Genomic DNA, 144,179 nt, shown 5'->3' with positions numbered 1-144,179 from the left:
CTTATTAGATTTTTTCAGCCTGTAATAGTTTCTGTTTTATTACATATCTGTAATTCCTCAATAGAAGAAAGTGAATATCCGTCTCTATGGAAGTCAGCAATATGTTTTCTGTTTAAGATAAAACCTATGTCAGAAACAGCTAGAGATTATAAATCTATAAATATTTTATCAGTTACAGGAAAAACCTTTGATAAATTAGTGATTTCGTAATTTACTATTACCACTGTAAAAATAATATGACTATTTTTTCAGTCAGTATATAAAGAACTTCATAATCCTCCAGATAGCCTTAATCCTTGATGATGTGAGAAGTGCCTTGGACAGACGAGAGATTACTATTTTAGTTTTGATTGATTTCAAATGTGCATTTGATTTTGTTTACTATGAACTTCTTGTGCAGGTACTACGGTGCTTTAATTTCTCAGAAGAGTTATGCAAGTGGTTTCAGTCATTTTTATCTGACAGATATCAATGTGTCGGGACTGCTTCGGAAAGAACAAATTCCTGATCAAAGGTTTTGGAGGAATGCCTTAGGGTCGACTTTCTCAGCATTGCTGTTCTCATTATTTATAAATTTTGTTACAAGAATATTTTTTGGAGCAAGGTTAATGTTATTTGCTGATGACTTGCAAGTATATTTAAGTTGTACGATTGAGCAACTGGAAATTACTATAAATATAATCAATTAAGAACTAATAAACTTTTTAGATGCTGCTCTGATCATTTTTTTTAGATCTGAGTATTAGTAAATGTAGGTTACGGTAAATTATTGAACAAGATTGACTATAATTCACTTTCTTCTATATTAATTAATAATAAACCTTTGGAAAGCGTAAGAATAATTAGAAATTGAGATTGCACATACATCAAGACCTATCCTGGGAGACAAAAATTTTCAGTAAAAATGTTTATCAGTTACGAAGTTCGTAATGTCTCGATGTCCAGTAAAAGAAGAAATCACTAAATTCTCTTTTATTTTCTCTCGTTTGCTATGGTATCGCTGCTTACACCGATATAGGAAGTGTAAAATCTTCTATTTAGCCCAAGAGTGCAGAATGCTTGTTTACGTTTTACCATGTTTTGCTTTTTGACTGTGATGTGACGTCATATTATAAATTTATGAATTGGTTAAAGATAAATGAACGTCGTGATTATTATGTTGCTGTTTTGACTTTAATATTTACTTAATCAGCAGCCATTGTATTTATTTGTATATATACAAATATTAGAAATTTGCATCCAGTGGAGATACGAACACCTGATTACTTACTGCAAGTTTCCCGTCATTGAACAAGTATTTTATTAGTCTTTTCATGTTTATTATACGAGATTAATAAATGAAATTGAGAAGCAGATTGATAGTTTGATGATGTTAAAAGATTAAAAGTTTTCGATAAGAATTATTAATAAAAAGATATTATGTACCTTTCATGTAAAAACATGACATTATGGTTGACAATTTTAGTAATTGCAGTTGTATTGTAATTTTGTAAAGCATTTAATAAACAAATTATTTTGGGATATTTTTTAATATTGAGATCATACAGATGAATATTTTAAGTAATTCTATAGATTGATTAAAAGATTCATTTTTATTTTTTTTTATATATCGGCTGTTTTTCAGCAAACTTTATTTTTGTATATTACAATATTTGAGTTTGGTTTTGACTTTTTAAATTATTAATTTTAGATATAAAATAAGTTTTTAAGGTAACTACATAATCATTTTTGTTTTTACGGATTTAGGATTACATTTAAGGTTGAAAATTTAATTTAAAATTGTAATAAAAATTCAGAATTTTTCCAAAAAGGAATTTTTGCATTCGTATGTAATATTTGAATTTGGTTTAGAATTTAATAAGCTTTATATATTAGCTTAATGTATAAGGATATGTAAGTTTAACATATAAAGCTTTATTCATCAGTAGTATATTTGTAAGGAAAACTAATAGATACATTTTTGAGCGATTTTTATTTTTGTACATAAGACATTTTATATTTTTTACATATGTAAGTTAACAAACAGCAGATATATATTATGTTTTGTTAATGTATTTAAACCAGTTAGATAAGGAGAAGACCTTATGGTCTTAATCTTTCCAAATAATAAATAAATCAATCAATCAAAAAACCCTTGTTGTTTACATTTAACTCAACACTCATTCTCAATTCTAATTTAATATCCAATTAAAATTCTTGATACTTGTGATTCTACTACTTCCATCTGGTAATTCAATTGGTAATTAGGTATATTGTTTTACATAATTCTTTTTCTAATTGATTCTAAAAATATCTGACATAATATCTCTTTATTATTTTTTAATAATTCTAATTTTTACGCACTATAGAAACATATTGGTGAATCCAGGTAGAAAAAATCGGATAACATGACTGTCTGGTTATCTTAATGTTAAAACATTTCTTAATAAAAATCGTGATTTACCTATTTGGATTTCATCACTGTAATCATTCATTGTAATGAATTTTAAATTTAATAAATGTGGCAATAATTTTTTTTTAAATTTCTCTAATACCATTTCGTTCCCGTTTTAGCAATAATTATTTTTAATTACTGCACACATTTTCTTATTCAGTTTTTAAAATTGTTTTATTTAAAAAATATTTATTACCGACTGGAATAGCTTTTTTTTATGATCTGAAAAAATACCGAGAAGTAGATAACCGATAGTTTATAAAACCAAAACTGGACGTGGAAAATGAAAAGATATAAGGGCACATTTAATAAATATTTTTGAAAATTTATATATTTGCAAAATTTGTTATTAAAAGATAGTCTAGAAAGGGTAATTTACTTTAGATTTTGCATCGTAAAATTATTTTTTATGCGTTCTTTGAACGTAATTTTCAGTAATGAAATAAAATTTCATAAGTTGACAGGATAGATGATAGGTAATAAAATAAGACTGGACTTGAGGTTTCCTCTTATTGTATTTCAAACTTTTCACCTAACGTCACTGATAAAATTCAGTTTTCATAACTTTTCTTAGATTTAGAATTTGAAATTACAGGTACTTTCCAACTATGTTTTCGATAACCTAACCTATGAATTAAAAAGTTTTATTTATAAATTAACTCTTATTAACTTTAGCTATTATCTATTATTGAAAGAGTGTTTGACAAATTTATAATTTACGAAATCGATTATCTACTAATAAAATCAAACGATTTGAGATATAATGATTAACTGTGGTCTGTGTACAGTGTATCCAAAAAAAATCAGGGTTTTAAAGCTATTTAATTTTTCTTAATTTTAACTTAAAGTAGTGAATCACAGGTAAAATGAATGAAACAGTAACTCTTACAGTTTATCCCTATGAGTGTTCAATGTGAGTTACCTTTCGTCACACAACATACTTCCAATTGTCCCATACTTTAAACATGTCGTTTAAGTCCCATTATCCCATACAGCATGTCTGGAATAATGGAAGCGACAGATGCTTCAATTCTGTGCCTGAAATCGAGTAGATCAGTAGGGTGGCCTGAAATCGGGGAGGTACACAAATCCTTTATAAAACTACAAACAATCACAAGAGGTGGGAGGGGGGTGGAGCAGATCGGGTGACTATAAAGACCACCGCAAATACTAGCTGTCATGGGGCCTAAGCCGACCAACTTAGCGATGTTGAGGAATCGCTGGATTCAAACAATCTAGTACAGAGTTATGCAGGTGAAGAGGTGAACCGTCTTGTCAAATAAAATTCTCTTGTTCGTAGCATAATCAAATAAGCAATTCCTGTTTCCCTTGTTTCAACGAAAAAGAACGGACCGTAAACATTCTATCGGGATATTGCACGGAAAACACCTCAATTTTGGGGAGTCCCTTTCGCATTGTAAGAATTAATGGGAATCTTTAGATTCCTAGATACGGATAGTATGTATATTAGAATGAAATGTTGACTCATCACTATGATAAACACAATACTCTTACGATCACGAAAGTCATCATCTTCTAGCTGCAAAATTTTGATTGCGAAGTCCGCACGTGCAGCGTAGTCGGCTTCAAAACCTTTTGTAACAGCTGAAAGCGATATGGATTCGTATGTAATCGTTTCCTTAAAATATTCCACACTGTCATCACCGGCATTGCTGTTTCCCAGCTTGCCTTCCTAACCGATTATGTAGGATTGCGCAGAAAAGACTCCCTAACAGGTTTAAAGCTTTCTCCTGATCGTCCGTCCCGTACACTTCCCTTTAAAAGACATTCGGTACTTTCAAACTGATTCTTCCAATAATGAATGTTATTATCGCTAGGAAATCACGATTAAACTTTCTACGAAATGCACGTTGTACTTTAACTACAGATTCGTATTTGGCTAATTTAAAAATATAGAAGGGTTTTTTGTTCAGGAGTCGTCATCTTTACTAGTGGCTCTGTCAAGTGGAAACGCATGAAATCAATGTATGGTCATGCGCGTAAATAAAACTGTTCTCTCGTTGCTCTTTGATGCTAACCTTAATTCAGCACTATGCACCTCTTCCAAAAGGAATTATAACAAAATCTCGATTTTTTTGTAAACCTAATATTTTGAACAGCAAAACATTGTAAAATTATTTATAAAAAGTTACGGCAAGATATATATAATTTTTAAATGATTTTAATATGCATATATTTTATTATATGAAGATTCTGTTTAATCATTCTGTTATTATATTTATAATAATTTTTTTTTTATAATTACATAAATCTTGCGTTAATAAAAGTTTCTATATTAATATGTTATGTATTAATATAAATATTTTGTGGGAGCTATTGTAAAAATGTAGAAAAAATTGTTACGTAAATTCTGGAAAGATAAACCTAGACAAAGATTTTTAAAGTATAATCATGACTTAATTCTCCAAACAAAATATGTTTATTTGTTACAGCTATGATAGAGTTTCACTACTAACCACTTAATAACTGATAGTAAAATAAATCAACAATGTCAAAACAAAAAAAAATGTCTCATATTATATTTATTCTGAAATTAAAAAGAAATTTTTTTTATAAAGATTGATTCTAAGAAAAAAAATTGGAAAAATTAAAAGTTTATAAAATTAACAATAGTACATTAATTATAAAGTGTATTATAAAGAAACACTGGCATAAAATTTCTTGGGGATGCTATGATAATTTCAAGATTGACTTACATCTCATGTTAAATCGCCAAAAAATCTTTATGTAATAAAATTCTAATACGCAAACAAACAAGGAAACCATAAAGTCTCGTGGAAAAGTAAAAATATTGCAATAAGAAACTAGACAAAAAAAAGAAGTATTTTCAGCTAATAGTAATCATCATATTAGAGTTATAAAAGAAAAAAGCTTATTTTTTCTTAATATTATGAAAAATGTTCAATAATAAATCATACTAACAGGCAACATTCTGTTTCAAAACCAGTTTATAAGAATATACCCAAGAAAATAAATTTATAATTTAAAATACAAAGTCTTTATACGTTCCAGAATTATGATATACTACGTAAGAAATTATAAACAACTATTAAAAATGGAAAATTAATTGCCAGGATTTTAGACGAAACTATTTTAACAGTGCATTAAAATTTTTGCATGTAAATAATTTAAAAAAAAAATCACATAGAAGGACAAGAATCAATGAACGTTATCTCAATATATTTACAAAGGTATAAATAAGTTCCACTGCCTTTTATAATAGTGAAACCATTATTAAAATTTCATAAAAAAAATTATTACCCTTTGAGTAAGTCAACCATGTATAGTTTTCCACATCGCATGCCTGACTGATACAATATAAAACAATACCAAAAATGTATTACTGGTTATTTTATAAGCGTAAGTAGAATTATATACAAATAAAACACATTCATTCGTTCGTGTTATATAAGTAGAAAATGGGTTTACCTTTATTAAAAAGCAGTTTAATTTACTTTATATTTAGAATTGAAACGAACAAAAAAAAGAACAGTTGTACAGAGCCGCAGTCTATAGAAGGGTCGGTAGTTAACTGCTGCTAATAATGATTGTAAAGTTGAGATGACTGTGAGAACGCGAGAAGGGGTGAAGGGATGGACATAAGTAATGCAAGAGGGGATTGAGTATTGTGAAACACAATGGTCGGTTTAGAGGCAAGTTCATATCGCTTAGAGCAGATTTGAAATCATAACAAATTTGACCCGGTATTGTTTTATGTTACAACCTGCCTCCTGTAGCCGCGTACCAACCACCATCGTACGCCGGTGAGCTGCATTGTAGCTTACCTACAACGTACAATGAATACAGTAGGTATATACCGTTTATAACGGTTGGGGGTACGGCGTTGTATCGAATTAATGTTTTAATTAGTGATCAACGGGGCACTCATTCGAGAGCTAATATAACAAGCCCCCCCCCCCCTTCTCATACCTACCTTTCTTCTATATGTATATATATATATATATCTTCCCCTCTCTCTTTTTCAAACATCCTCTCTTCGTCTCATCATCACCAATATTATTCGGATTACCTTTCCCATATGAACTATAGCTATATTTTATTATGAGCAAATGGTCGGAAAATGAGTTTTCTCTTATTTTCATTCTATACACTTTAACCTCCCCTTTTTTACCACTTCTATGCTGTAACTATATAATATTACTCCGGTGTTATAATTATAACTACTCTCTTGGTACCTTTATACACATATTTATGTAAATATTTCAATTTAAAGGAAATTTATTAATAAATTCTCTGAAATAAAATAATAAAAATCCTATTATTATTATTATTATTATTATTATTATTATTATTATTATTATTATTATTATTATTATTATTATTATTATTATTATTATTATTATTACTATAATAATATTTGATTTTAGGAGAAACACTTTGTACCATGAAATGTAAAATTTATATCTTTTCCAATCATGTAACAGTATTTTTAAATCAATTCTATATTGATTTTTCTCGAATAAATAACTGGTTTCCCCAATTTACAATTTCCTGCTTATCTTATACAAAACAAGATTTTTTTAAAACGTTGGATAGGCAAATTGTAATGTATTTAATACTTTCAATCACTAGGATAGCGTGTTAATAGATGTAAATACACTAATTATTTAATTATATTTCCCCACTGTCTAAGAGGTTAACAGCTAGATAATTTATGTGGTCGTTAAGTCTTATTTTGTATTTAGTTGCAGATAGATCGACTTCCTCTCGAACGCACGGCAATCCTAAGTATTCGTGAACCTCGTTGTTCTGTGTAATACGCGCCACGGCGCCTGTGTAATGCATGTTCGAAATTTATTTGGAAAACGCTAAATAATCTTTGTATTGCTGGTACTTGCCTTACCCCAGAGTTGGAATCGGTTGGAGTATGTCAAAACCGATTTTAGAGATCAAACATAAAATTTATAAGATTTATTCCCCATGGAGGACATAAACACAGATGTATTAAAAAATAGAAGGTGCGTCAAAATTCAGGAGGTGTAGTAAACGTCGGGTACAAATACCTACAGATGCAGTATATCGTGGATGGTCCTCATACCTTCTAAAATAAGGATTTCCAAAAACCTAAAAGATCCTAAAGATTTCCAAAAGATCCTAAAACCTTGTTCTGTCTATCCCAAAGTGACGTCTCGCCGCAGTCAACAAGGATGCTTATGCTTACGACAGGGCTTGATCTAAAAATTGCATAGCGCTGCATTACAAGGTAAGCACAGAATTTCTGGTCTTGTCTGTTTAAACCACACATAAATCGGCTGTAATTAGTTACAACATTTGGTTTTAACTTTACTTTGGGGTTTGGTTTTCGTTTTTCCCTTTGTGGAACCGCTTTCACAAAATTTGGACAATCATGGAGGGAAGAAAGCATTACTACATCTTATCTGTCTTTGCATAAGACACAACAAATTATTGCAAGTTGAAAATGTAATTTCACCTTTTTTCAATTTGATCTTCCAACATTTCCTTGCATAAATTTTTCCAATTTTTCTTTGCAGTACCAACAGAAAGTGTATCACGTCTTAAAAATTTAACAAAAAGGTTCGGGGAAGAATAACAATTTTCCATGACCTTTTTTCTTTAATGTGCATCTTCCGTGATATACGATGATTTAGGTACGACCTAAATACCATACACTTTTAGCTCGTGGGATGTAACTTTAATGTAAATTAATTTCTTGGCAATCAGCTCTTCTCATTGCGAATGTCATATGAATCGATTATTTTGCTTGATTGATCGTTATTTTCCATTTCCACAACGACTAGGCTAAAAGGTACAACCCAGATTGCAACTTAGTCGAGGCTTGAGATGGATCGTTTTCGACAAGTACGCTTTTTAAATTTAACGATTAAAAAGTTATTGACAGGTTTTCTATACTTTATTAATATGGTGTATTTACTTCATTATTAATATAAAATAAATTAAACAAAAAAATAAGATTTAAATTATTTTTAATTTAACACTGCCTTCGAATTCCACAACAAAATATTTGAATGTACAGCTTGTTATAAAAAGATCACTTCATGATCAGACCTTGTTAATAAATTCAAAGAAAATTCATCGCATTTAAAACTTAACGTAAAATAGGAGTATTAGTTTAACAAAAAAAATGCCTAATCACAATAAGGTTATTTTTTAAAAATAGTAATCGTTAAATAAAAAGTCAGACCACGGGATTTGAAAGTGTTATTAAATTAAAGGTGATCATCACCTCTCTTTAGCTTGTTAGTAATTAATTTGGGTGTATTATTTTTAATGAATAACATTTTAAATTATTAATGAGTTAACTCGAGGCTCGGTTGATAGCATTTTTTTACGAATTTTACATAAAAATTGGTATGGTTTACACAAAATAGTTTTACATAGTTTGATCAATCGATAAGTTAGTATTACTAGTGTTTTAGTGATAAATAAATTAACAAAAACACAAATATTTGTGTAACTCAAACAAAAATCGATATAAGTATTAGATTTAAAACAAAATAATATCGATTTCACGATTTGGGAGTTATATATTTATAATTCGTTTTTAACTCTTAAAGAATTTAGTTATTTTTCGGAAAATCTAAAAAAAAATGGATGTTAAAAGCTCAAAAGCTCACATCTCTAATAAGGAGAGAAATTTAATATACAAAAGAAATTTGCTAGTATATTGAGGAATTAAAACATTTTTTACAATATTTTTTTTATAAATACTGAATACAATTTTTTTGAAAAGTGTTAATCAAGATTAAAAAAAATGGAAATTGTCTTTGAATTGCTTTTTTATTAGTATTTAGAATTTTATTACTGAAAATTTTACGTTTCTTCTCACAATTGGGAAAAATACTAAATTAATTTCGTAAGAATTTAATTTTTTGCATATATTTTATTTTGCATTTAAACGAGTAACGCATACAAAAACAAATTAAAACTATTAAAAAATATTATAATCATCGTTAACAGCATCTATGAAGGTTAATAACGCTTCGTAATTTAAAAGAAAAAACTTAAGACTGAATTAAATTTATCTTACTATTTCTTTTAAATTGTTTTTTATTAAAAATAAAAAATAATTTAAAATTAAAGTAATCCTAACAATTACACTAATAAATAGAATATATGATTTAATGAGACAATTACATATTGATATACTGTTATCATAAATTCTGTTCGCTAATTAACTTTCCTCAAAATATTCCATTCATTTGTTATAAAATAATAGTAATTATAACAGAACTTCATTAAACAAATTACTAATCAATTAATTAAATTTATCATGTAAAACGCTAAACCTTATTCATAAAAATTCTGAAACATAGGTCTTAAACTCGCAGGCCGCCAGGTTTGCAGGTTACGGTTAGCCTGAAAAGGTTTTGTGGCAAAAAAACCATTTATAAAATTATAAACTATTTTATTTACAGCCTTCGAAAAAGAAGTTTATGTATTCGATCTATATATATTTTTTTATGTTTGCGCATTTTTTTTCTATTAATCCGATTGAAATAAATCTGGTTGAAATCAACGCAGCTGCTTTTCGCGGTGGTACCATGATATGTTGTAAAACTTTTCAGACACAAAAATTCGGTCTGAAAATTGCCAAAAAAAATTTCGCCGTCCGTCGGTTAGGTACGGACAGTGGGAAGGAATCCTGATATTCTATAAGTATACGTCATGTTAGATGAGGTTATATGGTCCTTTGTAGGGCAGGTTATGTGATTTTCTGTGTAAGATATGTCGCACTGTTAATAAAATCATTAAAAATCGAGATATCTCGTTTTAAACTTTTCAGACCCAATGTACATTACACATAATATACAGCATCGGCAGGGACAGTGGGAATTTTATATACGTGCATCACATTTCATGGTCTTGATGTGGGTTCCATTTTTTTTTTTAAATAATTATTAAACAATCGTGTATTTGTAAAAAAAAATCGAAATATTAAAATAAAAAGTACTGGCTGACAATTTTATTTTATTTAATTTATACATTTTTTGAGCTCGTAATATACAGAGTGATTCAAAGAAACGGGAAATTTTGAAAGTTGTGTTGGTAGCCGTGGGCAATTGGTACCACTTGATAAGTGGCACCAGCCTCTCTAACCTAACCTGCCATTTAGTTGTCATGGATCCTTGGAGTGGGCAACGTGAATTTGCTATCAAAGCGTTCTACAAAAACAATGACAGTGTGGAGGGAGCGCGTAGAGAATTTCGCCGTCATTTAAATCTGGGATGGCACGACCGTTCCATCAGCACATGAAATTAAAACATGGATATCTAATTTTGAGGAAACTGGTTCGGCAATGAAAAAGAAACCTCCAGGCCGTGAGCGAACCGTCCGTACACCACAGAATGTTCAAGCTTTACAAGATGCTGTCACACGAAGTCCACATCGGTCAATTTGTCGTCTCTCAGCATCTTTACAATTGCATAGTTCAAGTGTTCGAAGAATGTTAGCGATTCCATCCATACAAGTTGCAGATCGTCCAGGAACTGAAACCGAACAATGCAGTTGTGGGAGCACAATTCTGTAATGTAATGCTTCAGAAGATAAATGATAACGAAGAGTTTGTTCACGAAGTGTGGATGTCAGACGAAGCGCATTTCCACCTCAGTGGATTTGTTAACAAGCAACATTTCAGATACTGGGCACAAGAAAATCCTACGCAGCTACACCAGCGTCCGTTGCATAGCCAGAAAGTGATCGTGTGGTGTGCTATGTCATTTTACGGTGTTATAGGCCCTTATTTTTTTGAGGATGACAACGGTCTTGCGATTACAGTGACGTCGGCTCGTTGCGTAGCCGTGCTTGAAACCTTTGTTGTGGAACAACAAAAGAGATTTCCACCTATTCTTAACAGCCTGGTTTCAACAAGACGGAGCAACGTCACATACTGTTCGAATATCGATGGCAACTGTACGCCGATCGTTTGGACAACGTGTCATTTCACGAAATGGTGGCATTAGATGGCCTCCCTGATCGCCTCATCTCTCAGCTTGCGATTACTTTTTGTGGGGTCACCTTGAAAGCAAAGTGTTCCACAGTAGACCTGTTACAACGGAAGAACTGAAGGCAAAGATCCGAGAAGCAATTGCGGAAATTCCAGTTGAGATGTTACGTCAAACCATGAACAATTTAACTAAGGGACTTTGTGAGTGTTTACGTAGAAGAGGAGGTCACCTACAAGATGTCATCTTTACAAAATAAACTAAAATGTATGTATCGTAAAATGGCAACATTTGTATAATTACATGAAATAAAATTAATTTTCTAAAAAAAATTTTTCATTAACGTTATTTAATTTTTAAAATTTCCCGTTTCTTTGAATCACCTGTATTAAATTATGGAAACGGCTTCATATTTCAGAACAAAGGGATGTTGGAGCTAGAAACAAGTGCGGATGTACAATTAATTACAAAATTAATATTTCGTGGGGTGTTTGAAATTTTTATCCGTCTTCTTGGATTCACCACATGAATCAATTTTTTTTAAATTTGTTATTTTGTCATTAGTCATTTGACTGGTTTCATGTAGCTCTCGAAGATTCTCTATCTAGTGCTAGTCATTTCATTTCGGTATACTCCCTATATCCTACATCCCTAACAATTTGTTTTATATAATCCAAACGTTGCCTGCCTGCACAATGTTTTCTTTAAATATTAATTTTTTTAAAAATAGGAATGTGAAAATGTAAAATTAAACATGATTTCAATAATGTTTTACGAGAAAAACAGTAGTGAAAATTATTTTTCGATAAATGCCTTCTAGTAAAAGCAATAGACGATGCAAAAACAGAAAAATCGCAGTAATAAGAAAACGAGATAAAATGCCTCGTAATAACATTTTTTAACTTTACTAAACAAAGAACTACATAACTGACTACAAAAGAAATCACCTGTAAATATAACTGCCCACAAGTTTAAAAGTTAATCATTAAAGTATAATTAAACATTAGTATTTTTTTATTTTTTCCAACCCATGTCTTGAAACGAATTTTTTTCATGATGCTAATTAGGAAATCAGGTATTATCGGATCCGGAAATTCCTTTATCTTTTATTACCGAAGTAATGTTTTTCAAAACTCATTTTTTAAACAAATTTTTAAAAATACTTTATTTTAAGTGTTTTAACAATTTTATGATACCGTCAAATTTATTCTAATTTTTATAACATTTTTTAGATTAAAAATAATCAGTATAAAATATTTATATATTTTCTTTTCATACGGAAACAAATAAGAAAGTAAGACAGATAAAGATTAAAATAATTTTCTCCTTTATCACTAGGAAAATTTTATTGAAATAACGTGAAAATTTCTTTAACGTCATTACCAGGTATATTATTTTATTATAACAACAATATTTAGCCTTAACTAAGTTAAAACACGTTAATAATCTGTTTAATTATTTATCTATATTAACTAATATATTTTATAGCTTGAAATCCTTGCCTATCATCCAGTAAATTTGTAACCTGACTTACAAGAGGAAGGAATGGTACAACAAGGGAAGGTTAATTTCCATTATGGAAACAGGGTGACAATCGGATATCATGTAATACGCCTCATCAGGTAATGGCGTTCATCCCTGTTAATGGCCTTCCCGAATATGCTAATGCACTTCCCCCTTTACCCTTCTTCTATGTTCACATATCTCATTCTACATCTATCAATCTACATCAATCTACCTTAGGGCTTCATTATCCAGTTCTAGTAAAGAGTTACCTCCCGCTGTTCCAACACACGTAAAACAAACATGTATTATGTACTATGTGTAATACATATATATATATGTGTGTGTGTGTGTGTGTGTGTGTGTGTGTGTGTACACAAATAATGAAATTGACTTTACTTTTTCAATTATTAGTAGATGTAATTACATCATTACATCGAAACCTTAAATAAAATACTGATTTTATTATTTTTTTTTTTTTATTAAAAATTAACTGAAATATTAACACCACAGTTTTAAAAATATAAAAAGTAAAATTTATTATTATTTTTTTTTCTTTGCTTCCTATGGACAACTTAAAATTTTCGGTAGAATTGGCCTGGAAAATATTTATCAGTAATTAGAAACAATTATTTATAATGTACGTAAACATAATTTATTTTCTACATTTTTCCTTAGCTTTTTATTTATATTGATAAACAGTAAGTATTTTAAAATAGTCTGATCTACTCTGCAAAGTTAATAATAATAAAATATGAAAACACTAAACTTAAATGTATCTGCTACAAAGGTTAAAACAATTTGAAATAAAATGGTTAAAAGGGAATAATTTTCTTATTAATTTTTTACTAAATAGAGATTAAAAATAAATTTTAATTACATTTTTTTCTTATCTATAACGTAATCATTGAAAAGTAAATAGATAGATTAGAAAAACCACTGCTTTGAAAAAAAATTAAAAGAACCGATTTTAAAATACATAAAAAAAAACAAGCAATAATTATTACTTAAATAATAGATTTATTTAATTCGTTAAATTAAATATTTTAGGTCACCGATTTATTAAAAACAAACTTTAAGCTAAATTTCTTTAACCTAATTTAGTGAAAACTTAAAAAAAATAATTTATTTATTTATTTTTTTTTATAAAATTCCTACAAAACACGCTCGTGTGAAAAAAGCGGCGTTCCCGAGAAAAGAAAAATGCGACTAATCTTAATAAAGATAACAAATGGAATTCAGAGAAACGGCTTATAATAATTTTAGATCTGCTTATATTGCCCACAAGCATGTAGTACGTATAATATTGGTTAAAAGTGGACGACCTGAATCATTCCCATTATTCAGAGGCATTAAGATCTTGCCATTGCGTCATATGTATTTCTATAGAATAGCAATGACGTATTATGAAAGCTGTAAACAGGATAGGATCCTTGGTACTTTGGTTACGAGGCCTTTGTGGCAAGCGAATACAGTAGTAGTTCCTCCTAGGCCAAGGATTGAGTTATTTAAACTTTTTTATTCGTACTTAGGTCTAAAAATATTTATTCGCTTACCAAGAGAATTTAAATTCATAAAAGACCCTAAAAGGTTTTCACTATAAGTTTATGACTGGCTGTTGTCAACTGAAAATGTAGAGATTTTTTTAATTAATTGGCCTGTGATTCTGGGTGGAATCGATTTTTATTATCTTTATTTTTCTTTCAATTTTATATTCTTGTATTGTATTTATGGTTCTGTGCTATTTAATCTTGTGGATGTATATATAATTTTGTCACTAGCTGAAATTTGGCAAGACTTGTAAGGTGTAATTAATTTTGAAATCCAACTTGGAAGCCCACAATTGATCATTATTCAATAAATGATTAGTTTATTATTTTACTCCCTGAAAAATAATGGATGGTAACCTCCAGTACAATTATTACTATAGGGGCTACCTAGTTCCACTAGATTATGTAATAATTGTTTACTTTTATTATTTTACTTCTATTTTATATTGTTTGGTTGTTTGTATACTAAGCTTATGCATTGAATTTATAACTGTAAATAATTTTATTTTCATTTGTAATCTATTTATTTTGTGGAATCAAGATTATTATTATTATTATTTTTATTTTTATTATTATTATAAAGAGATCATTACTGAACCATTACGGAATGATCATTACGGAATGGGTAAGTTAGTATGAAGAATGTTTTGTACGTGTATGGAATATGTATTATATACTTTTTTAATTTAATTATCCACTGTTTATTTTATTTAAAATATATATAATTGGAATAATAAAATATATTTAATTAAGTTATAATAATGTAATGCTAAACCATGAAGACAAACAATTTTTAAATATATATATATAAATATATATATATATATATATGTAAAAAAGGTTTTCTACGTAGATCATTTAATTTTTCTTGTTAAAAAACGTCCATTTCAGTTGATTTTAAGAAATTTACTACTATTGAATCTGTGGAAGAACAACTTATGAAAAGTGTAAATGGATTTTTGAAATAGTATAATTGGTCATCATATAAGTACAATTAAAATACATAAAATTGAATTGAGAATATTCATTTTTGAAGACGGTTAAAATATATTTTTGAATACAAACATAACACATATGACTAATATTGTACATATTTTATGTGTTCATAAGATGAAGTATAAGTAATTAAGAGTAAAAACACGCATTAGTACAATATTTGAAAAGGAAATCTTTTTTTTAAACCTATTTTTATTTATTTAGTTAGTTCATTTAGATCTGTCCATCTGTTCAGGAAGATGAAACTACTTACATAAGTGGACTACGTTGGTCATAATAACTGGACAACGGTTAAATGGTTAGGTTACCAATATTTAAAATGTTTACACTGAGGTATATACTGAGCAGATGTTCACGTAAACTGTATTTACTTTATCCACAGAAATAGTTTTTTCTATTGTATTATAAAAACGGATACCTCTCAGCTTTTAGTCGGCTACTTAAGCATATAGGTAGATACGTTACGTTAAAAAATATAAAAAAGAAACTAAAGTGAAATAAGAGTTTTATAACAAAATTTGAAAATATCCACTTTTAATCTATTTCAAAGACAGACTAGTTCAATTTTTTTTTTTTTTTTTTTTGATGCTACTCGTTTGTTCGTGTACTTAGGGCCGGAATTAAACTGCTCTGATAGAAGTAGAAATTTTATGGTTATAATAGGTCTTTTGAATTACTTATAAACCACATGTTTATGCTAGGCTTCATTTTGACAATAATACAATACGCGTAGACCATTTTAATAATAATAATATTCAGCTGTAATTTTAAAAAAAAAAAAAACGTTACTACGTATAAAATAGGATATTTACGTAATTCATCATTAGTGATCATTTCAAGAACTGCATTTAGGAGAGCTTTACTAATCAATATTTTTATAGAATTTTGTAGAAAATTACACAATATTATTTTCTGGTAAATAAACCAAACATAATTTTAGATGAAATCTAATTATCTTTGATTTATTGATGAGATAATTCCAAGGTAAAAATATTCTTAAACTTGTTATTTAATAATTATTAATTATTTTATTACTATTTTTTTTTTTTTTTTGCTTGATTGTATTGCCAAAATTATTATTAGTGAATAGTTATTATATGGGAATTATTATGTAATTCAGAATTTATACTGCTTCAGAAACATCTCTAAACATCTAAAAAGTCTTCCAAATATCTTATGTAAAGTGCAATTTTATCCGCTCCCGTTTAACTTGCAATTAAATATACATTAGAGTTATTTTAAAATTAAAACCTAAAAAAGATAATTTTCATTTACACCATCCGGAACCACCGTTAGGGAAGTTGAGATGAATGACAATCGTTGTAGCGTATGAAAATACCATGCCTGACCGAGATTCGAATGTGGGACCTCCATATTAAAGGCCAAGACGGTACCACTCGCGCCACGGAGGCCGGCTTATTTATACTTTGCAGTGATTTTATATAACTTACAATATTCCCACGCTGTTCTCGGTCACCAAAATCTTAAAATGTTTCTTTAAAAAGGTACGACTTTCAAAAAGATTTTTGTTTCAAATTTTTATTTATAATCGGTTACAATTTTGCAGGAACCTTAGTAAATAATACAACATAAATAAACATTAAAAATTAATGCCCATTGAAATTTTTCAAAAATGATATACTAGTGCTATATAGAACTTCTGAGTGTAGAACTAAGAACGTTCACTAGGTAGTTTTAAAAAACTGTACTATCAGTAGTATAGCAGAAAACAATAACAAGAATCACAAAACTAGCAGATTAAAGATACACTTAGAAAAGAAGAAATAAACCAAAAGAGAAAATAAATTAAAAATGAAAGTGATAATAGAAACAGAAAGGAAGAAAATGAAGGATTGATAAATGAACAACGCTCAGCGGGTGTAATTATGCTTTAGAGTTACTGAATTCCAGAACGTATAGCCACTTAAGTCTTAAACATCCTCAACGTTGTCTAGAAGGTTTAGCGCCAAATGGTTAACTGAAACGTTATATTTCTTCCTTAACGTACAGTAGACCCAAATATTCGTGGATTTCACTGTTTTTAGCAAATCACAGCGCCTCAGCTATTCACCTCGCTATTTCGATCTGAAATCGCTGTACGATTTCAAAATTTGTCTTCCTTGCTGTGTCCCATAGTTGGATGCCACACGTTCATATTATTTCCAAAATTGCTGAGTACAAAAATAGCTTATTAGACAAAAATAATTCAGACCTCCTGGCCAATAATAAAATTAAATTAAAAAAATTTTTACTATATAAAAAGCACTTTAGTACTAAAAAATAATATAGTAAACTATTTGCATTTTACGCTGTAATGTACTAAAATGAACGAAATTTGACGAAACAAAACCCTATCTCCAGTCTTAGGTCATTAATCTAGAACATAACTTCAACGTCATTAGCCTGCACAGCCTTAAGTCATTAGTCTGCAATTCTGGAGGAAAAAAGATGTGATTACAAAAAAACATAAACAAGTCTCATCTGCTTAGCTTGACAGGCGACATTCTTCGATTTATATCTTTGTGATAAGCAAATATGAATAACCGAACAGTCAAGGTTTCAACGAAACTGAAAAATCAGACATTCAAGAACTTTTGCAATATAATAACAAACTCACAGAAATATAACAAAAGAGCTGATAACGATCCCTCAACCACCCACTTGGAATAACGAAGTTCCAGTTACGCCTATTAAACTCAAATCGCTAATAAAACTTTAACTTAGATAAACAGTTCGCAGCTACAATTTCCGAAACTGATCATTTTCTAGAATGTTTTATGAATTTGAAACTTAATGTTTAATTTTCAACATACTTGAAGAGTGTAAAAAACTCGAAGAAATAAGTAGAACACAAGCAAGGAACTTTTGTACGAATAAATGAGACAGTTCGGTTTTTTATTACAAAAAGTTTTGTTAAAAATTAGTGCTACAGAACATAATTTCAATATTTAACGACAGATTTGGATGCAAAAATTATTGTGATTAGGGTAAAATATTTATTTATTTAATCTACACGTATTTCTCTAATAAGCATTTTTCGTATATTACGGTTAATTTTTTCTGTATGTACCAATCCAGTTGTTTGTGATTTAAGAATGTATTTTAATTTTTCCAATAAAGAAAAGATTTCCGTGTTCGCGGTTTCGATATCCACCGCAAGTCTGCGTAAAGAAACCCCCCGCGAATAGCGAGGAATTACTGTATACATAATATAATATATGTATGAACAGCACTATAACTTAAGAAGTTCATGAACTAATAGTAATCGAACCATTTTTTCTTTTTTACCAATTTCAAGTTTTATGATGCTTCTCAGATGTATGCGTTTACTTAACCCATATAGTTAAATATTGGAAAGTCTTTTTTAATACTCAACAGTAATTCACCAATCCATTTTACGAATAAAATTAACAGTTTCTTTTTAAAAATACACACTGAATAACAAGTATACTTATTTAATCGCCTACCCGGACAGATAATCGGTTATACTCGTACAAAAAGATTCCAAATGTACTAACTTCTTGAATAAATTAAACACATGTGTAAAACATTTTTCTGTCTGTGTTCGTAAACCCTAGACATTATTAAACCGATTTCCATCTTTAATAGGACGAATTTATTTCGTAAAGTTTCAAGCTATGTAACTTTGCATAATTTAGAAGGAATTTGAGCAATGTAAGAATATCAACGAGACCAGTTCGAGTGATTATTTTTTTCACATCATACCGACTCAAATGTTTCAAAGCAACAGTAAAATACTCGTATAAAAGAAACAAAAATATTAATAAACATGACCTTTTTTCTTTTACCTGTTTAGCCTCCAGTAATTACCGTTAAGATATTACTTCAGAGGATGAATGAGGATGAAATGAATGAGTATAAATGAAGTGTAGTCTTGTACATTCTCAGTTCGACCATTCCTGAGATGTGTGGTTAATTGAAACCCAACCACCAAAGAACACCGGTATCCACGATCTAGTATTCAAATCCGTGTAAAAATAACTGGTTTTATAATAAATGTGACCTGTTGATGCTCAACCAAACGCCAGGTTTCGCACTAACTTTCATACTCATCAATCTCCCATCAGTTTTTTATCCTTGATGGTTGTCCATCAACTGTACTCCTTCTTCATCACTCCTTTTATAAATCAAAAGTTTATTGAAATTACAACTTACTTACTTTTTTACAACTTACATATTTAATTTTTGTACATATATAAACCATAATATGTAGATAATTGACAAACAAAATGAATTTTATTTAAAATCATAATTTTTATTCTCTACAATTTTCATTCTATATTTTTTTACTGATTTTTATTTTAAATTTTATACGATATACTGCAAAAACAGAAATTCTGATAAATTAATACGAAATTTATGTTAAAATCATACAAGAAAACTAAACCATGGAAAGATATGGGTTAAATTACTTATTTTATACATCTTAATTTCATTACTTCCCAGAAATTCTTTGATGGATACAATAAGAAAGTTTAAGATTTTTATTTTATACGATATCGACCCGATTTCTTCGTAATTATGAAATCGAATTGTGCAACAAACCATTATCTAACTTTACAACACATTACTTACGCTTAAATAGATGATGTCGTATACCGACCTAATAAATTAAATATTGCAGAGGATATCTCATTCATAACTGTATGAATCATATTTGTGAACCTTTTTATTATCAACTATTATTAGAAAATTTTAAATTTGCAAACACAAAAACATTTAAGTTAAACATTAATTTAATCCTTCTACTCGTGAAAGAAAGAAAAATTATAAATAGTAGTAAAACAAAACAACCAAACAGATTAAATTAACGGTAACGTTATATATCTTCAATGCGAATATAAACAAAAATAACAATTTTTGTATATATATATATCATGGTTTCTTATTAAAAAAGTATTACCGGATTATTTTACACTATATTTGAAAAAAAAGTAATAAAATAACAAACTAATTTGCTAATAATAGGCTAGATGACAGTAAGGGAAACCCTAATAGAATTTGCTTTCTACAATTAGTCTTAATCTAGAAATATTGAAAGTGAGCCAAAATTGTTAATTTATTTAAAATTATTTAATATTTTCGAGAAATAAATAAGTAAAACTGAAGCCTGTTGGTCACGTGACATAAAACACCAATCATAGTGCATGACGTCATATCTTGTAAAACGTCAGATTTCTGATTGTTGTTTACGGCGGTCTATGTAGTTTGTTGATTTTGTGCTCTAAAACACATTTTTTCGCGCGTGGCGCCATCTAAGAACTACTAACTTATTATTGGTTGACGGGCTATTAAGCGGACGGCTATTAAATAGGCAAATAACGAATTTTGACCACATTGTTTTTGAGGTTAGTTGTCAGAAGAAAAACGTATCTGTTAATTATAATAATGACTAAATTTGATTTTAGCTCCTCAAGAGCATCGTATGGAGATAATGCTGTAAGCTACGTGCAGCTAAAGCGTGATGGAAAAATATGTGCAGTCAAATGTAAAATATGTCCAGAAGATAAAGTTCATGTGAAATTGTATACAGATTGTCAATTAAACATGTATACAGTTAATAAACAATTTGTTGGAGTTTTAATGGTAGTACTTTCACACTGAGGCACTTAACAGTCTTGTAAAACTTGGAATTCATTTTAGACTAAGTAATTTTCGAAACACTTCTCTAAATATGATTGTTTTATAAAGCGTGACGTCATACGAGAGGCTATGACAGTTTGGAGCGTTTTGGCGGAAAATCTTTAATTGGTTTATAAACTTAATAATTGGTTTATGCTAAACTTAAATTTAATTTATGTAAGATATACTGTACTATATACTCGTATATTATGAGACTGCGCCCGACTAATCGTTTCCAACTATACTTCGGTGTATTTCTCGTTCATTTTTTTACTATAACTCTAAATTAAACTTCCTATCTATCTCTGTCTGTTGTATCAAACACTATATTTTACCTTAAATTCCTAATAATAGTCATATATTTTTGTGACATTCTATATTTCTGTCCACTACAAATTACGTTAATCTTTTGGGTAACATGTCGGGATGGAATAACGTCTTCAACAGGTATTTAAAATGTATTTCTAATCTCTGCATATTAGTAAGTTTTGATTTGATTTCAAAGTATAAAATATAGTAATGAGGAGTGTTACTCGGTAGCCCAAATATCTTCTTAAAAAAAAAAAAAAATACATTCGAACATTATCCCATTCTTTTTTATTCTATATTTGCAAATTTGGGCCACGTACAAAACTATCGTCCTATAGGCAGCTTCAAACTCTCTCCTTTCCGCTTATATCGGGACATCATTTCACAAGGAACAGATATTTTCTCAGATTATTTACGGCGAATTTTGCTGCGGTCAATTTTTCTTTAAATTGGCCTTAATGACAGGCAGGCCGAGAGTCGGATATCCAAATAATTGTAGTTATTCAGTACTTTAATTAAATTATTTCCACATCGCATACCATTTTTTGTTCGTTCTCAATGCTCAGTCATTTAAAATTCTGTTTTATTTATTTTAACAAAAATTAATTGTATAGTTAATTGTTAATTTATATATTAATGAAAATAATAAATTATTACGAAATTAGAGATTTATTAATATTGTATAATTCAAATGAAGTTTTATTTGAATCAATTTTAAGAAATAGCATTATGATAAAAAATATCAGCTTCACTGAAAAGATTTTGGATTGAAGGGCATGTCTCCCAGCATCCCCCTTCGTTAGATCTATCAACTATAATATAAAATTCTTATTTAATAATTTGTATAATTCCCAATCGAAAATAATTTTTTTAGAGTACGGTATAGAAGTATAAAGGATTTATTTTTTTTTTTTAGATAGGGTGAGGAAGTCCGGAGTTTCGGTCAAATAATTACAATATGACGCATGCAGACTGGTCTGAATCCATATTAGGTTTTATTGAAAAGAGGTTTTAAGGCTTTTCCGACAATGAAATAAGGAAGCCATAGGTTATTTGCATAGTAAACAGGTGGAATAAGAAAGAGAAAGAGAAGTTGAAAGAGAGAAGAAAAAAGGAAAGAGGGGATGAGAATGTGCAGATAGGAGAACGATTGAAAGCGGGGTTGCTGCTATTTAGACGAAGCAAAAGAGCAATCATCGGTACTGACAACAGATTGTGTGTCGAGTTCAATTTGTATTATAAATAAATCATCATATCAAAGCCCATGGAAAATATGAGCCTCAGGTAAAAAAAGGTATACTATATTCTTCATTTCAATATTTCAATTCAAAAAATACGAAGGAAAAAAGAAATTTGTAGAAGGGGACAGAACGGAAAAGCGTATAGAAAGAGATAGATACAAAAAGATATACGAAAAGATTTCGAGGAAAATGAAATGAAACTTTTCAGAAACATAAATATATGCATTCCAAATAAATGTTAAATAAAACAATACTTTTGGAGGAAAATGTGGAATAATATAATATAAAAAGACATAATTCCCGTCACACATAACAGATCCAAATAAACATACGATTTTTTCTCATAACAAATTGAATCCTTCAATCTTACACTTGTGTAATGAAAAGGTTTTATTTAAAAATTTGATTTAAGTTATGATGTAAATGAACAGATGATGGAGCTATTCATTTTTGCAGTAACAAAATAATGATATATTTTATAGTGTTTTACAATCATGTTCTGTATCCTTCGACAAACAAATAATATAAGACGACAGTCTACAGGTAAGAAAATTGTTTATTAAATTTATGCCTTGCAGTCAATATTCTCAAAATTCTGATTTCATAACAAATCATGTCACAGAAATAAAATTTTCAGTCATTAGCTACCAATAAAAAAACTGGCAAATTATTGCATGATTTTTCCGGCTTCGCCAGTCAAGTTTATGTTGATAAAAATATAATTTTTATGGAAGTAATGAAATACATTACTTCTCATCGGTCCAGAATATAAGTGCCAAAACTATTTTAATTTTAATAACCCTTTAAGAGATGAAGATATTTTTTAATAATAAAAATTAAAAAGTCAGAGCAAAAAAAAATGAATTGTATTTTTTAGAGGAGGAATAATTTTTTCTAAAAATGTTCAAATATAGGTGATGCATAAAAAATTTGCATAAGTAAATTTTTCTCTAAATCGAACCTTTAATACAGGCTAAAATAAGTAAAAGATAGTTTTTCAAAAACTACCTTTCTGCAAAAAAAAAAGGTAGGCATTTCTTGGTAACTCTGAATGTGAAATATAACTTTCATAAAATTCTTGAAAATATTTAAATTGAAGGTAGGTAGAACAAAAAAAACATATATTTCAATTTTAAGAGTTGGGGTTGATTTTTTTGAATTTTTATTATTTTTTTTATTTATGCATTTTAGATAATAAATTTGCTTGAATAAAGTTTTTTTTTATATAATACCTTTGAAGAAAATCGAAATTGGTTTTTTTTACAATATCCCCCACCCCGTAAGGAATTAAAATAAAAAATAATATGATAAATGATATATAGAAGTATTTGAGCAAAATTTGAAGAAAATCGGTTTGGTCAAGTCTGAGATATAAGGCCAAATATAGTACGACACAAATACATACATATATATGTTTTTATGTTTAGATGAACTAGCTGGACCCAAAAAACATAAAGATTTAAGGGAAAAGCCAGATGCGCCATTTTTGTCATGATCACGATATTTTCCTCTTTAATATAACTATTCCAGCTATATTCGCCGGAAAAGTAAAAATATATGTCACATTATTTAGTCTAATGATGAAAAGTTTTAAGAAAACTTTTTATCATTAGACTAAACAGAGATATAAAAAATTTTACTCTACCTGATTACCTGATAACCTGATTAATAGTTAAAATAAATTGCTTTTCCGATTTTATTTCTCAGATTATCCTAAAAAAATTCAATTTATTAAAATTTAATAAGGGCAAGAATATTACTCAGATTAAAATATTCAATTACCACTTTTTTGTAAGTAATCAAATTATAATTCAAGGAACTGAAGTCAAATGAAGATTTCCTTTTTGAAAAGAGATAAATAAATGGACCAGAAATAAAAACAGGCCAGAAAACGGTTCTTTATTGAATTTCGGCTCGCGAAACATTTAACCCTGCTTTCTGCTCTCTCTGTGAAACTAAAACGTTCTAAATTTCCTGGAGTACAAATCAAGGGATGAATTTAGTGCTTCCTCATGGGTTTTTATCTAAGAAATTGAATAATAGTGGTCCCAGATCTCTATCTTATTTAGGTTTTAAGAAAAACCGGGTAAAACGCGAAAACGTTTTGTCGGAAAATACACTTTTTTCTGTTTGGAATAAAATAACTTTGTTAATTTACCAATAAACAAATAAAAATTTCTGATTAAATTTGTACAGAATTTAATTCTAAGAAAATTGATACAAATAACGTCTAAATTTGGAGAGTTGACGGACATGTTGTTAATTTATGGTAAGTAAATAAAAATAGATTGACTGCTGTGCGTGAATACCGGAAAAATTATCCAGGTCGAAAAGTATGGATTGTATAATATTTTAGGCTTTGGAGAGGCGAGTTCGGGAAACAGGTGTGCTTAAACCACAACGATTTGTTGCTGGTCGAGGAGGTTTTGTGAGAAATGCCAACGTTGAAGAAGCAATAGTGAATGCGGTACAAGTATTTCCCACCAGAAGGTTGTCACATCGCTTTCATGTTTCTTAATAAAATATGTGGCAAACGTTACGGGAGTAACAATTATTCCATATAACACATGTACAAGAGTTATTACCACCTGATTTTGATAAACGGGTGTAATTCTGACGATGATTAATTAGAAAATGTTAAGTCATCCTAATTATCTAATTAATATTCTAATTACTGATGAATCCTGTTTTACAAGAAACGGCATGGTAAATTATCGAAACACAGAAGAAGATCCCCATGAGACTGCTACATATCATTTCGAACGCGCTTTTTCATTTAATGTGTGGTGTGGTCTTTTTTATGATAATCTCAGGCCCTTATTTCTTACCACCAAGGCTCAATGGAGAGCGGTACTTGAATTTTTTGCTCACAAATTTAATGAAAATCTTGGAAGATATTTCACTTTCAGATAGTGAGCAAATGTAATTTTTCAATGATGGCGCATCTGCTCACTACTGTCGTGATGTGATGAATTATTTAAATAACACATTTGGTAAGCAATGGATTGATCAAAACCGTTCAGTAAAATGGCCGCCTTGATCTCCCGATCTCACCGTCGCGGACTTTTCCTTTCGGTTTGAATGAAGTCGTTAGTCTATTCCGCTCGTATTGAATCACAAGAAGAATTTAGATATCGTATAATAGAAGCTGCAGCTACTATTAGGAATAATAATGACGCTATTAAACGTGTTCGGCTAGCGTGGATTCGCCGTGCTGAACTATGCAGTGAACAGAATGGCGGCTTCATTGAGCAATTGCTTTTGAAGAAATGATTGCATCATAATCAAGTAACCATTCTGATATTTAATAATTTTTAGAATAAAACCAAAGGGTATGTGATTTTTATTTTTATTATTTTTTTCTGTTTTGATAAGTTTTAGTATTTATTCTCTTTTACATTATGTTGTTCAATTGATAAAAATTGTTCTGTTTAAAATCGTATCACTTTTTCAATCCAGTTAGTGTGTTTTGTTTCTAATTAAAGTTAAAATTCTCAAAATTTTTGTTTAATTTTAATAGATTTATTTACATTAATTATTTCAGAATTAAATTCTCTAAAAAGTTAACTAGAAATTTTTATTTGTTATTGGTAATGCAACAAATTATTTTATTCCAAATGTAAAAAATTGTTTTTCCGAAGAAACCTTTCTGTGTTTTATCCCGTTTTTCTTAAAACTAAAGTAAGATAAAGGTATGGGAAAATTTTTATTCAATTTCTTAGGTCAAAATTTCTTAGGCTTTTGTTATCGCATATAAACAAAATCAATCTTCCAAAATTAAATATTGTTCATAATTCAATCATATATTTACCTAAACTAATATATTTTATTATGAGATATGTGACTCGGGATACAAAGGAATTGTTAAACGGGTGTCACACATTTATAAGAAAAGAGATAAAAGAGTTCTCAGCACTAGATTTAACTTTTTGACTACTGTTTTATAAATCAATGTAAAGGAACTTCCATAATATAAATACTGACAAGTACTTAAAGAGGATCATCGGAGAAGACATTCTTAAAATTTCGTGGAAGTTTTACGGAATACGTAATTGGTAAAATGTTGCTACCATCAATGCGTAGATATTGATGGACTTTGATCTGTACAGTCACTCTCAACATGTTTTGCATTAAACTATAAGTAAATTTTATAATATAAAATTTATTTTATGCACATAAATAATCTCCTGCTGTTTAATGGTTAATGGTAATGGTGATGGTTAATGGTATTTGGCTGTAAAATAAAAGAATTTCCTTAACTATTGAAAGCTGAATCTTTTAATATAAAAAAATCACCATTTTTGTTTATGTAGAACACAAAAAGGGATGTTTTATAATATTTCATGATACGTTTCAGAATTCATGCAAAATTTGACTCTAAATAAAATATCTAAAGACATTATATCATAGAACACATTACATCAAAAGGAACAAAAAATATTTCGTTGCAATCATTCAAAAAAAAAAAACAAAAAAAAACAACTTACTGTGAATAATAATAAAATATAAATTATATTCAAAATTAATTTATTTTGACTTCGTTGAATTTAATTTACAGGAATGATAAATAAAATATGAAAGGACATTATTCTTTTCATATTAATTTTTTAATTTGCCAGGGTTGTTGATTTTTTTACACTGTTATGCATTTTTACTACATAAGCGGGACCAGCGCGTGTCTTTTAACTGCTCTAGGCAAATCATTAAATCCTGCCCACGTCGACTCATTTTTTTTTTTTTTTTATTAAAAAGTGATTGTTTTGTGTTTTTTTAAATTATAACCGAAATTAAAAAAAAAAAAAAAAATAGTTACAAAAATTAACTACATTAAAAAGTATAAAAAGAAAAAAAACGACATCAAATATGCTAAAAATACACTTAAAAAATAATTTTTGGCTATTATAAAAAAAACTTTTGAAAGAATTGATATTTACAGCTCTCTTTGGTAAAATTATGTTCGTCCTGTACATAATAAGATTGTTAGGTAGGATTTTAAAGAATTTATCCACCACTACCCTGATCGCTTTTGCAAGGAAATATATAAAAAAAAAAAACTTGATTAATACTTTTTCACCACACCTGTAATTTTTACCTTCTAATAATTATGAGAAACCCCGAAGTAAGAAAAAAATAATAGGAAAGATTTTATGAATTACGAGTTCAATTACTGGGATTTTTATTTTTATTATTATTATTATTATTATTATTATTATTATTATTATTATTATTATTATTATTATTATTATTATTATTATTATTATTATTATTATTATACAGTTTAATGTATATAAAATGTTAATGATTTCATTTAACATTAAAAAATAAATTAAAACGTTTGTCTATAACTTCTGCCTTTGTAAGTAAAATAATATTCTTTATAAATTCACGCCGACATGTCTGTTTTGCTAGGCTGTAATCTAATTAACCGATTATGTCCGTAGGAGGAGTGATAATGTATTTAACTACTGTGTATGTTTGTTTATTCCTTACCGTAGCTTCACTGATCCAACCAATTATAACCAAATTTTGGAGCAGGTATTTGGTCTGAAAGTATTATAGGCTATCCCAAATTGTCCCAACCCAAAAAAAGGGGGCTACGCTAAGGGACAAAATTAAAAAATTAATTATTTTAACATTGCAATCATAATATTCCATAAAATGTTAAAAAAGAAACAACTTTTGCCTCTTGTAATTTTTTCGAAAAAAACATCGTTCTCGAGATACAAGTGCTCAGCAAAATTAAGCAGGAATGCATCGCGGCCAGCGCCCGCTTGTGAGCTGTAGTTGCCGATATGCGTTGCATCGCATTGCTAATAATGAAGGAGAATATCCGGTCAGAACCTGTGCGCGATATCTCTACCTACTATTATTAAACTACAAATTAGATCCGGTGCGTTATCCCTACCTCTTACAAAACTAATAGATTTCATTAAAATAGACATTTTAATGAACCAGTACATATAAACGTTACACGCTTATACATTATTATTTATTAACATTCAAATTTCTGTTTAAATAGCTCAACGTTTCTAAAAATATTAATACTTATACCAGTTACAAACAACATATGTATGTGCAAATGAATGTACTCTCATCTTTTTACTAATTACACCATACTCGTATACTTTAAAGTTATAAACATAACGAAAGACCTCTGTTAAACGATTACTGAAATAAAATAGCTAAAAGAAACAATCAAAAACATTTCTTTTAGATACTAGAAACGTTTCTCAAAACGCAATCAAAACGTTTCTTTTAGCTACTAGATGTACCGCGCACGTGTGTGCGTATTTTTTATTATAGCAAAAAAATTATTAGTAAACCTAAAAGAATTATTTAAAAGTATATAATATAAGTAAACGTAAAAATAAAAACTGTATAATAAAAAAGCAAATTTACGAAATACATTAAAAAACTTTCTACCTATACTTATAAAATAAAAACTGAAAACTAAAAAATAAAAAAAATAATATGAATTAGAATAGTCCAAGTTCAGATAAATTGTTAAGTTTAAACAAATTTTATTTACATGACACTTACCTTTTGTCCTATCCATTGAAGTGACCATTAGTTCTCTCCCACTCTTCTTATGCAAAGAAGAATTAGATAACTTTTATCTAAAGAAAAATCAATTAAATTCCAGAATTAAAAGTGATAGAAATATCTCCAATCTAAAAATCAATTGTCAAAATAAATGTATCTAATATTCTTATGTTAGAAACGTTATCATACACACGTCAAAATAAATGTAAAATTTAACAAAGCTGTCAGATATTGGTTTCATAACTATAATTCAAATTGCATTTTGTCTACTTTTCCTGAAAGTAAATTTGCTTAGCGATTCTGTTTTTAATGAATATTTGTGAAAATTCTGTATCAAATATATTTTGTTTATCAGCAGTTTTAAAGGAATGTAAAACGAATGTACAAATTATTTCCTGTTTTTTTTTAGTAAGCCGAATGATTCAAGTATAATATGCCCCACGTAAATTACAGTTAATAATTGTAACCGGTAGATATCTGAAATTTTAATGGATTTAGTTTTGTCTTTAGCATTTTCGAACTTCGAGCCAATTTTTCATAGCTCCAGAAACTTAAATTTGTGTTTTATAATATTTTTTATCTTTTTTGTAATATAGTCAAACATATATTAAAATTATATTGTAATACATGTATTTCATATCTTGTTTAGAAAATGATATATTTTTTAAATCTTTTACTTCTGAACTTATATTTATTTGTAATTAATTCATTTATATCTTCTAGTGATGGTTGCTTAATAAAAATCATCAAACTGAACGTATACAATTAACAGATTTACATTTTTTTAAAGTAGTTTTTATTTACTATTTTGTACTCCATTTACATGGATACTAGTGCTTTAGACAAGATTGTTCAGTCAATTATAATTTTTTTTATAGGAATGGTAAAGTTGAAAAACTGTTTATAAAAAAAAAAATCTAAAATTAGGTAATTATTTTGAGTGTTAAACAGTCATCGTAGTAGCTTCTAACAAAATATTAATTAAAAAATTAAATTGAACAATCAAGCATAAAAAATTAATTAATCACTAAATAAATAGTACTAAGAGATAGAACACTAGGAAAGTTTGTATAATAAAAATAATTATCAGCTAAAAATATTAAATATGAGTAAACATTTTTTTTGTTTTTTTGATTTGACGAATTAATCCACCACAGAATCTTAACAATAAAAAGCTTCCTCTTTTCTTAATAACAGCAAAGCTTGTACACGAGAATGTGAAATGGAAAATTGTAACATGAAAAAAAGTCATGCCTGACCTGGATTTGAACCCGGGACCTCCGGATGAAAGGCCGAGACGCTACCACTCCGCCACGGAGATTGACTTGTAGTTTATTTAGTTATAATAGGAGATTAATAGATTTAGACTTAGAAAATGTTGAACTACTCTCAAAAACAGCAAAAAAAATACTACAGATTTAAATTAAAAAAGGGGGTTATAAATGTTCAGTGATAAAAATTCATTAGAAATACTCAAAATAAGTTAGGGAAATATTAAGAAGACTGATAACTATAAAATGTTGGGGAAAATATCAATCCCAATAATGGAAAAGAAGCAGAAAAATTGAATGAAAGTAAACAGTTTATACAACATAAAACATTTATTTAAAAACGTCAAATTAAACAACTATAACGCAGTAGTAAGACCAGAAGTTCTGCATGGCTCAGAAACATTATTTTATATGGGATATTAGGGTGAAATAGAAAATTTAGAAACAAAATAAAGAATGGATTCTAAGGAAAATATTGGATCCAATCATTAAATATGATGAGAATTACGGGATAAAATAAAAATTGAATTGTACAACGTCCAAAAAAAAAAAATAAAAGATGAGATTAGGAAAAATAGAGTTACTCTTTAGGCCATCTTCAGAGAATAAACGAAGAAAGATTAACTAAAAAATACGTATTTTTTTGAAAAATGACTAAGATAAAGGTTCAAAAAGGCAAAATAGAAACGATCTAGAAAAACTAGGAATCAAAAAAGACTTAATATTTGATAAAAAGATAATTAAAAAAATAGCTCTCTAGGAAGAAAATTCCTGAAAGAAATGGTCAAAAGAAAGAAAAAAGCCTTCTTCAAACATATGAGAGAACACTGAATAAAGTTAAAAAGAACATTACAGATTATCTATAGCTACATATCTAATAGACTACAGCTGCAACGAAAAAATAAATAAATTCCAAGTATTTGTAAACATACACACTTTCGTTAATATCTACTGATGATGATAGTTTCAATCAGTTTCAATAGTTTTAATCATTTTGGTAAACCTTTTTGAGCGTTTACTGTATTAAATTTATTTCAGGTACCTTTTATACTCATTTTTTATCTATTTATAATAAAGATAAGAAAAATTTGCAGCTTTTAAATTCCAACTTCATAAAAAAATTTCTTGTGTTTATCTTGTTTCTTAGAAAACTTAATTCTTACTTCTGCAGTATTACGTGATTTCTTTCCAATTTCTGGTAAAATCTCTTTTCTGATCATTTTTTCTTTCGGTCATCATTTTGTAATTATTCTTGACAAAGGTTTAGAATGATTAAATGAAAATGATTTATCCGTTTATCTTTGTTGATTAGCAGTTATAAGAATATTCTACTCATGATTATTTCAATGAATTTTTGTTTTGTACTATCTATCACTAAGATTATTCTAGAATTCATAATATTTTTCCTATTTCTTTGCTTTAAAAAACAGCTGTAATTTTTATATTTCAGGTTTTGATTTTATAATACTATAATATAGACTATTATAATAAAATATCATAATATTATTTTAATTATTTTTTCCAGATTTTAATATTTATGAAATATTGAATACATATTGTATAAGCTATTAGTTAATAAAAAAAATTTAAAAATAGAGAGAGGAGTTTTATTCAATTATTTTTAAAAAAAGAAGAAAATAATTCAATGTAATTCAATAAATTTGATTAAAATATGATTTTCAATCTTTTTTTAAGGAATACTTAATTTAATACAGCGTATATGGAATGTTTTTATTATTATTTTTATTAATCAAACAAAATATCCTCTTTTTTATGATTGAATTTAGGGAAAAAAAAAGGTTTAATTTTATCGTATTATTTTACAATGTATATAGATAGCAGTGGATTCATACATTTAATGAATTTATTATCAGGTCATCTCTGTAAAGAGAAATGTTATTAAAAATAAAAAAAAAGATAAAAAATAATTTCATTTAAATATTTATTATATTTAGATTTTTTTTATATAAGGACAAGTTCTATCGAGGTAAAACTATGGAATGTTATTTAAATAATTATTAGCTTTATCGTTTTGTGATAATCATATTGATAAACTTTTATTCTGAGAATAAAATTTTTATTTTTCTGTTACCAAAACAGTGTCAAGGGAAACGCCATTTACATTTTCAATGCTCTGAATTTCAAAGGAAAAATTACTATTCATTTTTTATTATTTTTTACATTTTTATTTTAATCATACGAATATAGACTTTGCGTAAATTTAATTTTATGCTAAATTTTAATAAGCTTTAAACGAATGAAAAATTTAATTAAAATGCAGTACGTTCTTTACTATCATATATGGACTTTTATAAAAGTTTTCCACATGACAAAGAAAACGCAAGAAATAAATTTTTTTTTTCAATTTAGTCACTTAGCTAAATACATTTAGACCAATGAATTTACAACTTTTTAAAACCTCAGTGTAATGCGATTTGTCCAATTCTGCAAAATAAACAGTTGTTTCAGCGTTAATTTCGTAATTTAAAGTGATACTTCATCCAGCGAGCAGTTTCTGCAGGTTTGGGAAGAGAAATATACAGCCAAAATCTTGTAAATACGACGGATGTGGAACGTTTTCAAGCACAGGTGATGAGGTTTTCTAGCAACCACCCGAGACTTGTGAGCAGGCTCATTGTCTTAGTGAAAGAGTAATTTCTTTTCGCTCAAATGTGGACGTTTAGTCAGAATAGCAACCTTCAATCGGTGAAGCAGTGAAGCGTAATATTCCCTAGGATAGTCCTGCTTTTTCCAGTAGTAGCATAGTAGTCTATGAGCACCACACCGTGAGAATCGCAAAAGAACGGTAGCAGTGACTTTTCCTGCAGCTGGAACCGTTTTCTCTTTCTTTGGAGTACCTTCAGCTGCTCTAATGGTAAATCTATTTTTAACTACTGTTCGAAGAAATATGGAAGAAAATTCATAGGAATCGCGCTTAAATAAGTCTAAACACATTTGAATGATTTAATCGAATACGTTTTCTATCGAATAAATGCAGCAACGATCAAGCGGAAAGCGTTTTCATACCCAAAAAATCGTGTAGGCGACTATTTAACATGGCATTATGGATTTTTGCGACGATTTCGTCGGTCGTAGCGGTTTTTGGGCGTCCCGAGTGTTCATAAACATTTAAATTAGCTGCCCACTTATCGACGAAAACAAAGGTGAAGATTCCTTTAAGAGGAATCTAGCTCTTTTTGTATTTCCGTTGGGGTTAAACCTATTAAAGCAAATTATGTCGTAACAGCTTGAACTTCGGTTTTAATCAAAATTTATTTCCTTTACTCGATCGTCACAAACAAGTAACAAATCGCACGAGTCTGAAACTTTGCAGCACAATATCTAAATATTGACAAATTATTATACTTGCGCTATCTCGTGTCAAGCCAAACATTTTCGAACGATGTCTTCTAGTTGCATTCTGGAAAAGGACGACGTGAATTAAACGAGGTTTTCTAATTAGTGTACGTATAATTTTAGTAAGTTAGATTTTCATAATAATCTCATTTTCAGTGAAATGTTCAATATAAGATGAAATATTAATTAAATTAAGAGAATAGGAGGTACAACCAAAAGGTACTTTTTCGGAATTTCCCCCAAATTTTTTTCAATTTTTTTTAAACGATAATTGGCAAATCGTACGCATAGCAACATAACGACTTTTCCTGCAGATGTAACCTACGGTCGCTTCACTCGCTTATCTCGTCTAATTAACGTTAAATATACAAATTATATACAACAATGATGCAATATTTAATGATAGCTAATATATTTTGTTGGATTCATATTCGTGTGAATTTCTATGGCATCACCGACATAAGGATGAGGAAGATTTGTTGAATTTAATACTTCAACATACAGTGAGTTCCATTCTGTAGTTTAAATTATTGTTTAGTAGTTTTTACAATTGTAATTATGATCAATAATAAATTTTATATTTAAAAATATATTAGTTTTTAATTATACTCTCATTTCTCCAGAAGAATTTTATCATTAAAATATATGAATTTTTAATGAATTATAATATTGCACAATATTAAAAATATATCGTTCAAAAAAAAGAAAACGTCTGGGGGGGATTCCGAAAGGTGCCCATCCGAAAATTAGAATTTTTAAAAATATTTCGATTTTTCACAAATCTGTCTTTAATTCGGGTAAAATATTTATAAATATTCAAGACAGAAATACTTTTTGTTTAAATTCCAGACAGCTGATGATCTAATAAAACGTATAGACAGAATAAAAATTTTCGTCTCTATAACAGTAATGAAATGCATCCACTTTTTGTATGCATCTATCAACTGACAGACCTCTCTCTTGAGGAAATTTGTGCATCACAAAACGAATCTGTGAATGTTTTGATATGGCTGCGATCGCAAAAAATGTTTTTTTTTTATTTTTTTATTTACAGCAGCGACATTTTTTACTGTGAAAAAAAATAGTCAATTTCAATAGTTATAATTAAATATACGTTTTTAATGAAACATAAGAAAAAAAACAGGTAGTTACTGTGTTCATACCACGTTGCAGTTGAATAAAGAACTTCTTTCAAAGAGATAAGACAATTAAAAAATACCAGCACAAAAACGTAGTTTTTTAGGAAGAAAAATCAGTTACAGAATTATCATTAAGGTAGTATTTTTTATTTAACGTATGTTTTTGTATGTAAAAATGCATTCTCCGTGTGATGAATCTTCTGGTATGTTATGAACGAAAAGGGGTTGCTGCCCAAAAAATCAAGTTTTGCAGTTTTAAACCTATATATATATATACTACTTTTTACCGATTTTATTTTATAGCTTCCGGGACCAACATTTGGTACTGCTTCAGAAGAACAAGATGATATGAAAGTTTTGTAGGATATAAAAATGCCGTGCCTGGGGGATTCGAACCCCGGAACTCCAAATGTAAGGCCGAGACGCTACCACTCGCGCCACGGATATCAGCTTATCAAGCAACTAAAGCAATATTATTTTTCAAAGACCAATACAGCAGTGCAATATTCTTTCTTTTTTAACTAAAACCGAAAATCCGCCCCTCTGATACACTTACTGCGACAGAGGGCGGATTCATTTTTTTAGTTCTAATTATAATTTTTTTTTTAATTTTATATTTATTGGTAAGAGTCTTTAATTACTTGGTTGTTAATATAATAATAATAACCCCCCCCCCCCCCGACCAACATGCGCCCATGGGTTTTTTTGTAGATTTTCCCCCCCGCCGGACTCGCACGTTATTTGAAAAATAACGGATTCTATAAGAAAAAGGTTAAATTTTTTTACGGCAAATTAAAAATAACCGAGAACAGCAGATTAACAAAAAAAAATCTTTAATTGTCTTTCTAGAATAAAAACTAAAAATAACTGGTTTCAAGAAAACGAAAAAGTTCTAAAAGGATAGATATTAGACGAATTTTGTCAAAGTATAAAAGAGACCGTAGAAAAGGTAATAAAATTCAAAATAAAGTTTTTTTAAGGCGATTAAAAGTTTTTTTATGGTTAAAACGAAAGAGAGAACAATAATAATAAGAAAATTATAACTAGTAACTCAGGTATTTCTACTGTTAGTCAAACAATAGTAGTGTGTTCACGTTACTGTAAAAACGTAAATATGCGTAATAATTATCATAACTTGAAAATTCAAAAAAAAAATTGCTGTTTAAAATTCTTTAAAATTTCTAGGAAATGTTGATTTGATACAATGAAGTTTTTGTGGTATTTTTAATTATTGTAATACGTGCGTGATAATTACATAATTAATTTTTAAAGTAAGCGTTTATAATTTTTAACGGCTTAACCGTAATAACGATCCTACCAGCGGCGTTATATTCGATTTGGGTATATTTTAATTTTCCGGCCTTCTTGGCGCGAGCGATAGCGTCTCGGCCTTTCATCCGGAGGTCCCGGGTATTGAAATGTCATGCAAATTACATTTTCACTCAAGCTAAAAATCATTCATCTCATCCTGTGAAGTAATAAGTAACGATGGTCCCGAAGGTATTTTAATATAATAAAATTTTACATATTATTATTATTATTCATTAAAACATATGATTTAAAAAATAAATATCGTGTAAAAGATTAATTTGTATTCAGTTTTATCGATGATATGATAATCTAATAGTAAAATTTTCAAATTAAACTTTATTCCATCGTTTTTATTAAATTACTTTTCAGTTTTGCATACTAATATATTAAATATGTTTTGTAGAATCTTTTATCGCTTTACAACTTAGATATACAATTTTTTTAAAATACTATACTAACTTATTGATTATTCCCCTTAACCTAATTTTTAAATTGTGCATTTAAGAATCGTTTTGTCGGTAAGCACTTATTGTGTGATGTATTGTGTAAAGGATGATTTTTAGGGTAAGAAGATAGGAGGAAGGGATAAAGGGTGTAGGTTTAGATCTATTCAGCGGTTGGTTGGTTTTTGAACGAACATGTTTGTCAGCGCGGTAGTTTTGCGAGGGGCTAGAGGCTTATCACGCTCGGGTGGCACTTACACAATGGCTATCAGTTTCCTCCCTGAGGTGGCCTCCGGATTATCTTGTTTTGCACCCCACCGATATTAGGGTAACTGTGGGTGGCCTTATAGAATACTCCTCACCCCGACAAATTTTGAATTCTTCAATAGGTATAAAAGGAATTAAATTTTCTATTATCCGTATATCTTGTATCTTAATCTCTTTGGTTTATTATACCTTTTTTATGGATATTTTGATATATATATATTCTTCTTTTTCATTCGTACAATTTCAATACCGCTTACAAATTATTTTGTAATATGTCATGTAACTTCTTTTTATTTAAATTCATGTACTCATGTATTTCACGTACTCACAATACATTTTATTTGCTCGAAATTAGACTATTACTTCCTTACATTTAAATGTAAGGAAGTAATAGAAATGTAGTATCATATTAATACTATCTTATTTCGTTATTTCATATTATACGAGTAAAATAACTGCTATTCTTTCAGTGGGTAATGTGACAATATTTTTTGAGTTTACAAAAATATTCTATTAATATATTAATATTAGAATATTAGTGAACAAAATTTTAAAAATTTTGTCCGGAAATGTTAAATAAAATAATAAAATTTTAAATCAAATAACGGCTAAACCGTTTGTTCTTCATTCATTTCGCCTCGGAGGTGGTGGTACAATTGTTAAAATTGTGTGGGAAATTCGCAAAAACAGAACTTTTCTGGTTTTTTTTCTAAATAATGTAGTAAGGAAAGTAGCGTGTATTAAAAATAAGATTTAAATAGGGTTTAACAAAATACATTACAGGTTACATTACATTTTACAGTTTACAGGTTACAGGTTACATTACATTACAGTTTACAGGTTACATTACATTACAGTTTACAGGTTACATTACAGTTTAACAAAATACATTACAATACAGGGTTTAACAAAATACATTTGTTAAACCCTGATGAAAGAGTATCAGCTAAATAAAACTAAAACAAAAAAGATAAAACTACTTATACCATATTGAATTCTACATATGAATTTTGTTTTCGTATGGATACTTTCAAAATTAAATTTTTAAAAACTTTATTTTTGATAAAAGAGGTGGATTGGTGAAATCGATTATCCTAGAGTATGAAACATGTTCGAATCGGACGTACGTTCAAATTCAACATATATGCGTTGAACGAAATTAAAACAAATGAAGAAAATCGGCAACTCAGTTTTTAAACTACCCAAAAGTTTATCTAAAAATTTTTCAATGCTATTCCTTGTATCTTCACGTATAGTTTTTAAATTTTGTTGAAAATTTTAGTTTAAATTAGAAAATATAAATATACTAATATTATTCAAATCTTGCTGCATATACATTATTAATTGGTATAATTTTGTAGTACTTTTTCGGAATTTCACAGCCAAAATTTTTCACCTTTTTTACTTCCTTGTACAAAGTAAAAGAAGTATTGTGATTGCGAAAAATTTCGGTTTTCAGATTTCTACGGAAATGTCCATTTTGACCATTACTGAATCCATTTTGAGTAGTTACGTACATACGTGTATCTAGCATTACTCAAAAACGATTAGCTGTAGGATGTTTAAATTTTGGATTTAGTACTGTTGTAACATCCAGTTCTGCATCTCCCCTTTTGATTGCAATCGACTGGACCAAAAGTGTCCAATAAAGCCCAAAATTCAAAAAAATTTATATTTTGGACTTTTTCTTAACAGCAGTAATAAGCCCTCATTGATAGCGTTTCAACGATATATCATAAGTGGTACTTATTTTCATTGATTCCAGAGTTATAGCCAAATAAAATATTAGTTAATGAAATATTTGGATTTTAGAAGGGGAAGGCACATCGGTTCGAATCCGACTTCATCTCACTTTTTTAACATTTTTAAAAATTTAAATATATTGATTTATTAATAATTATTAACTTCTTATGGTAAAATAAGTTTTACGATAAATAATTCAATATTAACAATAAAAAAAAATTATGAAAAACTATCAGAAGTTATTAATGAAGAAAAACTTTACGTAGTTTAATTTTTTTTTTAAATGTGTGTATGTAATTTATTAAGTGGTAGAAGGAATTATATGGTGTCCACATCAATTTTTTTATATGAGTCATTATACTTAGCATATTATCTGGTTGCACTATATAATTTGTAAATTTAACACTAATTAGAAGCGAAGCGAGTGAAACGAGCGTAGGTTAGGTTTGGTAAGGTTTGAATCGTCAGTAGACGGAATCGTACTCGAATCGTACGTATACCATAACCTAACCAAACTTAACCTGTGCACCTCGTCTAATTAATGTTAAATATACAAATTATAATTATAATTCTTTTGGCTGTAATTTCCGATAAAGTACCATAATTTTAAACATTAAGTAGTAGTAATAATAATTCCTAGTATTGGTTTTAAATACTCACCTGACTTAACAACATTTGATTACTTCACTTTAACAATAAATGGTGAAGCTATGTGATCGAGTATTGGAAAGCAAACAAAAGTACGAATAATATTTTTACAACTAAATTAATTCAATTAAGCATTAAATCTCTCACTTGATTGTATTAACTTCTCCAAAATTAATTTCGTTTTTACGTATATTAAAACAATGTATATTAGTAAATAATAATAAAATTTGTTGTTAACAGTTTTATTCAACTCGCAATACAGCAACACAACACAGCATAGTTACGGGACGTTTAGTACCTGTTGAAACAGGTCCGTGAACACAGCGACGGTGCGCAAACGCAGCCGTAATAACTCCTCCGTCTGCGTTTATTCATTTCTACCAGCAAAACGTTCTGTCTCCGATATTTAAATACAAGCGTACGCGGTAAATTTAAACAATATTAATTACTAAGAAATATGAAATAGTGACGTTTAGTTAGATACCAACCCACTACCCTTTAGAGATCCAAACTATAAACTTTTACGTCAATAATACCTTATTATACATATATATATATATATATGTATCTAATTGTAATGAAAAAAAAACAATGAAGTTGAAAATTTCATCTAAAACATTTTTAAATTTAAAAGTAATTTAAAAAATATTTTTTATAATTAGAAATTTTTGTAAGAAGCTTAATTTTTAAAGAAAACATTTTCATTATCCAATTCTAACCAAGATCTGACCTCTGGTAATCTTATATCACTTACCGCTTCAAAATCCCGATTCCAAACTTTAATGTGTTGAAAGTTCCTAATGCAAGATTTAAAAATTTTGATACAGGAAATTCCAAGTTATGAACCCAGATTCCAACACCGATATAAGTAGATATAAACCCCCACCCCCCCCCCAATTTGGCAATTCTCAACGTTTATAAGCATAAATAGAAATATGATATCTCCTATTCAAGAAAATATCGTACCTAAATAATGCTGAAATTACATTTGTTAATTCAGAAATCTTTTTCTGGTAAATTAACTTTTCGATTTTAGTAAATAAAAATGGATAAAAACTACATTTCCATTGTTTTAAATTTATCGTTACAAAACCAAATAGCGATAAATGATGAAAAAACCCTATAAAAATTAAAAAATAATACTTATTCTTATTTTGACGTATTCAATTTTTTAAACAAATGCCAAATTAAAAACAACTATCAAACATTAATTAACCTTTAAATTGGCGCAGATTTTGAACGTTGAAGAATTTTTTAAATATTATTTTTACTTTGTAGTGAGTTTTTAAGGTGAATTAATTTTTTAATGCACCTTTGTATTATTTAAATCATGAGTAGGCATTATAAATGTGTTGGCTTTATAAAAAAAAAATGCTGTTTGAAAGGAATACGAAAGTGAGAAACTACAACTTTATAGCATTCCTTAAAATATCGAAAAATTATAAAAAGTCGAAAATATTATAAATATTATAAATAATCGAAAATTATAAAATGATCGAACGTATTTACTCTTATACAGTGCATTCATATAAAAATCAAAAGAATTTTTCAAGTAACTTTTCCTTTTACAATAACTTATTTTAAAAATATTTAAATATCATTATGACAAGTTTTACATCAATATGCTACAATAACCCAGTACAAAATGGTGATAATAAACAAATAAAATCTTCAATTTCTTTATTTTAAAATACTTTTTATTTTCATTTAAGTTATCTGGAAGAAACTTGATACGAAACCATACCTACAAAATAATATAAATTTTCCAAGGTGCAAAGCAAGACTTAAATAAATACATACCGGTCGAACTGAAAACCTCGCAATATTTTTAAGTCAATTAAAATTTTTTATTTAACTTAGGTGTTATAATTTTACGACTATTTTAATTTAAGTCCACCTCGAAATAAGTTATTTAATAATCTCAAGTTATTAAATCGGTTACTAATTGAATTTGTGTTGTATAATATATTTTTTTTAAAAGATATTTTATAACTAAACAGAAATAAGGTAGTAATGAAAAATTTATTACGAATATAATTATTTAATAAAATGCTTTATTAATTACAAAAATTTGTATAAAAAGATGTATAACAACTTATTTACTAAGAATTATTTTAAGTTATATCGAATAATTTACAACATTTTTTAATAAAAAATTGTACTTTTAAAAACAACATTATTTTTCTCTTTTTTTCAAGTCAATTTTCCTAGTTCTTTAAAGTTACTTGGAGAAACTGGTAAAATTTTTATAGTGTTGGCAACCTTCTTGTGAAAATAGTCCTACATCATGATCTAATACTTAAAATATTTATTAAAAGTTGTATTAGTATCTCAATAGCTTAAAAATTCGATCTTTGTCATCAGCTAAATATTCAATGATCATTTCTTTACTATTATTTTTATACACACTTTAAGAATATCTTTCTAAATTTTTTTCTTTTTCCAGCAGTTCTAAATATAAAAATTAATTCAGTAGAAATATCTTCTATTCATAAAACACATAACAAAACTATATATACAAAATTATTATGATATATCTTTTGATTTTTTTGAAACAAATTTCACCGTTGTCGTTGGTTTTTTATCTGAATCTTTTCCGTTTATATAATTTTTATGATAACCTAATGTTACTAGGATTATAATAATTCCAGAGAAAAATATTACAGCAGCAATAGTATAACCAATAGATGGTGCTAATGCTGCTAAACGAAGTTTAGTTGCTAATTCCGCTGTTAATGTAAACTTATGTTCTACCCAAAATACAGGAATGAATACTGTTGGCACATTTTTGAATAATCTAAAAAAAAAAGATAAATATATGATTAATATATAAATTCCAATTAATATATTAAATTGTTATTATAATTTATCAGCTAAGTTAATTAGAAGTCTATATGACATAAAGTACAGCATTACGATATATTTGGCAAACCAAAAATTACAAGCATGCATTGCTTTAATTACAAACAAAAAATAACAAAAAATAAATAAATAAAAAAAATTAACTTATTAAACATAAAATATTATTGGTGTTCCTATTATACCTCCACTTCAGCTAAAAAATGATAGAAGTAAATAATGTTGGACGTGGATATTAGCGTTATTCACATCCGAAATTTTATCAGAAATTAATTGTGATAAGAAAATATTAAGAAATTACACATAAGCACTTATTATACATAATGGATTATTAAATATTAAATTCCTTAATTGTATTAAACCAATAGTTTATAATGATAATGTACGTAAAGAAGAAAATAAGCATTAATGATATTACCAATACACTATTTTGTAAATAGAAAAAAATTTATAAAAAAAAACTATGATTTAATAATTAATGAAATGGAAGTAGAGTAAATTAATAATAATAATAATAATAAGTAACAAGTGATATTTTATACTTTACTATATAATGTAGTATATACAGTTTACATACATAAGAAAAATAAATATTTTTTTTATGAGGCTATGGTGTATCAGAAAAAGATACAAAACATAAATCTTCTCAAGGAACATATCACCAACGCCATTACAAGCATACCTCCTGCTGTGCTTTCCTGATTCAATATTGCCTTCATAAAAGAATGTCTATTTTATTTTTTCGTCTAGATAGCGCATTAGCAGAGATGTAGCTCTAGAAGAGAAAGTATTGTAATCGATCTAATTTGAGCATATGCGATTTTCACCGGGTCTTAACGTTTTGACAAGTAAGGAACCCAAAAACCCGGATGGAAATTTTCCGGATGTTCATATATATAAGTGTGTTTGGTGTCTCACACCTTATATCTCCAGAACTACTGAACCGATTTTGACCAAACTTGATCAGATTACTTCTATATATGTAGGACATTGATGCTATTAAATTTTCGACTTAAAAAGTCAAGGGGTGAGGCTGTAGATCAAGGTCATCCTTAGTATCTCGAGATTTCGCCTAATTAAGATCATATTTTTCTTAGGCACATTTGTTAATTAAAAAATAACAATATTTGCAAAAACCTTTGGTAATATCGACCCCCACCACAAAAAATTCTCTAAAGTACTGCTACGTTGTAACGTCACAGGTGAGCGGTAGAACTAAATAGATGAATAATATTTAAAGTGTAAAAAAAAGTAATTTGATGGCTGGGTCTCGAACTCGATCGCCCGGTTGACTCGGAACCTGGTGCGTTAAGTTTCGCGGCCGCACCATCCTGCCGACCGTACGAGCGAAATTTGTTCTATGTAAGATGTGAAATTACATTAGTTTAGTTAGTGCCGACCGCCGCAGCTACTACCGCCACACCCGCACGAATTAAATACGATATGCGCGAGCACTTTAATTAGAATAATTGAATAAAATAAACGAAAAGATATTATATTTAAATAAAATGATAAATATTTTAAATTAAATTGCGTGTTTATGTGTGTGTAAGCCGTGCATCAGAAACAACTAACACTTTCCCATTACGCGGCTAAAACCGCGTTCCGGGAAATTCCTACAACTGTGTTGTCAGCTTTTTTCCTATGTATCGAAACTTGCGGGGTTACGTGTTTTACTTCAGGAGTGAAGAACACGCACCGAAGTATGTTTTCAAAACAATGATAGTTATATAGAGCATATTATATAAATAAAAATAGTTTTCATAACAAAAAACTTAAGGATTTTATTTTAAATGCCTACACCAAAAAAAAAAATGTAAGCGACATGATATGTGACGCAAGTCACTATAAAAATTAGCATAGCCATCTCCAAGACTTATAAATCAAGTCGTAACTAGAGAAAAATAATGATTTCTTGTTGCCTTTACTTAGACGAAAATATTGTACCATATCGGCATGCTTAGCCCCCAAAGAAATTTAGAAAATAATGGATTTAATGATAATTATGCTTTTTTTAGCTATTTGTTAAAATGGCATGCAAAATTCTCTATTACATTATATTATTAACAAACTTTAAATTTTACTTTATTATAAATAAAGGAGCTAAATTGTGAGTTTTGACGATCATGTATTACGTGTATGCTTTAAAATTACTCTACTCTTCTAATATGTAATCGTTAATTTTTTTCGTTTACTTAAAAACGTTCATTTATTCAGCACAAATAAAATTTTTTTTCACTCAAGTCCCAGTCAGCAATTTCTTTACACAAAGATCCTCTAGGGTTCCCTCCAAAAGCCATTTTAAATTTAATTGTTAAAAATGAGTGTCCATTTATGTTTTTCAGCTCAGGATGTACATGGTTCCACATCCAACAACTATAAAATGAATTAATTCATTTTATACTATAAAATATCGTATTTTTTATCTGAGATCTTATATCTAAGGTTAAAGAAAGATCTATTTAATCATTTTATACTGTGTTAGATGTGGAACCAAATACATATTGTGCTGCAAAGCATAAATGGGCAAATCATTCCATTTAAAAATGGGTTTCCGAAATAATCGTACAATATGTTAAGCAATCAAATGGGAACAAGATTTTTTTTATTTTTACCATTAATTTAAGCACACAAGTTTACACATTTTTGCTAAGTAATTCAACTTTGGCATCTTAATGACAAAAAAATTAAACAAAAAAATAAAACGATAGTTGGATAATTTTTTAAAATTAAATATAATTGGCTATTCTTAATAGCGAATTAACAATCATCGTAATAAACATTTTAAAAAAAAAAAGCTAGCGACAGTCAAACATTTTTTCCTCTCAGAATACTTCCACTTCTCAAAATACCACTTCCAGACAATTATTAAAAAATTATAAATTTTAGAAAAATCATTATTTTACTTAAAAAAAGTGTAAATACGAATAATTTCTAAGAAATTAATTCCAACAAAAACTAATTCATGTTTTACTTAAATTACATGCACAGTCAAAATGATATACAACGTTCATTGGTCCAAATTTCTTGACTGTGTATATCTAATCTGTGCGGGTAGTTTATAGTACGAAGCGGTTTAAAATGTACATACAGAACCAGAATTGAGAGTAATCTTACAAAACTAATAACTTAATTTTATATTAGTTTTAATCCACGTTTACTGACAAAATCAGAACAAATTACATGACCTTAGTTTATCTAATAAACAGTAAAGTCAGTTACGTTAAAAATGTTAAAATGCCTTGTAATCGTAGTATCTGTATTTTTTTATTGTTATTCTGTGAACAATAAAATAATTCACGTTATTTGTAAGAGACAATCTGATATAATCGTCAAAACCTTTAACATATTTTCAAGTATAAATTAAATAAACATTAAACTACATTTTTTTTAATGCTTAACTATAAAGATGTCTAGCAGTAATTGCATAAATAATTCTGCTTTTATGCAAGTGAGAAATATATATATGTATATATGTAAGTATAAACCTGAATTGATATTTATTGTACTTGTGTTTATCATTGTAGAATTTAATGCTTATAATAGTAACAGATCTGAAATTTAATCTAAGAAGCTTTGAGGTTAATAACGTACCAAACATTACCATTAATTAGAATAAATAATTGATACTTTCAAGTAAACTAAAGTTATTACACGAACATTTTTACTATGAATACTTACGAAACATATTCCAGTGGACGAATTAAAAGATTTACTTGAATTCTTGCAGCTCCTTCTAATGGAAAACCCATGTTCTGGAAAAAAAAATTAATTAATATATATATATTTTCTGTACAGAGGATGAGATGAATGATTTGTAGCGTGTGTAAAAAAATGCCATGCCTGACCGGGATTCGAACCCGGGACCTCCGGGTTAATTAATATATATAGTTTCAATTAACCACACGTCTCAGGAGTGGTCGGCTTGAGTCTATTCAAGACTACAAATTTACCGGTACATTTACACTTACACGCCAGACTGTGCAAAAATGCCTTGTAAAAAAAAATTTTTTTACAGATTAATACAAAAAGGAAAAGATACCGGTTCCTATATATGTTTAAATACTTCCGTGTGACATACTTAAAACAACTTCAAAAATATGTTAGGAGACGTTCTCCTCATCGTGATCAGAAACCGTTTTTTATTGTTTTAATATTTAAATGTTATTTTAATTTAAAAAAAGAAGAAAATAACGCGATCTCTGTGGTGGAATGTAGCGTCTCAGCCTTTCATCCGAAGGTCCTGGGTTCTAATCCCACTCAGGCACGGCATTTTTCATACGCTACAAATTTCCATTCTCATACAGCAATATGATCAAAGCAGTCGATGTTCTTCATCTCAAAAAAATAAGAAATAAAAAAGAAATAACTGACGGAATTATGGTCAAGTTATCTCCAGGAATGTAAGTTGTGCTGGGAGTTGAAGGTTTGGGTATCTTTTATATAGTCGAGATCTAAGGGAGTTAGTGATAGTGTTTAAAAGATTCTTTCAGTTTTTAAATCCACGAGGGAAGAATTAACTTAAAGGAAATGTAAATAATAAAGAATAATTTATGTTACTTGTTTAATTATCTGCTGCAAAGGATTCAGACCGGGAAAAATGCTTTTTAAATTTAGAAACTTATTTCATGATTATGGGGGCAAAAAAGATTATTTTTATAGGAGATTGTAGCTCCAAAGTAGCTACCGAGCAACATTGGCCAAAACAGATGGAAAATAAGGAAGAATTACATTTTCATCAGGAAGCATGTCAAGTTTGTCTGAAATTAATATAAAATGGTCGATGTGAAAGCGTAAGAAGCTCGCATTTACAAAGCTCGCGTTTGAAATTCAAAAATATCTTTATAACTAATTATTGCTGTATTACGGCAGATTTTTCATTTACTTTTAAGCAATTTACTGATGGATCCGAAATGTTTTTGGTCTACATATTATTAGAAGTAGCGGTGACAAGTCAGGATCACGATGGTAGAGATACAATTCAGCCGATTTTATGTAAATTAAAATGGGGAGGGATATAATTGGCAATTATCAAATGAGATTAGTCGGGTAATTTGGATGAATTTATCTCAGAGAATAAAATAATTATTAAACATTAAAAAAATTTTAACCTTCTCTCTATTTTAACATTTTGTTAAAATAACGAAATCTCCTAAAAATAATAATGAAATTAAATTTAAAAAAAGAATTAAATAAGATTTAGTTAATAAAAATTAAAAAAAAAAAAAAAAAACACTGGTTATAAACAATTAAATATAACTTAAAAGGAAATTAAATTAAATCATAGTTCGCAGTCTACAGCATGAATTCACATGCCTGCTTACTTGTAGCTTGGGTTTGCGTTATTATTCCTCGTACCCTTTCCGGTCCAGCAACAAATCCTCACCTTGTTTGTCAACTGAACTTTCTAAATTGTTTTTTTCTAAATGCTATACATCGTTATAAATCGAGTTAAGAACTTTGCGTGTTCAGGTGTTGTAAAACTAACCTGACTGCTGAATTCTAATGCCAAGTTTATAATCACTCCCAGAAAAGTAATAAAATATATTTATTTCATCATACAACACACACAATTGTATTTTGTTTCTCTTGAATAGTATTGTTATTTTATTTTATAGTATATACTGTCATAACAAATACACGGACTACCAGTACAATGTGCTTTTGCTGTGAATTCCATTTAGGAAACGTTTCTGATTACTCAGCATGAATTTCAAAAACAACCAGTGTTAATTACTATCATCCGTTTTATCAGTCTATGCTTTCAAATATTAATTTTGACGTTGCTTCATTAAAAAAGAATTTTTATACATAACAGAAGACAGATGGCAATGTAAAATCAGTACATATACCCACGAATATAGTGGCACTGACCCCGTAGGGGAAGACACCCTCCATGTGGCACTTTCGGTCGCCACGCCACCCCATCCCTTATAGACTTTACCGGAGGTCATCTTCAGAACCCCGGCAAAAGGCATCTCTCATCCTTGTATTTGCCTCAGTCAGGACACCACCGATGCGAATACCACATGTGATATTCCCATCGGTGTACTACCTAGAATTAATCAATAAAAATAAAATACATCTATGTCAAGTCTTTAACAAGACTGAGTGACATGAAGAAATGAGATTAAAAAGGCGACTGCCTACCCGATAAGTTAGAAGTTGAGTTCAACACGCAACCATAACATAACAAAAAACAAGAAATAAAAATAAAACTAAATAAACAAAACACTAAAAAAACATCAAACTTCATAACAAAAGAACAACAAAACCACGACACAGAGAAGACCAGACGGAACCCTAAATTCCCTCGGCAATCCGCTCTCTTACCAGGAACTCGCTGAAATTTTCAACGACTACCCGTTCGGCCCGGTTTTTCCAATTCCCAGGGAGGTGGAAAAGACCCTTGAACTAAGTTTGTGTCACTCTGAATTACTCAGGCTGTCTGAATTCAATAACTGGTACACATTACACAAAGAGCCATCTCCTAGAAAACTTAAACTACTGACCTTGGAAAAAACTATAAAAATACCGTTGATTAATGAAAATCAAGAACTAGTAAACAATTCATTCATAGATGGCGAAGCTAATTTTCATACGTTAGGTTTGGTTAATTAGTTTTAGTTTACAAATCTGCAACTAACGGTTTCCTACGTAAACAGTCGTTCTTCATATAAGGCTACTTTAAAATACCAAAGTTAATGTTCGTGTATGATCTCCACTTGAGGAATTATCGGGCATTATATCTTTACAATTCCGATTAGAAGAATGTAGTAATTAGAGAACGTCATGTTCATTTGTTAGATACCGTTTTATTTATTTAACTCAAATGTCATCCAGTATTTTTTAAAAGTTGGACTTACAGTCACACCATTTGAGTGTTCAAGATGTTCGTAGTTTTTTTTTCTACTTATATTACTTCCTGATATGGGAACATGATGTGATGGCCAGGCCATCTGACCTTTTAGCACGCATTTTCTTTTTATAGACGTTTATAAATTTAAATATTCAGTAGTTGAAATATTAAATCAAAATCAATTAGAAATTAATCGAATTCCTATGTAGATGTTACAGCAAAATCTGATCGGGTATTATTTTTATGAATTTACATATAGCGAACATAATTTAAATGCTTTTATTTATAAAGTTTGTTTATCTATTCAAAAATTAAATGATTGCAATAGGCTGTTAATTGTGTTTTTTGTTTTTTTGTTTTTTTAAATTACCCAGTTCACCGACACACCAGCATTACTAATTATAGGATAAATAATATAAAAATTAATAATTTTGAAATTTTATTAAATTAATGTCTTTTTTTTATTACAGGTAATTTTATATCGTAATTAAAAATAGTCATGTTAATCAATTTTTTTAAGCATATCAAGATTTTTAAGTAATAGATATCAAACAAAAAAAAACAATTTTTGGGATGGGGCCCCCTCCAGCAGAGTTTAAGAACAGATTTGCAAGAGCAAGTTTTGGAGAGTAAGAAGGCTAAGAAATATACAGTTGTTTATATTTCCAAATACTCATTAATAAAAATTCATTAACTAATTTTATATGAGTAGGTAAATCACCTATCAATTTCTGTCTCGTGTCTTTGTTTATTTCTCATTGTCTCTAATCACTGTTAAATAGAACATTTTGTTGTGTGCTGAACTAATGAGAACATATGAAGGAAACTTGACCTTGCTTACTTCATAACGGTAATGCTCATTAAGTTTTCATTAAATGTTTTCATTTGTTTATTTAAGAGTATTTCTATTGCCGCATGAGACGCTTAATTGCTGTAATGCTAGTGAATTGATAAATACAAGAAAGTTCATGTTTGCGTTTCACACATCTTTGAATAAAATAGTAATATTATTGTTGATTGTATGAATGTAATACTAATAGATATTATTTTGCTAAAATCATCGTTGCTATGTGAAAATATTTTCAAATAATGTCAAAAAAAAATTTTATAGTCCTTCAGATTGCATGTGTTATAATAAAAAATCAAAACTTCTGTATAACTAAAAACAATGAGAATCGAAATAAATAAATTAATAAAACGAACCGAATTTAGCAGCAAAAGGAGATTAAAAATTCTTCCCTTAATGAGTAGAAGTATATATACATGATATATCGCTTAAACAAAAAAGATTAATTAATGTAATGCTTTACTCGTCTTAATTCTCTTTCAATCTTATTTCTGCGTCAAACACACAAAACAGGCGAAGTATATAAAGGATAAGTAAACCAGGACCTAGCTTATCGATCCAGAGTATAAAAAAAGATATCATCAGGAATATGCTTTGGATACAGAACAGCGTCGTCCGATGCGGCTTATATAATCACAGGTACGCCTCCGATTGATCAGGGAAGGTGGACGACCTTCAAACTGATTTCGGAGATTAAACCGTGGCTGGAACGGAGATTCGGTGAAATACCTCATAAACTCACCCAGTTCCTGACTGATCACGGCTGTTTCAGGACGTAAGTATTCAGGTTCAGGCGCAGCGAGGATGAGCGGTACCCACACAGTAGCGCCCTTGATGACGAACACGTGATTTTCAGGTGTTTAAGTGGGCTGATTCGAGGGCGCCCCGTGCTGCGGTAACGGGCCTGGATCATGCTCGACTCTGCTGAAAAGTAAGACGCAGTCTCTGAGAAGGTTAAGAGAAGGATCATCTCCGGGAAGGAGGCGTAGGCGTAGAGGAAGAGTAGGATAGGACGACAGCCTACGGGAGTAGAGAGCGCACGTTCTTGTATCGACGCGGTTGTGCGTTCTCCGTTGAGACCTGCAAGAATTCTCTTACTCCCTGCTGCATATTTCTGTCAGGTGATTATGCCTACGGTGCATGCTTCTGTCAACCTACGGTGGTGAGGGGACGTTCGTTCGCAGCCTTTCGTAGCTGAGCGTTCGCCGTTGATCCTCGTGGATCTCCGCCATGCCGCGATCTCCTTTTACCGAGAGGGAGATTTTTTAGTCGGTGTGAGCCCGACACTGCCGTCTGTGCGGGCGGGCGTAGGCTGGCAGAGCTTTTCCCTCTGACGGAAAAAAAGAGCCTGGCTTACTCGTTCAATAGAATATAATTATAAAATAAGAGGAATTAAATATCCACATATTTTATAATTTTTAATTCTTAAAATGACTAATTGTTAGAGAAACCTGAAATACTAAATTTTTTTAAATATTTTTACATTATCTTCAAATCCAAATATTTTAGTCGAGAAAAGAATGTGATTCATGAAATAATACATTTTTAAAGGTTTTCTAAAAAAAAATATTCTTTAAAACCGTAATTACTTTTTTATTTACTACGTTACTTTATCTTTCGATAAATTTCTTTATATAGTCTAAACATATTGGTAACAACTGTTTTAAGCCTAGTGTGCTCCTAACGTAAATCAAAAACGTTCTCTTTTTTTCACATATCCACGAATACATAAATTTTAATTTTAATATTGTAAAAATTTAAATAACCCTGAATAAAACATAGAAATTATGGAAAGAAAATTATATTAATCATTTCAAGTAATCTCTTCTCCACCTTTCTGTATCGGTTATAAACTGTTTGGATTAAATAAAACTTCTCTGTATAACATTGATCGCAATATTAATTTTTTTTTCTTTTACCTCTTCTTTTTTTCCTCATTCGATCCGATTTTCTGATAACGTTTACTTCACTTTGTAAGAATTACTTGAACAACACTTTTGAAATGCAATAATAAGGTCGGGTAAGTGAAATTCTAATCCATAATCAGATGTTTACAGTTCACACAGTTGTTTTAACTTTTTTGGCTTTTATTTTATAAAGACCGAAGTTTAAATTATTTTTCAGCCAAGAAATAAACGCATTTTCAGTCACGGATTTCCTTTTACCTTCCTCATAAGTTCTAATAAACTTATAATAAAGTTCTATAAACTTATATGCCAAAAATTCCCCTGGTTTCTTTTTTTTTTAGAGATTTGTTATTGCATAAACATTTTATTTCCCTTTACCAATACATATTGCTAATGACAATTTCGGTAAACTTTATTTTTAAAGAACAAAGGTTAAACATTCCATTCAAAGTCACATGAGAAATAGGAAATATTTTTTTTAATAATCGGAAGAGAAAAATTGTCCAAACTCTGTTCTTATCCAGTATCAATTAAGCATAAAATGATGTTTAATATTAATTGTATATTTATTAGAAAAAGGATTATAATATATTTTTTATAGCCTTAAAAGATTTTATATATAATATTTGTATGCAGGATTAATCTATGGAATTTGGTTTCTTCGCGTCATTTCAATTCATAACCTAACTAGTGATGAATATCTTTTATCATACATTTTAATAAATAATAATTTGTTGGCTGCTCACGCGATAGGCTTATTAAATTTGTTATTAATTGTTTGAACCTTTACTCATTTTCTGATTAATTTTAAAATTACATCTCTGAATTAGATTATTAAGGAATAACATTATATATATATATATATATATAATAGCTGATAATACGTCAGCCACATTACATGAATAACTTATGACAGTGTTTTTTTTTTAAGAGGGCAAAAAACCTTCACGATGATTTTCATACTCACACACACCGAAAAAATTATACTGTTTTTATTTTCTTTAATGGGTATATATATTTTTACAGTTAAACTCATTATTGGCCTACCTTGCGTTCTTCCACGTGCTCCTTTTCTATAACCTACTATTAAATACAGTATTACCGAAAAGAGTCCTTTACATTTATTCTGATAACCTCAAATATATTATCTTTTTAGGTCATTAAGTTTGGCCTCTATGACCAGTTAAGATATAAAAATACTGTCACTACGATCGTAAACGGAAATAATTTAACATATTTTTACACTTGATATAAAGTGTAAAAATATGTATTTAAAACATGTTTTTCGGAAATATTTCCTTCGAAGGAGAATTTTTAATGGACTTCTAAAAGGTTGGAGGTTTTCAATTCGACCCGTATGTATTTTTTTATGTATACTTAAGCCTTACTCAATACTAAGTTCTCCGAATTCGATAATTATTATTGTTTCTTTTTTCGTGGAGGAAGTTTCTCCGGTAGCCCGTTTATTTCAGATCACATCAGAAAAGATATTTTTTTAATAAAAAACTACTTGGTCATGAGCACAATTGAACCTTTTTTTTTGTTATCATTACTGATATATTATAAATTATTTGGAAAGCTTAAGGTAAAGAGACATTGTGCTATATTTCCGGCCTAGGAATTACAAAATTTTCTTGTTATTTATATGTTGGAGATCACCAGCTCCGTTGATCCGGAAAGTTATCCCGGCAGTAGTTTAGTTACTGGTGAGCCTTCCAAGGCGGATCGGTTGGTTAGAAAGAGCCAGCCAGACTCTACAGAAGCCGCTGCTTCCCGCGTAGGAACGGGTTTAGAGTAGTTTTCTGCAAATAACGTCTGTTATCTATGATAGAGCTCGCTGATCTGTAGGTGGAAAACAACACAACCACCAGAGCTCAATGAATCACAAACTTTTAGCATCGTAAAACAATTCTTTTTCAGTTAAATATTTCATATATTTAAAAAATTAAATAATTTATGTCTTAATAAGTTAGATGATTTTCCCGTTATTAATCCATGATGACAAACACACAAAAAAAAAGGTCAAATCGTTTATTTGACATGTTATTTTTTGCGGGACACCAGGATAGTAAAAAAAATCATCGAAATAGATGCATTTGGTAAAACGAATTAAGAAGCTTCATTTTTAATTGAGGTTTGTATAAAAATTTTTTCCTATAATTGTGTAAAAATTTCTAAAGGTTGTAAGATATATTTTTGTATCTACTTATCATTAATTCCATTAAAATTTTAATGAACTCTTTACATTGCAGTAATGAGATATTGTTTTAAACTACTATTTTTTATTCAAAAATAACCAAAACTACTGATTACATTTATTAAATAATTACTTATTCTTTTAATAATAGATAAAAGTTTTCTGCGCACACTAAAATTGTGTCCAAAAATAAAGTATTTTTCAAATTGTATCTTAAACATATAAAAAATGGTCCAAAAATTAACAACTGTTGTTTTGAGAAATATAGTTATCAAATAAAAAGAGTGGGGTTTTTTTTACTAACTTCTTATGCAAAATTTTAGCAGCGTTTGAATTCGACTTAGACTGATTTATCATGTAAATAATCCTTACTCCAAATATTACTTCAATTACGAATACTAAGATTTTGTACTTCAAATCTTGCGTAATTTTTATAAAGATTTTTTTTAAATTAAGCATCTACATGTTTTGTAATTCTGGAGAGAATCATTTGAAAATTTTCTTTAATTCCTTTTTAGCGTTGAGAGTTGGAAAATTACAGGATAATTTTTTTTTTAAATCAGGAAAGTAATCTAATTCATAAATTCTTTTCACGGTTAATTTAAACAATAAATCAAATAAATTTTATTAATTACACAAGCCTGCTCATCATAAAGAGTGGGAGAAGAGGGCAAGTGGTTTCCAAAGACATGACCTACCTCATAAAAATTAATTAAATAAATAAAAATAAATTAATTTAAAAATGCACTATTATCGAAATTAGGCTAATTTTGCGGCAATTTTGTGTGAAAATAAAGGGGTCAATTACCCCCCCCCCCCCATGCAGCATCCTCTTCAGACCACTCAGCTGTTTACCTGTAACAATGTATAGTATAAACCAAAAGAAGTGAATAAATTATAATAATTTATTATAAAAAGCATTTTATCTATATAAGTGTATCACATTTTAGCAATTTTTCAACTTTTTACAAATTTTAAAATTTGCGATTTGCGAAATGTCCCGATGTGATGAAAAATATTTATGTTATTTTCGGATTCAGCGCTAAAAGATACATAAGAACCAATTATCAAAGCTAAAAAACACACCCATCGCAAGCTTATGTTGTAAAATAAAATCTAAACCAGTTAAAAAAATAATTAGATAATTATATTTTACTTACCGGCTCAACAGACATATAGAAAGTATGCTTTTTAGGATCAGGTTTCATACCGTCAATTTGATTTGTATAAATTGGATCTGCATTTAAAAAATGAGGAAAGGACATAAACGCCGGTACACCGTAACGGCATTTTGTTACATTTAATAAACCAGACGGTACACATTCTCCGTTGCAATAACATTCATTGCCAGCCACCTTTGTTCCGTTATCTAAGAGATCTGGATCTACCTCGTATCTATAAACTGGAATACCGCGTACTTCATCATCTTTTGCATAAAGTAGCGTCAGTGTCCTAAAAGTAAATTTAAAATATAATATACAAGTATTTAAATTTAAATAAGAATCTTTAATAGTTTAAAAAAAATTAATTAATAAAATTTTTGGTTTAAAAAGATACAAAAATCATTTCTCATATTTCAACTCATTGAAAAGATTGAAATTAATCATAAAATATAGACAGGAGATTTAGAAATAAAGGATGTTGTATGTGTTTCGAAAAAAATTGTAAGACAAACGGAAAAAGAGAAAGATTCAGAATAAGAAACTGATGAAAAATGACAGACCTAGAATAAGTCATTGATCGACTTGTGATGTAAAAAAACGAACCAAAAGTGAATAAATAAAATAAATTTGAAAATATAAATTTAAAACTGAATCAAGACTTTATGAAATAATAGATTTTCCTCTGGTCAGTCATAATTCTTTTCAATATCAAAGAATAGGTTTTGGACCTCGGTTGTATCAGTACAATTGCAAAAAACAAATTCTCATAATATAAATAAAAAAAGTATTATGTTACTATACAAATTAAATTGATACATCTTTACTCTAAAATGTAATATATGATCGAACTATTCATTTTTACAAAATCTAATTTTTTTCTCTATTTTACTATACTAAATTCCTTAACAGATAAAGTATCAATTTTTTATTTTATTTAAAAACTAAAATTTTTACTGACCGGCAAACATCAGCTGAAAAAAAACTAATAGTATCTTCTCTCGCTAAACCACGTGGAAAGAGGTCACCTGAAGAACCGTACACACCAGAACATTTTTCAGAAAAGAACTTCGTTCTATTCGAATAATTCCATTGTTTTAGAACACCAACTTCTTGTGGATTTTTTTCACCAGATATTATATTAAATATTCCATCTGAATGAGAATTATTTTTCTGAAACGTAATTTAAAAAAAAATTCATTAATTGTTGTAAAGTTGCATACATGAAATATCACATATATGTGATTATAGATCACGTACATGTCCACTTACAATTTACTAATGTAAAGAAATAAATGCTTTATTCTGATCGGTGTATAATAAATACATTACACGGATCACATCAGCAATTAGTAGTATACAAACCCGTGGAAAAAATAAAGGACTCAGCAATTGCCTGGGTGGATCAATGGAAACCATGCTAAAACCTTGCAGAGATATAAAATAAAGAATTAATTAGAAAGTAGAAGTAGTTCATATTGATAATTTAAAACATAAATAACAAGCGACCCATAAATCACTACCGGGGTTTGGACCAGTAATAATGTTTTGATTAATAATTTTTTTTTTTTGTTTTAGAAGTTGTGATCAGTAGTCTGAAAATTCAACACGGAAAAATTCATAACACCACAACGCACCAAAATCGTTCAGGTTTACTTTGAAAACAAACATTCAATGGTTAGAACGCAGCGAGCATATTGCAAACATTTTAACGTTAGAGTTACGCTCTAGGAATCAATGATTTGTCGCTTAATTGAACATTTCTATCAGTAGAGTCCAGTAACTGGCCTTCCACGTATCGGGAAATCACGGTCAGCTAGGATAGAGGCAAATATGGAATGTGATTAAGTGTCGAAGAAGAACTACAGACGTAGACCGGAGATGTGCTACTCAAATTCGTATCTTCGCACGTCGCTGTAACGCATTTTACACGGTTTTCCCGTGCAAGATTCAATTGGTACAAGAACAAAACATGCAGATTAACCGTACGGCGGAATTATTCATTCTGATTTCATAAATTGGTAAAAGAAGAAAAAGAGTTTATTCAACATCTGATTATGTTCGATGAGGCTCACCTTTACCTCAAAGTTTTCTAAACAATCAGAACTGTAGAATTTGGGGCATCGAAAATCCAAGAGTTATACAACCGTATGAACTGTATTCTCCCAAATGCACGGTTTGGTGTGGAATAACCTCTCTGGGCATTATTGGACCGTATTTCTTCGAAAGTGACAATGGTGATATGAAGGTCAATGGAGAACGATATTGGAAAATGCTTCAAAATTTCATAGACCTGCAGTGGAAAACAGATCTGGATTGTGGTTTTAGCAAGAAGGAGCCACTTGACATAAAGCTGAAGCCACAATGCAAATTTTATGGAATATTTTTGGCGAACGAATAATTTCCAGACCTGAAGTGGATTGGCAGTCATTTTCCTTATCTAAAGGACGCTAACTTCTTTTTACGGTAACATTTAAAAGAAACTGTGTTTGTGAACAAACGCCTGACAATTTCACAAGTTCAGAAAAATATTCGTTCTGAAATATCTTTCCGGCTCATACTTCACGACGGAACTGTAACAGTTAATTTTTTTTTGTTTGGAAAAATTTCTTATTTATCTGTGGTAATAATAAAGAAAACATCATGGAGATTACTTAACACTTTGAACGGAAAATTACATTTTTAAATATCCTCTAGTATCGCATAGACGAGCTCTTTCTACAGCATCTTCCATAACAGCTGTTAGTGTCTGTGGCTACAGTGCTCTAATTTCAGAACGAATATTTTCCTTGCATTATTATTTTACTAGTAACTATTATTATTCTATTTAAAAAATAAAAAGTATAACTACAAAATAAATAATTCAAAAGGCGTTAATGATTGTTCGAAGCATTTTTATATTGCTAGATTTTTATGAAAACAGGTAACAGATGCGTAATAAGGCCGTTTCTCATAAGAGGAAATATTCTATTGGGTAACACATAAACAGTTCTGTTATTTATATTGATAGAGATGGATATTATTGTTTTTTTTTACATAAATAAATATTATTTTTAACTAACGTGTACATTTGAAAGATTTACACAAATAAATAATTTAAAATTGTTTCATTTGCTAAATATTTGTTTTCATGGCTGATTTTTATGGGCACCAAACAACAAGCTGACAACTGATTTTTCTTGTCCTGAAAACTAGATTCCACTTTTGAGAAAGCCCCGAGAGATGGTATATATAAGAGATGAAAATATATGAAAGCATAATACATATTTAATAATGATTAGAGTTTTAGAGTATTAAGATTCTTAACGAAACAATCTTAACAAAGATTCTTAACAAAAATTGTACAATTTGATTTTGTAGCAAATAAAATTAATCTGATCGTTCGACCAGAACTTACCTAAAACTTTAGTCAGAAATTTTTCACTTTGAGCAATAGGTATCATTAAAAGGGTAAATAAATGCTTAAATAAATTTGGAAATTATCTTATTAAGCTGTCAATTTAAGTTTTAATTTTAATTTAAAAACCTTTTTTAAATATATCTTTATTGTTTTTAAAAAAAGAAGCTAAAATATTTTGTCTATTTTTAATTATTTTTATATTATCATTAGATGACAGAGAGGAGAATCGTTTAACTTACAAGGAAAAAATAAATCAGCAAGTCAAACCTCTCTCTCATTTTCTCTCTGGCTCTTCCCCTAACATTATCATCAGCCGAAAATGTTAGTTAAGCAGACTACATAACCTCTTATTTTATCATTTTAAATAGAATTATTTTCTTTAGTTCTATGTTTGTTTTCCACTGCTGATAAAAATTCTATAAAAAATTTTAATTTTCACATTTTTTAGCGCGTGATAAAATAACTTTTTACTGCTACGAAGAAAATATCATATTTATTAGAGGAAAGAAGGGACATGTATATTTTATTGTTTTACTTGTAATTTGACTTTTAAATAAAATAATGGGGCTCAACTTTACCCATTATTAAGTTTAGACATTAACTTATTGCGTTTTTAATAAGACATTAATGTTAGATAGTTTTCCATTGGAGGTTCCTATTTATCATATCGTATATACAAACTCGTACATAAATTATTTTTCCCTAACATATAAATTTTATTATTTTATTGATTTTTCTAATAAAAACAAAGCAATATTTAAGTATAACATTTATCTGGTTGGCATTTCCAAAATTATAATCATAAATTTAGAATGGTAAATAATAATTCGAAATAATTTAAAAAAATTTTCACCTAGCTTAAAATACAGTTGAAAGTTTAATACGTGACGTGATATTAAACAAAAAATTATCAAAATACCTTCAAGTACATAAAAAAATATAAACCTTGTCATGAACTTTGTTTATTGTTATCTCAACAACCTTAGTTCAAAAGAACTTCATTGCATTTTTTTAAGATTCCTTTTATCATCCTAAAAAATAATATGACTGGCATATAAATTATTAGTAAGTAATTTGATCTGTAAAATATTTTTTTAACATTCTAGTCAAAATCAATAAACATTAACAATTAATCGAAAAGAGGTTGAAATGTGTTGAATTGCATTTATCTATTCTGATATTACAATAATTATTCCTATATTTCTGAATGCAAAATAAATATATTTACATGAAACGTTAATTTTAGATTAATGCAAAGTTCATAAGTCAAGTTAAAAATGATTAATCCTTTTCATCATTCATAAAAATAGCCTAATTTCTCTTGTTAATTTGACTGACAGATCTAATTTCTTATTATATCTTTATTTGCTTTCTTGTTTTCAGTAACGAAAACAATAAAGCACAGGAACGTAAAATAACTAAACGAAACATCATAAAACAACAAACGATGCAACGAATAACAAAAAGAACAATAAAAAACGTGAAACGACACAGTGGGCATCCAAAGACAGAGCAAAAACAACATTTCTGTACTCTTACAGATCTCAACCTAACACCTCATATATAGTAACAGCTTTTTGTTTGACCTCCGGAATCACCGTTAGGTATTGCTTCAGAGAATGAGATGAATGATTTATAGCGTGTGTGAAAATGCCAGCCCTGATCGGGATTTGAACCCGGGAGCTCCGGATGAAAGGCCGAGACGCTACCACTCGCGCAACGGAGGCCGGCCCAGCTTAAATAAATAATAGCTTAAAATAAAAAACAGCTTAAAATAACAGCTTTAAATAAGAAATCATTTCGACAATAATTCGCTTAAATCACAACATTTACATTTTCATAAAAAATTAAAACTTAATGTTATGTATAAATACATATGTGATAATGAACGTGTATAGATTTCTCACCCCATAAAACCAACCAAATTTGTCATAAGGTGAACTATTTTGTCCTGGCATACTTTGGCCCACTGTCATAAGCGTATCAGAGTACCCTTCAAATAACAATTCTTTAATCGAATGAGTTACTGCTAAATCTTGTTTCGTAACTGAAAATGCAACTGATAAAAATTTTTGTGAAAAAATTCCTTTTTTTAAAACCTTATAAGCTCCTGCCTGTAACAAAGCATATTTAAAAAAATTAATATTATTTAATATAGCGCGCGCGCACACACACACACACACACATACGATATATATATATATATATAATATATATATATATTTCGGTATTTATATTAGCCCATCGACTAATAAATTGCAAACTTTTGGGTTATTGTTAATATCACCCGATATAAACATTACATTACCATTTTACAACCATTTATATTTATTTTATAAATATAATTTAACCAAACTTACCCTACGCTCGCTGACCTTAACTAATTAACACAATAGTGTTTTGAGTATTTAAACAATAAATTCAGTAATCATTGCCATTTCATTGCAGTTCAAATTCAATAAAACAAGTTAATAATTAGTCATGGTTATGACTAATAGCTAATGGTTATGACTAATTATCTAACTGTTTTTAATTATTGTAGTACTAATTATCATCGGTTTTTAATAGTTTTTACCAACTATTTTGTAATGAATAGAAAATGTGGTGGATCTGAAATTGATGTTTTTATTTGGAAGCTGAATTTTGTTTCTATAAATCCTAGAAGTTTGAAATTCGTTTGTAGAACCTTCCTTAAAAGATCTGTTAAGTTTCAATAGAATCGGTGGTGGAATGGGCGAGTGATATTAAATCAAAAGCGTATACCTCTTCGTGGAACACACGGTGTGTGTTGTGTGTGTGTATGTGTATGTGTATATATATATATATATATATATATATGTGTGTGTGTGTGTGTGTGTGTGTGTGTGTGTGTGTGTGTGTGTGTGTGTGTGTGTGTGTACTAATTTAATATTTTATTTTAAATTTATTTCGTTATTATCCCCTTCAATATACACAACGGTCTATGCGAATTTTCCATCGTTCGAAACAGTGCTGGAAGTCTTCTTCTGTGAGCTCTTTCTTGAAGCGTGCCGCTTTTTCTTTCACAGCTTCAACGGTCTGAAATTATGTTCTTTAATGCAGCTTTGACCTTGGGAACAGATAAAAGTCACATGGAGACAAGAAGGCTTCACACTGCACAGCTGTCGGTCGTATGAATTTGGCACATTTCTTCTTTAGCAACATTGTTTCGTTTTATAATAGCCACACCTCGTATTCTGCTTTAAATTAACAGAAATTAAAAACCGTTATTTTCCAAAAGTCTCTACCATCAGAGAAAAGTTTGAAACTTAACAGTGTCTTGTTTTTACTGGTCTTTTATTTTATCCTCACCCTCGCTAGTCCCCGGAGCACAATTATATACAAAAGTTTTGTTTTTTTTTTAATTTTGTGATGCTCCCACTAATTAAATTAAAATTTGTATGTTTTAATTTTTTTTGTAAGGACGTGTATTACGTTTTGGTAATCGACTCGATGGTTGGGGATCGTGGGATGGTCTCTATCATCTGTAGATCACTTCCCCAAGTGCTGAATAATGAACAGAGTCGACCGGTCTGTTTCTACGGGCTGACTGGGCGGATCGGACAGATTTAAAAGCGCACCATTGAGTATACGTGTAGGCGTGTAGGGAGGCAGCATTTTCTTTATTTGATGCGTCCGTCGTCAACTTTGATGCCGCAAAGCAAGAAGTGACCGGCGGAGCCACCAACCACCGTAGTGGTGGTCAAGGCGGAAGGGAGGTCCTATGCTGATCTCCTCCACTCCGTAAAGGGTGCAGTATCGCCGAGTGAAACCGGGGGTCCTCTCCGTACGGAAGGGCCAGCGGGAGGTTCTTCACCTCCGGGTGTGAGCCGATGGTGCGAACAGTTGAGCAGAGATATCGCCGAAAAAATGGAGGCCCTACTTGGAAAGGGTGGTAGAAGGGCCCACGTCCTTGTTAAGGATGTGGATGCTCTCACGACGCAGGGCGAGTTTCTCAGGGAACTCAATAAAATAACTGGTAAGTCGGTCAGTATAGATGTTTTATTAATGCGGCCGGCTTACGGCTTGACGCAAGTAGTAACATCAGCTTTGCCGCCCATCCTTGCGGACAAACTGCTGTTTGATGGGCGTGTTTGCGTCGGGTGAATGACCTGTCGAGAGACGCGGCGGGCCTCCGACGAACGCTGGTTTAGATTCTGGAGTCCAGGCCACAGAACCAAGTTCTGTAATGGCCCAGATAGAAGTGGCCATTCTTTTACGTGTGGTAAGTCCAGCTATATACGTAAAGATTGTAAGCAGGGGCCTCGATGTACATCCTACAAGTTGCACGGTCATGTGTCCGGAGGTCGAGGATGCAAGACGGATCCATCTGCGTCAGGAGTTGTGTCTTCACAGTAATTTTGAGAGACAGATCCGCCCGGGAGGGGTGGGAAGCTTCAGTCTTCCACCTTCAATGATCGGGTGGGAACTCCTTTGGGATGCCATTGGGGGAATGTAAAACCGTAGTCCCGGTGGGGGATCTCTTTGAGGGTTCCCCACTAGAGGCAAGGCGTCAAGAGTGGAGTCCCGGTGGGAAGTTTCTTTTTGGGAACTCCTCATTTGAGGCATGGCATACAAAAAGACCGAGTCCCGGCTGCCTGGGTGGGGCCTTGCGTCATTCCGAGGTAGTTTGAGGCCAAGGTACCCGCCAGAGCTGAGTTTATGCATAATTGCGGGTCTGGTTCCCGGGTGACGGGGAAACTACAATGTTTATAAACAAATAACACAAAACAATACTTCACAAAAAAAAATTTCCGAAATATCATCCTTTTAATTTGTTCATTTTTCTTATCTCCTTTTTTTAATAATAAATGTACACATTGTTCCATAACCTCTAGGAACAATGTACAAATCGTTATCTATAATTGTTTACTCGATTTTTGAATTAAAAATCAATTTCAACAATCGTTTCCTAGTTATATTTCGAAATTTATTTGATTAGTTTTAAGTAAAAATAATGTCATTAATAATTTAAAACCCAATTATGTGTTTGAAACAAAGGTCATCAAGGGCGAAGCTGTGAAAATTATGCAACCATTTGAAGGTTTTTTAACATTTTCTTTTCACAATTAATTTACCTAACCTCACGTCAAAAAAATTAGATCAACTTACTAAGGGTCTAAATTAGCATATATTAAATACACTCACCACCGCTATTCCATTTACAGTTGTAACAAGATCTTCTTCTGTTCCAGAAGATTCCTTTGGAGAAAAGTTCCATGTTCTCATGATACGATAGCTTATCGTACCATTTTTATTAAATACTATATTAAATTTTTTCCTTCGTTCACTAAAATAAATATTACTATATTATTACACCTTTTCAATAATAATAATAAAAAAATCATTTATTAGCGTATTTTATAATTGTTAAAATCAATTTCTTCTGATACTTTCTCACATTAGACTATATATTTTGCTACTCGGAATTTGATTGATCAGAAATATTTTGATATCCTTTCACCAAAGGGTAATCAGATGAATCTTTATTAATACAAGAAAAGAAGAAGAAGTGTTAAAGGTTTACTACAAAATTCATTTAAAATCTTTTCATGAATAAAATCTTTATCCATCGGAAAATTAATTCTTTTAAAGTAAAAAATCAGAACTGTTAAATTCGTAAATAGTTATTAACTGTGATTAACTATGATAACAGTGTGAGTTAGTTCACAAAGTTTTTCATTTAAATTTCATTGCTCTATTTATTAATTAGTGCAATGTCCACTACACTGATTAGTGTACGAGTACATTACACCAGACACAATTTATTCTCCGAATTTAAACGAACAATAAAGCTGTACACCAAATTTATTACTTTTATTATATACGGGCTACTACAGTCATTTGTAGTTAATCAAATGAAAGTATAAACTCGTTTCATTAAATAGATCTGCCGCATTGAATTTTTTTTGTGGACGACTCTTCCAACAAGAAGAAATGAAAAATATGCTCACCAAATTAACAAAATAAATTTAAAGATTTATTTTTTCTTATACTTTACAAAAATATCTTTTCTTTTACTTATAATATATATAAATTATTAGCGTTTTATCTTTGCCGATGAGTTTAAAGCTAATTAGCTCGTTTCATAATGACGGTAAGAATCACTTCTCACAATGATTTTTGTGTTATCAATAGTATTTTTATGAAAACTTTTCAAAAATTGAAGAAAACTAAAGAAAGGTAATTTTTAGCCTTACCAACTTTACATTTATATTTAACGCGATTTTTTTTTTAATGCCCTGTAACTATCTACTTTCTTTTCATTAACCTTTCCAAATTTTAGGGCTCTTCCACGATCAGTTTTCTAATTACACGTTATTTTTTCAATTGATGAAGTTTCAAAATTTAAATCATATATGCTTATTTAAAAAAATTAAAAACATTACTAATTTTAATTTAAACAATCTATCAAGAAAATAAAAGTTCATTAATAAAAATTAATCATTATTACGTGTTGTAGATGAACGAATAATTTTGTAATTTTGTAGATGAAACAAAATGTGATCACTAAGTACGTAGCTTATGGAAAATTTATATTAATAATAGGTAGTCGAAAAAGTAGTGAACCTTTTGCGCACGAGATACTGTTAGCTTCCCAAATCTCAGGGTATATGAGTCAGCCCGACGGGCTGGTTAACTTGTCATCGTAAATCAGCTGATTTTAAGTCTATTTCTAAGGTTCAAATCCTAGTAAAGGCAGTTATATTTTTATACGGATTTGAATACTAGATCGTAGATCCGGTGTTCTTTGGTAGTTGCGTTTCAACTAACCACACATCTCAGGAATGGTCGACTTGAGACTATACAAGACTATGCAAGTCTTCCTTTACGTTTTTAGATATCATCCCCATTCATCCTCTGAAATAATAATACCTTATGGTGGTTCCGGAGGCTAAACAGAAAAAGAGACAAGGTCTATGAGTCGCATTGAGTCAGGCCGAACATCATTTGATAGCTAACAGTTGAAGCGAGTAGAGTGCAAAAAGTTTTGGAATACTTATAATCAGAATTCCATACTCAGAGAAAAGGTATTGCGCCGTGAAGTTGAGTGAACTTTCCACAAAAGTGGGCTACATTTCACCATTTTATTTCGATAAAGGCGCAAACCATACGCAGGTCCATGAAGAAATTTGTGCTGTTTATAGACAAGATAGATTAACAAAAGCAACAACCAAAAGATGGTTCAATTGCTTTCGTTCTGAAAATTTCTGTATGTCCAAAATGCTCCTCGCAGTGGGCGACCAATCACAGAAAAAGTGAATGATATTCTGACAAAAGTCAAAGATGACTAGCATGTAAGCAGTCATAGCATCACCAATGACCTAATCATTCATCATCAAACAGTGTTAAACTATTTGGAAAAACCTGGCTACAAAAAGAAGGTCGGCATTTGGGTGCCACATGATCTGACTCAGAAAATTTACTCGATCGAATTCCACTGAAACGTAACGAAATCAGGCCATTTCTGAAGCGGTTAATCACGAGTGATTAAAAGTGGATAACCTGCGCCAACAATGTGCGAAAAAAATCGTGTTCAAAGTGAGAAGAAGCTCCGGAATCTGTGACAAAGCCCATACTGACGCCCAGGACGCCAAGGAAGGATGCCCTTTTAATCCCTATTCTATTCTATTTCCCACCAAACGCACAGCGTTTGGTGGGAAATAGAATAGTTTGGTGCGAATAGAAATTCAAAAGAAACGGCCTGATCTGGTTAACAGAAAGGTTGTCATATACCAAGCTGACAATGCCAAATCGCATACATCTTTAACGACCGTCAGAAATTGATAGAACTTGAATAAAAGGTTTAATACATCCGCCGTATAGCCTTACTTGGCACTATCAGACTATTATTTGTTCTTGTCTCTGCAGAACGTCCTGAATGGTGTTAAGCTAGTTTCAAAAGAGGAATGTGGAAACCACGTGTCACAATGTTTTGACCAGAAACCACGAGAATTCTAAAGCGACGTCATTATGGTGTTGCCGGAAAAATGGCAGATCTCGAAAAAAATTTTGCATATGTTCTTTTCATAACATAATTTTTCATAATGTTTTTTCCAATAACAATAAATGTATTTTCAATTTTGGCCTTCAAAGGCTCAATACTTTTTAGACAACCTGATATCTGTATGAAAATTACTTTCTAGTGTCCTATTTTTTGGGTAGCGATCCCCGGCTACAAATAAGTAATCTATATAATTTGGTCGTTACAGGACTACCCTCTCAGGAATTATTTTTAAATAAATTAATATTCTTATCAAAATGCTCATAAACTATCAACTGGGTACAATCAGAACATATTAGTAATTAAGCAGTTAATAAGGCATATTTTTAGAATTCTTTTGTATGTTTTACATGAATTTAAAATAGAATTATATTTAAATGTCATAAATAAATACTCTTATTCTCATTACATTCTCTATAACATTGGTCCTCCGGGCCGGATATGAACCAGCGACCTATGGATCAATGTTACGGGCTCTACGTTGTAGCAGAATAATGGACTGAAGTATACATAAAATAATTACACACTGATTGATAACTAAATATACTATATTTATAAGATTAACAATATTTAACTATATTACTATGATGCAGAGGCCGTACTGGCGTGCATGCTTACTCTATCACAGTCCAACTCCGTCTGAATAGTATACAGAATGTTCTTAGTACTAAAGCTGCCCATAGGCAGCGCTGAGTGTCTGATTTTAAACCATACATACTCCCCGCACGTTGATCTTTGATCAATATTAATTACATTGTCTCAGTTTATTGGCAATGGCACAAGTTTAGTAATAGGTCTCTTGAAAAACGTGCTGCCTACCTTCAACTGAACTACGCGTACTAGACCATCTTTACCTAGGAAAATGGCTGTAATAGACAGATGATATAAAATAAATAGTTAAACGCTATATAAAGATAAACAGAAATTTAGAAGTACCAGTACAATAAATTTTGACAATGGAGTGGTTCCAAAACACGTCAACATGTAATAAAAGAATGAAGCTAAGACAGGTAAACAGTACTCAACATAGAAACTACAGTATTCTTAGCAGAAAAGAATAGTTATTATTAAGTTATTAACAAAAATTGTATACAAAATAAAACCTACAAACATTGTCGACTTGGAAATGGGTGTAACTGGCAAATCTGAGAGTATACCATTAAACATGATACAACAATTTATAAACTGATATTACTTAAGGTGAGCTCACTCCGATGCAGTAGAGGGTAATTATTTTGAACATTTATTTATTATAGAATGGTTTATTTTCAAAATGTATTGTATTAAGTAATTTAGAACTGAAAACATCTAACTAAATTTTTAAATTGAATACTGCCAGAATTAAAGTAAATAACGTCAGTTGACCCAACCATTTAATTTGTAATAGTCGTGCAATTTATTAGTTATTGTGTATTATTATTATTTATTGTTGTGAAGGATTATTAGTTTTTGGATCAATAAACTGTTTAAAGTTTTATTTTTCGTATTGTTAATACGAAATAAAAAAAATAATTCTGGGTATTTTACCTTATTTTATCACTAACATGATTTTTTTTTTCATTTTTGCAACTTTTATTGTTTTTAACTCAAAAATGAAAACATTTATTGAGAAACGGGTTTCTCCATATTTTTCTGCTAATATTTTAATTATAATCATGTACTACATGTTTTCACATTCCTATTAAAAAAAAAGTTTGATTCGATATGGTGGATCCAAGATGGCGGACAAAAATTTCAAACACACCAAAAAATAATAATAATTTTGTAAAATTATATCCGCACTTGTTTCTATCTCCTAGTATCCTTTAGTTTTGAAATGCGAAGCAATTTTCATACTTTAATATCACCTGCATAAGAAAAAATATGAATTTTTAACCTACTGAGGTTAAAACAATAGGTATTTGATGTAATAACATTGAGTATTTATATTTGTCATAGCATTGTTTTACGTCATATTTGAATATGATTAATATATTCATTCTTTTTTTTTTGGTTTCATTAATATTTTTCCTTTAATTTCTGTATAATATTCTTCTTCAACATTCAGTGTTGAAACACTTAATATTGTAGAAGGAGTGTTAATATTCCTCTAGTACTCTAAAAATTCCTTTAAGCAAAAAGGAATTTTGAGAACATTTGTAAGGGAATTTTTTGTTGACCTTGTCTCCCTGTCTCCGATAAAGAGTGTCACCAGTTCAACAGGTCAATCAAAGGACAATAAACACTCATAAATAATTTAAATGTACACAAATTTTTCCCTGATAGATATTGGTGTATCCCACAGTTACTAGTACTACTTTTCCAATAATAACTATGCTTCGTTATCTGTTAAAATCGAATCTATTGTTAACAAAAAATGTCTGAAATCCTCTATTCTTCGGTATTTTTAACAATATAATATGTATCTATTAGTTTATTTAACTAAGATTTTACTGTAATTAAAGATAATTAATAATAACTAATGAATATAAATAAGAATGATTATATTATTATTACATAAAATTTCATATGTACTTTTTATATATACTGACATATATCTATATGGACCTAATTCAACAAAAGATGGTTTTTCAGTTAAAATTTCATTTGGATTTGTCCAATTAAAAAAGTAAAAATCCATATGCATAGGTACTGGTGGTGCTTGCCAGTTCTTAAATGATGTTGAATTATTAAGTAAACTCAGTTCCTGTAATATAATAAATACATAATTAAAAGAAAATACTTATTATTTAAATAATTACAATTTTTATTCTTTTACACAGAGATCCCACGATGAAACGAAAAAATTTCAAGATATGTTAAAATGGTGAAAATAATGAAAAAACTCATATAAACATAGGTCTGGAAACGTTTTGTTTCGAGTTACGGCTAGCAAAATATCTAGTCCGGATTTCAGCTCTTCTAATAAAAAGCCCTACTGTATTTTTTGGGACTCAAATTAAGGAGTAAAATTGATGGTTCTTATGTAATTTGAGCTGGGAAATAGGATGAAACAGGTGAAACTGTAACTCCAGTAGTTTTTAAGATATCCGATGTAAAACACAAAATTCGCGGTAGAAAATCAATTCGTGTTTAGGTTTGTGGTAAAATAGCTTTATTAAATGACTACATTGCGGAAAATTTAGTAAAAAAACTTAATTATGAGAAAATTACCGAAAATACAGCCAGTAAAAAGTAAATAAAATCTTTTAAAAATTGTTTTTTTATTGAAGCAAAAAGATCAAAAATAGACAGAAAATCGTATTATTCTTTCTGTACTAATAAAAATTCTTTTTAAAAGCAAAAACGCTAATTACTGAAAATAACTTAAAAGAAATACAAAATTTAAAAGAAAAAATTTTAGCTGTGTATGTTTAATAATGTACACAAGTAAAACAAAATAATTACGTAACAAATCAAATTGAAATATATGTTACTTTATAAATATTTAAAAGATTTTTAATGCATAGTTTGGCAATACTAACAACTGTTCAACAATGAAATTCGTTTGAATATTTTATCACAAATTATCATATAGATAAAATGTAGTGCTATCATATCGTAGTATAAAATTCCGTTTCAGTTTTCTAACGGGGATATGCCAATATACTTTTTGTTTATGGTTTCTGTAACGAAAATTCTGAAACTTCTCGACGTGAATATCAGGAGAGATTTCTGAAAACCAGATTCCAAATACGAAAACGTTTTCTTCAGTGTATCAGCATTTACGAACGAAAGGGTCATTTCCAACGTATTCGTTTTCTGTTGAATGCCGAGTAAATCATCGTGTTAAGGATGAACATCGTGTAATTCAACATATTCAGCGTAGTCCAGGAACTAGTACGAGGCGAATTTCATATCGCCTTGGTTTGACAAACAATAAAATTTTTCGCATCCTACAGAAATAGAATATTTTACCCTTCTCGCCTGCGGAAGGTTCAAAATTTGCTGCCAACAGATAAACCCCAGCAGTTAAATTTCTGTCATTGGCTTCTAGAATTGGGTTGGACGTGGTGGACCAATCAACTGGCCACCACGATCACTTTACTTAACACTACTAGATTACTTCATTTGGGGTCATATGAAAACGATAGTATACCAACAAAAGATTAATACTAAAGAAGAGTTACTCATTAAAATACGAAATGCTATTGAATTTATACGAACGATCCTGTGATGATACGGAAAATCACCGGAAATATTTTACGTCGGGCAGAGTGCTGTGTACATTGTGAAGGAGGGAATTTCGAACAATTACTATAACTCTGGTTTGTTATTCTGTTATAATTTATCGTTTCATGTATTTACTTTGCTTTGCTATATTAAGAATAATAGTTATTAGGTACAGAATGAATTTGGCGAATTTCAATCTATTTTTCAATTGTTTTGCTTCAATAAAAAACCGATTTTTAATGGTTTTTATTTACTCTTTATTGGCTGTATTTACACTAATTTTCTCATAATTAAATTCTCTACAAGTTTTTTTACTGAATCTTCCGCATTGATTAGTCATTTAACAAACTTATTTTAGTACAAATCTAAAAAACCTTGTTTTTCGACACCGAATTTTGTGTTTTACATCGTATACCTTAAAATCTACTGGAGTTACGATTCTGAGACCTGTTTTATCCTATTTCCCAGCACAAATTACATAAGAAGTTACCAACTTTACTTCTTAATTTTGGTCCCAAAAATTACAACAGGGCTCTTTTTATTAGAAGAGCTGAAATCCGGGCGAGATCTTTCGCTAGCCGTAACTTCAAACAAAGCGTTTCCAGACCTTTTTTTTCACTAGTAGAATATATCCTGAAAGTTTCTCCGTGGAACACTGTGTATATGTACATGCATATAAAACAATTAATTTAATAATATATCGGTAAGTTTCTTGATAAAACAAATATATTTATTGTAGAAATAAATTATTAATATACTGATTACAAAGTGTGTGTATGTAAGCATTAAAATACTTTTTTCTGTTTTTAAATAATACATGTCAAAAAACTAATCAGGCCTAAATATGCTGTACTTCTGCTTCTTCTTTTAAACGCCCACTCCTTAGCGAAGGTTGATGACTTTATGTCTCAAAAGAGAATTATAAAAATCGAATTTAATTGCTGCATAATAATTAATCATTTCTAATTTTTCTTTTAATTGCTTAATAAAAAATTTTCTCCAATTTTTCCGTATAATTTTGAAGTTTCTGGACGAACGAATTTCGTTTTCGATTATTAAACATCAATATTAAATCTATTTATTTACAATCAAAATTTCATCTTTAACGTAATAATAACTGTTTTTCATTACTTTTAAATTTATTTAATTTAACTTTACTTAATCGGTTTTAAAACCAGCGGTTTATAGCTTATAAAGACCAACGGTATGTTTTTCAACTAAACCAAAACCAATAGTTTTTATTTTTTAAATAACCATTTTGTCTTGTCTTATTACATGAAAATACCCTTTAACCGGAAAAAATATGGTGCAAAAGCGTCAAAATAGTGGGAAGTTCAATGAGAAATTATTGGTTATAAGACATATTTGTAGAATTTTATCTATTAATTGATATAATTAAAGAAAAACCGATCTGTTTATATTAGGTGGCTAAAATAAACTTATTTATTTATAATAATAAATATTATTTAGATGTTTTAGATATAATTACTAAAATATTTTTGTATGATTTTATTTAATAAAGAAACTTTATTATTTTTTAATATTAAATATTTTATATCTGTGACAAATTAAATTAAAACAAATGCAATTTTAAACAACTGTATATAATTAATATTTTGTTTACATTAAATAAGCAAGCAAAAAAATAAGACATTCCCCATTCACTTGTTACAGTTGTTATATTTATTTTATTGTCAACAGAAAATTACATACACAATTTTATTCAACATATTTATCCTGTACGGAGGTAGCAAAAGAAACTTTTGTGCTAGCCGCGAGTTCATGTCATTATAACAAGACGATTAATAAAAGAACTAATTAAAAATACAATAGTTAAATTAAATAAAAACTAATTAAAAATACTATATTTAAACTAAATAAAAATACATTATTTTTGCAACATGATACATAAAAAAAAAAAAAAAAACATAAAAAATTTTAATTGAAAAATTAAGTTATATAAAATAGACTTAAAAGAATAAATACATAGATAAATTGCGTTTATTTTGGAAATTAAAAAAAAAAATTATGAAGAATTTTTCCAGTTTTATTTAATAAAAAGTTATTTTTTCTTAACCTCTTCAAATTTTTTATCCTCATTTATTTTTTTTCATAATTTTTATAAATGAGATTTGTCCAGAAAGTAAAAACCTTTTTTTAATAACAAATTAATAGTATTAATTTCAATGTAAGCATCGTAATACATTTATTAGCTATTTTCCCACACAATCACTTCATAATTTTAAGTATCTGTCAAATCGTGGCACTCGTTTTTGTATGCCGTCGTCAAAGAACGCCGCCACTTAGAAAAACCCACTTACAAACAGCTATCTTGACGTTTTTCATGCCGGTTCCCTCCAAAATTTCCTTAAATTTTGTAAACAGGTGGAAATCGCTTACAGCAAGATCTGAACTGAACGGCGGATGACAAAAACATGCCATCCGAAATTCCTGAGAAGTTTACAAGTTTTTTGGGGGCTTGTGGACGTGCATTGTCATGAAGTAAACACACCACTAGTCAAAAGACCACGCCTGTGATTTTGAATCGCGCGGTTTCATCAAAATTTCCGAATAAGCATTAATTGTCTGTCCATGAAGCATGTACTCGCACAGTAAGACTTCGTGGCCATTTCAAAAAGTTGTGGCCTTCATATTGCGTTTTGAAAGTGTTTGTTTGAATTTTGTTGACTGTGAAAGCTATCGAGAATGATGCCAAGGGTATGATCGGCGTTTAGTCTCTAGTGTGTAGTGCGAAACCCACGTTTCATCTTCAGTATTTCATCGCCATCTCAGTGGTAACGCTCCAGGAATGACAAAGCAGTAGCCTCTTTTTTTTTTTTGTGAGTGTCTGTCAACATTCTTGGGAACCATCGGTAAGAATTTCATATAACAGAGATCATTAACATACAGGAAATTTATCACTAAATTCATCTAACGTAAAACGTTTGTTCTCTTTAACATATATGACTATCAAACCGCTGTTTCAATCGTTCAATAATAATGAAAGTGGGGATACCTGAGCGTTGCTCATCATGAACAGATTTTCTTTCTACCGTAAACGGCACCATTTCCTCACGCTTCCTTCATTAACTACATTATCACTAAGTAAGCCAATAATTTACCGATGAATTTTCACAGGACAAACATCTTGCGCATTCAAAAAATACATATGACCAATCGTATCTCACAATCGGCGGGATTTTCAATTTTTTTATTTATTAAAAACACGCAAAACCACTCCGTGTCACAGCAGTTCTACCAAATTTTGTATAGCGCAAGCAGAAAAACTACTGAGACCAGCTGGCTTTCACCCATTATTGTTAGTAATGATGCGTGGATATGATGCGCAAACGATTCTTACTTTCTGGACGACCATAGTAATTTCAAAATAATTTTTTTTTTTAGAATAAACAAATAATTAAAAAAACAAATTTTTTATGAGTAGACTTTTAAAGTAGTTAGTTTAAAGTAGGAATAGAAAAAAATTATAAATTTTTGTTTAAACAGTATTGGAAATTAAATTTTTTTAATACGCTTTGCTTATTAGTATGAATACCATTACATAAGACCAAATGCATACTAATTAAGGTAGTAATTTAAAGATTCTCTGCAAATAATGGATTATACTGACTAAAATTGAATTTTATAAGCAGTTAAATATTTATTTTTGGTTCCTGTTACGTTAAATTTATTAAAAATATTTTAGAGAATCATAATAGCATTAAATGATAATTCCCCTTTTTAATTTTTTTACATGGCAAGGGGTACTTCTTGATTGGTTTAAGGTTCATGTTATCTCTATTTAAAATATTCATCGTGTATAAAACAAATTTTATCTTATCCAGTTGTGTTTAATCTGAGTGCATTAGGTCTTTTTGTAAATTTATCTTCCAGTTCCAGTTATGTTGTCAGTCGTTTAGGTTGGTTTTAAATTAAAAAAATACTTTTACCAACACATGCTTAATAACAAAAACATATTTTTATTTAAGAAACACAGGCAGAAGTACTCGCTTTCTAGTTTCACATATATATTCTTATTTGTTAATTTTTTTTATAATTAATTTTTTTGTACAGTTACTTCCCGTTATCTGCTAATGATCATTGTTTAATAATCGAAATATCCGTGTAATTTTAGATTTTATTTTTTTTGCAAATGATTTTCTTTCTTATTTTCCAATTTAGAGATCTTTTTCTTTTAAAAACAAAAAATCTCGTTCCGTTTTATTAATGATAAAACAAATTCAACACATAAAGATATATATATCCGCGCTGCCATAACCACAGAAAACCCTAAAATTTCCGAAGATGAGGGAGAAACCTAAACAAAACTAAAGAAAATAAAAAACAGGCATGCGCAACTTAAATATCATCTCTTTGGAGATTAATGTTGTTAATTTAACCCTTTTATAACTTACAAATACCAAAAAAAGGATTTAAACAAAAAGAAGCAATTTTTATCACCTTCAAGTTACTTACATGGTCGAAATTTTTGTAATTATTTAGATAAAACAGGAATGTAATGTTCTGATTTTCTCTTATACTCGTATTTTGTCAAAATAAATTTAACACTATAAGAGTTTCTTTACACCTAAAAAATTAATTATCAAATATAATAGAATTAATTTTTTATTAATTTTTCTTTTTTAATAGGGTTTTAAAAATTAACTTATCACTTTATATAGTAGACCAAATTTCAATTTTCTAGGTTTATGTAGATTCAACTTCTGATGTATAAAATATTACAGTGTAGTAAGATTCCATTTGTTTCCATATTAAGCTAAGTTATTCATTAAAAAAAAATTGTGAATATTTATATTTGTTTAATACTTACTCACTTTATTAGTAAAATATTTGAGAATAGGAGACCAGAATAACGCAAATATTGCTCCTAACGAACATAGAATTATACCGGATCCCAAATATAGATTTCTTTTCTTTTCCGTTACACTCATATCTGAAATGAATAATAGAAAATCTTTATTTACTCATGTATCTCCAAAAAATAAATATATAAAGAATACTACAATAAATATTTAAATAAATTAAAATAAGGCACAAAATCATTAAATTCTAACCATCCTGAGCTGAATACAAAATCTATTAACCAATAATTTCAATTAATTGAAATTAAATTAAATTAAATTCAATTTCTAAATTGAATTTATGACGCTAATCGTTTACTAATTAAGAACGATCAGAATTCTGTGAAATTTCTGTACTAAATTTCTCAATAACGATACAATTATTTTTGACAAATATAACCAACTGTATTTGTTAATTGTGATAAATATAATGGTGGCTGGGTAATTGTACATTTTTTTCCACCTCTGAAAAATTTTCATAATATTATTGATTCATTTTAAAATTATTTCACGCAACGTGATCAGTTGCTATATTAAATTCACAATATATATTATTAAATATAGATTATAGAGATTTAATACAGGCATTACCTAATTTAATAAAGGTTATAATACTATATTAAACTCATATTAATGCAATAACGAGTTAATGCAATAACCCAGAATTTGGAAATGTGCCTTTCAACAGCAGGAATATGTGTAGGGAAGTTATTTTAATACCTCGGTAGTGATGAATTTTTTCTTAACGTGGCATCCTTCCTTTAATTAAACAGTTAGGCAAACTTTTTTTGACAAAGTTTTTGTTTTTAGAGATGTAAAATGAGTTTTACATTACAACAACAAATCTTTATTTTAGAAAGTTTTCTGCGAACGAGTTCTTATATGCAGATGAAAAGATTACTCTGAAATATCTTTCCTAAAATTTTCCAAGTCAGAATTCCTAAAATCAATATAACAGTAAAAAATACAACATTGCAAAATCATTTATGTTCAAGAACTTCAAAGAACCATAACAAAACTAACTGATTAATTACTGCAAATAGTATCACTTCTTCAATAAAAGAACATATATGATTTTAGAAATGCTTATTTCAGTAATAAAACGTAGATCCATCTAAGCGAGTAAAAATAAAAATATCTACGGGTTAATCTTCACGTAATCATGTTTACATATATTTTAAATAAGTGTAAATGATATTTCACTCAAAGTTATCCTCAAGTTCTGACTTCGGTTACGTTACCATTCTCTTGTTTTGCTTGTTATCTGTTTCATTACTCAATTATTTCTACGTATATATTTTTTTTAACTTTCAAGATCATCTCATTTTTTTCTAGTTTATTTTCTTTTTATTTGTCCTAAAAAGATATTTTTTCTTAAAAATTCCTTTTTCCTGTTTGAATGAATATTATAACAAATTTATTATAAAATATTGTGGTCAAAGTTGGTGAGGAATTGGAAAAGAAAACAAAATTTTGCAGAAAAAAAATAAATAAAGGATAATATTAAATTAAAAAAAAGAAGAAAACATAAAGAAGGAAAAAGGTTAATAAAAAAACAATATAAATAAAATAATTTAAAAAATTGTTTAAAATGTTAAATTAAAAAATATAAAATTAAAGATTAAGTAATTAACAATTATAAAAAAAAGTGCATGTTAATAATTTCAATTCTACGTTGTTACATTTTCTCATAAAATTTTCCGGAGAAAGTTGTTTATGAATTGCAACTTATTTCAACCTTCGGATTTATCTCTTAATTAGAATAAAATTAATAAACCCTATTATTGACATTTTAATATTTCTTTACTGTACTGTCAATTCTTATTTCATGATATTATTTCCTGATTTCTCGTTGCTATTGTTTGAAATAATTATTTTTTTCGGATTTGCAACAAAAACAAAACTAACAACATTCATTAATTGTAATTTTACCCGTTAACGCAACAATTAATTATTTTATGGTACGTATTTTATTAGTCTATTTGTATCTATTATTAGCTATTTATAATCTGTATTTTCCCCGTAGTCATTAATACATATTTATAATTATCACAGTTTCCTTTTTTTTTTATAAGTTGATAATAACTATACTTACATTAAGTGCATTGAATAAAGTATAGTAACATGTTATTACCGCTTTAATGTTATTTGATTTTTGACCGTACGGTTTGTTTCAGATTAAAAGTAACAAACAATCATCTAATTCTTTTTCAGAAAACTTAATCTTCTTTCTCTTTTTCTGTTTAACCTTCGAAACCACAACAAGGTATTTCTTCAGAGGTCAGAGGATGAATGAAGACGATATATGTGAATATAAATGGAATGTACTCTTGTACAGTCTTAGATTGACCATTCCTGAGATGTGTGATTAATTGAAACCCAATCACTAAACAAAATCGGCATCCACGATCTAGTATTAAAATCCGTATAAAAAAAGTAACGGCCTTTACTAGGATTTGAACCTTAGAACTCTCGACTTTGAAATCAGCTGATTTGCGATGACGAGTTCACCACTAGACCAACCCGGCGGGTTAAACTTAATCTCCTAGAATCTTCAACAAATCCTAAAGGTTCGATTCATTTTAATTTAAAGTTATCTTAAAAACACGAAACAATTATTGACCTTGGGAACAATTGGGGTTCATACAAGAAAATTGTCTCAGTATTCGAACAGTTCAGGCATCGAACAGTTTTATATCTTATCTTATTCGTAGTATATGTTAATAATTTAATTTATTTAAATATTGACGATGATCATATTTTGCCTTTTGGTACTGATCTTCTTAGATGTCTCTTAAAACTTTTTTTTCTATCATGAAGCAGAATTAGTTTTCGTCTTAAACCCCGGTTTGATTAGCATTTTCTGATCTTGAATTATCTAAAAACAATATATATATATATATATATATATATATATGCTCGTATATAAAAATGAATGTTAGTTTGCTTGTCCCGTATGCGTTCCTGTACCATTCATCCGATTGCGATAAAAGAGTTTGGAGAGTTGTTTTGCGCACGCCCATGAAGGTTTCTGAATTAGTTTCGATCCGCTAGGTGGCGCTGGAGTCGAGATATTTCGAAAAATTGTACGTATTTATGGTCCGATTTGGTTTATATTTTGTCAAAAACGACAAAATATTGGTCGACACACAATTAAACATATGTAACCACATAGCACGGGCGAAGCCGCGACGGGTATAGTAATAATATATATACATATAATATATAATTTTTTCCCGTATATTAGAAGTCAGGTTTCCATTTATTTAAAATGAAAATTTATATTAAAAAAAGGATTTTAACATTTTTCTCGTCATCTTTAGAAACAGTTACTACTAAATATATGGGTGTTATCATGGACCTATATGGAAATCACATATTGACTGGCTTATCTGTGTGTAAAATTAAAATATTTAATAATGAAATTCCATAAAATTAAAGCTGGTAATACTTAAGGCAAATATATTTTGCCTACTTTCAGTCATTATTACAGTTTGTATAATTATCTGGGGAGCATCATCGAACATTCATGTTCAAAACGTGTTTTTCAGAAACTTACATTAAGAGAGATTTTTGGTTAACCTGGATTTTTTTGTAGTAAATTCTTTATGAAATTTCTTCCTTTTTTAAGACAAATTTATATAAAAAACTGAATATTTTATTTAAATAAAAATAAAAGCCATTTTCAAATCAATTTTAATACGTACAGACTTCATACGTATCGAGAAATTATCTGGTAACACAATCAAAAGACACAAGTTAATCTGACAGTTGCAATAAGAAATTACTGAATTCGAATAGCAAATTAACAAATGTATCCGATGTAAAATATTAAAATTCCCTTTAAGAAAACCTAATATTCGGAAAATTGTAAATTGGATGAAGTGTAATCTTTTTTCAGTTTGAATTACCTACCTACTTAACTTACTTAAATCTTACTATTATAAATAATTTTATCTTATTTGAATTTTTTTTTATAATTTATGATTTTTAATATTTTTATTATTATTTTACTTTAAACTATATTTCCTTTTGATATTTTCTACTTTATTAAATTATTTATGATTTTATTATTAATTTTATTTAATGGAAATAAAATAAATAAAAAAAAAAATGGAAATGGAAATGGAAATGGAATATATATATATATAATAAATAACAATATAATATAATAATAATATTAATTAATAATATAATTATAATAATATAATATATTTTAATATATAATAATATATATAATAAATAACTAATATAGTTTTATTTTATTCCAAAATATACATTTTTTATTATTTTTTAAATACAAAAATGTAATGTTATGAATGTTATAAAATCATAAATATTTATTTTATAATAGCTTTGGGAAATAAATAAATGAATCTATTTTAAAAAAGTGGGATTTTTCTATTTAACTTATTCAATAATGTTTAGATGTTATTTAAATTTCGGTTATGTCTTTATTCTGTTTTAAAAACGGTAATATTGAAACTGTCGCTTCTTTCGATAAAGATATAGTAAACGATAGAGTTTTCATCAATCTTTTTAGTTGCATTTGAGAACGCAATGCATCAGTAATGTTCAATATTCAAAAATAAAAGTTAATAAATGTATAAGTATAAAAAAGTTAATTAAGGAGGTTTGCGTGATGATAACGTTTAATGCGTGAGTTGGGACTGTTTTCTTTTGATAAATGTTATATTTAATAACGTTATATTAAATATAATATTTTTTTGTAAAAAATGATCAGAACGATTTTAAAAACTAACTCTCAATAAAACCTCTCTCATTTTTGTTGTGAAAGAACTACGATAGTTTAGATTATGGAATTCAGTTAAAAAGATACGAATTGACTTTGTTGATTTTTTTCAGGAAGATAGAGCAAAGCAACAGAAATAAAAGAAAAGAGCCAGAATGGAAAACGTACAGAAAATTGGCAGATTCGTTTTTATAGAAAATGCGATTTCTTACAATTTGTTAACTATTTTTATAAAAATGATAAATATAGATGATATTATACGATAATATTATAGCTTATCCAAAGTTTGTATTAATTGTTACCGACAGTATTGTTACTGACAGAATTGTTGCCTGTTGCGGTTACACTAGTATCAATAATTTGGTTGAATTGACTTATAAAAAGCCTATGATTGACGGATTTAAGAAAGTTAAATTTAAAAATAAAAACTATAATTTATTTATATATCAAGAACAATATCGATAAAGTCGTAAAAAACATCGAAGTACTGCTTCAGCAGGAAACTAACAATGAGGGAAAGCAGAGCAGATTGACCCTCCATTCGAAAGACGGCTTTTTGATTCGGGTAGATAGATACCGGCCTTTTAAAGGAAAACGTTATATAACCCTCCCTAAACATTTACGAAAAAAAATCACGCTATTGTAAACACAGAATATCAGGACGAGTATTGTTTTAAGTGGGCAATTCTGTGTGAATACGTATGATGAGAGTAGCCATCGATAAGCATGTTGATAAAAGGTAGTCTTAACAGTTCTTTAAATTAAAATTTAAATAAATTAAAATATTTATACCAGTTTATATTAATTTAAATTCTCCTACTCCGTTGAGCAATACCCCAGTATTTTAGGAAAATCATTTCGCATACGTTTACTCTTTAAACGGTGATAGTTTAGTAGCGATTTATAAAAGCATGTTCGGAAGATAAAGCCGTTTATTTTGGTCACTTACTATTGACGAATAACGATGCTTATCATTATTGTTATATTAAATATTTTAAAAGTTTGGTTCGTAGTTGACAAAAATTTGCATAAAATAAAGATCTGTAGAAGGGGTTTGAAGATTTATAAAAACTGTAAATATTGCTCTCAGATGTCGGATCATGTTGAATGATGGAATCGTTACACCACGGTAAAATGTTTACTCCCGAAGAAAAGTAAGACAGGACTAAATCGGTGTTAAAATTTAAGAACTTTCACTATATTCTCTCAGTATTCAATATCTGAGTTATAACATTACTCTGACGATAGGATCCGCTGACAAACAGATAAACAAAAATATTTTAAACTGTGAAAAGCGGTGTGTGCTAAATTTGAGCACTTTTGACCAACTCTAAATATTTTTAAAAATTGAAATACAATTATATTCGTGTGATAAATTCAAACTATGTATTTGGTTTCTTATCTTTCTTTAATATCTTTTTATACTATCACGATTTTTCCGTATTGAAATACAGTAAGTAAAAATACGATAAAGTTAGGAAAAATTTATTTATAAGGATTAAACTTCCGTACTTAACTTTCTGTCTGCGGTTGAATTTCGTGACATAATAATTCCACACTGGATGAAAGCTATTAAATGTAACAATCAGGTTTGAATTTCCAACCAGCCGCACTCTTTTGACTAGTAATTTACAATACACATGTTCTAATTAAAATCAAGATTTAATAATAAAATCTCAAAGTGTTAATAATTTTATATAAATTAATATACTCTAACATAATTTTTAATTGTTGTAAAATAAAATATTTTATTAAAATATGTAATGTATCGAATGTAAAATTATTTTAGTAATTTATGTAATTTTATGTAAAATTATTGGAAAAAAATTAATTTTTTGAAACAATAACAATAAAAAATCGGGAAATAATATCATGAAACAAAGATTGCCGATAAAGAAATATTTATTTTATTAATATTCCAATAAGAAAGAGGTTTAATTAATTTTATTCTGATTAAATTTTTGTGATAGATACTTACCACAAAAATTACAGAATTAATTACAAGAAAAATATCTATTCAAACTAGATGACAAAGGCTGTATAATTTCCTTTCAATTGCTCCCGCTTTTATTCCGAAAGTCGAAATAAGTTCCGACTCATAAACAGTTTTCTCCGGAAAATTTTCCGCGAAATGCTGAACGTAGAATTCAAATTAATAACACGCCCATTTTTTTGTAGTTGTTAAGTTTTTTTTTCAATATTTTTTTATGTTAAAATTTTGTTTAACTTTTTAATTAAATCTTTTTATATTTATTTATTTTTTTATTTTATTGGTTTTTTTATTTATTTTTTAATAATTTTTTCTCCTTATTTATTCATTTTTTCTTTTTTTCTTTCATTTAATATTGTCCTTTATTTATTTTATTCAAAAATAAAATTTTGTTTTCTTTTTGCATTTCTCATCAGCTTTGACCGCAATCTTTTATAATATGATTCTTAATATTCAAACAGAAAAATTACCTTTTTAGAATAAATAAAAAGCAAATACACTAGAAGAAAAATAAAAGGATCTTGAAATTAAAAATAAAAGAAAAATAACTGAGTAATGAAACAGACGACAAGTAAAACAAGAGCCAAATCCAAGAGTAAAATTTCACTTATGATTATTTAAAATATAATTATGTAAACACGATTACGTAAAGATTAGTTACGTAATAATTAGATTATTTTTAATCATTTTCATATTAAAGAAAAATCGTGTAGTATAATAAGAACTTTAAAATAATATTGAAATAATTTAAAAATTCGAAAATTATTTTTAGAGAAAGGTATGAATAAATGTTATTTCGTAAAATTAAATATTTATAAATTTGATTATGCAGCTTTTCTCTGTCCCATTACCAAGAAAATCTGATATGATAAGAAAGTAATTGTTTATCTACGAAAAGATAAATAAACATAACGAAAATATTTTTATAATTTCTAAATTAAAAAGTGAATTAACTAACTGTGTTTTTACGTTCAAATTAAATATTTTTCACTGAACTGGTCCATCTCCAAAAGAATTGAGCTTCATGATTCAAAAACTTGAAATTAAAATATAAATTTGGTTACGAAATTCATATTATTTTTGTTTTTTATAACTCGAATTTACCAGAATAAAAAAAATGTATAGCTGGATGAAGATATTACATTGTTTAAAAACTGGTTGAATCACATGTTAAGTTCTACTATGGGAATCATAGTAGAACTATGATAGTATTTTTACTATTTTTTAGTAAAAAAAGATTATTATTATTATTTCATTTACTAGCAGACCCGGCAGTGCTTCGCTATTGCTAGGTTAGAGTATATATATATATATATATATATATAGATTAAATGAACACATTTGAAAATTTGATAAAACATTAAAATGAACATTACGGCACTTCACAAAATTTAACCGTTCCCTCTTCTCCCTTTTACCCTTTTCTTTTTCCCCTTTTCCATTTTTATCATATTCCATTTTCCTTTCCCCCACTTTTCCCATTTCCTTTCCCGTATCCCCTTTTCCTTTTCCTTTCCTTCCACTATATCTCTTTCCCTTTTACCCTTCCTCTTTCCCTTTTTATTATTTTCTCCTTTCTCCTTCCCATTTTTCTTTTCCCCGTTTTCCCCTTTTTATTTTTTGCATTTTCCTCTTCTTCCATTTTTAGTTTCTTCCCTTTTACCTTTTTCGATTTTTCCCTTTTTCCCTATTTCACAGCGCGTAAATTGGTCTAGTAGTTTTTTAGTCTATAGCGGACATACATATCGGAAACAATGAAATGGAATCGTAAAATATTAAGTATAGCTTTTGTCGCTTTTACGTCCAACAGACAGTACTGTTTTTCAAAAAAAGCATGTTTTTACCTGTCATAGGTGTGACATCTTAGGTATATAAAAACACGCGCGTATTAGAATGCAGCTTTGTGTCAAAATTTCAAAGGAATAGGTGAACAATTTTCGGAGATTTAAGATTTTGAACAAACGAACTTTTACATTTATATTTATATAGATTTATAATTTTTGTTTTATAAAATTATAAGCACGTAAGATGCAGTGTAGCAAGTATTTAAATCAATCTTCATAAAGAAAGTACGTGAAAGAAAAGACAGTATAAGTTTAGGTTGATCTCTGAAATTTTTGGATAGACCATTTATTATTGTTTACGTGCGTTCTCGTTAATATTAAATTTTTCCCTTAATAATCATTCAAAACATTGTATCTAGAGAATAGATAGATTATGAAAATATCAGGTGTCTGGGATTGGACTGAAATTTATTTGAACAGAACCCTCTGTATATATTTATAATCTAAATATTATTACTAAAAGACAAAATTTACGTTGGGTTATGCATAAACATTGTGTATGTACAGCCCTAGTTTTCCCAGGATCCAAAATTTAATCTGTATTACTACGACTATTATAGATTATATAAATAATATTTTTCCTTCTGATCATGAATCCAGCTGATTAGCTCATAAGTCAGAACATGATGGAGGTATATTATTGAATGTGTAATGTAAATTTTACTATCCCAGCACTTAAAGTGTTTAACAGAGTTCGTTCATTTACTTCGTGTACTGTGATACATATTAGAATTTTGGCATCAAGATGTATAGAGCAAAAATCCCTACGGCCTAAGCCTATAACCTGAGAAATATAGATATAAATTATTATATGAAATTAAAGTTTTAATTTAATATATTTCAGTATATCTATTTGAGTATAAAAATAGTTTACCTTCAATATAAACCATTATTTGCAAAAGTTTCATCATCTAATTTTTAACAATAACATTGGAATTCTTACCATACCTCCATATATTAATGGATTTCTTTGGAGCAGTAGCATAATAAATTAAGCGATTAAATTAATTATTAGATATGATTTTTTTTATTATCTACTATCAATAAAAATAATATCGTGATCTGGTCTACTACTATTCAATTTAGGAAAGTACGATAATTTTACTTCACCTTCTACTATTTTTCAGGTTTGACATTTAAACTTATTAGAATCCACATACTGAACTGAATTCGTGTGAAATTTTTTGAATTTCATTATTTGAAGTTAAATGTTTATGAATATTTACTAGTGAAACCAAAGGAAAACTTAGTATAAAATATTGAAATTTTGTTTTCCTTTTTTCTTTTATGCATATCAAGTGCAATAAATGTATTGTTTGAAACTCACAAATCTACATTATAAATGGAAGGAGAGATCTCATGTTTTAAGAGAAAAATCTATTAAAAAAAAAAGTTTTCAGAAAAGATAGTTAAAGAAGCCAACAAATAAAAACAATAAGCGATCATTTTCGATTATTATTAAAATACAAGGGTTGGCAAGAAAGTAATTCCTGTTTTGTAGTGTAAAATAAAATTCAGGTTTTTTTTTTTAATACTGTTGGGAAGTCGACGGGACGCCCTTGGTTAACAGTGTTGCAGTAGACTTTAGAGCGATGGTGGACTGTATGTGTTAATATCTGATGAATGACAACACCTTGTTGATTATTGAAGGATTGTTTAATTGTACCCCGTCTTGGCGGTTTAAAATAATTTTGTAACATAACACTTATAACTTATAACTTAACGTTAAAGAACTTAAAGTTATTCTCTGGTACTAGAATGAAATTTTCTCATTGACAAGATTCTAGTATTTCAAAGAATTAATTCCCTCCGCCCATCTCCGTGATGGAGAGGTAGCGTCTCGGTATTTTATCTGGACGTTTCGAGTTCAAATCCCGATCAGGTTTGGCATTTATCATATGCTACAAAATTTCATTTCCACATCCCACGGACAACTTTCAAGTTTATTAGCGAGATCATCAAACAAAAAAAAGAAATACTTAGCATGCTATTATAGAAAGTGCTGGGAAATTTGTCAAAAAATTTGAATAAATTTTTAATCAAAAGAGTAGATTTTTTTCTAATAAGAAAGGAAAAATAAACAATATACTATCGCCCACAATGTAAAAAGTTAAAAAGTAAATGAAATGTTTAACTCTATCCAAAAAGTTTAATAATCTTTTCTTCCAAAATGTTCAGTGCTCATATAATTTATTTACATTCTGACTTCATAGGGGTAGACACCCTGCATATGACGGTTTTGGTCGCCACACCACCCCCTCCGTACCTAGATCTTATGGGCTTTACCGGAGATCATCTTCAGTACCTCGGCAATGGCATCTTTCAGTCAAACCTCAACCAGGATGCCACCGATGCACAAGCGACATCCACATCAGAGTACTACCAACTAACATAAACTCCAAACAAAACACATCTAACCAAGTTTCAAAGAAGACTGAATGACTTTCTAAGAAAAAGAAACTGAAATCTACCTACCAGAGTGGTAAAAATGAATTCGACACACAACGAATCATAAAACGCACACAAAAGCACTAACAGGCATAACAATAACAATAAATAATGTAAGATAACAGTAACATAAAACATAACTAACGAAAAACAAACAAATCTATAATCGAACATAAACAAAAACAGCAACAATTTAACAAACCATAAAACAAAATAACAGTAAAATCAAACATAAATACAAATAGTACAGTCAATTTGTATTTTTATTTGAAAATCCTTACCTACCGATTGATGTTTTTTCCATATGTTAGGGGTGATGAGGGAAGCTTAACTCCAGATTTTTAACATCCCCCTACCATAGATTTTTGAAAAACTCAAAAAGTTTTTGAAATGCGTTTTTCTCTGAATTTATGCATTTTAGAGAAAAGTTTTTCAAACAAAAAATGTAGAGAACATTCTCCTCTACAATTAATGTCTGTAAAGTTATGCCGAATAATTTGAAATTGACATACTAGGTGGCACTGAAGTTGTAAATAACGTTTTTTTTCGGTTTTTTCACCGGAAAAATTTGTTTTTCGTCTGTATTGCATTTGAAAAAGTTGTTAATCACAAAAAACAGACAACTTTTATTCAAACAATTTTCTTGTACGACTTACCGTTTTGGAGCTGTAGCTTGTGAAAGTGTGAAAATGATTAACGTGATAGGTTTGAGACCTACGTGAAGGCAAAATTTGATTTGTATTTTACTAACGCAAATGTCTGCCGAGGCATTTACATCGGTGGTATCCCGACCGAGGTCTGGCTGATGACTGTGAGATGTAATCAGTTAGAGGGTATAAAGATGATCTTCGGTAAAGCCCCTCAGTGCTCGGAACGGTGGGGGTGGTGTGACGACCGGTAACGTCACAAGGTGGGTATCTTCCCCCTACGAGATTGCGATGTACGTTGGAATATGAAAATGGAAATTTGTAGGGTATGAAAAATGCCACACCTGACCGAGATTCAAACCCCGAGCTCTGGATGAAAGGCGGAGATGCTAACACTCTGCTATGGAGATCGACAGATAGCGATAATTATAAACGTTAAATAAAATACAAAGATAGTTGTAAAATTATTACTTTAAAATATAACATTAAATAAAAAACAAAAATAGACAAAAACGTATTGTGTTAACAAAAATATAAATAATTTTATAATAAATAAAAATAATAAATTATTTTGGGTTAACACAAAATTAAATTACAAAATAAAAAGATTTTAAAATGAGCTAGATAAGAAAGCACCGAGAAGAAAAATCAGATAGACATAAAAACAAGTATGACTTTATATATGTCATTCAAATAAGATTATTTTATTTATTACTAGAAAGAACTGTTGAAGAATATTATTAAAATGATGGCAAATATTTGGAATATAGATTCAAAATATTTGTTCATAGGAAAGATATAATTAAAGATTTTGTTTGATTGAGGAAATATTATTTTAGGAAGATAAAAATATTATCACGAAACTGGAGTGCTACATTAAAGGAATTCAATGATTATTGGAAAAAATGTACAATAATAATAATAACAATAATAATAATTACTGCAACAAATACAAGAGGAAATCTGTTTGGTTCAATAAATAAGTTTCCTTTAAAATAAAAAATATATAAAAAAAAGAATGTATTTTATGTGTTACCTTAAATTTTATATTTTTTTTTAATAAACGTAGAGAAAGGAAATGACGAAGTTACCCCACACGGCAGAAAGGTTAGCACTCTGCCAAATCTGGAAAACAAAACAATATAAAATTAATTTAATGAAATGTAAAACTAATTTATTATTATTATTATTATTCATAAAATATTATATTAAAATAGAATTGTATGTGGTTACCATTAAATATACTCGCACGGTTATCTTTGCTCTACTCCAAACATATTCACTAACCGTCTCCATTTCCACCGTTAATTTTTTTTAAATTTATATTCTTAATTTCAATATGCTGATAATAATTTTATACATTGATTAAATAAATTGCTTATCTCAACCAACTTATCTGTATAAGTAGTGTTTTATTTTGATGTACCAGTTAGATTGACGACTTTTTAGCATATTCAACGTTACGCGCTAACAGTTTTATTGTGTTAACAATATTTTAGGGGGCAAAATATTTGATTCTTACCGAGTTCAATTTCTAGTAAAGGTCTTTGAGAATCTGGAAATCTTTCAAGATCTATCAATAGATAAGAAAGCCTAAATAAAAAGAAAAAAATATTAAATTTGTACCTAATTGTACCTAATTAGTAACTTGTAACTAATTTTAGTTAAAAGGAAGAAAAACTAGTAAAGGAAGTTGTAAAGACTTTGATCCTAGACAAGGAAAAAGGTAACTCGTGGAAATAGAGAAAACGCAGATAAGGAAAAAAGTAACTCATGGAAGTACAAAAAAACGCAATTAAAGTTACGTCACAAAGTTAAAAAAACCAGTTCGGTAAACAGTGGATTAGTTAACAAAAAAAAATTTTAGACTATTTTCTCAGCATTGTTAACTAACAAGAAATGGTTAACACCAAAATGAAATGTGTAATATTTCAATCACTGCCTGATTAAACTCCTTATGATGAAAATGATCCATATTTTAAATATATTTCGGAATGTTCCGAAATGCTTTTATAACTATAATAAATATTTTAACATTTTTCTAATGACTTAAATTTTTTTTTTTAGTCTGTGATACATTTCATTACAAACTATTTTAATACTTTATAGTTTCAAAAACCTACTTTTCTTTTTTTTAAATCTGGCTGAATTAAAGCTTTTTAAGAAAAAAAGTTCTGTCAAAATTGTAATTTAAAATCAGTTATCGGATATTTTAAAACTTCAGTTAAAAAAAAAATCACTAATATGCGATCATTTTGAGTAACAAAAAAAAAACCTTTGTAATTAGTTCAAACAATGATTTAAAATCAAGTTATAAAGAGATGACAAGAAAATTATATGCTTTGTATCTACTTAAAAATTTAAAAATATGGATGAGACAGTTTTTGAGAATCAATTAAATGTTTAATTTTTGGACACTGTTTTATAACAGAATATATTACTCTTTATGTTGCAAATTGAAGAGCTCGGTTTCAAACTCCAATGTTTTCATGTCAGGAAGATAATATTTAATCATAATTTTAGTCATATTAAAGGGCTGATATTTTTTTTTATAAAATTTTTATTGGATACCAGGCTCATTAAAAGTTGGTTTTTATAAGCAGGACGATCTTTTCTTTTTTATAGATTTACTTAAGTTTGAAAATCCACATGGCTGGTTTTGAAACTCAGATCGGGGAGTTGGCTATATTTAAAACTTAGAGCATAGGAGTTGGCCACTTTTGAATTTTTAAATTTCAAAAGCAAACAAAATGAGAAAAATTCATTTAGTTTTACAAAACTGCAATTTTTTATGGACAAAATAATGCAAGTTTTAAAAAAAATTATTGTGCAAAGAAAACATAAAATTCTTATGAAGATTAATAAACTAAAAATTATTTATGCAATACCTGTGAATGCAGTATATCTAAGGGCAAAACTTTTGTTTGTTTATTCTGATATTACGCGAAAACTAACCGACCGATCGCTTTCAAATTTGTAAGATACAGTGGTCGTCTTAACTCAGGGAAGGTTTAAGCCGTATAACGAGGCCCTAGCTCCCTTGGGGATAAAATTGCGAATTAGAGATATTCATTAAATAAAAAATATATTAATCCTTTTACTTCACTATTATATTTCTGTCACCATGGGAACAGAAATAAGTTATGAATTTTTTTGTAGTCAAAGATGTACGAGTATGTACTCTAGTTACCGTAGTTTCTATTATTCTGTGTTTTCTAATTTAGTTTCTTTTTCAAGTTTCTATAAAGCCTGAAATACATTAATTGTTATTCATCAGTATTACTCTCACAACCATGAGCGTAACGTACTTTGCGGGGGACCAGGTTACTAAGTCCTTTGATAGACAGGAATAGCGAGCGAAGCAAGCTCTGTGGCTCTAGGATTGGCCGCAGGTAACCTCTGAGTCAGCTTTGGGGTTCATCCGGGCCAACCTGGGACCTCGGCTCAAGGCGACCCTGGGGGTAGATAATCGGGCGAGCGAAGCGAGTCCCGACCGGCTAGTAGGTAATAAAAAATTATGATGTTCATTAAATAAAATGACAACAGCTCTTTAAAACTAAAATTGTAAACAATTTTTAAAAAATAACGAAATGAGTTTTTATTTAGATTTTTGTATTACCTTCATTGATGTGTCCGGCACTATTCATAGTTTTTCAGGATACATTATTTAAACCAAATTAATCTAATAACCCTCACAAAAAAATACATTCTAGAAAAGAGTAGTACGTTTTTTTCACTGCATATAAAAGCACATTAGCAGCCATATTGAGAAATGGGGTCCATCAGAACTCACAACTTAGTTTCAGTGTTGGCCGGTTATGAAAAGCTATAATTCTGAGAAGCTGTCCTAATTTGAATCTAACTCAGAATTTTTACTTGTTTTTTTTCTACAGGTTCATTCACGGGAACCGGATGTTTTTGAAGTGGGTTGTACTCGGGCGTTCGTGGTGGGAGAGGCACGTGGCTGGTATCTGACGTTTCCTTTGTTCATAGCAATTACATTTTAGTCGTTGAGATGGAGCCGTGGACGCTAGACCAATGCCTGTACGCGTATGACAGTTTTGTGCGAAATGACGAATCCGTAACTGCTGTTCAGCGAGAATTCCGTCGTCAGTTTAATATCCATCGTAATGCAAGTGTCCCTTCTCGTAACTCAATATTGCGATGGGTAAACAACCTTCGAACAAGCGGTTCAAAATTGAAGAAAAAACCACCGGGTCCCCGACGAACTGTTAGCACTCCGGAGAGCATCGAACGAGTAAGGGAAGCCATTGTCAGAAGCCCACGCCACTCTATTCAGAGGCATTCAGCAGCGCTTCAAATGAGCACAAGTACGGTAAGACGAATTCTGCATACAGACCTGCATTTCCATCCTTACAAGATAGCCGTCGTGCAGCAGTTAAACGGGCAAGATTTCACGCAGCGATTACAATTTTGTCGACAAATGCTTACCATTTTTGAAGAAAATGAAAATTTGTTATTGTTAATGAGTGACTACATCTGAATGGCTTCGTCAACAAACAGAATTGCCGGTATTGGGCAGAAAGAAACCCACATCAGCTTAACGAGAGACCACTTAATAGCACAAAGGTAACTGTCTGGTGTGCAATAGGAAAGGTCGGTGTTATTGGACCATATTTTTTTGAAGAAAATGACGCTGCCGTAACTGTAACAGCTGATCGTTACATTGCGATGTTGAATACATTTTTCATCCCTGAGTTGCGAAACCGGGGAATCGATTTTCAAAATGTGTTATTGCAGCAGGATGGAGCTACAGCGCACACAGCGAGGGCAACGATGGCTGTTCTCCGTAACTTGTTTCCGGGACGGATCGTTTCCAGATTCGGCGACATTCCTTGGCCCCCTCGGTCCCCCGACTTGAGTAGTTGTATTTTTTTTCTGGGGGGTTTCTGAAATCGCGTGTGTACGGCAATAAACCGCGTACATTGGAGGACCTAAAGATCGCAGTTCGTCATCACGTCACCCAGATTGATGTAGACATGCTGCAAAGAATTGAGGCCTGTTACCGCGAAAGGCTACAACAATGTATTGCCCAAAATGGACATCACTTGTCGGACATAATTTTTCGTTCATGAGTAAGTAACAAATGCTTTGATTTAACAAGTGTTTCAGTACGAATAAAACTTTTTTAAAGTAAATATATTCAATTTTTTATGATTATTTTAAAAACATCCGGTTTCCGTGAATGACCCTGTATTATTAAAACGAAATAACTTTAGCACATTGTAAAGCTAATGAATACAGATAAAATACTTAATTTTTGGTAAAGAGGAGTTGGCTCCTCTTCAGAGGAGTTGAAAGCAGACTCTTCAATTTTATAACAGCAAAACTTGCAATTTTTCATTTCCTCCTCTCACACATTTTAACCTCTTATTCTGTTTCTTTTCCTTCTTCTCCACTTTTTACTTTTCCATCTACTTATTCTTATATTTCCTCCATCTCTTTTTAACCAGGTATTTTAATTTTTAATCAGTATATACAGTACTCTTTTTTTATTTTTTTGACTTCTAATATGTTTTAGAAATTAAACCTTTTTTTATTTCATATTTTTACCTTACATGAAAATTAAACAGAAAAATAAGATATTTAACTATTTTACATAATGTTAAATTTCATTAGTATTTCACGCAGTTCTTTAATTGCAAGTATGGTGATATATTATTATTGTCTTTCTTCATGTAAAAATCTGCAATAACAATTTAATTAATCTGCCGATTACTTTTTGTTATTGCTAAAATAAAAAACTCCATTTTTATTTTCTTGGAAAATAATTAAAAATATTATTGCACTAAAAATAGAATGCTATTTTCTGTTATGATATATGACAGTGTATGACATAAATTTAGTATTAATGACTAACGCTATGGTATGAAATTATGTCTGATGAACACTAAAATCATCAAATGAATTACATGACTCATGCAAGCAGTAAAACAAACAAGTCGTTACTGAAATACACACATATTTATGACGTATTTTGTTTGATAATGATGAAAAGATCCTTGATTGTCTGTACGTAATTGTTGGTTATTATCAAAAAATAAAATTTATATTATTAAAAAAAATTATATATTTATGTATAAAATTAATGAATTAACTTTAATAATGGAGTATATTTCTTTAATAGTTTTAATTTGATAATGAACAAAAAGGATTAAATTAAAAAATGTTATTTATTGAACTTATATCAGATTAGACATTAGTTAATAGGTCATAATTTTATGCCTTTATTACAATACTAATGAATCCAGCACTATTTAATTTCATCTATTAAAAAATAATAATATTGTAATTTAACATCATTATTGTTGTTATTGTTGAGATAAAATCAGACATTCAGAAAAATAATTACTCTTATCTATGTTAAAGTTTATCTTTTTCTTTTATTTATTACAAAAAAATTTAAATAGTCATTAATTAAAGAAATATTATTTAATATGACGCTAAACGTGTTTTTTTGGTTTTTATTATATTATTTAATTTTTTTTTTTTACATTGTACAAAATTTGGCGCGACATTGTTTTATATATTAAATAAAAAATGGTTGCCTCCATTTTCCGCTCCGCATTTATTTTTGGCAGAAATTGGCTTAAATTCTTAGATTACTTTACATTTTTTAAAAATCAATAAAATTGTGCATATAAATAAATGTCCATAAAAATCTGCAAATTAAAATGATTTAAATACAAATTAATAAAACTGAGATAATGATATTTGAAACAATGAATACTTATATACGAACACAAATATTTATTGTATAGGCCAAAAAGCTGCATACCTTTCAGAATTGCTTGAAACACATTACGATCATCCATTTTCACTTTTTTCCACCAAAAGAATTCGTATAAGTAGCAGTCCAGAAATTCTCTTGTTATGCCTGATTTACGGAACCTTTTTGTTTTTGTTTGTCAAAGAGTGATCAATGAAATTCTGCGTACGGTTCGTAGTACTGTACTCATAATTCCTTTTGAAATGACCTTTCTTTTTCCTGCTTAGCCTCTGGTAATTACCTTTCAGATAATACTTCAGAGGATGAATGAGGATGATACGTATGCGTCTAAATGAAGTGTAGTCTTGTACAGTCTCAGTTCGACTATTCCTGAGATGTGTGGTTAATTGAAACTCAACCACCAAAGAACATCGTTATCCACGATATAGTATTCAAATCCGCGGATACTAAATACTTTTATATAGTATTCAAATCCGTGGTGTAGTCAATTATAAAAATAACTGACTACTAGGACTTGAACGCTGGAACTCTCGACTTCCAAATCAGCCGATTTGGGAGACGCGTTCACCACTAGACCAAGCCGGTGGGTTTGTTAAAATGATCTATATTATTTTATAGCTCACTGATCAGAAATTACTATTGAGCCTGGTGTAATATGCTCTACTAGAATTAAGAGTATCTGCTGAACTATTATTACCTACTGCGAACATGATATATTCCCCCGTTCTACAGCATAATCTTCCGAACACCCACTGCTTTTGAGACCCTACCGAAATTGTTCTTCCTCCTTACGAATAGAAAGACTTGTCGTTCTCTACTGTCAGACCTGGGACATCAATTTGATTTTAAAAGCTTCTCGCAGGTAATTTCTCCAGGCAACAATTGCGTTGTGGTTGATATTTAATTCGTGTTTACAGAAGGCGTCAGACATTTCATAGCTCCATAAGTAATAAGTAAATAGTAAAATTTTATCATGCCTTAGTTTAGAGAGCCCTGCAACCACGTATTAGGCCGCATTTGTATATCGACTCGGCACTGCCTACTCTTGCACCGCCACAGTTCTAGATCATTCAAAATATTTAACGCTACGTCGTGCCCCCGATTACACAGTTTATGTTGTAGTAAAATATGAAAACTTTGAAACAACCTCGATTCATTTTATCTCTTGATAAAAAAACAATTCAAACAGATTTGCAGGAAGATCCATAAGGATACCGAGTTGTAATTATTACAACGGTTACAGTAACAGTACAACACTTCTCGAACACTGTACTGACGTAATCTTAAAAATAAATATCAAACAATCCATAATGTAATCCGACAAGTGAGAACTTTCTAAAGTCTAACGTAGTAATCATAATTGCATCAATCTCTTGATGGGGACTATCTTAAAATAAGACAGGAATAAGCAAGAACTTAAATTATAAATTTCGTTAAAACAGTCTTTAACAAGCGCAGCAATAAATGTTATATAAATCCTAGGGTAATGAAGTTCGACAGACCGGGGGTTGGATAACGGATGACGACCGAAAAATAATAAATCTTTTTTTTATTTTTTGTTTGGAATAATAACATATGAAATTTTAAATTTATCGAAATATTGAACAAACGGTATTTCATGTTCTAGAGCAAAGGAACGAGTATAAAGTATTAACATTATTTCTCTTATGGAAAAAAAAAACAAAAAAATAATTTTTTCTTCAAAAACCTTTTTTCTTAATAACGTTTTTCTTCTTCTCCATACATCATGTCTATTACCAAACGTAGCAACCATCAGGACAGTTAAACTTTAAATAACAGCTGACTGAAATAAAGAGCTGGATGATTTGAGAAACTATTGTTTTCAACCGTATCATTTTCGATCCGATCTGAGCTTCAGTTTCCCTTCATTTTTTCTTGAATTACGTGAAACGAAAATCGAACTTCTCTCGATGTCTCAACACGTAAAGTACTCCAACGTCATCTTCTTATCAATCTCAACTAGAGTACCCTTTTTTCTGGGACCACCGTAAGGTATTGCTTCAAAGGATGAGATGAATGACAATTTTTGTAGCGTGTGAAAATTTCATGCCTGACCGGGATTCGAACCCGGGACCTCCGGATGAAAGGCCGAAACGCTACCACTCGACCAACTAGAAGTACCTGTGTACTATTAATCAACCTTTTGTGTACAGCCTCATTTTTACCTTATTTTTAAGCGATCATTGTTAGAACTACGACTCGATTTTCTTTAAAATCATTTATGATGTAGCTCTCGACAACACCGTACAGCCAGCGCAGGGAAGATGTAGTATATTATAATTATCCTCAAAATTAAAATAATACTGTAAAGAAAAGTGCTAATTTTACTTTCGTAGTAGCATAGTTCTACAGCAAGAGAGAAAATATGTAATCAATCAAAATATAGGGTGTGGGGTATTTATTTGCATTTCTCGACGTTTCATCATCCAGGAAACCCATAAATAAAAAAGGGGAAATATTCGTACGTGTGCATGTGTGTTTGAAGCTTAATAACACTCACTGAGTAAACCGATTTTGATGAAATTTGGTACAGAGACTTGTGTAAATGGGGAATTTTGTTGGTAAAGGTTTGGGAGTCAGGGGGTATGAACTGAAAGTTGAGTTCATACTAAGGGAACTAGGAATAAATTTCGTTGTTGCGTATAATATTTTTCGTGGTTAGTTGTTTATTCAATCGCCTCGAATATTATGAGACATTTACGCACAAATTGGCTTTGTATAATGTAGAAACAGGCGCGGGATTCGTGCTTCCGCGAACTCGGTTAGTTAGTTTAGAGGGAAACGATGTAGGACATTCAAGATTCCGGATGAGGCCTGCAGCGAAAGCAAAAGCTGAGATAAATCACTGATGTAAATGTCTACCGAGACATTTCCGTCGGTGGCATCCCAACGAGGCCTGACTTCATACACCCATAAAAATTGAGGTTTTGAAGACAAAGAACATCATACCTCTTTTAATAGGCACAGTACCGAATCGGTTAATGTGGTTTTTAACCTTCTAAACATTACCTAAAACCTTTGTCTGTAATAATTTTTGATATGACCAACCTTTACGGCAAGGGATGACCAAAGTTTTGCTGGAATTGTATGAAGATGGGCTTGTCGTACGCTAACATGTGAAAATCTTTTCACATGTAACTATTGTATTGAGTAAATTTGAGGTTTTTCTTAATTTATAGGTGAAATATTTTTTATCTCCTACTTAGCATCGGTGAAATCTACCTTCTCCTTCTGCCGAAAGGTATTTTAATTTTTTTTTTGAGGAAAATTTTAGTAATAAAATTAAACAAAAATTTAATAGGGAATAAAATAATATTTTTACTATTATTAAGAAGTGAATTATTAAATTTCTAACACACGGCCACAGCTATACCGTAACAAGCAAAAATAAAATCTTTAAAAAATGTTTATTTTGATTATCAAAGTACAACTTATGAACTAAATAACATTAGTGTGAATGAAACCAGTACAATTTGAAAGTATTTTTTTTTTTAAGTTAATTGAGAATTAGTAATAAAAATTGAATTACTTTTAGGGAATAATAATTTAATGCTCAGTATTTTTCGATAATACTGGTTTTCGTGTATTGATAATGCACCGAAAAGTACCTACAATCGTATCTGAAGATAAATTAATCGTATTTTTGATAAATTAGGATATCAAAATGCTGAAAACGATTTATATGTTTTCTATTAATTTTATAACACCTTTTATGACACATCATTGTGTGACTGACTGTTGTGAAGACGGGAATTTTTGTTGCATCAGTTACTTTAAATAAAATATTAAATATGGTTTTTGTTCATTTTATTCTTATTTTCGTTGTTATTGGTGGAAGATACATTCCAGCTCTTTACCGGGAATAGTGAGATATCAGTGCTGTGAAAAAAGGGGATTGCTTTCTTTAAGGACCCAGAAAGAAAATAACAGTACGTTTTAGGTACAACATAATAAAATATAAATATTATTTATGTTTCTGTTTTACTTTCTGTTATGACTTCTTCTATCCTAAAAAACTCTCAATTCTCATTATAAAATATATATATATATATATATATATATATATATATATATATATATACTTACATTTACACTAAACCTAAAAGGATATCTAATCAATTTATCTATCGATCACTGTTGGAAATTTTGCTTGCTTCTTAGGAAATTTTCATTTCTCATAAATTTTTATAAATTGAATATCAAACCAATTTAAAAATTTATGTTTTACTATATACAGAGTGTTCTGGGACACATTTGCCGAACTTCAGGAATTGATTCAAGACACCAAAATGAGCAAAAAAAGTTCATATCGACCATAAATCTTTATTTGCTTTGTTTCCCTCCTGGACACTATTTTGTGATTTTCAACAAAAAAAAATTATTTCTCAGTAACGGATAAACCTATTTTAATTAAATTTGGCAAATCTAAGACTAGTGTCTTGTTCTACAAAATAAAGAATTTTGAAAACGTCACCTTCAAAAATTTCAAAATGGCGGCCATCTTAATTTTTTAATCTTCAATATTATTTTTGTAATTATTTGTTTGATCAAATTTTTACTTTTATAAAATTTATTAAGCATTTTATTTTTAACAGAATTACACCTTATTTGTAAAACTCCGTTGACAAACAATCGATTTATTGCAGACAATTAACCCGGCAGTACGTTTGCCCACCATAATGGAAGGTGATAATTTTTATTATTATTAATTTATTTTTATTAATTTACTATTATTACTTATTATTAATCAATTTTTATTACATTTAGTGGAGGAAAAAAATTAGCAGCTTGCATTACGATGCGCAAGCGTTCTTCCGGGTTAATTGTCTGCAATAACTCTATTTGACAAGGGTTTTTACAAATGAGGTGTCATTTTGTTCATAAATTTTTTAAAAGTAAAATTTATTCAAACAAATAATTACAAAGATATTGAAGATTAGAAAATTAAGTTGCCCGCCTTTTAAAACTTTTGAAGGTGACGTTTTAAAAGTTTCTATTTTGTAGAAGACACTAGTCTTAGATTTACCAAATTTAATTAAAGTAAGTTCACCCGTTCCTGAGAAATAATCTTTTTGTTGAAAATCACAGAAAAGCGTCCAGAGGGAAAACAAAGTAAAATAAGACTTATGTCGATATGAACTTTTTTGCTTATTTTGGTATCCTGAATCAGTTCCTGTAGTTTGGCGAATGCGATCTGGAACATTTCATTTAGTTAAACAATATACTAGAAAGGGAATGTATTATAATTTAATCAAATGTTGCACGTAGTAGTTTTTATAGATCATGAGCTCCCCTTCACTAAAAACAAACAAAAAAAAAAACACAATTTAGCATTGAAAAATTCGTGAAGGAAGTTTTCTGTAACTAAGTACGTAAGTATCTATTTTTCCTGTTTTTTGTTCGATTTCTCTAGACCGGAACAAGTAGTTTCTATGAAATATTGTTGGATAAATTTTGGTTACAATTAGTCAAGAGGTAGAGAGGTAAGTCAACGTGAATCCCGTATTTGAAAATTTTACTCAAATAGTAGAATACCTTTTTACATATCTCAATATTTCGTAGGAGGCTTATACACTTTTAGTTGAAATTTTATTTTTTTCACATTCCATATTCCATATATTATGTACATATATGTATAGTTTTTAAATTTTAACTATGATTTTTTAACTTTTGATTTTAAACGCTTTAATTTTAACTCCTGATGATGCCTTCCAAGTAAGCCGAAAGATCTGGAGTATATATAAACGTGGTGGTAAGGTAGAAGATTATATTAACTATTAATTTATATATGAATAAACCCATATGTAATATATAGATGGGAGGCTTTTTCTTTTAAGACTACTTGTTTCGAATGGTTCTTAAATATATGGAAAAAAATTCTATACCAAGTTAGTCAATTAGGGTTTGTCGTGGATTCACAGTAAAAGTCCATAAACAAATTCCTTCGATCGTTTCAAGGATGCATAGGTTTGCAGGTCTTCTCATCTTTGCCTAACAGGGCCTGACCCGTTTTTTTAAATTAGGAAAAACGTATAGGCCAGGAGCAGGTTTAAATTTCGGTTAAGATTCATATTTTAATTATTTAAGTTGTTCAGCGCAGAATCAATAAACATTAATGATCTGCTCCCAGTCGAGGTCAAAATTTTCCTATTTTCCAAGAGGTTTTGAATTACTCAACAGCTGGAAGAATGAATTTTCAAGCTATTCTCTAGCTGGGAGGTTTTCCTCGTGTTACAGTTCTTCTGTGTGTAGAACATCCTTTCATATCATTCTTAACTACATCTGATCCCTCATACGTTTTTTTCCAAATTAGAAGAATAGAAGAAACTTTGTTAAACGATATGAAAAGGTTCTATGTATCCTTGATACGATCGAAGGAATTTGTTTACGGACCAATACTGTAAATCAACAACAAACTCTAACGCATTAATTGTGTATAGAATAGATTTAGGACTTCTAATTGCTTCTAAAATACGAATTTAAATTAGAGTAGAAATAAATTAAAATTAAGTGGCCAAAGTTGTGACTTAAAACTTGTTTTTAAATACTTCTAAAAACATATACAAAGTTAGTTATTGTGGTCAGTATTAAAATTTAAAAATATCAAAAATTTCCAAGAAACGTAAATTTAAAATATTCCTAAATTATATCATATTTAAATATCTTCAAAACAGGAAGTTCACTATTTATTTATTCATTATAGATTAGATAAAATACCATCAAATTATTCCATTTTTATTTTATGTACAGTGAGACAATCAGTGTATTATCTCATCAAGAATAAAACAAATAAATTAATACGTATTTATTTTATATTATTAACCCTAGTAATTTTAATTTCTCTTATCATTACAGAATACAAATAAAAATAAATATTATTTACAGATTTTAAGACTTATAAATTCATCGCAAATTTACAAAATTTTATAATAAAATATTATGGTTAATAATAGCTTAAAATTACTTCGTTTTATCTTTTTTTGGTACTATTATCAACTTGATATTAAAGTATAAATATTTACATACATTAGTGTAATTTTACATATCGTGCCTAAATATTTTTTCCTAGTAAATTATTCACTGTCCAATCTCTCTATGACTATACCACATGATTTAAATTTTTTTTTTTTTTTTTTTTTTGTCTTCAGTCATTTGACTGGTTTGATGCAGCTCTCCAAGATTCCCTATCTAGTGCTAGTCGTTTCATTTCAGTATACCCTCTACATCCTACATCCCCAACAATTTGTTTTACATACTCCAAACGTAGAATATTCGACCTGATTTAAAATGAACAGGTCGAATATTCTCTAACCTAAATTAATTCATATTGCTATTGGCATCAATAATAATATTTTTCTATTCGTAGAGTTTCTAAAAACCCCATTAATAATAAATATCTATGCAACATTGTATATAAATTAAACTATTTAATACACGAGTTAAATAAAATATTCTCAGAAATAACTAACAAGGATACTGTTAAAAATTCACAAAAAATCTGATATTTTCCAACATTATTTAATTTATTATTTATGTAACTATCTAAATTTTTAGTATAAATGCGCAACTGCTATAATCCATGGAGAGAAATATGATTTTATAACAATCGTTATTAGTCCCACCTATATAACACCAATGCCACACCAACTGTAATGAAGTTTGTTTCGTTACTTTGTACAAAAAAACAACAGACCACGTCAGTAGGATTTTTGAAGAACTTACCCTAAACAAAAACTCTCATTTTCCTTACTACCTTTCATATCTTTTTCTGAGCTTCCGGTATTATTAAGAATAAAAGAGAAGAAGCAAATTATGTGATCATTACTTGTAACTCCCCTCCATAATGATATCTCCACCATGACTTCGTATTAATGGTTAATCTCAACTATTATTGATAATATTATCAGTCCTAATACTTAAATTAGTATTATTACTAGTATTACAGCTGATATCATAATACCAATATTACATATCACAGTTGAATGATGAAATGAAAAGACAGAACCAAAATTGCCAAATTCCATTATAACAGATCTCTTGCATTAAGCGTTACAATAACTCGATAATGCTGTACAAAAACATTAAGAATAGATTAATTTTTCGGTCTACCTGAAATAATGATATTCCTTTTATCTGTTTAGCCTTCAGAGGATGAATGAGGATGGTATATATGAATGTAAATGAACAGTTATCTTCTTCAGGTCAGCTCGACAATTCCTGAAGTGTGGTTAATTGAAACCCAATTACCAAAGAACATCCGTATCCACGATCTAGTATTCAAATCTGTATAAATGCCTTTACTAGTTTTTGAAAATTACAAATCTTGACTTCGAAATCAGTTAATTTGCGATGACGTGTTCACCACTAGACCTACCCGGTATCGACAATAATAATACCATTTATCAATTAATCACACACATCAGAAATGGTCGACCTGAGACTATACAAGACTACACTTCATTTACGCTCGTACAAATAATCCTCTGAAGTAATACCTGACGGTGATTCCCGGAGGCTAAGCAGGAAAAAATTATTTTAAGGGTTAACAATATTACCGAGTAGTTAGAATTTGTGTGATTCGGTAAAAATTTCTCCTTTGACCTGTCGAATTGTGTTTCCCATACCATGATTAAACATAAAATGTGGCTACGTGCAAACCGAATAAAGTTAGATATCCTGATTCCTTTTAGTCTGAATACAATTATACAAAAAATCCAGCCTATTTTATTTAGTTCTTATGTTCATTAGAAGTGCCAAGTTCTCCTTAATGTAATAATACCAATGTAATATAGTAATAGTTGGTCATAACAATATTTATGGTTTTGAGGTTATTACAGACATTCTTTTCATAAATTTTTATTTCAGACATGACTGTATTCTTTGAACTGACTTACGATTTGAAATATTATTAATATTTAAAGATTGACAGTGGATATACTTATAGTATAAGAATAGGTTAAGGGCATAAAGCTATCAATTTAGATCGAGAAATAAGAGAAAAATTGTTCCATGTTACATTGAATATCGCAGGGGATAATCCGAGAAAGGAGGTGAAGGAAAAACAAAAATATTGCGGTTGAATTACGTAAGATATTGGTCCGGATGTAGGGTGTCCATAAAGTCTTTCCATGATTACAAAAATTTATTACAAGTTACAGCTATGTGGTTTGTGGCAAAAGAAAGAAAAAATTATCAATCCTAATAATCGTTTTTTTTATAATGTTATTTATTATCTTTTCTCGCTTTTTTTCTCTAAAATAATTCTTTCAAATTTCATCTCGTAAAATTATACCTTTTCCTAATTTTGTAAACGTCGTATAAATTTAATTTCATTAAGTGAACAAACGATTGAGTTATCTTATAAATATTAAGACACAGTATATTCTTTAAACTTGAATATCAAAACAAGTAGAATGCAAAAGAAAGATAAAATAAAGCTTGACTACAAAAACTCCACATTATATGATGTCTATAAGTTGTACCAACACATCTATCTAAAGAGTAAACTCAGGAATTTATTAATATTTAAAGATTGATGCTGGATATACTTATAGTGTAAGAACATAGGTTAAGGACATAAAGCTATCAATTTAGATCGAGTAACCACTCGATCTTTTATGCCCTGTTTATTTAATTGTATTTTCTACCCCGAGAAGGACTAACAGATTTAAAAATATTGGATATCACTTTCAGTTTTAAAAATTTTTTTCCCAAATTAACTTGTTCTCAATATCACAATAAACGGATATTTTAATTACTTATTTAAGAAAAAACAAACTTTTTAAGTATTGTGAAATCAATCTCGATCTCTCCACGATATAGTATTCAAATCGTATAAAAGTAACTGACTTTACTAGGATTTGAACGTCGAGAGTTCCAACTTTCAAAAAAGAAATCTGCAACCCATATTTTTTGTTAATGAAATTTATAATTTGTTTCTTTTCTTTTGTTTTTTTTTCTTAACCTTAACCTTATATTACGTTTTTAATTTATTTTAAAATTACACTTATTTATTTTCCAATATATATTTATTTAGTAAATTATTTTTATACTCGTATTTTTATCAAAAATTATTTGTAATTAATGATTTTTTTTTTATTTTATAATTATTTCCCATACATAACATTTTACGAAATCCGATATTATGTATACTATACTTTACTGATTAATTTCCTTCCCACATTGTAACTTTTAAAACAATTTTAATTTTTCAATTTGAAAGAAATAAATTCTACTGTCTAGTTCTGAAATTTTGTTTATTTAATTTATTTATTCAAAATTTCAATCTATTGTTCCGTCGGATTGGAGTCTCATGGCAAGAAAATTTTAACAATTACAATTCCAGGAATTAACAAAATATTAACTTTATAATAAAACATTTATAGAAATTTTCAATTTATAAAAAAAAATTGCGACTGATTTAGGTACGTACAAAAATATTAAGTTTACAAGAGAAGAATTAATAACTGAACCAAACGTTAAATAACAAAAAACAAAACAGTCATGAATTAATTTTATTTTTAATTAACGAGATATCATTTGTCTTTCTTGGAATCAGATACTAGTTGTTCGGAAGAACAGTTTAATCATGTAGTTGAGAAAACATTTTTGGTAGCCTGTTTCATAAAAGCTGGCACACGCAATCTGAAGATGTAGAGACACAATCGGAAAACTTACCATCCAAAAACGTTTTTTCCTTTCTGGTGAAATCGGATAAAAAAAGGTTTTTCATATTTTTTAAAAAGAGTTAATACATTAAAAATATCAATATTTCATTGCTTCAATTGGCAAAGCAATTATCCAATAAATCGAATGACAATGCATCAATGTTCGATTTGCGTTTGTCCATTCTTTTGATTTTTAACAATTAATAATTCCATCTTATCAATAAAAAGTCAAATAATACAAATATATTATTTTAATGGAAATAATAATAGTCATGCCTTTATATTATCATAGACGTTCAATTAATAAATACCAAACTTAATCTCTTGCTTTATTTTTTTCATTTTGGTTAATAATCTTTCAGACAAAATAAAATTTAAAGTACTTATTTCTACATAGCGAAATTGCTGAAATAAGTGATTCATTAATGAGCTGACTGTGGTCAGCTCAAAATAGTAGTGTGCTACTATTTTGTTTTACCGTATGTTTTTTTCCCTCTACTTTTTTAAATTTCATCTAATTTATTCTTAAAGAGAGTACATAATTAGCATCAAATTTTTTTAACATTAAGATATTACTTCTACTTTGATTACATATAGATTAATAATTGAGCGTATTACCTGAATTTTTTTCATATTATTAATTTTTTTTTAAGATCACTTAGTGTTCTTTTTTTTCTTATTTAACATCCGGGACCACCGTTAGACATTGCTTCAGGTGATGAGATGAATGATTTGTAGCGTGTGTGAAAATGCCATGCCTGACCGGGATTCGAACCCGGGACCTCCGGGTGAAAGGCCGAAACATTACCACTCGCGTCACGAAGGCCGGCTTACAATGAGAGGTTAATAATTTTTAATTAAGTTAAATTATTATTAGGTTAAATTTAAAAAAAAGTTAAAAAAAGGAAATGAAATCGGATTCTCGCCGATGTGCCTTCCCCTTGTAAGATCCAAATATTTCATTAATTAAAATCGCATTTGGCTATAACTCTGGAACCAATGAAAATATCTACCACTTATGATAGATATATCGTTGACAGGCTTTCAATGAGGGCTGATTACTGCAGTTAAGAAAAAGTCAAAAATTCAATTTTTTGGGGATTTTGGGCTTTTTTGGACACCTTTGGTCAGTCGATTGCAATCAAATGAGAAGATACAAACCTAGATGTTACAACAGCCTTAAATCCAAAATTTCAACATTCTACAGCAAATCGTTTTTGAGTTATGTAAGATACATACGTACGTACAGAAGTCACGCCGAAACTAATCAAAATGGATTCAGGGTTGTCAAAATGGATATTTCCGTTGAAATTTGAAAACCGAAAATTTTCGCGATTACAATACTTCCTTGGTACAAGAAAGTAAAAATAAATCGATTAGTAAAAATAATGTATATTACTACTGTAATTTGTAAAAAAAAGACATAAAAACCATACAATTACTAATTTATTTTTCATTATTGGTTATTTATTGTAATGTGGCAATTTAAAGAATAACACATTAAATTGAAAAAAAATTATTAAGTAGATAATTAATTACTGTTCCTAATTATTCTAAACTATAGAAAATAATAAACTGTAATAAAAGAAATAAGTATTTATGAAATTTTAAATGAATGAAATTATTTGAGGTCAGATTATAATTTGTGATGATTACAAATGAATTTATAGAATTACTTTTTTATATCGGAAGTTAATAAATTTTTTTGTTGGTTTTATTCAAGTCTATCACGCATCTTCTGTTAGCCTCTACGTAATATTCGTTTATTTTATACGAGTTCATAAATAAAATAAATTGTTTATTTATTTTTAATTAATTGCTTTATACACTAATAAGCCTATTTAAAAAAATAACACATTAAAATAGAAAAAAATCAGTTTTGTCTTATCTAGACCCAGATATTGTCGACCTTGTCAGATTCTTTATGAATAATTTACGGTAAACTTTAGGCAGAGGATTTAGTTTTAGTTTAAAAATTCGATTCCTTTATTTTTTAGAGCTTTATTGAGAACAATTAAAACTTGACTTTTATTTTACTTTTTACTTCCTTGTACGAAGTAAAGGAATTATTGTAACCGCGAAAAATTCCGGTTATCAGATTTCAACGGAAATTTCCATTTTAACCATTCCTGAATCAATTTTGACTTCTTTCGGCGTGACGTCTGTACGTACGTATCTATCTCGCATAACTCAAAAACGATTAGCCGTAGGATGTTGACATTTTGGTTTTAGGAGGACTGTTGTAACATCTACTTGTGCGCCTCTCCTTTTGATTGCAATCGACTGGACCAAAACTGTCCAAAAAATCTAAAATCCAAAAAAAATTGGATTTTGGATTTCTTCTTAACTGAAGTAATAAGCCCTCGTTGAGAGTTGTTCAATGATAAATCATAAGTGGTACTTATTTTCTTTGGTTCCAGAGTTATAGCCCAATCAAATTTTAATTAATGAAATATTTTGATCTTACAAGGCACATCGGTGTGAATCAGAATTCATCTTCTTTTTTTTAATTTAAATTATTAATTTATTAATAATTATGAACTTCTGATTGTAAGAAAGGTTTTAAGAGAAATAATAATTCAATAATAACAATAAAAAAATAAAATATGAAAAAATATCAGAAGTTATTAATGAAGTAAAATTTTTTGTACTTTTCATATTAAAAAAATGTGTATATGTAATTTAATAGGCGTAAAATAAAGTCATGTGGTGTCCACATCAATTTTTTTTTTATGGACTTATTACTCTCTTTTATTACACCTCCATTTTACTTTATCTTCTGATTATTCATGTATTAATGAATCAAGGTTAAGAATAACCGAAGTAGATATTTTAGAGGCGCCGTAATAAAAACCGAGAAAAAAAAATATTTGTATAATTTCCATTTCCAGTTATTATTTGTTTTTTTAGCTGAGAACCAAAATAAGTACCCTCTGGGGTAAACCTATTATCATCCAGTTATTTCAGCCAACATAGAGGAGTTTTTCTTCTTATTCTATTCACCAAATTAAAATTATCATTAAAATATTTTTTGAAAATAAATTTTCCAGTAATAAAAAAAATTATAAAACTATTTTTTTTATATAATAGTTTTTATATAAAATGGAAATCGCTAATGTAAAATGCAATTTAAGTGTAAAATGCTAATTTAAATGTAAAATACATTTAACTTAAATAACATTTAAGTTATTTAAATCCAGTTCATTTAACTTAAATGTTATTTAAGTTAAATGAACTGGATAAATGACAAAATATTTCTGCCATTAAATCGAAAATACGAGTATTACTAACTAATTAAGGAAGGAATAAGCTATTCGAAAACAAAAGTTAAGATTTATTGGCAAACCTTTATATAAAATATAATAAGAAACGACAATGACGATTTCTGGTAATTTAACCATAATGGTTTCAAATCTTGTAGACTAAAAATTTTTAACGTAAAAATTTCATTGCTTATAGTTATTATAAACAATTGCCGTAAATGTCGTATGATGTCAAACTAAAATTAATTAAGTTAATGACTAAATTAAACCTTACTTAACAGTAAATGTTCGTGAGATTATAAATATTATTTCTTGAGGCTATTTCTCATTATTAAAATTAATAATTTTATAATCCTTTTTCATATTATGAAAAATGAAAAGAAAAATATAATGAAATTATTTTATCAAAAAAAATTGTCTTTATATTATTATAGCGTAAATTTGTTTTATATTTAGAAATTTTGTATATTATTTTAGGGATATTAAACCAAATTTCACCAGAGGACCTCGGTGTTTTCTCTGACATCATCGGGGCGTTTACAAAACAAACATATAATCACAAACAAAACATTTTACATGATGAAACCCATATTATAGAAGTGGCAGATTGATCCTGCACATTTAGTTTCTAAACTACAGTCTTAAATCTTTTTTTAATTCCTTGAGCTTTGCACAAAAAAATTAATTTTTTTTTTCACTTTTTTACATCTATTTTCTGTTATTGCTTCTAAATTTTATATTAAAAAAATATTCAAAACAACAAAAAATACTTAAATGATCATCAATCATGGTTAATCATACTTAAATGATCATTACTGGCAGAAGAAATTTATTAAGATATAAAATAAGATAAAAGAAGGCCCTTTAAGCAAAATGTCTAAGCCTTTAAAAAAAATCGGTAAATGATAACATCTATCTTATAACTGTTTATAAGATAGATCTATTTAAACTTGAACTTTAGAAAATCTCTAAAAGTAAATGGTTAATAGCAACAGCTAGAAAAACTGAAATTAAACAGAAAAAATATAAAAATTCTTACAGAAATTGAGATGACTTCGAAAAAAGCTTCAAAACATTTCTTAAAGGATATTTTTAAATAATTTTACTGAGTACAAAACGCATACGAATGTGAAATAAATAATTATCAGAGTTTAAGCAGAATAATTTTGTAATCAATCGGTGAAAGTATACGAAAAACAAAGAATTTAAAAAAATTGCTTCGCCAATAAAAATTTAAAAATAATACTAGATTATTTTTTTATTGTATTTTCATTTATTAACTAAATAAAAATTTTCCTTGACTGTAAACTACCTCTAATTATCCAAGAATTATATTTATCAGAACACTTGATCATCTAATAAACAATCATTCACCAATTCGTAACTTATAAATATATATATATATTTTTAAATATATAATATATATATTCCTAATCCTAATAATAACGATCTTAAATAAAAGTAAATAAATATAAAATAGCTTTATTCCAGTAAGTTTTAATTCATCAAAAAAAATATTTCAATGTAAAAATAAAACATTGCACAATAAAAATCACAATCACTTTTTTTTTAAACAACTGTACGCAAATTTTGTTGCTTGATCCTTGAATATAGGGTAGAAGAAAAAAAAATATATGTGGTGCAAAAAGCCGCTAAATTTCCGAAAACCTTTTTACTAGGGCGAATTTAAATTTAGTTAGGATAAGATTACACTTAGATAAAAAAACTTCTATTAATTTACTCGATAAAATGAACAATTTTATCAATCAAACTTAGGCTAATAATGATAAGAAAGAGTTAATAACCTTAAATAACGGATGATAATAATTTCGAATTGATAAGTTGTTACTTTAATTTTTATTTATCTTAGAATTAAAGACATATTTTTAAATGAAACTAACCTATAATTCTCCGCTCTTGTTTTATCATAAATAAAATAACTAACAATTTCTTTCATACGTATGACGTTTTAAAATAAAAATAAAAAACTGGAATAAAGCAACTTTGCTTACGTTTACAGAAATGAATATATTTAAATTGGGGAATATATAGTTGATGAATATATTTAAGTTCAATATTTATTGTGATAAATAAAGTAAAGCCTGAACAACAATTATTTTATAAGAATTACCGTAGTAAGCTAATCAAGTGTATCAGATCAAAAATTAAATTAAGTATCATTTTCATGAATTACATATCTTTTTGCACAACCTGAATTAAAAAAAAAAAACACTAATGACCTAAGGTGTCTATTTCTTAAATTAAACGTGATTGTTAATTAATTGATATTTGGTCATACTAATGAACACTATTTAAGAAATTTTACATTTTTTTAGTTATACAAATAATCGGCTTTTAAGAAAAATTCTAAAAAAAAAAATCACTTAAAAGTAAATAAATTTAAATAATAAATAATTATTCTTTTAAAAGAAAACCTTACTTGTGCTGGTATTCCTTCTTTAAAAATCAATTCAATTATATGTTAATCATATGCAGTATTTCTCTATGCAACCTCTAACACACACAATAAAGAAATATGAACTAAAAAGTTAACATAGATAATGTATTGTATAATAATTATTTAGGTTTTAACACTAAATTCATTATTTCAGGGTCACTACACACAAGATACTAAATAACATGATGTACATAATATAATTGTATGAAAATCAAACGTACATTTCATTAACCCCCCTCCTATTACTCTCAAACACTACACTCTTTTGATACTCCCCCTTCCACTTTTTGATACTCCTTTTCCATATTCACTTTAATATACCAAACAAAACATAATTTAAAATATATATATGTTTTTTCCAATGTATTTTTTTCATAAATCGTTGATTTTAACGCAATTTTATTTATGATCAGTCTGTAGCTTAAAATTAGACTGAAATTATTTAATAAGATACGCTTCATATAGAAAATTATATTAGATTTAACAAATTAAACAATAGATTATAGTGTTATATAAAAATATAATTACGTAACAATATTTTCCCGTTACAAATATTATCATCACACGATATTTATTTACGTATTATAAATTACGTAAACTGATAAAAATTAATTACATTTTTATCATTCATTTTACAAATTTTTGTTTTGGTTTTAAACGTTAATATTATTACCATTTGTACAAAGTTTTAACCATATTTTAATCATATTTTTAAAAATATGAAAAAAAAGCTGACAAGAAAATTGTTATACTTTTCTGTCACTGGTTATTTATTCTTATATAATGGAAAAATAATGAAACATAAAAAATATTTTTAATTCAAAAAATCGATATTTATTTAATTTTTCCTGTTCCCCACTCCCAAAAAATAAAGTTCCTCCCCCAAGAAAGTTTCCCATTCTCCTCAAAAACGTTTCTTGATCTGTCTATGTTTAATGGAAGAAACTAAAAACAAAAATCCACTGTAAAACGTACAACCAATGAAAACCTATCTAAGATTTAATTTTGGGATAGGGTAAATTATGATAACATTTTTTTTTTAATAAAATTATTAAAATTCAAAATAAACCAAAAAATCGTTTTAATTCCTAAAACCGATATTTTTAAACTTTAATTGGATCCCCTACCACCAATACTGCCCCAGAATTTGTTTGATGTTTCCAGTACTGTTATGCCTAGGAAGATATAAAAAAGAATTCTGTTAAAAATATCTTACGAATAAAACGAAAATTTTTTTTTCCATTTTGAGAGGTGAAGAATTTGGAAACAAATGCTTTTCAAGTGGTAAGGTAAGCATGTGCGCATATACTGAGCTTAATATAAACTGGGATTATGTTTGAAAATTTTGAGAAAATTGAACCCAAAGAAATTATCTACTCCACTCCTTGGAGATATTAACCACAAACGTTTATCAATAAATTGTCCGATATACACGAGTTTCTGTACCAGATTTTATTAAAATAGGTTTATCCAGTCTAAAGTTATTAATTATCAAGCATGCCAACACACGTACGTATGATAATTACCCCCAACTTTTTTTGACGTTGGGGACCCTGAGAAATGAAACGTCAAAAAATGAAATACACTCATACCCAATTTTTTGGCTAAGTACCATACTCTCTTCTTGCAGCGTAGGCTAGATCTACGATGCCAGTAAAATTAAAAAGCTAATTTTCTAAAAATTAATTTCAATAATTAAAAATAATTTTAATTAAAAAGTTATTTTAACTTTCAAAGAAAATCATTCGTTAAACGATGCATGGAGTTTCAAATCTTAATAAATTCCTAAATATACAATATATACTCTCTCAATTTTCTCTGTTTAGCCTCTGGAACTACCGTAAGGTATTACTTCAAAGGATGAATGAGGATAATATGTATGAATGTAAGTGAAGTGTAGTCTTTTACAGTCTCAAGTCGACCATTCATGAAGTATGTGATTAATTGAAACACAACCATCAAAGAACACCGGTATCCACGATCAAAGTACTTTTAAACGATTCAAATCCTTATAAAAGTAACTAACTGCCTTCACTACGATTTGAACCTTAGAACTCAACTTCGAAATGAGCTGATTTTTTTTTTTTAATCTACGGGACCACCGTTAGGTATTGCTTCAGAGGATGAGAGGAATGATTTTTAGCGAGTGAAAATGCCATGCCTGACCGGAATTCGAACCCGGGACATCCGGATGAAAGCAGAGACGCTACCACTCGCGCCAAGGAGGCTGGCGAAATCAGCTGATGGGTGATGAGGAGTTCACCACTAGACCAACCCGGTGGGTAAATATATAATATACTACATAATTAAAAAGAATGACCCGATTTCAAGCAGATATATATCATAACATAGATGTGTAACAATTACACGACAAATTAGTATTATTTAAAAACTTTTAAATAATAATACGGCTTCATGAAAGGGGTTGGCACCGAGAATTGCACCTTAAATGCTCTTGCCGAGGTGGAAAGCGCCGACTGTAAATATTTTTTGGCAATTTTTATTGACATAGAGGCACCATTTTCTTCCTTGTATTGGAGTTCTGTCCTTTACGAGTTGGAACGCCGCAATGTTTCCGTAGCCCTCCAGACCGTAGTACGTGAATATTTGTCTAACGGAACAGCTCTATTTAAGGATGCGCACCTAGTTGTGGAAAAATCTGTCACCAGGAGAAGCACGCAGGGTTCCGTTCTCGGTCCCTTGCTGTGGAACCTGGTATTCATTTGTACATGGTGTACCAAGGTGTCTTCAAAAGTATAACCTCTTATCCTGTGTCTGTTTGAACGCATTGGTTGGAAAGAAATCGAGCACTTTTTCAAAATTTAAGGAATGCCCAGGGCAGAGCCTTAATCGTATGCACTGGTGTTTTTAAAACATGGTCCTACGAGGCTACCACGGTATTGGGAAAGGATCTCCACTTCGATTTAGTGGTAAAAGTTCGGTTGGCGTATGGAGATTGCGAAGAGGTAGGGAGGCCGCGGCATTTGGGTTGTGGTTTCGAGCCGGGCCTTTACCGGAGCGGAACGGTTATCATAATGCACCGGTTCTAAAATTCGAACAGTTGCCAATCTCTCGTTTGCGGAGGAGGCTTTACAGCCTCGTGATAGAAGCATGACAGCAAGACTGGCACGCCACGACTAAGGGTAGATCCTTGTATAGATTTATACAGAACTTGGGGGGATGGTACGCCTCTAGTTCGTTTTTAAGAACAACGGGAGCCCAATTGCTTTCCAACCACGTGAATCTGAACCAATGAGCTGATGAGCTGTTCGTCTGAGCTCCAGTCGAATGAAGACATGATTTTCGACTGCCCAGCTCTTGGGGGGGCGAGAACTCAGGCCATTCTGGAACTTAGAGGTCAAGGGGAAAATTGGCCACTCATAAGCGGCGAGTCAATGTGGCGTGAGCTGAATTTTCGGACCGTGTGGTTATTCCTTGATGACGTTGCTTTTTTCAACCGGCATCAGTAGTTTAAGGGATATATGACTCCTACGCTTTCTGTGGGAAGCTACTCTCGAGAAATGGCTGGCCATCGGCCAAATATGGCTTCAAGCGCTTTAATATGGTGGATAGGGAATTTGTGGCATTCAGCGACCTAGACGTGGCAGATAATTGCTGTCCCTGACGTAATAATTTTATTTATTGACAAGTTATATATTTTAGTATGTAGACGGGATACACCTAACCATTTTAGTAATATATGACAATGAACGGTGGGAACGGAAGCGACTGGTGTAGGGCACCATGCTTATTCTGCTCACGCAGTTAAGTAAGCTCTAGGATCTAATTTAGGATATTGGTTGCTAAACCGTGTTGAGGTACAGTAGCCGTTTGTGGCACGGACATTCAGTCTTACGCACTAGGGCGACCGAATGGGATGGTGGTGGTGGTGGGACAACCAATACCTAAGAGCATATACAGAGATCTATATATTTTCTTTTTTTCAGTTATATGAAGAGCTTGTGCCATTTGTAATCGGTATGGCTTGAATGTAAGCGTCTTAATTTACGTCTTAACATACTGTCCTCTTAGCCATATGGGGGATAGAAAGTTCTCGAGTAGCGCGACGAGTGGACTTTTTTGGGCTTGGCTGAAAAACCTATTGAATTTTTTGTCAATTTTTCTTTGAAGTGCATTGTGATTTATTCATTTATAATTTATTTACTTTCAAATTTTGTTGTGGCCTGAAAAATTTTTCAAATAGGTTTAATTCTACGCTATATATATATATATACACACACACACACACACACACACACACACAATGAATTTACTGATATAGTTATTCTATAAAACGTATTTAAGTAAGTTTTCAGCTCACAACAAAAGTTGGAAGTAAATTGTTATACATATCAATAAATCACAATCAATTTGCTAGGCTATACGTTACGAACTGCTCATAAAAATAGAAACCTATAACTAGATGCATATTTCCTTTTTTTAAATTGCCATCAGCAGATGCAGATGAATTATTCAAAGTAAATCAACAATTAAAAATTATAAAATAAATGAATATATATGTGTATTAAGTCTCATAACCAAACTGGTTGTGTGTGAGACACAAATCACTCCTGAAAAACTACTATAGATATTCTTAAAAAAAAAAATCGTATTTCAGACTTACTGAAGAGTGAAGTATTTACATGAGATATACGTATAGACATATACGTATATGAGATATACGTATTTACGTGAGATATTTACATTTGGTGCAGTAATGAATATTCCGCCAAATGGACCCTCGTACATTATATAGAAAATATTTATTTTATCTATTAATATATTTATTTTACTCATTTTTATAAAAAAAAAAATTAAAACATCTTTTTAACAGTTGATCGTTCGTTTTTAAAATTATTTTTCAATTACTTTTTTTTCATATAAATAACCTGAATGTTTAGATAACAGTTCAGTTTTTGAAAACGATTCCTGAGTTTTTTTTTTTATTTATTATAATATTATGTAAATGAAATAGTTATATTTTTTAATTAATCAAAACTTGATGTAAAATATCTGTAAAGTAATCAAGATATTAAAAATTAATTGTCAAACGACTTTTTTTTAATTTTATTTAATTAAATAAACCTTTAATAAAATGATGTAACAGATTTTTTAAAATAATTTTAGAATATTAAAGCAGTTACGTGTGAAAATTTCACAATAACAATTCTCTTACTGAGATTAAAAAAAAGGATAATAATAATAATAATAGTAAATGAATCAAATTATTTTTAAGTGCATAATTAGTATAACACATAGAGAAAAAATTTGTTTTTAAATATACTTTAAATTAAATATTAATTAATGTGAGAAAAATTTAAATAATAATAATAATAATCACAGTACTTACGAAGGAAAAATTCTTAAGTACCGGTACCGAAATCGTGATTTTTCTGTATTTTTTAAAAAACAGAAGCAAAAACAAACAAACTTTCCAATAACTGGACTGCAGTACACTTTTATTCTTTTTTTATCATACACACGCACTATGAACTTTTGTTATAAGAGTACGTTTAAGAATCTGAATAGAGAAGCAGGAGACCCATTACAAACACAGCTACGGAAGAAGTAATCACTTAGGCTGAGTCAATTAATAATTGGATGCTTGTTTGACTTATTAAACGTAGGCCTAATAATAAAATGACTTGTAAGGTCAAACTTAAAGAATTATTATCATTTAATATGAACAATCAGTATATTAAAATTATTCATTAATAATGGCTAGCTCTATCTCTTCTCACTTCAAAAAATAAAAGGAAATAATTAAAAGAAATAAGCTTACTGATTCAATCACGAATGCGTGTGAACGCAATAAAATATTATTACACGGATGAGTATACGAGAAATTAATTCCATTTTGTCAGTCTATAATATTTGTTACCCTATTAGATCCACAATATAATTACTGATCGGGTAAAATGATCTGTTATAAAAAAAAATCAAATCAATACCGAAAACTTAGTTCACTTATTTTTTATTAAACAGGAACTTATTAAAGTAAGATCTTAATTTTATCTTAGATTTAATATATGTTCCCTGTCTTCGCTAATTTTATATCGACTAATAAATACAGCTCAACGAAATTGAATTAAATGAAAAATACAATGAAGTAAAAAACGGAACTGTCGATCGCAGTTGATAGTGGAAGGTTTAGCTAGTACCAAAAATAATCTCTTAATTAGCAACATCAATAGCAATATTTGATGGGACATCGGTCATCGTTAAAAGAAGACTTTTGAGGATACACTTCTACCGTTTTTAAAAATATTTTTCCCCATTTTTTACTTCCTTGTACGAAGTAAAGAATTATAATCGCGAAAAATTTCGGTTTTCAGGTTTCAACGGAAATATCCATTTTGACCATCCCTGAATCCATTTTGACTATGTTTGGCGTGATGTCTGTACGTAAGTATGTATTTCACATAACTCAAAAACAATTATCCGTAAAATGTTGAAATTTTGGATGTAGGATTGTTGTACATCTAGTTGTGCACCTCCTCTTTTGATTGCAATCGACTGAACTAAAAGTGTCTAAAAAAACCCAAAATCCCAAAAAAATCTGGATTTTGGACTTCTTCTTAACTACATTAATAAGCCCTTACTGAGAGCTTTTCAACGATACATCATAAGTGGTACTTATTTTCATTGGTTCCAGAGTTATAGCCAAATAAAATTTTAATTAATGAAATATTTGGATCTTACAAGGGAAAGGCACATCGGTTCAAATTAGACTTCATCTGCTTTTTGTGTTTAACGTTTTTTTTTAACCTTGTTTTATTTAAATTTATTGATTTATTAACAATTTAAACTGTGATTGTAAAAAAATGTTTTACAATGGATAATTATTCAATAATAACAATAAAAAATATATATATGAAAAAAAAATCAGAAGTTATTAGTGAAATAAAATTTTATGTACTCTTAAAAAATGTGTGTATGTAATTTAATAGGCATACAAGGAAGTCAATGTGGTAGCCACATCAGATTTTTGTTTGTAATTAAGATGTCCAAATGGAAAACAATAAAAAGTAAATTATCTAACCACCGGATGAATTAATAATTTTTCAGTGTAAAACAAAAGCTTTATGGTGTATATTAATAGGAGAATGGTCTAGGAGATAAAGGTTAGACTTAAATTCTGATAAAAATTTAAAAAGAAAATTAACTACTGATAGATTGAAAATCGCGTGTACTTCAGAAGGTCACGTGAAATTGCGGTGAGAGGACGTGTTCATCTCATGGCAGCTACAGCATGACGATGAAAACTTCTCCTCTAACGTACCTCTACCTTAACTCCGACAAACAAAATTAGCAGCCATCATTTAGAAAAGGAAATTTTATAAAGAAATAGTTTCACATATGTCTTTTTACCTAATAGTAATGAACGTAATACAAATAGCATTCAAATCGAAGAACTGTATCAGAAACATGAAGCAGAATAAATACCAAAAGATTGATTTAAAAATTGACCTCATTTAATTGGTCAGTTATTTATGCCTACTATATTTAGTATGTATCGTTAATCTTAGAATTAATTTCTGCTATCTTATTTTTATCCAACATGACCCATTATTTGCACCAAAAAATTGTTTTGTCTACTTCATGAAATCTAAAAATAAAAAATCAAGTTGACAGTTAATTCGAATTGTTTTTTATGCGACAGAAAAATTTTGACAATCGATTCATTTACACCTTTTTATGTATTATAAGAAATTTTACATCAAAGCACTGGACATTCAGACGTAACAAATTTCGGATCAATTCCACTCGATTATTTATTTTTTTCGTAAATAAAATTCTATAAATATTACCTTGACAAAATTATATAAAATATTAATCATAGGTTATTGATAAGCTAAAATATAATAACAAATAAATTCCTCATTAGCTTTGACATATTTAAAACAAGAAACAACCGCAAAACTCTAAAATATATTGAAAATACAAAGAAGAAAGTTCTTTTTATTAAAAATTAAATGATAAGTAAATAATGTATACAAAGCAGAAAATTATCTTATAATTACAAGATTTAAAGATTAAAAGATTAAGCACATAATATTAAATTGCGTGCTTAATTCTTACCTTTACCGATTCCAGTAAATTTTTTCTTCAAAATTTTATATAAAACTAACATTTAATAATACTGATACAATAAAATAATTACTTATCTTTCATAAATTAAATAATAATAATTCAACACAATATTTGCTGATGATACAGTTTTGAGCTATTGCGCTGTCAATGAGGAACGATTAGTTGAATTAGTTAATAGCGATCTCCGAGACTTCAATCTGTGGTTTCAAGTTAACGCTTCAAGTATAAACAAAACTAAATTGTATTATTAATAATTTTTTTCTTGCTAAGATCATCATAATTTTTATATTTAGTACAATTACATACCTTTTTTAGCTTCGTCTTAATTAGATCACATTCTGACGCCTTCGGATATATTACATTTTCAAAACTCGCTGTTCTCTAACAAAACTCGCAGTACAGCGAGTTTTGAAAATGGGATATATCCGAAACGTATGATTTAGTTACGATAAAGCTAAGAAAGATAGATAGTTGTACTCAATAAAAAAATTATACTTAATTTAAGAATTAATTCAATATAGCTACTACTGTTTCAAATATACACCATAAAATCCAACATTATTAACTGTATCTGCGAGAGGAATGAGGAAGCGATTATTTAGGTAAAGCGATTCAGTTCAAGTTGTCTTGGACAGACCACAAACTGAAATTAAAGAAAGAACTAAATTATACTTGTAAAAAACTTAATTTTATTCGTAATCTATGTTCAAAGACTGAATAACGCTTTAATTGAAAGTAGACTTCAATATGGAATATCGATATGGGGAGAAACCTATTACTCTGAATTAAAAGCTCTTATAATAAGACAAAAATACGTTATGAGAACTATTTCAAAAAACCTCGAATATTTAATTTCTTACCCGTTTTCAGGGAATGGAATCTAACTTCTTCGGTAATTGTACTTCTATAAGACTCAGCTAATATTTTAGATAAAAAGTGGCCAACAGCAACAAAAATACCATTCGGATTGCTTATAACATGCAAACATGCAGTATCAAATCGCCGAAACTAAACATAGAGGTTTTCCGTTCATTTTATATTTTTACCGCACCTCGGATTTTCAATGAAATCTCTGCAGACATCAAAATAATTACAAAATTTAATTTGGCATTTAAAAAAAATGGCTAATTGAAGAGGATTATATCAAAAGTTTCTTTTCAAAAATAACCTAATCTATCAAAGAATTATGTACATTATATTAAGTACAATTAAGATAAATTTAAATACGTATGTCAAATACATAAAAATGAATAAAGTAAACTGAATACATGTTCAGAATTCCAAATCATCACACTCCACCCCAGGAATCATTTTAAACCGCTAAACTTTCTACTTTTTTCTCTCTTTCGAAATGTTGCATATTAATATAATAGTACCCACCGTAAGAACACCGATATCCACTAGATCGTGGATACCGGTGTTCTTTGGTGGTTGGGTTTCAATTAACCACACATCTCAGGTATGGTCGAACTGAGAATGTACAAGACTACACTTCATTCACAGTCAATACATATCATCCTCATTCATCCTCTGAAGTATTATCTAAACGGTAGTTACCGGAGGCTAAACAGGAAAAAGAAAGAAAAGTACCCACCGTAAAAAATTCAATTATTTAATAATTCCAATTTTCACATTTGTTAAGTTATAAAGATGGCAAACTCCCATATAGAATTAACATGTGAGAGCGACTTCAAGAAGATGGTGCGGGTCAAACTATGTACTCAGTGGAATAAGTTTTGCCTACTGAGTCCTCCCACGACCTTACATCTTCGAGAAACCTTTTAACTCAAACAACAAAGAGACCAAGTCATCCTCACTCGGCTGAGGATTGGGCACACAAAGCTAACCCACGCCCAACTATTTGGCTCTCCTCGGCAGAACTGTGAGGCTTGTAATATGAAATGGTCCGTAAACCACTTACTCATAGATTGCCCATTGTTCGGGGTCTATTCCTCTCTTCTGAATTCAGATGTGAGGGGCTTACTCGACCGGAAGAAATTCATCAAAAGACTGTTGCGGTTCCTCTATGGTAGTAGGAACATCAATGAAAGATTATGCTGTGAAATCTGTGAGGAAGACTTCTGAGTTATGTTTAAAGCATTTAGGCTTTTTAAAGACCCCACCGGGTTGGTCTAGTGGTGAACGCGTCTTCCCAAATCAGCTGATTTGGAGGTCGAGAGTTCCAGCGTTCAAGTCCTTGTGAAGCCAGTTATTTTTACACGGATTTGAATACTAGATCATGGATACCGGTGTTCTTTGGTGGTTGGGTTTCAATTAACCATACATCTCAGGAATGGTCGAACTGAGAATGTACAAGACTTACACTTCATTTACACTCATACATATCATCCTCATTCATCCTCTGAAGTATTATCTAAACGGTAGTTACCAGAGGCTAAACAGAAAAAAAAGAGAGGCTTTTTAAAGACGCCGGTCTCCGTGGCGCGAGTGGTAGTGTCTCGGCCTTTCATCCGGAGGTCCCGGGTTCGAATCGGGCATGGCATTTTTCACATACTCTACAAATCATTCATCTAACCCTGTGTTCTTATAATACTATTATAAGAACATATTTTGGGTGAAAATTATTATATTAGATTTTGTTTGAAATTTTTATACTATAAATGGAATTAATTTGAAAGACGTCGCATTAATTTTTTATGAAGTAATGGTTTATTTTAGGTTAAAAATACCGTATCCGAAATAATTTTCCACCTTCTATTAACACGTTTAATAAATAGAAATATTAAAGGAAGAAGACTGTACTATAAATATAATTTCCTATCGGAAACTAAACATAACATACTATGATTATGTAGATGTGTTGCGTAGGAAGAATACAGCCCTAATTAAGTCCAATAAAAGCGATTGCAAGGGTAATCAAGGGAATCGCTCAAGACGATTACAGTTCGGCCAACACATAGTGGAAGCATATTTTTTCAAATATATTTTTGGATACACTATTTAGAACAGATAGGATATTTGTGATTAAATGTTTTTAAATTTCATATTAGCGAAGACATTCTATAGATCGAATAGTGCACCGAATGATCTAATGGTTAGTTAAAAGTAGAAGGATGGATTTAATGGATATTTGATTAATATACACTATTGGTACACCATTAAGTATAACTTTAACGTATAAAGACACACACATATTTACAGAATTAAACTTCATTTTAAATGCTATTTTGACCAAGAAACTATTATTTTAGGTTGATTATATTTTTTTTTTTACCTATAAGAATTAAAACGTTTACTTTTTTATTGGTGGCTTTCCGTAACAATTTCTTAAAAAAAAAAAACAAATCAATTGAGTACGTTCACGTACTCAAGTAAACCCTCTATAATATATGAAACCTGTGATATTTAATGAACTTCTTTTTATTCTTAATTTTTTTTTAAATTCATTTCACTTATAAGCACTATTTATTAAAAAAAAAATATTATACAATTCTAATTTTTTATTATAATTTTTATATTTAATTACTATAACTTTCAATTTATACTGACAAGACCTTTTACCTAATTACCGTTAAAAATAAGTAATATACAACAAACTTTGATTATATGATAAGTAAATTAATTAAATTTGAATGAAAAAAGTAATTTTTAAACTTTATTATTAAAAGATGAAATATATTTACCGTAAATAAGAAAATAACAAAGAAGACATTTGTTTGTTTTATAAATTAATATACTTCGGCAAATAACCCCTTAAAAAGTAGCAAAGACATTCATATACTAAAAAGTACAGAAAACATTGATTATTCAAATTAATTAAAACTAATCACTCTCCAACATACTAATTATTTGTAAAATCAGTACCAGATTTAACTAAATATGTTTAGGTATAAAGCATACATAATTAACGCGCATTTTCCTCCTTAGAAATCGCAAACGTAACATATTTTCTGAAAATTTTTACAACTGACTGAATTAATAGTAATAAACTGGTTGAAAAATTTTCTTTTTGTAAAAAATACATGATAACTTCGGTATTTATTTTTATATCTTGCATGTGCATTAATGTACAGAATGATTAAGTGTATGCAGGTATGTATGGCAACCTACAAACAAGTATTTGTTTAGCGAAGCGAGTTCTTACCTGCTAAATATCCTCTGACCGCGACGGGAAACACAAGTAACAATATAGCGCGGGTGAAGCCGAGCCGGGGATGCTATATATAAGCCTATGTATAAAGTTTTGTGGCTCGAAAAACTTTAAAACTATTAATTTCAATGAAATTTTAGATATTCTGTAGTAGTAGTAGTAATTATGTGAAGTTATGCATGTGAAAATTTGATAGACTGGTTCAGTCGAAATGGATTTAACTTACACTTTCTTGAAAATTAACAAAAGAATTTGTCTACATATCTAGTAAAATGTAAAATTCTAAGAGATGTGAAATTAAATCCGGTGGACCAGGTTTGTAAAATAAGTGACCCTTTTCTGGGCTAAAGTCTTATTTCTTTCATTTGACTCTTGAATATTTTTTACTAGTTAAATAAATGTGAACAACTAATTTAAACAATTCTAGTGGAATGTATAAAAAAAAGATATTTTTGTAGTTAGTTGTATCGATTAATAAATACATCTCATGTAAATATTATTTTTTGTTTTGCAACTATTTTCAATATTGATTTTATAATGCGATTTTTATAGGCTTCTAATAAACTTTTTTTTTTTTTAATTTCATCATAGTCCTGTTACTATCACTGATTTGCGTTTCCTACCTGAATCAAATAGTTCAGAAATAAGAATCGGTTAAACCAATATTACTTGCTGCAGCAGTAAGTAAAATAAAATTAAAAGTCACACATATATATATATATATATATATATATATATATATACAATATACAGAATGTTTCTAAAATGATGGGGTGGCTATACTTTTTCGGATTCTACTTGTAAAACCGAACATTTTTGTTCGGTTTTCCTTAGTAAAAATGGCAATTTCCCCTTCGTTCTCCCACTGTCCGCCATTTTGTTATTTTTATATAAAATTTTATATTTCACGATCGGATTGAGGAATCACATTAATATTTGGTAAGCGTCATTGTAATAAACTTTTAAAATTATCAAAATATAAGGATTTAATACCTTCGAAGATGAAAAAATGTCGTCCATGTTTATTTTTCAATCCGTTATATCTACATAAATATAAGTTTTATCAAAATATGTGTTATTGCTGAAATATTAAGCTTTTTATTTTTGAACAAAATGACATTTTATTTTTTTAAATCGGTTAACAAATAGCCGAGTTATGGCAGAAAATTAATGTTGTAATTTTGTGTCTGTTTTCATGTCCACCACTTTACGTTCAATTCGATTAAATATTAATTGTTTTTATTTGTTATTAATTCTAGTAATGTAAATTAATATCAAATTAAGTAATAATTTTCTCACAATAAAATTTAATATTACATAATAATAAAACAATTGATATTAATTTTTCACTTTTGAATAATTTTACACAACGACTATTACTGCTAATCATGTTAACAATATAAAAATGAAGCTTCTTTCAGTAGAAATGGCATTCAAAATTATCACAACCAGCGTATCTGAAGCGACGAGAATCCTTATGGTACCTTCCAAACTAGCGATCAACAAAGATTTTCCCTGAACATATGGGCAGGTATTTTTAATGACTTACATTTTGTTATTCTACCAAACGATTTAAATGGAGAACATTATCTTGCTCATTTGACTGAAAATCTCCCACATTTTTTGGAAGACATACTTCTACAATTAAGACTGAATTTGTGGTTTCACCACGATGGAGCTCCAGCACATTTCAGTCAGTCGGTAATAGATTTCCTGCATGAAACTTTCCATGAAAAACGGATAGGCCGCGGAGGTCAGTGCCCGATCACCATTAGAATTAATCATTCATTTTTTATTTTTTTTTAGAATTAATTATCATTTCGTAATTTTTGAAAATATTTCAATCCCGATTTTTTTAATAATTTTAAAATTCTATTACAAAGACGCTTACCAAATATTAATGTGATTCCTCTATCCGAACTTGAGATATACATTTTTATATAAAAAAAAAAATGGCGGACAGGGGGGGGGCGAAAGAGAAATTGCTATTTTTCCCAAGGATATTTTGTATTTAGTTTTACAAGCAGAATCCGAAAAAGTATAGCTAGCCCACCATTTTAGAAACGCTCTGTATAATGAATGATATTGAATTGAATTATGAATTAAAATTTTAACGCGTTCCTTAACATACTTTTACCGCAAAGATATTTTGGTTTCATCGTCATTAAAGGCGTATTCCATATAATGGTAAGGCAAAATTATTCCAAGTTAGTTGCGTGAAAGTATCATAATTCAGAAAACAGAAAACAGAAATTTTCAAAAATTGTTCAGAATTAGTACAATTTCATCAAGTTTTAACTCTAGGCAATCAGATTTCACTGGTCCGCTTTATATAAAATACATCACTTTCTATGTCGTTAAATAAATAAATAAATCTTTTATTGTAGTTGACATAGTTTTTGTAGTTACATGAAATCGCAAATTACTGGTCAAATACTTTATAAAAAGAATTATTACAAAGCTCCATTCCTCAAAGCACATTTTGATCGATTTGTTGAGATTGGTGTATGACATATTGAGAAGAAATCCAGGAACACCAAAGAGACAGATCATATCGTAAAAGCCGTGAGAGAAGTTTGTTTATACACTATGTTCAAAAACATTTACATTAACAAGTTCGGACTGAAAATTCCCTGGCCAATTGAATGGAGGATTTTTGATAATAACTGGGTTTTAAGCTTATGAATCACAACTTTAGATGTTAGTAAGGTGATAATTAGAAGCAGGATGAGCTTTGGATGGACATTAACAAAACGAACATGGTTTTCTCAGCAAAGTTTATCAGGAATGAAGCAAGCGTTCATGTTAGTGATAAGTTAAGTGTGAGAATATGAGTGATGTAAACGCCAGCATAGAATTACACAAGATTTACTGGAAATGGGTGAATTTTTTTCTTTAAGATCGTGAAAATATTTCGGTTTTTCTTTTTTAATGAGGTGGTTATAACTAGCATTACGACGCATCTAGATTAAAATCCTAAAATTACCTGACACCACAGCTACAGAAAGATGTGAAGGATAATTTTATATTCGATAACGTGGCAAGGAAGCACAACCATCGTAAGTTCATTGCTTATCTACCTACATATTTCACATTTGGAATTATTTTGAATAATGGTTCGATTACCGTGACAATGGATTTACTTCGTTATGTAAAAGGCAAATCTTATATTTTCTCCCGTTTTCTGCAATTCTAGATGAGCTACTTCAATAGAACAGAGATGACCCTGATGTAGATGAGAACATGCTTCTGCTTATGTAAAAGAAATTTTCTTACAGATGGGATATCTGCCAAGTATTAAAAGGATATTTAAAATAGCTTTAATATATACTTGTATCTGCAAAAAAACAGTATGTAAGTTTAACGAGTTATTAATGTTATTTTTATGTAAATAATTTATAATTACTCTGTATAAAGTTCATTGTAAATGGAAAGCGTTACTAATTATTAAGTTATTAAGGAAATAAGAATATTATATAATAATAGTATAAAAATATCTTATCCTTATTATTAGCTTAAGTTATTATCTATATAATAAAATAAAAGTAACAAAATAATGAAATTTATCATTTACTGATTGCACTTTCTCATTTCTTGTAAACTTTCTGCGTGCATTTTATTTAATCTCGCGATATAAACTGTATAATATGTGTTCATGTGTATGTGTGTGCACACACACACACACACACACACACAGGATCTAGCAATGTATAGGGAAAGGAGTAAAGGAGGTAAAGTGGATAGAGCCAGTAAGATTGGTATAATAAAAACTATATTCGTTCTTGAAACATCGGAGTTTTTTTTCGGACGCCCGGTATATGTTATCTGCCAATTGTATTTTATACAGCAAGGCTTCCAGAGCCACCACCTTATTACCACCTCTCCTGCAAAACTAAATACATTAACAGAATAGAAGTCTTTATAGTTTTATTATATATTTTATGAATAAAGAAAATGAATGGTTGTTTCTGTTTTTTTTCAGACATCAGTCTTATTTTTAGTAGTAGACATAGACGAATATTTACTGCCTTACAGTTAATGTCTCACATATCTCACAGTAATGTCTTATTCTTAAAGTAAAAAATAATTTTAAACATTGACACTTTTATCATTTTTTTTTATTTTCACTGGGATATTTGGATTGCTTATTAAACGAAGATACTTAACACAATTATTCGCTCTTACAAAACCTTGCGAATAATTAAAACTTAAACATTTAATAATGTTTAGTTCTATATAAAATTTCTATTTTATGAGTTATATTCTTATATAACTCATTCATTAATCGATTCATTCATTATATTTATTTCCAGAACTCATAGGTGTACAAAACTTAGATGTTTAGGGGGTTTAGTTAGCTCCTAAGCCTCTAACAAATCTTTTTAATAATTCAACTGAATGATTTTCTTTCTTAGAAGTGCAGTAATATTGTAAATGGAAAGGCAACATAATCTTTGTAGTTTTGGTGATTATTTTTTTCTTTAAATATAAATTAATGTTTTAAGAACGAAAAAAATAGGAAATGAAGGTATTAGGCTAGAGTTTATTTTTTCTTATAATATTCTAAAAAGAAAATATATATTATATTAAAATAGCTAAGTACTCTTCATTACTCCTGAACTTTATTTTCATTTGTAATGTTATAATAAACCACCATGTTATTTCCCAGAATTTTTATTACTTACACCCCTTCAAACACCGCTTTTTAAATATTCTTTGTTGGGAAGGAAACACTACGTGTTTCCTTGCTGTTTATTTCTCCAGTTATATGAAATAAGAATGTAGCATTTCATTGATTTTTCGCGAAATAAAACTAAAATCTCGTTATTTTCTTATACATTTGACAGAGAATTATTCGCATTATTAAAAACTTTAATTACAAGATTTCATATATTTCCAAATTACGTTTCTAAAAGAATAATAGTTGTTTCTTTCGCCTAATATAGAGGTATTAATTTGTTGTCACACTTTTTTTCAGATATTGGAAAAATCAGTATGTATTACAATATTTTTTAACAGGAACCTACTGGTTTTTTAATGCTTTTTAGGCTTTAGTCTAGGCAATTGATATAGCATTATAATGTTCAGCTTTCAAAATATTTATTTATTATTAACACCAACTCACTTATAATGGGGATGTGAGCTGAATTTTTTAGCACGTAAAAATATCAAACTAAGTGTATTTTATATGTACATTCTATATATAAATAAAATTAGTTGATATTAGTATCACGTACGTATTTTTAAAGAAACAATGTGAATATTACAATGGCGAAAGTAACTAAAAAAAAAACTTGATAAATGGTTATTGAAAGGACTAAACAATTGCCGTTTAAAAGAAATGAAGTATTCAACCAGAGCTTAATTTTGGTTTTTAAACAATTATCATCCACTGATAAAAAAAAGAATGAATTAAAAAAAATTATAAATAAAATTGCAAAACATAAAATGAAAAAAATAAAAAAAACACAAATTAAATTATTTAAAAAATTTAAAACTAATAGTATTCGTAAATTAATATACTACAGCTATGAACGCTTCAACTGAAATGGCCAATTTACTGACCCTCTGGTCCAATCCATTTACCAGTAAACGTTTTTATGTAATTGTCTTTCTTCATTCGTGAAATGTCTTAGCGCTCCATGAAGTTGATAGTACATTTCAATTTGTTTCGCCAATGAGAAATTTTCAAGAACTAAAGAATTTTTTTTTTAAATTCCAGATAATGTTTCATCATGACACGTTTTTATAGTATGAAAGGGCCTATTAGTTGGTTGTCGATCATGTCACACCAAATGTTCACGGAAAATCGTTGCTGAAGATTTGATTCAACTACAGCTTGTGGGTTTTCTTCAAACCACCGATGTGAATTCCGTGTGTTTGTTATGCCATGACGGGTAAACCCCACTGTTAACCCATTGACAAAATTGCAGTCGTCTGTCATGGTCACCAAGCTGATGATTTTTAATTTTCTGAACATGATAAGGACTCAGTCCGTGAGCATGTAATATCCTCCATACTGAATTTTGTGGAATTTTGAGTCCAAAAAAGACTAAGATCTCCCTTTTCATCATTTTTCTTTGTTTTGGAATTGTATCCGTTACATAATCAAGGACGCAATCCGAAAGCGTGTAATGTCCTTCATACTGTACTTTCTGGAATGTTGAGTCGTGTAGAAATTCCTCGCGTGCTCGTCGTAGGACTAAGTTATAGAATATTTTCCCTTTCATCACCAAGTACCGGTTGACGTTCAGATAAGCGCTAGGAAGTGTACCATTCTCACGAAGATCGTTAAAAATTCGACAAAATACTTTACGATGTGGAACTACTCATCCAAGATACCTACGTCGGTATTCTTCCACCACAACTGGAGCACCTTCACCGCAAAAGCCATACACAGAAATCATATCAGCATATTCGCACGAGTGAAAAGAACCGGCATTATTCAAAATAAAGAATTGAAAATGGAATTTCACTTTTTTAAATTCAGATTCAATTGGAAAAATGAAGTAACAGTTTATAGTACAACAAATACAAAAACACTACATAACTTGTTTCTCAAAAATAATTAAACACAATCAAAATTATTTCAAAAACTCTAAACCGCCTTCGTTTATTATTAACTCATAACACTATTTTTAACAACAATAAGTAGTATTAAAATTACTTTCAAAGCGTTCAGTTAGTGTTTTCAGTGTTGCAAATTCGTAACATTTTCTTTGAAGTTTTTTCGGTTTCTTTTTAATAATAAAATTTTTTTTTTACTTTTCATAGACTTTACATCAAGTTTTTTAAAATTAAATTTTTTACGTCTGATAATAAAATTTAAGCATTTATTTCACAAATTTATTGTACTTCATATCTAAAATACCGTGTTTATCGTTATCGGCTTTTCCTGTTTGACGTTGGATATCATGAAAACTATACGAGAGGTGAGTTCTGACACCTATTTTATTCGATTTTTCAGCACAAAAAACGTAAGAAATCATCATGTTTACCCCTTACATAACGCCTTAAAAATTTGAGTATGACCTCATTTTACCGGGGGAACTGAAATCCGGGCGAAATTTTTCACTACCCTAACTCAGTAATAAAGTTTACGGAAATAGTTTATATGAAATGTTTTTCTTATTTCAAGCTCTAGAATCAGTTCCCAAATTATTTCACTATCCTGCCTAATCATTATGTAATGTACGAATATATATATGTACATGACATCGTATATTAAATATGGTCATATATGACCATATTATATATATATATATAAGACCATAATTAATATTTCATGTTCGTTAATTCTGCTTTAAATCAATATTTAAAAGAATTTTATCCACTGTGGATTTATGGAATTTTATTATGGTAGGCCTAAGCTAAGAAAATAATTACATGAATTAATTAACATACATCTAATTTAATATTCAATTAGTTAAAGAATAGAATTATTGTATATACGTATTGTACACTTGTAAACAAATTTGTTTGTTAAAATGGACGAGGGAGAAGAGTTAGAGAATATAGGGTAGTGAAAAGTTAGAAGGGTTGAATAAAATATTATAACGGGGAAAAAGAGAGTAAATGGGGGTTGATACGATAGGGTAAAAGCAGCAGAAATATCCTTCTTATATTATTTACACTTGAAGTAACTTAAGAAAACTTTGAACACCCTTTACTCCTTCATCATTAGTTCAAGACAATTAATTAACAAGAAAACCATGCTTCGTTGAAAATTTATACATACATAAGAATATAATTAAAACAATGAGAAAATTAAGTGATGCAAAGTGGCAAAGAACAATCAGCTGCCTTTATCAGTTATTTTATTATTATTATTAGTATTATTATTGTTATTGTTATTATTATTATTATTGGTGCTTAGATTCTCCTATTCATTTTCATATTTATTTTTTTCTTGAAGAAGACACAAGGACTACACCTAAACTCTTCTTCTTTGGTAGCACTTAAAACTGAGCCGCCGACGCCGCACTACTGTTTTTAGCGCCGCTGACACATTAATTAAGTTTACGTACAATTTGTTCTTCTTCTTCTCCTACTACCTATTTTCTAATTCATCTTCTAATTAATATTTGTTTTAGAATTTTAATTAATAACTAATTATTAATTATTTTTGTTGTCGTTTCAATATTTAAAATAAGGCTATATATTATAAATTAATAAAATTTTACATGCGCTTATTTATTAGTAATTTTACTTATCGTCTAAAAATAAAATATTATTAAAATAGATTTTCAAATTTATAAAAATTTGGTTGGGTTTACTTTTATAATAAAGAGAATTCTACATTACCTTAAATTATCTGAAAAAAATTTTTTTGGGTTTAAACAAAAGTAAACTAAATTAAATGATGATAGCAAAATAAATAAACCCGTAAATGTAAAGGTGAATTGGATTGGTAGTTTTAAATAAATGGTTTAAAAATATTTGGACAAATTTTTATCTTTTTTTTAAAATAAAAAAATAATTTACTGTAAAATGTTTTAATTGTTAAAAAACGCCTAGTGAAATTTAGTTATAAAATAAATTTAAAAAAACAATTCATAAATCTTATATTGTTAATGCAGTACCTTAGTAACGTAATTGTGTTTAAAAATTCAGTCTTCAATGGAGCGGGATTGTGTGAGGTAGGGAAGGCGGGCGGGCCCTACCTCAAAAAAAAACAAAATATTAATAGTAGAGAATTTTTAAGCTTTATTGAACCTAAATAAAAGAATAGAAAATTACTTTTGGAAGAAGACGATTATTATCAATTCTAAATACGATTAATTCTGAAATACGATTCTAAATATGATATGAATTTCTTCCATTCCTTTACAGTAACATAAATTTCAGCTCTATAAAAGGAAAAACAGATAAGCATACATCGATTACAATAGTTTAAGCTCTATGTAGTATTTAAAATAAATAATGAATTTAAGCATTTGTATCTTTAATATTATATGTATAGATATAAATATTAAAATTGTTTTCTATGCTTCTAAGGAGACAGGAACTGGTCAATTCTGTACACTTTTGACTGCAGACAGTTTATTTAATGCTGCTTTTTCTTTATATAACAAACATTGGTAATAATAGGTACAGGTAGGGGAATTTATATCACTTGGATACAGTACTTGTAGAAGAAGATGACAATTTAAAAAAAGAAAAGGTGAAAAAATTAAGAATTCTAGTTTTTATTAAAATGTCAGAAGCCTAGCATGGGACTAGTAAGTACTAGTAAAACGCAAAGAACTGCTTTGCATTTTTTTCAATGGTACTGTGTTATTCATGTAGCATTGCAGAAATTAACAGTGAAGATTTGCTGCGTTATTGTTGCTATCAAAACGAATTTATTTGACACCGACACGATATTGATAATTGCATCCTACTGTTTAATTTTAATTATTAAACAATATAAATAGTACATTGTCAATTCTTAGTAAGTCTAGATTAATTTGCTCACTGTTCACTGAATATCTTCATTGCCATCAACATTTTTTGCGGTATTATCAATAAATACTGTCTTCACTATTTGTTATGTTATAGTGACAAATATTTTGCCATCTTCATTTTAACTAGTTCACATATCAATTTCCAATATTAAAGGTGCATGCTTTCAAACTTCTCCCACAGAAGTCGCATTCCATAATGACATTTGATTAGTGAACAGATCTTCAGTCAAATTCAGTTCCGGATGGTTTTGGCAGTCTTATAACTGAATAATTCTTAACATTATATGTGAGAGTTTTTCAAAAATTAAAGAGGCAAGTGACTGTAAAAAAAATTATTTATTTAATGTCAAGGTAACTAACCCTATTTTTCAACGTAATCCCAGGCTTCATTTAGGTTTTCGTCCAGTCTTTCTTTGTGCATTCTTATCACAGTACTAAAGAATTGTTCACTTTAGTGCTTGAGTCTTCCTTGACTCGCCCATTGATGTTACGTAAAAACAAAAGGAAAATATTTCGAGATCGGGACTGTAAAGTGAATAGGGCAACACCTTCCGACCAGACTATTGAATAGCTTTCCTTGCCTTTTGAACGGAAGATTTCCTGAGGGCGACTGTTATCATACAGAAGAGGTTTATCAAACCTTTTGAAAGAGAATCAGGACAATTCTCCTTACTGCAAGTTTCAACTTAATTTTAGCAATAATAATAGTACTCACTGTTGATTGCACGTTATTCTTCCTACTAGCGATAAATTGGGCCTTTAAGTTTCCAAAACACTGTTACCATTGCTTTACCGGTTGGCGCATAGTTTTTGAATTTTTTATAGCGAGCAAACTGAATGTTTCCATTCCATATTCTCACGTTTGGATTCCAGCTCAAAACGATTACTCAAAACTTACTATTAGTTATGCAAACTAAAAAAGTATTACCTTCCGCTCAATGCTGTTTAAGTTCCGTACAAATGTGAATTCGGATTTTTGTGGTATTGTGTCAAATGTTTCGGATCCCTCTTGAACATGATTTGCAGTAATTCAACTTATCATCGATAATTAAATGGGCAGTTCCGATATTCGCACTACAAATTTCAGTAATTTGCAGAGCGTCAGTCGGAACTTCCAATTTTGCTAATACATTTTTATGGTTATACTTTTTACCATACTATTGAAACATACCCGAGTGAATTTTAGCCGGTTTTACACTTTCAGAAAATAGAAATCTTATCATAGCATGCTGTTTAATAGAAACAGCATGCGGTGGATGCCGCAAGCGGAGCCGAAATTTTGAAAAAAATAGATTATATTAATGAAAAAAATTCTTTTCGAATAGCTGAAACTTTCAGAAGTGCCAACTTGAACATCAGTCAGTAAAATTTATTCTATTAAATAGTTTTCCACCGTTGTCATTCTTCAAATTATTATAGAACAACCCTCATAGAGTAACATGTTACTAAGTGTTATGCTACAATTAACAGTACATGCTATAATAAATAAAATCAACTCGTGCTATTATAAAATGTTAACATATTTGTCTTGTTTATAACAAAAATCTTGATATCCACAAATCCTCGGTAAAGATCAAAGATGTTACAAACATTTGCTAGTAGCATTGTTAGAGGATATTTCAAAATATTTCTATAACATTATCACCGCTCGTCACATTCATTCATCCTCTAGCTGTCATTAAATGCCGTCATTTTCGTGAAAAATATTTATCCGTATTGTTTATGAATAAGATTTATTTTGATGGAATCTGTGAATGTTAAAAATACTGAATCTAATGAAACGAAGTGGAACATGGTAAAATTAATAGAATTGTTCAAAGAAACCTGTATCTGTTTGGAATATAAAATCAGGAATAAAAAAAAAGTACGGAGTGCAATCGTTACAAAAGTGGGAACAAATAATGCTAAAGTTGAAAAGATGCGCTGTTTAAAAGACAAATTTGAAAAAGAAACTTATGAATGGACCTGTACAGAAGTTTTAAAATAAAAGTGGTTGAATATAATATGCTAATATTCAACGACATTCTCGGTAAACTGGTCTGAACGGATGAAATTAGCAAAAAATTAATGAGATGAGAAATGCAAAAATAAATTCCCACTGTACTAATTACGTATAGTGTGTTTTTTTTTATTTTCGGCTCAGTCACTTTCATTAACAATTAAAAATCAGAACTAGCAATTCTTAAAAAGATTTTAAAACTACCAACACAGTGAAACTTTATTGGTAAAGAATCATCACATTTTGTTCAGGTCAACCATCAGATTACGATAACCTTTCCGGTCTTATAACGAAGGTCGCGTTCAGTATTTTCGTTTACGTTTCCATATACCCAGAATGTTACATAGAGTATTACATACGCTAAGTTACATACGTAGTATTGTAAAGTATCTTAAGAAGTAAAAATTTAATTTATTTTGTCATTTTTTTTTTAGCTTATTGAATTTAATTTCACAAAGTTACGATCTCAATATGGATTTAGTGAAAGATAATTACTGTTTCCATAAGTAATGGCGCGTTTAAGATTTCATTGAACTGGAATTTGAAACTGGGGTACGAATTGAATCAATTACTAAATGAGGCGTTTTCAAGGATCTCAACTGTAAAACAACGTGAGAAATATGATAATTAGTAATAAAGACAGAAAGAAAATTTTGTTTATACTGAAGAAACGAACATATAGGAAGCGTGGCTTATTTTTAATGACTCTACAAGATAATTACAAAAATTACATGTAATTAATTTTTTAGTAAGATTATTTATTAAATATTATTCAAATAAAATTGCAGCCGAGCAAATTAGCTGCATCAGATTCCTTATACACGGTTATCATAAAAGAATGGTGCGGTTTCAGTAATTCATAGGAAGATTGTAGGGAAATTTCTAGATGTTAACCCTGAAAACCTCTAACCCAAAAGTTATCAGCATTTGTAGCCACAACGTCAGTTCTTGTATTGTTGTTGCGGTGAGTTTAGTGAGTTACTATGTTCTCGGATAAAGACAAAACACAAAGTGTGTTTTATTGATGGCTGAATTAAAATCCGTAATTTTAGTTCAACGTGCGTTTCGACGTGAATTCGGAAGAGATCCACTACACAAAAATAACATAACACGTTGGTTCAAACCTCGAAGAAATTGGATCGGTTAACCGGCAGACCAAGTGTATCAGACGAAACGGTTGAACTAATTAGACAATCGGCAATTAGAAGTCCTGGAAAGTCCATCTTCCGTCGAAGCGTCAAATTAGGTATTCCATAATCAATAGTTCACAAAGTTTTACATAAAAAACTGAAATTACACGCTTATAAAATCCAGATACTGCAGGAATTGAAACCCGATGATGCGGTAAAACCTTAAAATTGCTTTTTGAAATGTTGGACAGAATAAGTGAAAAAGAATCATTTTTAGACGATAAAATTTTTACAGACGAAGCTACCTTACACGTGAATGGATGTATTAAGACACAATTCACGAATATGGGGCTCTGAAAACCCACACGCAATTATCGAGAAACAACGCGATTCGCCTAAAGTTAATGTTTGGTGTGGTGTGATTAAAAATCGTGTAATAGGGCCTTTCTTCTGCTGAAAAAACAATTAATGGAGTTGTGTATCTTGACATGTTAACCGATTATTGCTTTCCTCAGCCGGATGAACTCGAAAGCATTAATATTAATCGACTTCATTTCCAACAAGATTGTGCTCCCCCGCACTTCAATGCATTGGTCACGGACGCTTTGAACGAAAAATTTGGTGATCAATGGATTAGGCCGGCAAGGACTCATACTTTGGCTTCCAAGGAGTCCAGACCTGACACCTTGCGATTTTTTCTTGTGGGGGTACATCAAAAGCGTTATTTATACACAAAAATTCGCGATCTAAACCGCTTAAAAAACAGGATTAATGAAGCAATGACAACCATTAACGAAGAAATGTTAACTAATGTTTGGAGAGAAGTTGAGTATCGTTTGGACATTTGTCGAGCGACTAAGGGCGCACATATTGAAATTTATTATGTAAAAAAATGTTTGAGACGACAAATTTGAAAAATAAAAAACATAAACCGTAAGTAATTCTGTTTTAATTTAAACCTTGTTCAAAACCGCACCATTCTTTTATGATAACCCTGTATTATATAAGTTACATGAACTCAGAGTAATTTCCATTACAATTATTATAAATACTATAGATAAAACTTAAAAGGAGCTGGATTAATTACAGAACCTAACTAATTGAATATAAATTACATTATTCTTATTTTAGTGTACTGCCTTTAGAAAACTATATATATATATATATATATATATATATATATATATATATATATATATATAATGTAACAGTTATAATATTCATTGTATATCTTAATAATTTTTTTTGACATTTTGTTGATTATATTCAGAATTGAAAACAAATATGTAAGGAAAGTATTTTACTTCCTTAACAAGATTGAATATACCGCAGAAGCTTGATGGGTTGGCAAGTTAAAAACACCTGATGGTGCAGGAGATAAAAAAAAAAGAAATCAATAAACACTTGGGGTGATAATGACTAATTGAATTAGACTAACAAAAAATCGTTTGTAAAAGAATTCGTAAAAGGAAGGAACAGAATAGTAGAATAATAAACTTCGAATGTTTTTTATTTGGTTTACATGTAAGCTTTATATGTTATTAGCAATTGAAAAATTGTAAATAAATAAAATTTACACTGATTTACAGAGAAATACTTCAGTTTATTTGTGTTTAACTCCAAGAAAAGAATAAAAAGATTATATAAAACATTCTCGTTGAGAGTTCACAGTGGATAAACTTAAATTCGATTCTACGGTTCGAAGCTCGTCAGATGAAAGGACTGGTCTTGTGTATAACCTCAGTATGTACACGGGATCTATGTACACATTCGGGATCTCAGATTAAACTTAATTATTAAAATTACTAATACGAAATGATATACGTAGTTCGGTAGTTAATACATAGAAACAATATTAAGATAATTCGGAAACTATTAGGAGACCATCTGTATATGAGTAGCCTAAATGTATGTATTTCTATTATAGATTTATACGTATAATTGCATATATTGTTGTGAATATTTATTTTAAGCCCATTTTTTTTTTTTTTCAAAAATTGCAAAAGATAATTTGGATTATTTTAAACAACGTTGCAGAAATATTATTTTAACATGATAAAACAATAGCTTTATGTAAGAATAAGCATCTTAACATTTTATTAAACAGTAAGGTTTTTTAATATTGAGATTTGTAATTATGATCGTATTTTGTTTTATGATGTTAAACATACATGTTTTATCATATATAAAAAAAAATATGCAAAAATATTACTTTCCCGTCTAGATAGCGCTATAGCAGAGCTATAGCTCTAGAAGAGAAAGTATTGTAAACGGTCTCCAATTTGGGCGTATGCAATTTTCACCGTGACACCTAAGGAACCCAATAAAACCGGTCGGATATTAATGTCTATATGTACGTATGTATTTTCGGTATTGGCCTCTAAATCGCCTGATATCTCTAAAACTACTTTTTGACCAAACTTGATAAGATTAATTCTGTATATGGAGCATTGATTTACATCAATCAAAATTTTAATGGCTTAACTTATCAACTTAAAAGGTCAAGGAGGTGAGACTATAGAGAAAGGTCACCCTTAGTATCTCAAATTTCGCCTAATTAAGGTCATACTTTTCTTAGGCACATTTGTTAACAATTAAATATCTGCAAAACAGTTTTGCAATATCGCACCCCCCCAAAAAAAATTCTCTAAAATACTTCGGTGACGTCACAGGTGAGCGGTAGAATTAAATAAATTAATATTTAAAGTAACTCTATCTTGTTGGGTCTCAAACTCGATCGCCTGGTTGACTCGGTACCTATGCGTTAAGCCTCGCGGCTAAACCAATTTGCCGACCGTATAAACGGAAATTTATTCTATTTAATTTGTGAAATAACATTAGTTTAGTTAGTGCCGACCGCCGCCGCTAGTACCGGCACACCCGCGCGAATTATATCCGCTAGGCGCGCGCGCCTAATTAGAATCATTGAATTTAAATAAACGAAAAAATATATCTAAATAAAATTGTTATATATCTAAATATATCTAAAATTAACTTGTGTGTATGCGTGGTAAGCCGAGCATCAGAAACAACCCACAGTTGTGTAGAAATTTCCCGGAACGCGGCTTTACAGCGTGATTGGAAAGTTCAGCTGTGTTGTTAGCTTTTTTTATTTTTTACTATAAAAGTATTAAAAGTGCATAGTAGTCGTACAAACGATTTTTTAAAGATTTACCTTAAAAATCTTACAGAACAATGATCATTCTCCTATACAATGTAATACTTCTCAGTAATTGTTTTCTCAACTCAAGGCTTATATTATTTGATGTAAAAAGGTTTTTTCTTTTTGTTAAAGGAATTCTTTGCTTGGTGTATTCTATTCACTATTTCTTTGTTGCTTCTTCCATCACCCGTTATTTTACTTACTACATATTACTTTACTTCTTAATTTTATTCCTCAGTATAATTAATAAATATGGATCCTGAATTAAAAAAATATTTTTAACAAAAACTGTCGATTCTTCATCTACATGTAATTTGAATTCAAATTTTTATTTTTAATTGATACGTTATGTGCATAAATCGAAATGGCAGGTGAAAATAATAATAGATTAGGTAAGGTTATTTTATTTGCAACTTAAAAATAAAATTTTATATCCGTGTAGTGAGATGAAATATCCAATAATAGCACTAATTTAGCAGACGTAAAATTCTACCTTAATTATTGCTAATATAATGACAATAATATTAATTTCTCTAATGAATTACATACACAGCAGCAATTTTATTAAATTATAATCATTTAAAATAAATTTTTTTGCACGTTTATATACATTTATCACTTCATGTTATACAATAATTTCCACAACTGTTATTTCATATATCACAGCACTTGTACTTATTCTAATCGAAAAAGGTTTTTTTCATTGAACCAGTTCAATCAGTTGAACTGAAAAGACACGGTCACTAACTCTTTTAATTAATTGGTATGGTTATTAATTTTTTTAATTTTAAAGCTGAATTTCTCAAAACGTGTTCCAACTTTATCAATTGCAAAGCAATCTTTTCACAAAATTATTGGAAAGTAACAGACCAATAATAAGTTTTATTACATTGAAAGCCATTCAATTTTTTTTTATATAGCATTCGTATTTATTTTTGGATGAAACAATAAAGATTTGCAAATATTATGCATTTTCATGCAATTTTCAAACTGCTAATAATAAATAGTTGCCAATCTTGTTTCAAAAAATAAATTTAAGTTAAAATAAATTCCCACTCTGTCGGGTTTAGTTTCTCACTAACTTTTTCAAGGGGAAGATGCCAATTTTTTTTAAGACTCGGCTTAGACGGAAAGCAGTATACAATTTACCGAAATTTTCTCTAATTGCCAATATCGAGTAAACTTTTAAGCTCTACACAGATGTAGGGAATGTTCAACAATATCAATAGCCCCAGAGGTTTTAAATTTTTTTTATACAGTTTTTTTTTTGACATGCTTGAGATTATTTATTTACATCTCTGTTTTAAAGATAATTTTGATACTTAAAAATCAATGGTGGCCACTTTTTTTATGTATTCTTTTCCTCCCGATTTCCAATAAATCTTTGTACAGATTTTCTTAAATATTAAAATGATAAGTAAGTATATTTGAAGTCGGGAGTTCTAAGGTTCAAATCCTAGTAAAGGCAGTTACTTTCATACGGATTTGAAACTAGATCGTGGTTACCGTTGTTTTTTGGTTGTTGGGTTTCAATTAACCACACATCTCAGGAACGGTCGACCTGAGACTGTACAAGAGTACACTTCATTTACATTCGCACTAATCAATCTCGTTCATCCTCTGAAGTAATATTTTACGATGGTTCCAAAGGCTAAAGAGAAAAAGAAACTAAGTATACACATTAAACGATTTTTAAAGTGGATTATGGAATAAGAGGTTTTTCATTTTTTATTTTGAAAGATATTAAATTTTATTGAATCCGACTCCAAATTCTGATACCCGTACATTTTCTTAGACAGCCTTTGAAAATTATTATAAAAATATAATATAAATTTTTAGGAAGATTTTATAAGAAAGCTACTTTTACCATGATTCGACTTCCGGAAAATTTCGACATCTTTGAGTTTCACATCCCCTTACGGCAATCACTTTCAAATTGATACATAAAATATAACGACCCAAAATTTCCGTCAAGTTCATTAATGGGCAAAATTGGACCATGGGGGTGGAAATGGTAGGATTTTTTCCGAAAAAACAAAATACCGCTGTAACTTTCTTAAGTAAAATATCGAGTTAGTTTAAGGTTTATACTGTTCTTTGGATAAAGGCCTAAAACTGATCTAAGTGAAGGTTTTTGATACCACCAACCATTGGCCCAGGGGGGTGGAAAAAATGGGGTTTCGAAGACAAAAAAAAAATCATATCTTTCTTAATAGACACAGTATCAAATCGGTTTTGAAGTGGTCGTTAGTACTGTACTCTAAACATTACCTAAAACGTTTGTCTGAAACAATTTTTGATATGACCAACCCTTACGTTAAGGGATAACCAAAGTTTTTCTGGAATTGTAAGAAGATGGGGTTTCTCGTAAATGCTAAACATGTGAAACTTTTTTTCACATGCAACCGTTGTCGTATTGAATAAATTTGAAAGTTTTCTTAACTTTAAGGTGGAAATCTTATTTATCCCTAATTTCAATAGAAAATAAAAATATAATTTTTAAAGCGTTTAATTTTTTTATATCGCCTTTGGAATGCCATTTTTTGGTTTCATGGACTGCTTATTAAAATACTGGGAGTTTTATGGATAGTTAGTACTAAAGAGAGCTGCATTGCTTCTTCATGTACTTAGTGAAGAGTTTATCAAATTTATTTTAGTATAAATATAAAGATCGGCGCAATAGTCCAATCGTATGAGAGCAAGGAATTTTCATGTGTATATTATCTTCGTTTATAAACTGACGAAACCGACAAGTAGAGAAAATACCCACCAGCGAACCGAAAGACCTAAGAGTAAGATAATTTATAATTGCTGTACATGAATCTTGTTACAACCCTGAATCATAGGTGAGGGTGTGTTGATAAATAAGAAACGAACAATATAATTGTCAGAGGATATTACTAAACAGCCGGTAGCATTAAACTGTGACTGGCCCCGTTCTCGTCACGACAGGAGAAGGTTAGCGCTGCCGCTCTTCACTCCCCACCACAAACAATATATATTAATTTATGATGATTAAAACTGTTTTAAATGGTGTTCATTTTATGAATCAAAATATTATAGTAAAAAATTTAATTTATGAAAAGTGAAAAATTATATTCCCTCATATTTAAATTAGTCTATCGTTAGTATAATGTAATTATAATTACTACTTTTTTTTTTTATTTTCAACGAAAATATTAATATAAATGACATTATCTAATCTAATAATAAATATTTTTGTCAACCATGGCCTTTCTGCTTAATTAATGGTAATAAATTAATCATTATTCGAAGGTTTGTTGTTGGTTATCCTGTTTTTATATAATTAGCATTAAAAAAATGAATAGACAGTAAAAAAATTAGTAGTAGAATTTTTTCGTACGATAACCTTTTATAACAGTGTAATGATATTTTTGAGCAAATAAAACTGGTCTGTATAAATGGTAAATTTAATATAATATTGTTGTATATTAGATAAAGATTCATCAGTAAATAAACTAACTCCATTAAGAAAACTAATTATGTATTAGATATCTTTCGATATTTAATCATTGAAATGCACTTTCCGTATACATTTAATTATAGTTAATTAATGTTTTGCCCTTGGATGCCTCAATATAACGAAATTCAACCACTCTTTCCTGTGATCCTCTAACCCTTTTATTCAAACGTAAAACGTTTCAATCATTATAGCATAAATAATTATTAAATTTATCGATAATATATTTTATCTCTTTCTATGTGACGATAATAGTATAATTATTTTCATACTTAATAAAAGACCTATTTTGAAAGTCGAGAGTTCTAAGGTTCGAGTCCTTGTAAAGGCAGTTAATTTTATATGAATCTGAATACTAGGACCGTGGATACCGGTGTTCTTTGGTGGTTGGGTTTCAATTAACCACACGTCTCAGGAGTGTTCAGCCTAATTCAAGATTACACATTTACCGGTATATTTACACTTACACGCCAGACTGCGCACAGATATCTTGGCATCTCTGTAACGTTGACATCATGTCACTGTGCTGTTGGTCTGTAACCTGGTACACATAAATAAATAGACAAATACCGTTAAATAAAATTTCTTACGAAAAAATATTTTTAGTTTAGTAATTATTTGTAGGAAACTATAATGATTTATTCATTTAAAAGAAAGAAGTATGATTTATGTGGATTATTAACAAATTAATAAAAAATTTAAATAGAAGTGACCATATTTTGCTTAATGAAAAAAGGGAACTGAGTTTAAGTTATTACCTAGAAAACATAATGCAAACCCAAATTAAACCCTATTTTTTTAAGAACTTATTTAAGCAGCATGATACTCGTCATTTATATTTTCAGACATCAGCGAGATACGCGGTTAGTAAAACTCAGTAAATGATAATTTGAGAAATCAGGTTCATTATTTGTATACAAGTAAATGTCTAGATACCTTAGCAGTGTATGAAATTTCAGATCGATATATTAGCCATTCCTAATTAAATACATTTTTATGTTAAAAATACAACATGACGGATATCCGGTAAACTTAGCGTTTCCGGACATATCATTTTATAAAGTTTTTTTCTTTACGTCGACGTGGGTAACCGTCCCCTGATTTCTTGAAATGTTTTTTATAAACACTATATGTATATATATAAAATGGAGAGAGAGATAGAATCAGTCCTTTAATCTATTATATTTTTAATACTAAGGTGAATCTCCTTGTATCTGGACTTCGGATGTAGAATATATTATGAATATATAATAAAAAATTTATAAATAATACCTTATACATTTATACATTATACGAGGATCTTATACGGTTTCTCGAAGTTCCATCCACGATTTCTCTTTTTTCCATCACTGCCAGAACTAAGCCTTGCCAAGAAGTTCTGATCTTATTTTTTACCGTCACTCCATCTACATGTACACTCTCATACGCTCTTCTCATTAAACCGGTTAGAATTTATTCTCTTTGAATGTCCGTATCATTGAAATTACTTTCTTTCAATGCTTTCTAATATTTCCATCGATTTTATTCTTCTGACCTCTTCATTCCTAATACTATCTTTAATTTTTTCTTTAATTCATCTACATGAATCTTTTTTCTTTCATTAACACCAAAATTTTTTCTCTGTAGGTTACACAACTCACCACCATCGTCTTGCAAATCTATCATTTCACTCGATTAAAAATGACATCATCCTTATTGGCGAGCTTAAGTCTGAATTAATTGGCATCCATTATAAAGATTCCTCACTTCCTTCTTAATGATACCTACTCGCTAGCATCTAAACGTTCAAACTTCTACTCGTTGATTTTCAAACCGAACCAAACCTTGTTTTCATCTATTAACATCTTTATCTTCTAATTGCAGATCTAGTTGTTAGCAAGTTAAAGAGTACGGGTTTATCAAACTCAAACCTAAACTTCAATGAATTTTCATTTACGAATTCACTTCTTGAGGAAATAAATCAGATAGCTCCTCTTTAACAATCTTTGTTCTACTACGATTTTCTTCATATAACATTTTAATTGATTGTTGGGGAACTGCTCGACTCCTCTGCTCACGACTCCTGTGATTCTCCTGTAAGAAGTTACAGATTTATCTCATATCTACAGATTTCTTTCTTTGTTTTTTTCTTTTCTGTTTAGCCTCCGGAACCACCGTAAGGTATTACTTCAGAGGATGAATGAAGATATGTATGAATGAAAATGAAGTGTAGTCTTGTACAATATTAGGTTGACCGTTCCTGAGATGTGTGGCTAATTGAAACCCAACCGTCGAACAACACCG

General features: G+C 29.2%; 1 protein-coding gene across 2 annotated transcripts; it reads right to left on the bottom strand.

Moving 5' to 3' along the window:
- Nucleotides 1-41,398: 41,398 nt before the first annotated feature.
- LOC142326228 (protein peste-like) lies at nt 41,399-110,814 on the bottom strand. Of its 2 annotated transcripts, XM_075368526.1 has the most exons (10): nt 110,455-110,814; nt 88,349-88,437; nt 75,604-75,722; nt 69,148-69,302; nt 63,760-63,901; nt 60,501-60,707; nt 56,155-56,366; nt 55,194-55,485; nt 45,905-45,978; nt 41,399-42,161 (listed from the first exon to the last, which is right to left on the bottom strand). In XM_075368526.1, exons 3-10 carry the CDS (start codon nt 75,718-75,720, stop codon nt 41,891-41,893), a joined length of 1,470 nt encoding a protein of 489 aa, XP_075224641.1. In that variant the 5' UTR covers nt 75,721-75,722; nt 88,349-88,437; nt 110,455-110,814; the 3' UTR covers nt 41,399-41,890. The 2 variants fall into 2 exon arrangements, with proteins under 2 accessions (XP_075224641.1, XP_075224642.1); XM_075368527.1 differs by lacking the exons at nt 88,349-88,437; nt 110,455-110,814 and having other exon boundaries at nt 75,600-75,728.
- Nucleotides 110,815-144,179: the final 33,365 nt, after the last annotated feature.

Source organism: Lycorma delicatula, chromosome 6, assembly GCF_047948215.1.
Source record: "Lycorma delicatula isolate Av1 chromosome 6, ASM4794821v1, whole genome shotgun sequence".
Classification (NCBI taxonomy): Eukaryota; Metazoa; Arthropoda; class Insecta; order Hemiptera; family Fulgoridae; genus Lycorma; species Lycorma delicatula.
Note: the sequence above shows the minus strand (reverse complement) of the source record. Positions and strands in the feature narration are given on the sequence as shown.

Bases quoted from the DNA above. Each gene is read 5' to 3' on its own strand.
- LOC142326228 (XM_075368526.1), bottom strand. From the start codon at position 75,720: ATGAGTGTAACGGAAAAGAAAAGAAATCTATATTTGGGATCCGGTATA. The intron at 63,902-69,147 runs GTCAGTATATAT...TATTTATTTTAG, and splicing joins TTAGGTCCATATAGATATAT to TGAACGAAGGAAAAAATTTA. The intron at 42,162-45,904 runs GTAAGTATTCAT...TTTTTTTTTTAG, and splicing joins CGTCCACTGGAATATGTTTC to ATTATTCAAAAATGTGCCAA.